Genomic DNA, 144,179 nt, shown 5'->3' on the forward strand with positions numbered 1-144,179 from the left:
TTTGGTCCTGGACAGATTTGGTCCTGTTTGTTACGTCATACATCCGTTACAAAGCACAGAACGTGAAACTAGCATGGTGATCAACAGTGACAAACTGCAACTATATCTATACGTATACATGTGTGTTTATAAAACTGGATGTTCACAGTTGAGCGACTCTAATTAAATGCTTCTGGACGCTGACAGGATGTTGTTGCTGCCGAGCAAATCTGAAATGCAAAGTAGTCCATTAAAATGTGTCGAGAACATAGGCGTTATTTATAGTGGGACATGTCCCCACTACTTTTGCCATTGCTGATTTTGTCCCACTACTTTATGAAATAGTTTGCAGCAGGTTCATGTCCAGTGCAGTGAATGCATCTCCAGTTGTCGAGCAGGGGTTTTATTTTGTAAGTATGAGTAGCGATCTGTTGGTGGAATTAGCTATGTTGTATGATTTTTTCATTTTTCACGTTTCAGTTTTAAGCTCTACTACTGACCTGCTTTCCAGATCGATGCTTCATGTTTATAAGACCACGTTAAATTATTTGTGCATAGCCTTATTAATATTCATAAGCTAAGCCTTCTCCATTTTGTGATGTCACATCCAGCGTGTCTGTTTTCCGCCACTGTACCCCCGACCAAATCAACGGCCATAGTCTTCAGGTCTGTACACGACGTGCACCATGGAGGGCTAGATGGAGTCATTTGAGACGAGGCCATGCCTCAGTACCATCAGCTTGCATTTCTTACAGGAGCTTAATTATACAGAGTGGCCGATTATGATGGTGTGGGCTAAATTACGACCTTTCTTTCTCTCTTTCTCATTCGCCATGTTTTACTACTGAGTTGAAGCACTAATGTAGTAGTCAAGCTTCGGGTCGTACAAATGCTATAGTGTAATATATATTTCATTACAGGACAAATGTCTCCTATTAGCAGCAACTCCCTCTAGGCTCATATACGCTATCAGAGTGCGGAGAAGAGGAGAGACGGTAGGGGACAGGATGGAGAGAATGAGACGTGGGGAGGAAAATAATATTAAAGAGATAAACTTGAGTCACCTCACTAAAACCGGCATTTCTTCTTCCTTTTATCATACATAAATGATTATATCTATTTATCAATATAGAGATCCTATCAAAGCATACTTTTTGTTGATTATTGCACTGTCAATCTCCCACAGAAGACTTAGCACACTGTACTCAATGCCGTGAATCAGTCAAACAAATATCTTCTAAAAAATTCATTCTGTGAGCATAAAATCCCAAAAGAAGTTTGGAGTTAATTACTTTTTTGGAATAATCTTGAAGAGATGTAACTTTTAATTTTATATTTGATTTATTGTGTACTTTAATGTGAATCACTTTTGTGTTTGTACATTTTTTTATTTATGTAAAAATAATAATTATTGATATTATATTTTTTCTCATATTTGGTTGAGAGTTCAAGGGTTGTGGAATGGGATGTATTGATGAAACAAAATATTGAAAGATTACATATTTTGGGGTGAACGTTAAGAAAACTACATTAAATGTTACATTGACTGCAAAAGCAATGAAATCTAATTTTGGATACTATTTTTCATGAACATTAAGAAAATGTTCTCAAATTCTAATTGAAACAATGTAGTATGTTGAATTTCTGTAATGAAGTAATTTAATTTTTTACTGAAGAACAATGTTTTTAATGTTTTTAACTTAGTATTTTTTTTTTTTTACAGTACAACAAACTACCGTGAAGTATGAATATTGAACTGTCATTACTTTTTTCGCATTACAGTGATGGCTATGATTTTTTTTCTTATGTTATATATAAATTTAAATGTAGAAAAATCTGCTTAATTGTAAAGAAAATAATACCACAATGCAACTTCTTATTTTCACAAGGTTTTCATGAGATTGCTCAAAGATATCAATATGGATGGGGAGTTTAAGTGGTTTAGATTAGTCTGCGACAGAACAATGAACTGTGACTGCATATCAAATACTGTCTTCTACATGTTACAGAACTTCTTCTGATGTTTCAGAATGTCTATAAGCTAAACTACTGTCCACAATTAAACCACCTGACAAGTGTTAAAGTCAACATGACAGCAAAACTGATCTACTTTACTTTCTTACACTTTCCTAGTCTGAAACATCTTTCCTTTTCACCAGTCATCAATTTACAGAAGTAAAATGATGCAAAGGCTGTTTCATGTTGACTTTGAATCCAACATTCTTAACACACTTTCCACCTAGTATACTTTTCTTGATACTTTTAAATGATACATGCCTACTTACACCTGAAAAGAAGATTCCTGCAAAGTATCAAGTAGTGTGTTATACAGTTAAACACTCAGCTACAAAAGTACAATCAAACGTCCTTGTCTGTATGATTTCTCTGAGGTATATGGACAAGTCAAGTTGTCCGCCATTGTATAAATTTAATAAAAGTGTAATGTCTTACCTCATCACGTGTGCGTTTGGAGTGTGTTATTGTGACAGTGAGTTATGCGTAGGTCCATGTTTATAGGTTGGTCAATAGAGGTTCATACAGAGTGCTTTGACAACATGGGCCGAACGTATTGACCTACAGGCACTAAAATGCTTTATTGACAGCCATGTTTTTTATTGGCTGTCAGCCTGAAATTTTACCTCATACAGAAACATGATGGAGACCAGAGCAAGTTAAAAACAATTTATGATGACATGACACAATCCATAAAATTTATGTAGCATTAGCGTTGCTATAGCAGATCTGAAGCTTCGAGAGTAGAATAAAACAAAGAGTTTGTTCCAATTCCCATTTCACTGACATGGTCAGAGGGGAAAAAGAAAGGAAAGACTGATCAATCAGTGGATCGATGGCTTGTTTTGACATTGTACATTAAGACCTAACTAATTGCCAGAGGGCTAAATGCTTTTAAAAACACATCCATGATTTTTCAGAGCATGCAGCAGAATTCTCGAAGGACCGAGTGAGTGTGCAAACAACTGCAGCTCTGAACAAACAAAGATCCACTCTTCTGATGTCATCTTTGCAAACCCAATCTTGCAGTTTATATACATACGTTTTATACTTAGAAATTATTACAGTACTTATGATTAATTATAGCATGTCAATCACGCTGCAATGTTTGTGCTATAGATATGAATGAGAGCTCATAAAAAAATGTGGCTTGTTGAGGAGAGGTGTGCGGTACTTTTACACTGCATTTACACCGCAGGTCTTGATGACTGATTCCAATTGGTTGACTATATTCATATTTGATGACCAGCTTACATCTTCTTTTAAAAGTGACCCATATCCGATATCTGCATTTACACTATGCACTTGGTGAAACAACCCAAGGTAGACGTACTGACCAGGAAAAACCAATGCCAAAAAGGAATTAAAACAGCAAGAGGTGCAATGAACGCAGATGAAATGATAATACAAGCTTTAGCTTTCCGCACCATCTTTAAAGGTCAGCAAATCATTGGGTTGAGCCTTCATCCTCCATTGCACCATTGACAAGAGTCATGTGATTGCGTTGAGTTGACGTCATTCTCCACCGTCACTTTTTCAGTGACGTACGACTCGCTTTGACGGGAATATCCGATCTGTCCACTTGGCAGATGAAAATGCACGTATCCGATTCATATCAGATTTATTTCCACATATGAACGAGGCCTGAAACAGATCTGAGAATATTGTGTCCTGATACGATATCAGTGAATATTCATGTGCTCTTTTCGTTTTAAACGTTCGTTGATCATATCTGATCTGTGCCACATGGGAGGAAAAAAAAATTAAGGGACATTAAGTCCCTTGGACCATGTAATGTAAATGCGGCCTAAGTGATCAGACTAATATTTTGGCCTGCAATACATTGACTAATAATACATTTACTATGATGGATCCAAGGCTAGAGACCACAACTGGGATAAACCATTTATCCCAGCATAGTTCACCAAAAAATGACATCATATTTCTTTCCTCTTTGAAAACATTAAAATAAAATAAAAATCTGAAAAGGTTTGTTTTTTATTCAGTGGGTTTTAATGTTGTTTCAAACCCCATTGTATGGACAAAAGCTGCAGAAACATTCTTTAAAATATTTTCCTTTTTCAATGAACTAACCAGTTGTACAGAACTTTTAACTACAGAAGGTAACTACCCATGTTTGGTAAGACTGGGTATCATCAAAATTTCATCAAAATTGTAAGAGAGATGCTTTTTTATGACAGCGCCCCTCCTCTTCATCCTAAATTGATTTTCCCCACCTTATTTCCTCAGAGATATTAACTTTTAAATGCCACTCCAATGCATTAAGTGGACAACTGTGAGGTTTTGTGGTCTGTTAAATACTAAACACAGATTCATCCTGATGTCAGGGCATTTTTTTCTGGGAAAGGATGGAAGATCATTTGGGATATTAGCATGTGCTATTCATCAGATTAACCACATTAGCAGCTGCTTAGTGTCAGTGTGTGGAGAGAAAACAGTCGCTGACAGCAATGTGTTTTACCACAGTAGTAAATGTGGTATGATGCTGTTTTTAACTATCAAAGCCTACAGAGCATGTGCTTGGTGTCAGTTTTACCTTGTATACTTTCGATTTAAGTTTGTTTTTGGTGAATAGATCAATAAAGGGATATTTTACCACAAAATTCTGTCACAGAAGAAATGCAGTTTTTAAATAATATGAGGGTGAGTAAATGATTCACCAGAATTTTCACAATGTGGTTACACTGAAAGGTGCTTTAAATAATACCATTGTATCATGTCCAAAAACTATGGTAGTATCATGGTTATTAGAGAAGGTTATGCTTATATATGCAGAGTTAATCAACATAAATTGCACAGATGAACGGGACAATGAAGACAACATGCTAGTGCTAATGAATGTCGAGCCAGACATTATCCAAAACAAAATATTCTGAAATACAAAACAAAACTGACAGTGTGAAGTACATATTGAAGACATGTTGTGCTTATTGCCATAGCAACCACCATTTTGGGCAAATCTGAATGCTAACAGAAGCTCTCTAAAGATATTATAGACCACCTTGAGCTAAATGATTAGCCAGGGGTGTACAGTAGTTGTTGATTTATAATTTAAGATAAGCGTTAGGTGTACTTTAATTTGAACTGAGATTTTTTATGAAATATCTATATATTGTTCATAATTTGTACGTTATGTAGTAGGCTAATTTCTCTCCATGAAGCTGGTGGTTTGTGTTAGACTGCAGAATATCTGTAATCAAGAAGTTTGTGTCACGTGTGTAGCACAGACAAAGAGAGGTGAGAATCTTATGCAAGCAGTTTTTATTTAATAGTCACACAATACAAAAATAATCCAAAACTGAAAACGAGATAATAATCCAACTGGGGAACAGTTGTAAAGACAACAACCGACAAACACTGACTGAATCACAAGGGTATAAATGCACTGGGTAACAAGAGGCTATAATGAGGGACAGGTGAAGTTGATTAGTAACGTTAACAAACAATTGTACCGAAACACAGGCAGACAGGAACTAAACACAGGAAGTGAACATAGGCACAGCAATACAAAAGAATTTCAAAATAAAAGTCTAGGAACACAGACAAGAGGGAATCATGACACTTTGTGACAGTGACTTTATTAATTATTTTAATAGTTGATTGGTCAGGGCTGCATCGTAAGCCTAAGTTGATCGTAGAACAATTGCCACCAATGGTCTCTACGATCAACTTAGGCTTACGATGAATTTGGGAAATGCTACCCCGAATGTTTCGTTTTCCTCCAAGAGGGCCACATTTTTAGCCCAAATTAAGCTCATAATGATACAATGTCAGAATTTATTGGTGATTTGACATTTCATTGGCCCCGTTTACAAAATGTGCAGAGAGGTGGATCCTCAGGACCAGAGTTTAGATCCACTGATGCAGGGTATGACAAAATCCTATCACAACACAAGTGTTAACAGGAGATGCATTGGAGAAGCATATAAATACCAGGTAAAAACGGCAATACGCCTTGGCTCAGTGCTTGTAATCAGATCACTGATCTAAATAATGGAAGGAAACAAGGCCATTTAAACATTCAAGTAGGCCAGGGGTGCCCAATCCTGCTCCTGGAGGGCCATCTCATAGTTGAGTTTAACTCCAACACTAAGCTGAGAACTAAACTTTGCAGCACATTGACCCTCTAGGAACAGGATTGGACCCCTGAAGTAAACAGAAGCTCCCGTGTAAGGGACAGAAGTACTTATTTTGCCCTGACAATACCCTGTGATGGCCAACATAGAGCAGAGGTGTCCAATCCTGTTCCTGGAGGGCCAATGTCCTGCAGAGTTTAGCTCCAACCTGCCAGAACACACTTGCCTGGAAGTTTCTAGTCTGCAATTAACTCCACTTTTAGACATACAATTGCAAACTTTCCTAAGCACTTCCCATGGGGGAAACTCCGCTGCTATTTTGAAGTGCCTTCAACTTCGTCAAGTGGACGAGGGAAGTTTATTTGGACAGACTCTCGACCCAATTTTAGCTGAGGGAGCGAGTCTACTCAATATGTACACTTCAGGCAGATCTATAGACCACAATGCAACTGATGTTGGAGTTATTTTGACAATTAACAGCATAATACTTAAGCTTTATGCTTAACTTAAGCTGATTGTTATAGTTTATTGTATTGAATTTTCGTTTTTGTAATTTTGTATATTTTTTCCAACAGCCCAAGCATGCATATAGGATGGCACAGAATGGTGCTTAAAACAAATTCATAATGTAAATAATGTAAATAATGAATCAGCTCCATTGCAGATTTTAAGTGATCAAGGGTTTAGGGCGTTCCATTTAAACACATTGCAAGGGTTTCGGCAGTAGTGGGCACTCGTGCAACATAAGCAATGATGTACATCCTTGTGAACGAGATGGAGGAAAGTTAGCAAAAATAATTGGATTTGAACGCCGTCCAAGTAATCCTGACGACCGTGATTAGTTGGTTTAGGTGTTTTTAATTAGGAGTTGAGCTAAATTCAGCAGGGTAGTGGTCATCCAGGAGGACTGGACACTCCTGATGTAGTCGTTTGACAAATCTGTTGAAGCAAATAGTTCCTGTTGACTTGATTCAAACTGAGTTCATAATCAGGGACAAGATGTTATCCTGGCATTCATGTGTGATGCTGAGCAGTGTAATCATTAGCACTCCTTGAATTAGCTGTCATCAGCTAATTAGTGATGTTTACTAAGACTATTGCTGAAATGAAACCTCTTCCAGTTCCTGCCACATAAATGCCACATAAATGAATGATATCTCAAATCCTGCTGCTAATTGAGAAGTGTGCTTTACTATTACAGACATGATTTTTCTATAGCTGACAATAAAAATAGTGCTCAATAGACATTGAATTAAGGACCCAAGGCATATTTACTAAATAAAATGTTATCTAGTTTGATAATGCTACTGTGATTTTATTTTGACCTTGTGTTGTTTGTAATTTTTTTGTATTGAAATAATAGCTTTTACAGAGATTATACCTTACATCTGATTAAACAAAAGCCTGTCTGTCTACATCTTTTTTTTTCTGATGAAAACCAACAGCACATAATAAATAATGGGATCTTATAGCCTGAGATTGTCCTGCACATCCCGTCCTGTATCTGATGTCAATATTGGTCTAAATGTAAAGAATGCAATGCCACTGTTTTTCTGTAGGTCTGGTTGGTACCAGGTTTCACTTCCTGTGGTTGACCTCGACCCATCTTCCCGTCTTTACATCTCTATATTTCCCACCGCATGCCTTATATTTTAAAAGATACACACACACACACACACACATCATGTCTAAACTACACCTCCACCCCACCCCCGACCAGCATCTCCACAAATTAATAATTCAGAACACAGATAATCAGTCAATAACGTTCTTTCATATACAACTAAATAATTCACTCATCCATAGAGGACATCTGCATTAATGTGAGTATGTGTGTGCGCATTATTGGTGAGGCAGGTTTTGTGTGTGAGAGCAGCTCTATCTATGTATGTATGTATGTTTATGAAGCTATGAATACACTGTATCCCATTATAAACAAATGTAGTGGCTCTAAATAGTTCGTTCAGAGAAAAGGTCATACATAATTTGCATATGCCACGTGGTTTGATATTTTGTTATCCAAAGAGATATGTGTGGCTTGAGTGTCAAATGACATTTTGGGGACACTGTACAACAGTAAATTGGGGATGTCCTGCATTTTGAACCCATAAACTCATGTGCTACATGCACACAGAAATATAAGTTTTTAAAAAAAAAAAAAAAAAAAAAAAAAACTAAACCAAATCAAGCAGTATTTTGCACCTAATATGACCAAATTAGCTTTATTTATGTATATTATGCCATGCTCAGGGAATCGGGATCAGTGAACACTGTGTAGGGACTCTGTCGATTGGAACACAGCTCATTTCATGAAGCTCTCAGTAAGCAGATTAACTAAATCAGGTATGTTAGATACGGGAGACTTACAAAATATGCAGAGAGTGGACCAGAATGAATTGGGCAACCACTGGTCTAGGGTAGAGGTTTTTAACTGTCCTGCAAAGTCTATATCCGAACTGCTTCAGCACAACTGAATTTCACACCAATGTGATTTCCAAGTGATCCTGAAGAGCTTGATCAGCTGGTTCAGGTGTATTTGATGAGGGTTGTAGCTAAACTCTGCAGGTCAGTGGGTCCCCAGGAGCAGGGTTATAGCGCCCCAGTTGTGACCCTGGATCACAAAACCAGTCAAATGTTGCACAGGTATATTTGTGGAAATAGCCAACAATACATTGTATGGATCAAAATTAACGATTTTTCTTTTATGCCAAAAATCATTAAAGGGGGGGTGAAATGCTCATTTTCACTCAATCTCCTGTTAATCTTGAGTACCTATGGAGTAGTATTGCATCCTTCATATCTCCAAAAAGTCTTTTGTTTTATTATATTTTTAATTGAAAGATTGGCTGTACCGAGTCTTTCTGGAAAAAAACGAGCGGCTGGGGGCGGGCCATGTGGGCGAAGCTTAGCTGTGCTAACCGAGCTAACAACACACACAGACATTTGTTCAACAGTTTTACTCACCGTTCCAACGCACGACCGCAAACCTTTATCATTGTGACTGCTCGATCCTTAAGCATTAGACGATCTGCAAATCCATCGATCTGGGCTTTGTTTATAAAACAATCATCGTCGAAATGCAGGGAACAACAGTCTTACACAACTCCGTTTATGCTCAGGAAAACAAACTCCATCCACGGATTCCTTAACGCTGGGTTCTTTGGGAATCTGTGCAGGGTTGTCTTGCCCTGGCAACCAAAAACACACTTCTTTGGTGACATTGACTTCCCAAAAGCCGGGCAGGGCGCTTTGATGGCGAACTGCTTTCACTCTCTTGCTCTGGTCTATGAGTGCGCGCGCGCCCGCGATATTACCGGAGAAGTGCCCTTAGGACCCATATAAGGAAATTCCGCTCTATCTTACGTAAGACAGAGCCATACTCGAAAAAAACTTTCCGAAACTTGTGACAAACCGGAAGGAGTATTTTTGGAACAAAAATACTCCTTCAAACGTACAACTTAGTTTTTGAAACTTTGTCCATGTTTAGCATGGGAATCCAACTCTTTACCAGTGTAAAAAACTCAGTATGCATGAAATAGCATTTCACCCCCCCTTTAAGATATTAAGTAAAGATCATGTTCCATGAAGATATTTTGTCAATTCCATACCGTAAATATATAAAACATTTATTTTTGTGAGTGAATGCAGCACAATCGTGGACATAAATGGACAACTTTAAAGGCGGTTTTCTCAATGTTTAGATTTTTTTGCACCTTCAGATTCCAGATTTTCAAATAGTTGTATCTTGACCAAATAATGTCCTATCCTAACAAACCATTCATCAATAGAAAGCTTATTTATTCAGCTTTCATGTGATGTATAAATCTCAATTTAAAAAAAAATGTACCCTTGTGATTGTTTTGTGGTCCAGAATTTCTCTTTGTAAACACTTCCAAAGCATGAGGATGTGAAGGGTTAGTTGTTAAAATGACCACAGTGATACAACAGCAGTTTAACTTTTTGATGATAGCTTCTTAAATCTCTGTGAGGTCTAAATAGGATTTAAAAAACGCTAATGCTGATGTAGAGGAATTACAGGTGCAACATCACATAATGTACAACAAACTGAGAATGTATCACTGAGAAACGTCCTGCTCAAGTCGTCCTTGCGATGCGGCTTGAATAACTAGTCTGTCAATGGTTTATCATCGGACTTGAAGCCTCCAGAGCTGAAATTCATGGTGCACTCAAGTCCTCCTGGGAAGTTCGTATTTACGGGTTGGGAAGTCGTGTTTGTAACGTCATTTTCGTCGGAGCAAGATGGCAGTGTACCTTCTCTTAATTAACTACACAAAAATACAGCAAGGTTTTTGAAATCTACTTCTAGAAAATGAAGAACAAAGAATGTGGATCAGGTGTGTTTTGCTTTTTAATATTTTTAAGTCATTTATGAAGCCACTAAACTTTTTCATTACATATTATATTGTTATATTACAATGCTAATACTGTATATTTTGTGCATGGAATTAGTTTGTTTTGCTGTACTGTAAATTAAAAAGCCTGAGAATTTCACTGCTAAATACCTAAATATGTTTTCCGCCGTGTTTCTCACTGACACACCCCAACTCGTAAAGATCGGGGCTTAAAAAAGATCAGGGTTTCTTAAACTGGGTCCTGGAGGGCCACTGTCCTGCACAGTTTAGCTCCAACCCTGATCAAACACACCTAGCTGTGAGTTTCTAGTGATCCTGAAGACATGGATTAGCTTGCTCAGGTGTGTTTGATCAGGGTTGGAGCTAAACTGTGCAGGACAGTGGCCCTCCAGGACCGAGTTTGAGAAACCCTGGTTTAAGGCAATGGACATATCTATTCCAACATTCACAACAGAGTGTGCTTATCTGGCCAATCAGAGCAGAGTAAGCTCTTGGAAAAGAAAGGGTTTTAAGACACTGAATTTTTGGACGAGTCGTTTGTGAATCTTTGAAAAATGTGGTGATGTGCAATGAGAAAACGAAAGGGTTTTTTGACCTTTGATGCATGTACATCTGTCATAGGAGACCTCCAAAACAAAATTAGGAACCTTTAAAATAACATAATAGGGGCACTTTAAAGACATCTGGCCAAATACAAACCTAAAATTTAGAAAATTAACAACTTTTGCATTCAAATGTGCATTTTGGAAAGCCCTAAGGGCTTGCCTTCACCAAGTGAGCTCCAAATGGCCACATTTTTTGACAATTGTCTTGCTCCCTCCAGAATTCCTACTTCAATGGCTCTGCCCCTCAGAGTGAGAAGGGCATGGGAATTCTCACTTCCAATTGGAATTCACAAATAAATTGGGGGCTCGTGCTGGATTTATATCCCACAACCTCTCACACCTAAAGTGAGAACAATGCCCCAGTGTTTCCCAACACTGTTCTTGGAGACACACCAACAGTACGCATTTTAGATGTCTCTTTTATTTGACCCATTCATTTCAGATCTCAGAGTCTCTACTAATGAGCCGATGAGTAAAATCAGGTGTGTGTGATTATGAAGATACCTTGCCCCTACTTTCTGAGAATTAATTTGCGTTGTGACAGTCTAAATACGTGAGTGATGGCGTAGACAATCTTTGCAGCATTCCTTTTTTAAGTGTTACACTTATACTTGACTTGACTAAATACTTGACTAATGGTGAAACACATGGTTATGCTGGCTTAATGCTGTATTCATTTGTCCTAAGAAAGAATGCATCAGCATGGTAGCCTATTGCTCTGGTTTTATTTATGTAGTGGAGCAACAACCTAACCCATACAAACTCTGTTTTGCAAATGATAGCAATGTGTGTGATTGTTCTTTGTATGAAAAGGGTATCTTTTGGCATAGATGGCTTACACACACACACACACACACACACACACACACACACACACACACACACACACACACACACACACACACACACACACACACACACACACACACACAAACAATATGCAAGCAAGAAAGAGTGAGAAAGAGAGAGAGAAAAGGGCTTTTACAACCTCAGTCTCATGAAAAACATTGATAAAGATCTGCACAATGAATGAGTTACATGAAAGCCAATGAATGGTTTTTAAATGAATAGTCAGGAGAGCATCAGATTGTGTTGACATATGCATGTCAAATGTATTGGTGTGGTTAATTAGGGGTCTGACGTGAATACAGCTGTCGACGAGGGCCAGCTGGGATTGAGTCTTTTGTTTCTGCACGGTGGAAAATGAAGGGATGCTGAAAATAAAGAGGAAGTGATGGAGCTGAAAAGACGGGAGCTATCGTTTGGAATGCCGGCTGTGGATTAGCATTCTTCCGCTGCTTAAGACGTGCGTCTCCTGCTCCCACTTACTCATTCACTCTTTTCTCTCTTTCCTGTCTGACCATCCACTTGTCCACAGTGTTCCGGGTTCAAAACAAGATAAGCTTTATGGGCAGCATTTGTGGCATGTTGTCGTGCCTCAGTTCGTAAAAACAAGCTAAAATAACATTTGCAATAATGAACAAAAGAAGCCTATGGCCAAGGCATTTAGAAGAGTTTAAAAACATTAACGTGAAGCTTGTCATTTTGTTAAAGCGCTCACATTCATTCTTCCATACAAAACATGGTATTTGATATGTTATTTGCTGTAAAGCTGTCACAGTCAACATTTGGGGCTCTTTCTGCACAGATGAACTTCCACTATGTAATTATGTAAAGATGGTTTTCCACTATGTACAGTAAGTGTCAGGGTTTTGTTCTGTTTTGTCTTTGTTTTCATTGTGTTCACCTTCATCTTCAGTTGATCCAGCTTTCCCATGTGTTTCTTAATTTCATCTCATTCCCCTGTTGCTCGTTAATTAGCTCCAATTAGTTCCTCGTTTGGTCTTGTATATATATATATATACTGCCTGTTTGGTTCAGTTCTTTGTCCTATCTCTTCTATGTTGGATGGTTGTTTTCTGAGTTTCTCTGCCTGTTGCTTGAGTGTTTGCATTAAAAAACTATTTCCTGGAATGATCCTTCATCGTGTGCTTCACTGATACAGCCATTCTGTGACAGTAAGGTAGGAGAGGCGGTGCTACATTCTGATTATACCCGTGACTATATGTACAATACAACTTGGCCTTACAATACAAGTTCCTGTTTGCTTTTATAAAACGCTTAACACACAATAAATTTATTAAGGATTTTTTTTTTTTTTTTTTTATAACTTTATTCAGATGTATTAAGCAATTGTCACATCCATCCCTTTAGGACCGGGGTTTTCAACCTGGGGTAAGAGGAGTACTAAGAGGTCCGTGGAAAATTTCAGAAAAAAAAAAAAGTGATTAAATCATTAAAAAATATTTGGTAACACTTTATTTTACAGTGTCTTTGTTACATGTAGTTACTATAGTAATAACTATAAATTCTGCATAATTACATGCAACTAACCCTCAACCAAACCCTAATCCAACCCAATAGTAAGTACATGTAGTTAATATTGCTCAGTACTTAAATGTATAATTACAGTGTAACAAAGACCTTAAAATAAAGTGTAACCAAATATTTATAATAAAAATTAGAAATAAATAATGTAATGTAATAGAAACTAAATACTTTTGAAATAATTTATAATATTAATTTTCAGTGTTTAAATTGTGTTTATATATAGCAGTATTTTAAAGTTTAGAATGGTATTCCCTCTCGTGAGGATGATCATATTTGGGGGATGGTGGCATCTAAAAGATTAAAAACCCCTGTTCTATGAGATATAGACATAACACTCATATAACTCACATAACAATGACATGCCACAAATATAAGGATCCGCTATAGGAGCTGTACACTGATAATGGTGAATAGACCTTCTGTAGCTCCGCCCCTTTCATCGTCTTCCGGTTTGTATTTCCACAGCATGAAGGAGAGATCTTACGGATTTATGAATAAGCTCCTCGTTTTAAAATCTGCCCGGTCTACATACATTTGTTATGACATCCGCTTCAAACATTACTATGCTCATCATGATAACTTTCGCTAACTCTAAAATAAGTAAATCCACTTCACCAGCTAATTACTCTTTGACAGTAATGTCATAAATATAATGTTTTGTGGAAAATGAGCAACCAGGACTGGAACTATACATTTCATCAGTTATTTTAATTTCATGTTTGCATGTAAAATGTTTGAGTCTTGTGATAATATTTGGAAACTAGTGGACCAGCCTACATGGAGCAAAATTTGCAAATTTAATTGATTAATTTTACTTAATATTTACTCATAATACACTAAAATATCTAAAAATAAATAAATAAATTGTGCAGTAGGCATATCTATTTGCAAGGCTGTTGGAAGAATTTGGAAATTAGACAAGGCGGAGATGGTCAACGGCCAATCTTTTTGGCATGCGTCTCGGGCAGTTCTCTTGAAATGGCCTAATATCATCCGTTTATGTGGCCTGGCTGATATCAGTCTATCACCAATTTTAATGTTTATCCTGGTTAGGTGCCTTACTGTAGAGAATTCCATTACTCGACACATGAATTTTGCTTGTTTTTATAGATGAGAATTATTATGGCAATCAAAACCATAACACAGATACTGGCCATTGAGTCGAAGTTGTCTTGAACCTGTACTATTCAAACACATGGTCGATCAGTAAAAATTATAGATGCACCGATGTATCAGGTGACGATATTTATTGATGGTTTTAATTAATTAACTGCGTGAAGGCACTGAGTTGTATAATATGTTACATAATCCAATATTTTCTCTGAGTAAAATATTTAAATACTTGCCAAAACAAAATGAACCATCGAATATATGGACTGCCTGGTGCCAGCGTGAACAACGCTCACTGTCCCAATCAGTTCTGCATCGCCATGAAAGTTCATCCATGTGTTTTTAAGCTTTACCAGTTGAAATATTCAATTTGGTACTCGCTGCGTAAGATGTTTTGTGAGTGCACTCATTCAAAGCACGCGTCCAGAAAGCCGTGTCTCAGGCAGCACGGATTCTTCTTGTGCTTGAACGGACAATATTCACACAGAATTATATCTAAAAGGCCATTTCGGTGAGTATCCTAGTAAACACAGTCGTTTATGGCTTAACTGAATGTAAATAGTTGAGAAATAAAACACAGGTGTGTTAGTACTAGATCCATGCAACTCTTAAAGTGACAGCAGCCTAATATTCCTGCTGCGCTGCAGTCTGTTTTAATGTTAACCAAACAACAAAATAACTTTTGTAGCCTACCTTTTAAGGATGAATATAGGCCTATATTTAATTTATACAGCAGTGTTATCTTACATTTGATTACATTATGTACCTGAAAACTACTGTTAGACGTACCCGAAAAGCAATGTTTATTTCATAATCATCTTTGTTCTGTTGTATTTATGTTGGTCTGTTGAACGTTAAATGGATCATTTATACTAGTTTACAAACTTTATTTTAAATGCAAACATTTAGTCATTTAAATACAAGTTAAGTGCAAAATGAAAATGCGACGGATCAGCTTACCTTAGTTGTTTATTACCCATAATTTCAATCAAAGATTGACAAACATTCAAACAACCAAACTATTTTCTCTACCCCATACATCCATACTTTGGCCAACTGCTGACGTCAAACAAACACAAATACAAACAAGCACACTAACACACTGTCGAAATCAAGTTTTACCCCTTTTTTTTTCCAATAGACAAAACTAATAAAATAAATTAAAAAGGCAAAGATTTTCAAAAAAATCATGCACTAATTATACAAATGCAACAAAGAAATATTAACATCTAAATTAAAATACAGAAGCTCTCTCACTTAAAAAGCAAATACAGCCACAAAATGTACTGTGAACACGCACTCCCACGAATACAATACTGATCTAGCACTGCGACGTCATGGTCCTATCAGGACGCCGCAGGAAGCACGGAGGTGAGCGTTCTCGAGAGAATAAGAGTGATGTTACATTCATTAGATTGCATTGTACTGTGAGGCGTTGATTCTATCCTCAGGGTGAAGTTAGGTGACATTGAGGTTCATCATTCAGTATCAGGATTATAGCTCTTAAAGAGATGTAAAGATGGTGTTTTAGGAAACATGGTCATGACCTTTTCTGTTTTCTGTTTAGCACATAACATGTACATTTTGTTTAGCATAACTAATTTAATTCAATGTCTTATTATAGGGACCTATTACATTTACACTTTTTAGATTATGTTTTATTAAAGGTTTCTGTCATTTACTCAACTTCATATCATTGCAAATCTGTATGACTTGTTTCTTTTCTGTGGAACACACTGTGCAACAAGTTACATCTCAGAGGATCTGGACTAGAGCACACAAATCTGCTTTTATAGTGTTTTTTTTTATAGCAGTATGCCATCATTGTATGGAAAAGAGCAGTGTCAACATTCTTCACAACATCTCCTTTTGTGTTCCACGGAAGAATGAAAGTCAAACAGGTTTGGAACGACAAGAGGATGATTTCTATGTAACATTACTTAGAGTGCTATAGCTTGAAAAGCAACTATATTCGTCATGGTCTCAAAAGGACCTTTTGCATTATTATGTTATGTGTGCTCTCAGAAAAGTGGTTTGGTTATACTTATTTAGGTAAGTTTTGTGAACAAGTTCGATGAAGGAGATTAGGAGATTAGGCGAACACAGGTGACACAACACAGGCAAACGACCGGTGAGTTCAGCTAAAGCCTTACACTAAAGTGAGCCTGGTACGATTTCAGTTAAGAGAGTCTTGGTGGCTGAACTCGGAGTCAGAACTGGGGTCCGGGAGAGCATGGTTATCCTGGAGATAGCCTTCAGGATCGGGGTCGTTCTCGTCGTTGCTTTCCGCACTGTAGTCCACTTCCTCCAGGAACGCTGGCTCATCCTCATCCAACACATATGTTGTGTTACTGCAGAAAACACACACGGACACATGGCTGTCATTTCTTATGTCAGCTGAGATGAGTGAGATCTTCTGACAGACACGTACAACAGAACAGTTCATTCCCATAAGTCACATACATCTTACCTCATTTCTATTAACACCGCCTTAATTCGTGAGATTTGGATCTCTTCGGTAATTGCTGTTTGGGCGGTAAAACTCAATGCCTCGACATTAGGGTGTTACTAAGGTGTTCTGGGTTTCTTTCTAGTCCCTGGGTTCTCGCACCTTTTGACTAATGATCTGCCATGACTTTTGTAGGTGTTCATGATTACTGGACAAGGACTTTTAAAATAAATTATTATTCACAAAGAAGTAGTTCTAGAAAATGAAGGTAGTGATGTTGAGCAAAACTAGAATAACAAATACGATATAAATATTGTATTTAAATATACTAGGGGTGTAACGGTACATGTATTCGTACGGATCGTACGGACGTCATGTTTCGGTGCATGCAGTCAGATGAAGAATACAGGCGATCCAAACTCCAATCCAGAAGGGGGCGCATGCGGAAAATGCAATGCTGTTTGCTAACCGCCACAACAGAAGAGCAGAAAAACTATCTATGAACCAACCAGGGGGGTAATCGAGCTCTCGAATTCCGTACCACCCCCGGGGGCCGCCATTGGCTAACAAGCCATCACCTGCTGTTAGCATTCCATTGACTCCCATTCATTTTGGCGACACTTTCACAGCGAGTAACTTTACATCTGAGGCGTTTAAAGACTCCATTTGTGACCAGTCACGGAAAGTAGGGACACAAGTCGGTTCTGGGGCATTTTGAGTTATTCACATATTCTGAAAGTGTAGTATTCAAGCTTTCCAACGATGTATAACACATGGAAATCTGATAATATTTGGAGAAGTTGTGGCCATTTGAAGGTAGGCACTCAAAAAAACCGAAATGGTAGAAATCTGCTTCTAAAGATTGGCAAGTTCTCACGCTTCTGGGAATGACAATAGGGCTCATTTACATCTCATTTAGATAAGTCATACCCCCTGTAAAGCTCCCCCGTCTCCCCCTCCCCCCTGAATGTACCAATTCTACAAATTCTCTAAATAAAACATCTCCAGTTAACTGGCAGAGCATTCATTTAGTTCGTTTTTTAAAGGAGAACTCGGCAACTCTAGCGAACTCTAGTCACTTCTTCGCTGATTTTCCCTTTTGTTGTTGCATGTTTTCCCCACGAGCTCCCCCTACAGCTGTGGGGGGGCGTATATTTCACAACACGGTCGTAATAAACTCACTTGCGGCGGCCTCCTCCCCCTCTCTACCGCTGCTCATGTGCGTTTGTTTTGATCGGAGCAAGCCAACTGTATCGTGTGGAGCTATGTCTACCGAGGTGGGTAATCTGGTAATACATCATACATGCGTGTGTGTTTATGTTGAATTGCCGTAAAGCGATTCGTGTTTCGCGCTCGTTCTCGTTCTCGCTTCTCACGAGACTTCCAATTTCTATTTTGCCGGGATGGTAGTCCCCAAGTTGCAAGGTTGGTTTTCCGCCTGGGAACGCTGGGGGGAGTGGGGAAAGTCACCAATATCACCAGAACAGGTCGTTTAACCATCCAAATGATTTCTAGACAGTTTTATTAAGTTAAAAAAGTTACCAAGTTCTCCTTTAAATAAGATACTAGCGCTGAAATGTGTTTTTTTTTATTTTTTTTTATCAAGTGATCATAGTGCTCGTTGCTGCTGCGATCAGTGGCGCAGATACAGTGTTTACTCGTGTGGCTCGCGCGCACACTGCATTGTATTCACTCGACGCGCGCTTCAATCCGTTGTGGATACTCTCTATTTGTTCTGTTGAAATAACAAAATAATTCAAACGTTTGCATGTCCCTGCTTGATATACAACCACTGATGAACATAATCGTTTTGAAGAGAGAAAAAAAAAAACTTATTCAAGGGCGGATTCGAACTCTCAACCTCTGACACGGCTGGCGAACGCTCTACGCTAATTACATTGGCGGATCTATGTGTTCACACTGACAACATGTATTAGGCTACATCTCATTAAACGACAAATTAAACCCCATGTAAGCTACTATTTAAATCGATTGCTGGACATCGTAATGTTATTGGCGTCCATCTTCACTGAATTTTGAAATCAGATAGAGCCGGCCCGAGCGCTGCATAATAAGTAGCCACGCCGGCTTATTCAGTATGGAAATACACACAGACAATGACACGCCCCCTACTGCGTGCTAGAATCTCCGAAAAACAAGGCAATTTCAACATCAAAATGTACGCTTTTAAATATACCAATACTGCTATCTCAAACATGGAGAGGCTTCTTCGTGATCTCAACTTACAGATTCTGCAAAAAAACGAAAATCACCAATTTTGAAAAAAACCCGCTTCTTTCTCATTTTGCTCGAAAGTTGTGCTGCCGACTTGTGTCCTTGGTTTCCGTGACGGGTCACATTTGTCCATTGTTTATTTCTAAAGAAACACGACAATGCATTAAAGGCTCCATTACCTTGTATCTTACGTTATGGCCCCGTAGAAGCAGTTTTTGTAAAAATAGGCTAACGATTGCGTCATGACCACGCGACTCTCTGGAAATTACCGTATAGACAGGAGGAGAAGCTCGCAGTAAATCGGGGGGACGTGGAGGCTTAAGGTCCAATAAAGTCAAGGGAGAAGCCCATAGAGAGTCATAAAGTTGCTCCTGCTGCTAGCTCATGGACAGCTCCTACTCACACTCTCCATCTCTGCAAGATTCGGAAGGGAATGATTCAGATTTCTCTTGGCACAGCTACTAGAAGACAGACGGGTTGCTCACGTCACATCTACGTCGTCAAGCTCAGTTTGAGTCTGCGCAGTTACAGTACGCTCAGCCATCAGGAAGTGAGTGCTTCTAATTTGCTTCACTTTTCTCCGTTGAAACCTATGGGGTCGTTGTGTCCAGTTTATATACTGTCTATGGAACCAACCCAAAACAAGAGTTCAGATGCACGCAAGAGCTTGCTAGTAGCTTATAGAGTTTCCAATAATTTTTGTCACGTGCTCGTTTTTTTCCGTATTTGTCATCCTAAAAATTCGTCACGCACAGAAACCTTGCACACTGAGGCTACGTTTACACGTAGGTGGCTATTTTCATAAACGGACATTTCACCCCTCTTCGTTTTCAAAAATAACATCGTGCACACGAACCTGTGTATATGCTGTCAAGAGCATGCCAAACCTGTAGGTGGCAGTGTAACGAGAAGCTCAAGCCCACCTTAGCCAATCAGAATCTCGAAAATAGTCACATTCTGTGACGTCGCTACCTAAAACTCCGGTTTTCTCTGTTTACATGCATACGAAGATTTTCAAAATCTCCACTCTGGCCAGAGTTTTTAGAAAGAATCGGTTTCATTGGCGAATCCTCCGTTTGCGTGTAAACGAAGGGCGCAAACGAAGGGAAATGTCTCCGTTTTTCAAAATAACCATGTACGTGTAAACGGGGCCTGAGTCAGATGCGTATTAATTAATCTGTTGCGAAACAATTCTCAAAATAATACAAAATGGAGTCTTTAAGCAGTGAGGATGATGTTGTTGTCCTCTCTCTTCTTAAAAAGAGAAGAAGAAAGAGGAAATATTGGGTCCATCATCCAATTCCTGACATTGCGTAGAAAGAGAGAGTTCGGAAAGTTCCACTGCGGGATTATCCCGAGCGATTCAAAGTTTACAAATTCAAAATGCGAAAAAAGCAAAAAATTGAACCCGATTTGATAATTTTTATGACAAAGAAAGTTTCGGAGGCAGTGTGTAAAGGTCCTTGCACACTGAGTCCGAAATTCGCATCCGAAATTTTCGCACGCTACAAAATAAATACGACCTCACGTTATGTCTATCACGCTTGCACACCACCTCGGAAACTTTCATCCGTCTTAAAAAAATTCAGATCAGGTTCGATTTTCTGCATTTTTCGCATCCGTAGCAAGCATTTTGAATGGTGTTTTGACAATTGACAATGCCACCGACTCACGAATATGAAAAAACACATGCGAAAATTTCGGACTCAGTGTGCAAGGACCTTAAATGTGATTGACACAACGTGAGGTCGTATTTATTTTTTAACGTGCGAAAATTTCAGACTCATGTGCAATGACCTTTACTCTTATCTGTATGAACATAAATGATGGAGTATTTTAAGTTGTTTCCATTGTTATGAGACAAAATCATTTGGAAAATGGGAAGCCTCAGGAGCCGCTTCCCTCGCTGTCTGCTCGTGGAAAGGTGAAGTAGACTCAGATGTATGGCACTTTTTCTCCTTCTCGCTCATCTTTCCGTGATTTCTTGAAAAAGCATAACATTGAACTTTGTGCATCTCCCATTGTCACTGCATGTTCATGAACTCTCACGAGCAAAGAAAATGACATTGTAGGCTACGCACAACACGTTAATTAAACGACATCATCCAGATGTGCCAATCACCGGAACTAGGCAGAAAGACTCTAGGAGTGCAAAAAAATAATCTCTCTACAAGTTTTACCTTTCATTATTCTATTTATTTTGTACTTTTATAACACAAGAGATGCTTTTCAATTTTGTAGCTGATTGTGACCAAATACCTTTTTTATTATTTATCAGCCCTACAAAAAAAAGAGTGCAAGAGTGCATTCTGTTTACGGTTTAGTGCTTAATAATACACTAAAGGAGGCTGTACTGTAGCATCTACCTCAGGGGGACTAAATGCTGATAGGTGGAACAAACTGTAATTTGCACTACTGTCTGTTCAAAATAAGTGAAAAGAAACATAGCATTGGGGATTTGTTGTACCGAACTCATATCAACCCGTGACCCCAAAACCAAGGTACGTACCGATCAGTGACTTCCTTGTACCATTACACCCCAAATATATATTTAGTAAGGCAAATGTATATATATTTGGAAACTGACAAAATTTTCATAATTTTGGCTCTGTATACCGCCAGTATACAGAGTAATAGAATTATATAAATAGAATTAAAATAAATCAAGATAAAATTAAAGTGCAGACTTTCAGATTTAACGGGTTGAACAAAAATATAATTTTACAGATGATGACAAGTTCAGAAATAAAAAATAAAAAATGACCAGATATTTCCAGATTTTCCATGATCTTTGGTGCACTGTGGACCAAGAAACCAGATCCCATCCCCAAGTCTTTATGATATTTGGCTCTCTATATATAGCTCGGGACCCCCCTTCAATGTAAGTCTATGGGATTTCCCACCTCTCCTCGACAAGCCACACAATTTGAGGCATCATTCATGTTTGTAGCAAAACAATGCAGGGACGAGTTACGAGCCACAGTTTAATACTTTAGGTTAGGGGGTTGTTCAAATCTCTAACCCTAAGTTTGAGCTATAATAAATGACGGGTCAATACAACAAAACCAACAAACGACTCCTGTAGGGTAGCGGTCGAAAACCTCATGTGGCGGCAGAGGAGGCATTTCTCAGCATCTCTCTCTCTCTCTCTCTCTCTCTAACACAATAACCTTACTAAGAGTGATGATGGTTTTATGGCCCTCTTGTTAAGTAGTTAAATGGTTTAATGTGTGGTCTGGTGGTTTGGCTGGTTTTAGTGGGTTTTTAATGGTTTTAATGGTGTGAGGGGGAAGAAACTGGATCCAAGTGAGACGGGCTGAGGGGAGGGGGGGCAGACTCAAAGTGGATTAGCGGGCGTTTTGATCAGGTGATTAGATGACTATAATGAGCAGAGTGCTTCTCTCTTCACTCAAGTGCGCTGAGCCCCATTTGACTGACATCTCCTCAAGTGGTGCCGGCCATTAGAAGAGGGCTGCAAGATCGTGTGTGTGTGTGTGTGTGTGTGTGTGTGTGTGTGTGTGTGTGTATGTATGTTATTATCCATTACAGAAATACACAAGTTGGGAGGGGCCGAAGTATGTTCCCAAGAAGCTTCTAGAATCTAGAAGCTTCTGACATCATGGACATCAGGGCTATTATTGTTCTGAACATTGTGGGCTTCGAGCTGCTTAATGTTGTATTGAAACTTGATACGGCAGCTGTTGCGTCTTCTACGATTTGTGCTGGTTCATGCGGGAGCACAATAACAGGACGTCCCTGAGCTGGATATGGTCGTTGTGCTGGTGTGTGTGTTTACCTGGTAATGTTGGGGATGCTGCGTGTGTCTATCAAGTCGTTCTCCATGTCCAGTAGATGGGAGTTGTGGTTGTGGAGCTCCAATGGGGACGTGAAGCGTCTTAGCCTTAGCAGAGCCAAACAAAACTGAGCGCCCATTTCCTCCAATTCATTTGTCCCGATCTGGAGACCCTGCAAACACACACACACAGATCCCAAGTTACAAGGACTTTTTGTACAGTATTAGTTTGCAAAATGACATCTGGTTCACATTCATTAACTGTGTGTGTCACGTCTGTGATTTCATGTACTGATACAGACAGCATTGGGTTCTTTAGATTTTACTAAAATGGGAGTGTGTATTGTCTGTGTGTGAGACACGATGAATTATATAAATAAAGCATTATGTATATAAAATTAAGGGAAGGAATTAATTTAATTAATTGCATAAATAGACATACATAAATCCCGTAGAATATCTAGGCAGGTGGAGCTGGGATAGGTGGAGGGGTTCAGAGTAAATGAAGGACTAGCTTACAGCAAACAATGAACCAGAACAGTTCAATGTAGAGCAAGCAATCTCATTGGCTGCAGGATCATCAGAGACCAATCCGCTTGTTCGGCTCCCTAGATAAAACTCAGGAGTCGGGACCACCCTTCAGTGTAACTTAAGTTAAGCTCAGCATCTAGCATTTGTGGCATAATGTTCATTTACACACAAAAAAAATATTTTAACTTGTCCCTCCTTTTCTTAAATAATAATAATAAAAAAAAAAAAACACACACAAAAAAACAAATCGAGATTAGTCAGGCACTTACCATGGAATTGGGGGCCAAATTCTGGAAGGCTTATATGCAGAAATGTGAAGCTTATGATATTATAAAATCACTTAGATTAATTCTTCTATTATATCTTGTGCATTATTTGAGCTGTAAATTTGCAATATCAATTTTATTGATGTTGTAGGATTTAGGAGCTATGTTGCCATGGCAATAAAGTTGTAGAATTGTAAATATCATCACTCATAAAAGGTATACAAGTGATTTTGTCACAGTAAAATCAAGTCAACAAGCATATTGTTTATTTCTTGTGTGGTTGTGCCAATACACAGAGTATTTAAATATTTATGAATTGGCCCTATTCACTTCTATTGTAAGTGCCTCACTGTAACCCACAGCTTTTTCTTTTTTCTTTTAGAAGGCAGGACAAATCTTGAAATAAATATTTGTGGAAATCAACATTTTGCTAGAATTTGCTGGCTTAACTTATATTGAACACCGAAGCCAACTTCATTTATTTTTTCACCTGGAAAGTCAGGCAAGGTAAAAATCAAAACAAAATTATTCGATTATTATAAATTATCGAAGCTATTATAGAAGCTTGTTTCCGCCACGGAAAAAATAAAGGTAATTGTGACTATTTATCCCCCAATTCAGACGTTTTTTTTTTTTTTCACTCACAATTGTGAGTTTATATCTTGCAATTTATACCTTTTCCCCACAGAATTCTGTTTTTGTTTTGCAATGGAATAAAGAAATAAAAAAGGTAATTGCAACTTTTATTTCACAATTCTGCCTTTTTTTGCAATTGCATACAGTATATCTCACAATTCAGACTTTTTTTCTGACTTTTTCCCCCTCAGAACTGTGATATAAACTGATAAAAATAAGTCACAATTATGTTTTTTTTTTTCGTGGCAGAAACAATTAAGATTCAATATTAAATAAGCAGTTTATAAACAATATTTTTTAAAAATTCCTAAAATTTGTTTTAATAAAAATCATATTTGGAATAATCGGATGTGTCTGTGGAACTAAAACCGTGTCCGTGCATTACTCGTGCACACAGGTGGTTTTTATCAGTCTTCCTGGAAGCAAAGTATCATGTTTACAATGCACTGGGATGATACACTGAGCGGTTCAAGGGAAGAACTAATCATTGGATTGAAAGTTGTGATTAATGGCATCAAATCTTTAAAAGGGTTTTGTTTGAGTCACTTAGAAGCAAGTAAACTACACATCAGCTTTGTTTTCTGGGTTTTGTCTGTGAAGAAAACAGCACTTTGGGCAGAAATTCACAATATTTACACACAATTTTCTGTTGTCTTCTGTACAACTGTTCACAGAGAACAAGCCAGAATAAGCCAGTATTAAATTGGGTAACACTTTATTTTACAGTGTCCTTGTTACATAAGTTACATGTACTTACCATAGTAATAACAGTAAATTATGCATAATTACATGCAACCAAACCCTAATCCTAACCCTATAGTAAGTAGTACATGTAGTTAATTAATATTACTCAGTACTTAAATATATAATTACACTGTAACAATGAAAAAATAAAATAAAGTGAAACCTTAAATAGTTTTTTTTAATGTGGTTTCTTCGAAAGGAGAATATGGACTAGGGAAAAGAGGGCAACTTGGCATGTCAATTATACCAAGTCGCCAATGCCTTGACCAATACGCCATTTCATGTTGCATTTTTATTGGCTAGTCAGTAGACGTAGGTCGTAGCAGCAAACACACTGTCAGAATATTATCGCAGGCCATCTTTGGTCACAAGACCGTGACAATGGCCGTCTTTGAACCTCTCTCACTGTATGATGTAGGACCGTTTTGGAGCCACGACCACAGAAATCGCCATGATTGGTCATCTTTCATCTCGGACAGCTCAAAATCACACAGTTTACATTAGAGAATATACAGAAAGAAGCTTCTTCAGCCATGTTACTTGAACTCACAGAGACGCCATTATGTGTCCTACAGACAGAAGACTGTGAGTCACTGTCAGAGACCTGAGACTGCTGCATCTTTCACAGATGGTCTATAGCGCCATCTACTGTTCACATTCATCATGACAACCTGTCATTTTATATTTACTGACATTTTATCATCAAGACAGTTATAAAAACAAGTAGAGGTCATCGCCTTTGACAATTGAAACCATCTGTTTAGATCTCGTGTGACAGTGTATTTGCAGCTTTAAATCTGAGCAAATCTGTAACAAATTTTGTTTCTTGGACACCAATGTCTTGATTAAGATGTGGCATTAAAAAATGCTAGTGCTTCAACTAATAACATTTAAAAGGCGTAATTGAACAGGCCATGCTTACTTTAAAACTGCTCCGTGAACTTTTATTCCCTTTTCCCTTTTTTAACAGGGTTGAGAAAAGTAAAAAAGAACGGTTGTAATGTTGAATCCCAAAACAGAATTTAGAACTGTAGATGCTTCACACAGAATAAAATATTGAGATCTTTTAAGAATTTTGTTTATGACTTTGCGCGCCTTTATTAATTATTAAAAAATACACAAATTAATATATAAAATTTCTTTTTGACTAGTTCTCTTTGGCCAAATTAGAAATGTTTCTCCTGCACTTTTGAATCATAGCCATGTCTCATGAACCAGAGACACGTTTCAACATGTTAATCAGTTGTTCCCCTCTTTCTCCTTTAAAAGTCAATCCGTTTCCGCTCCCAAGGCATCATCCAAGAGAAATGTGCTCACTATACTGACACCAAAAGCGCCCAGTGACGAGGTGGAACAATTAAACAAAAAACATGCTAGATACCAAAACACCCTACATTTAACATTTACACTCTTAAAAATAAAGGTTCTTTATTAGCATCTATGAAGAACCTTTGACATCTATGGAACATTTTCATTGCACAAAAGTTTCTTTATAGTAGAAAAAAAAGGTTCTTTAGATTACTAAAACGGTCTTCACACAAAGAAAAAAAAAATGATTCTTTTAAGAGCTTTCACTGAAAGGATCTTTGGGAAATCAAAAATGGTTTATTTATGACATTGCTGCAGAAACACCATTTTGGAACCTTTATTTTTAATATATATATAAAACCAAGTTGTAGATTATTTCTCTAAATTTCTTTAAAAAACAATATACTATCTGTCAGTGTTAACTATTAAAGAAGAACCACATCTTCCATATTTCATTTCTGGTTTAAAAATAGAAAAATTAATGGACACGAAAAGTACACGGACCAAAATAGCATTGTCCTTTCAATTTGGATGAAAAAGCTTATGAAGTGACTAAGAGACCAGAGTAAACAGATCTGAATCTAGACAAACTACATAATTGCAGTTGTGTTATTTCTAGGGTTGCAATATTCCAGGGAATTAACGGGAATAAACTGGAAATTTGCTAAATTGCAAGTTAGCCTATAACAGGAAACTTAAAGGAATAGTTCACTTCAAAATGAAAATTCTGCCATCATTTACTCACCCTTGTTGCTTCAAACCTGTATGAAGTTCTGCACAAAAGAAAATATTTTGAAGAATGTTGGTAACCAGACAGTTGATGGGCCTCATTGACTTCCACAGTATTTCTTTTTCCTACTATGGAAGTCAATGGGGTCCATCAACTGTCTGGTTACCAACATTTTTCAAAATATCGTCCTTCGTGTCCACCAGAAGAGAGAAATTCATACAGGTTTGAAACAACTTGAGGGTGAGTAAATGATGACAGAATTTTAATTTTTAAGTGAACTATTCCTTTAAATGTAGCTAAAAAAATAAGAATAAAAAAAGAAACATCTTGCAGCATAATTTTGGTTTAAACAACCAGAATGCAAATTCAGTTGAAATGCTACCCTGCGAATTCCTCAATCACATGCACACAGCAACATTTATAAATCAGGCCCTGGTCGCTCTGGAATCAGAGGACTTTTTATTACTTTTGTGGGTTTTTTATATTTCCAAAAAGCCTCAGCTTAACTTCCCATGAAAATAACTTTTCCACCCCTTTGCAAAATGTAATAGATTTGGCGACTTGAACTGTTATTCTATAATGTAGAAACGTCAAAAGAATGAGTAGATACGGTCGAACTTGTTTCTCGTCATTTCTCTGGTATTAGGGACACCAAGCTGATTTTGGACAGGCTACGAGTATAATCATTTCCACTTCCACTTCAAAGATGTTTTGACTTGCGGGATTGCAAAAAGGCTTACAGCATTCTTCTAGAACAAAATAACTGGTGAAAAGATTACTCATATCATTCATATCAGTAAATACACAGCTATTTATGTGTGAAAAGACTAAAAAACATTAACCTTGGGTTATGAAACCCAGCCAGTCTGAATTACAGTGCCAAATGAATCAAGTGAGAATGGCTACCACGGGTTAAAGCATGGCATCTCAGAAGGCTGAATTTTATCACAAACGGAGCTGTTGTTCATTCCAGCAGAGAACCGCCCTGCCAAGACCTTGTCATATCAATAGATAGTTTAATCTCACCCACACAGAAAGCCAAGAACCTTGATGTCAGACTGACCAACATTTATTTGCACCCCAAATATGAACCACAGTTAAAACTGATCATGTGTTAGTCATTAAAATTTTTCTTGTCATTTTTATTTAATTTTATTTCCTCAGCATTCACACGGGGTTACAGTGTTTTATATTTTGAACGTTTCTTGTCTCTTTGTTTAGTATTCCCACACCCTGTGAGAAATGAATTTCCATGGCGATTACAAGATAACGGCAAAAACAATAAGAGCAAGGCCAGAAACATACTTTACACAAGTACACAAATCACCGCGTTTTGAAGTTGGTTACATAATTTGCAATGCATCAATGCGTAAATCCATTATTGGTCATTTATTTCCTACATGTACTTTTGTTCTTTATCTGGTGTTGTTTTTATCTGATATTCCTAGTAATTTTCAGAAGAACTCATTTTCTACCAGCAATCTCAGAAATATTTAGAAGTTTTAAAAAATAAAAGGTTATGTTAAGGTAAAGTTTGTGTGTAAAACTAACCAGCCCTCACCTTGTATTTGCCCTGGTCACAGCCACACAGGGTGCTCTCCATGGTGTAACTGCGCTGCACCCCGATCTCTCTCCAGACCACCACACGCGCCGTGGCTTCTTTAGAGCGTTCAACTACAAAACTGCAGCTGGACAGGCTGAACGCTGGAGCCATCTGAGACAGCAGCTTAGGCAGAGTCTAAAACACAGGACAAGTGGCTTTTACATTCAACTTATTTACATGACAAAATCAACACTGATAAAGAGTAAACTATTCTGCCTTTTTACATGTTCAACATTCTTTAGTGTGTAATGTTGCTGTTTGAGCATTGGGTTTGGGTTTGGGTTTGCAAATTTCCAAAACACAAAGTCACTCCAAAAGGATTTATTCTCTATATCAGTGTTTCCCAACCCTGTTCCTGGAGGCACACCAACACTACACGATATCAAACACACCTGATTCAACCCATCAGCTCAATAGTAGAGATTCCAAGACCAGAAATATATGGGTCAGATAAGAGAGACATCCAAAATGTGCAGTGTTGATGTGTCTCCAGGAACAGGGTTGGGAAACACTGCTCTATTATCAGTGTCACTGTTTCTGAACTCCCTGATACGCCTCATTGTAGTCTTGAGTTTTCTTCCGGGAACGAACACCTCACAATATTCCGCATTTAAATCATTCCCGCCCAAGACAAACAGAAAATAAAAAACAAACAGGTGTTTTTTTAAACATTCATGCATGAAAACCTGTTCTAGAGCCTCAAAACAATATCAAGACTTTGTAAAAGGGCATAACAGGTCATAAACCTATGAAAAAAAGGGCATAAATATTGTAAAAAAATTACAATTCTGTCATTTACTCGCCATGTCATTTCAAGATCATATCTTTCTTCTGTAAAAAGAAGATTGTTCAGTTGTTTTTGTCCATATTATGAATGTTAATAGAACCCAAAACTTTTAAGCTCCAAAGATGACACGAAAGTGTAGCATGAATTTAATACATACAAAAACATTTACCAATATCTTCTTTTGTAATGTGCAAAAGCATTTCCAATTTTCGTGTAATGTGTAAATGTGGGCATTACATGTGAATAACCCAATTTTTCCTTTTTTTTTCCATAAATGGTCTGAATGGACAGAGGGAGCTGTGTGTTGTGAATGTCAGAATATAGCTGTGTATATATAATAATACATCCAACTTGCCAAAAAGATGGCAATAAAAGATTTAAGTGTGCAGATGTGTTACCCTGTATCCAAGGTCCTCTTGTAGGTCAACAGTGCTGGTGTTCACATTGGTCTGCCACACCGTCTCCTTAATACTACAGCCGTACATGAAAACGTTCTTCTTTCGTGAATGGCCGTGATAGTCGCAGAACACCTAAACGCACACAGTTAACAGACAAACACACACTGTTAGTGTCATTAAACAGTTTAAACCGAGTTCTCTCCTCTACAGCATTATGCTCTCTCACCAGTGGAGTTCTTCCTGTAGCTCTGAGGTACTGCAGGAGACTCTTGGAGTGGTAGATGGTGGGATGAAGCTCGGTGTTGGGGTTCTGCCACTGTCTGTTCAGATCCTCCCCACTCAGAGAACAACGATGACTACAATGTGACCATAAAGAAGATTGAAATATGCGATTACAGATAAAGTTCATGAAGAAGTATTGCCGTTTCTAATATTGGTAACACTGCGTGATAACTTTCATTAAGAGTGTTAACAAACAGTATCATAATATCTGCATCATTTTTAAAATGCAATATATTTTCCTGCCCATATCATACATGTATTACATTTTTTTAAATAATATGATAATAAAAATCATTGGTTTGTGCTGTACTAATGATGAAGGAACATTATCAACATCTCCTGCGGAGGTGATTTTGTTGTTTGCTGACATACTTTCCGTTGATGACCCCGTCAGGGTTGAGCATGGGGATGATTTTGAAGATGTAGTTCTCTCGTAGACTTTGGGCTTGAGGACTGCAGCTCATGAGAAACTCCAGAGTGCCCTTCATCACCCAGCTAGAGTTAGTCTCTCCAGGATGAACCCGCGCAGACAGAAACACCACTGGACGGCTTCCTACAAACACACACATTACAGCATTGCTGAGCGAGTCACACTCATTCACCGAGACTGAAACGACAATCACTGTGTGCATGAGAGAATGCGTGAAAGAGAGCCTGAGTGAGTTCATGCACAGGGAGTGCTGCTAAGGTGCATGTAAGAGCATGTGACGAGTGCTTTCAAGAATGCATGCATAAGAAAGTGCATGTGAGAGTGTTGATGAAAGAGCGTGCATGAGAGGTGGAAATGACAATCGAACTAGGATCCATGTGATGAGAGAGCATGACGGCATGTATGTAAGAGAGGCAAAAAAGGTGAATGTGAGAGCGCTTGGTAGCGTGTTTAAGTGTGAGCATGTGACTGTGCATGCATGCATGTCAGCAGGCATGCAAAAGTGCATGACAGTGTTCGTGACACTCGTGTGTTGTATGACATAAGCGGGAGTGCATACCAGAGTGTACGTATATTAGAAAGTCTATTTGAGCATGTGCATGTGAGAGCGTTCATGAGAGTGAGTGCATGTGAGTGTGCATAAGGAAGCATGTAAATGTTTATGAGAGTGAGTGCGAGTGTGCATAGGGATCCGATGTGAGCGTTCATCAGAGAGAGTACGCATAAGAACACGTGACAGCGTTCACGAGAGCGTATCCATGTGAGTGTTCATCAGAGAGAGTGCATGTTGAGCATAGACAAGGACACATGTGAGTGTGTTCATGAGTCAATGCATGTGTGTGCATGAGGATGCATGTTCATTAGAGTGAGTGCATGTGAGGTTGCATGAGGAATCATATGAGAGAGTTCAGTAGAGCGTATGTGAGCGTGCATGAGGACACGTGAGAGAGTGCACGAGCATGCATGAGGATGCATGTGGGATTGTTCATTAGAGAGTACATGTGTGCATGCATGAGGTTGCATGAGCGAGTGAGAGTGAGAAATGAGAAACTCTTTTTTCATGAAAGTGAGAGCTAAAGAGTGTGTAAGAATGCATGTGAGTGTTTTTATGAGCGTGAGAGTGAGTTTATGTGATTCGTGAGAGTGAGTGCATTTAAGAGTACACGCTGCTTCTTACCCACTAAACCAGGGGTTCAGTTCCATCCTTACTCCAACACAATATACCTGCAGTTTTAAAATAAGCCTGAAGGACTTGATTTGCTGGATCAGGTGCGTCAAATTAGGGTTGAAGCTAAACTCTGCAGGGCTGTGGCCTTCCAGGAACTGAGTTTGGCACCCCTGCACTAAACTGATTGCTATGGCTGTATGTTTATCAGTGATGTTCCTGTGTGTGTGTCACATACTGAACTGGCTGATATGTTCATTGCTGGAGGATTCTGGCATGGCTGTGATGGTGAGCAGGGGACAGCTGTTTCCTCCCAGCGTTTCACACAGATCCTCCTGTCTGTAGTAGATCTGAGGAGTACTCAAAGCACTCAACTTCTGCAGATGCATCTACACAAATGAGGAACAAAATCAAACTGAATCCTACTATATATCATGCAAGATTAGGATGATGGTAAAATCAAGGTATATTGAAAATATCATGCCATGGGGGCAGATTTACTGAACAGGGGAAATTAGTGTGAGAGTGAGCAATTCCAAAACAGCGCAAATGGTAGTGTAAAGTTCTGCGCATGATCTACTGACCACACGCAAATTAAAGAACACGGACGCAGCCGGATCATTTCCACAATGACCAACTCAATCTACCAGTTGGCGTCTGGTTTAAGACGTGCTTTTTTGGGACGGTAAATAATGGCGCAAACACCGGTAAATTGACGAGCGCAAACCTTAGTAAGTCAACTTGCATGATTCATTTAAATACTCTCCTCCTATAAATTTTGCGCATGAAAGGGAAACTCCTACAAATGCATATGCAATAAGGTCAGCCGCAAAAATAACCCTGTCCATGTCTTTCAGTGCTAATTTTTCACAGCGTGTCTTTAGTAAATCCTGACAGTAGTTTTCTAATGACAAAAGAGGGTTTGCGCTGGCACAAGCTGTTAGTAAATCTGGCCCCATATGTCCCCTGACGGTATCCATTTTCTGGTCAATTTGTCACCTTTATTTCTGAAGTTTGCATGCTTACAGGGCTAATATTGCCACATTAAAAAAGTTGGAACATGCACACTAAACCACTAGTCCACAGTGCCAACAGTAATGCTGAATGTTAAGGTAAAGGACAAGCAGTCAGTCTGTTGAAACGACAAGAGCGCACAAGTGTTTTTTTCTTAATATCAAGTTCTCCTGTTGTTCAGTTTACTATTTGACTCAAGGTAAGGCTATTTTCGATTCTCTGCTTATTTTTATTTTATGCTGTATTTTATTTATACGCGTTCCTACTTTAAATAACAGCCGCGTCTGAAAAGTATTGCAGTTTGAATTTTATTACACTTAAGTACTAGTTTCGATTCCGCCCATTTACAGTACAACTGTAACCAGCAAAGTACATCATTTTAGTACATATAGAAGTATGTGAGTTGAGGAATACTATTTAAAAAACTAATGTGCTTCTTGATAAGACACATTCAGGCATTACTGTACATCAACTGTTGCATCAATTAAAGGAGGGTACATTTGTGTAGTACCTTCAGCATCGAGTAGGTGTATGGATAATGATAGGCAAAGTAGCAAACATCATCTTTGTGCTGAAAGGTCACAGTGAAGGTCATGGTGAAGTATGATTTGCCCTTTTGCCCTCCGGCTGCAATGGAGCTTCGTGAGAAATGATTCCTAGATGATAAGAATAGAGGTGAATGCATGACAACCCACAAATCAAAGTACTTTTACAGGCTGTAATACAATGATATAAAACATAAAGGGTTGGTACTGACTTGTAGTAGCAGATGTCTGATCCTGTTCTGACCCATTGGGGCCTGCCATTGATGGCATCCTGTACAGAGTACATGAGCACCTGCATACCTGTCACATCATAGAAAAAACCAGCAGGCAAAATCAGACAAAAACCTGACAGTCACACTCTGACTTTAAAGATGGCTAGAGATGGGTTGACTAAGTGCATTTAAGTAGCTGAATACTATACAACATCCAAACATACTCTGCATAACACAATGACATTCTAGCACATTCATAACACAAAATACTTTAGCACTGAGTTACTTAATAATCCAGTTTAATGGCACAGATGTGAATGGCGATGGTTTCATTCAAATGTCTGTGTTTGTGTACTAGAGTAGAGTATGTTTCTGGACTAATGCTTGAAATGACCCACCATAATTGAATTGGCTGTTAGACTTCTCACAGTTGATTATATTGAATCGATAACGAACTCCAGGACGCATATTTCCCACCTCGAAATAGAACCACTGGTGATAGTGATTACTATTTATGTCAGAGTTCAAGATCAAGTCATACTCAAACCTGCCGATAGAAAAAGGCAATACACAGAACAGAAAAATAAGAAACAGCTTCTTCATTTTATGAAAAGCACATTTATAAAACAACAACAACAACAACAACAACAAAAAAGCTTATTCTGCACATACTTTCTGACTTGCATTGCTTTCCGTAGGTTTCCAGACTCAAATTTAGAGTTGAACTTGAGAGACTCCCCATTGTCAATAACTGGACAACTGAAAAGACAAATACATTTACATTGATGATTCACATATTTTGAATAACTCAAAAAAACAAACAAAGACAATCTGGGTGTGTATAAAACAATAAATATGGTCATATCTGTGATATTCCATAAAACCTGAGCAATTAGTTAACTAACCAGTGTTGACCGATATATACCAGATGATAAAATAAATCGGTGTTATACTATGAATGAATCTGATTTATGTACAAACATTCAAAGGTGTGCAATTATTTTCAGGGAAACATATCAAGACCACTTTCATTAAAATAGGCAAAATAATCAAAAGCTATTAGGACTTTTTGGAATTTCATTACAAGCTTTAACCAGAAGTTGGCGCTTTCTTGAAACTTTATGAGTATCTTTAGGGCATGGAGCCAATGACCCATACTTAGTTTCATAACGATACGCTAATGCATTTGTAAATTACAGCATTTAAATTTAAAGTTTAAAATGGCTGATATGGGAAAATTGGATTCCATTTGACACTGTATGCAGTACCGAATCTAACAAGACCACTTTTATGATTTTTAGGCAAACTGTTCAGAATTTAAACAAAAAAATAATAATTTCTGAATATGTCCTAACCAGCTGTGCTGAAATGCTGCATGTAGCGATTCTATTGTCCCGAAATCAATGTTTTTTTTTAATAGGGTTTTGGTTGAATGTCTGAAATAAGGTCTGTGGTGAACAAGCTCAAGACAATTTCACGTTTTATTCTCCCACATAAAATACATCAGTATTACCCCACTCGTGATTTTGCTGTTTCGTATCTTGAAAAAGGCGGTTGCTAACAAGTGGCTAAATGGGACTACAGAGGCTGTCGAGGACATTAAACCTCATCGCGCTGAACAGGTAAACTCAGTCCGCTTTTACAGCATCATTATGCTTCAAATTGTGCTCTTATAAACTAGTCTAACTGAAACGTTCTGGGAAAATGTTTTTAGATAAAAACTGAAAAAGTTGTCAGAAGTTTAGTGATGTTGAAGTTTAGTGATGTTTTTCTATCAGCAGAAGTTGAAGTCATGGGACCGTGGTGTACTGTAGTTCGTTTATAGCCTACCTTACTTCTGGCAACTATGTTTAGGCTTCTAAATTAATATAAGTTGTGTTCATCTGTGATAATTATCTTGACGGCCAAAACTGGCAAGTATCATAAACTTTTGCTGATCACAGAGATTGTTTTTAGCGATAATCCAAAAGCCTAAGGGAAAAAGCCTTTTGTCGAGGGAACCAAGCATGATGCTAACTGCCGGATGCGAGGAGGAGAAACGTCCTCCTCTGAACTAAAGACAGTGTCTAATTGGTCAGAACTTATCCAGGAGGCTGGACAAACTTTTGAGTTTAAAATCTTAGGACACGAACAAAGATTTAGAGTAGACATACAGACGACGATTCAGACCAGACATGTAGACGAGTAGGCAAAACACTGCAGATGAAGATCAGAAGAACATGGGTTAAACAATTTCTTTCAAACCATCTAATACTCTCGTCTCACTTTTCTTTCTCTTACTTAGTTTCTTTTCTTTTCTGTTGAGAGTCTCGGTACTAAGTTAAGTTTTGCTGTACAGTTTAAGTCAACGATTCCACAGCAAAACTGCTGATCTATTAGCACGTTACCGTGCTAATAAATTGTGTTTTCACTATAGTTTGGATATTAATATCCGCTGTAGAGCTGATAGTTCAAGTGAACGCTGAACGAGTCATTTGTTCAGCCATAAAATAAGTGATTCTTTCAAAATTCCCAATAAATTAATTAATAATTCCCTTTGAGCTAAATTGACCCATTTCCCTTACAATAGCAAGACAGTTTACTTCTGTTTCAGACACTCCTCTAAAAATTGCACACTGACCTCTGATTGTCCAAGTCATATACAACTTTATCGATGATGTCACTGGGGTGAATGAGCCTCTCAATATCCTGGAAGATCTTCATTCTGTTGAAAAAAATTATGTTTCAAAAGTGTAAATTCTGTCATCATTTACTTACACTTGTAACTTTTTGTTTTTACCATGGAGCACAAAATGAGACGTTCTAAATAACGTTCTTTTCCACACAAAACATTCATCGAGTTAAAGGGATACTTCACCGATTAGCATTAAGCTTTCTATCAGTAGAAACCCGGTAGTATTTTCGAATGACCGTGCTTCCCTCCCTCATGTCTCCCTGAGACGAGAGATGTCTGGAAAAAACCCTGAGATGATGCTGACCCGTCATCTGAGGCTTTTTTGGCCAGAGGCGAAAGACTTCACGATAAAACGGCGTCTTTTCAGTTTCGGGTCAACTAGTAGCCTAGTTGTATCATTTCTTCCGATACTGCCCTCTGTAACCGGTAGGCATGGCAAGTGCATTCTGGGAGTTGTTGTCTTTCACCCACATGAGCCAAAAATACATTTTCAGGCTTTTCTCAGTCTAGAAGGCACCAACTTCTAAAATAATTTCCCATTTCTACTACATAAATGACCCAATTTAAAGGAACACTATGTAGCTTTTCAACCTTCATAATATATTTCCAATTTACAATAGGTCAAATGACACGTCTGCCATAGACTGACGGGGTCTGTATCGCTTTTACTGGCACTACGGAACTTCGGGGTTCGGGTAGTAACCCGAGCACAAAAAGAACTACAAAATTCGACTGCTTTACGGCATACGTCCCTTCCCCCACCACTTCCTCAAATTTGGACGTGAGTGTTTATATACTGTCTATGGATGTGAGAGGCCAACCAGCGTTTGTTTTTGGCTTTCGTGCGTATGTTTTTGTCATGGGGGCTGTTTACACCTGGCCACTTCATGCGTTTTCTCAGATCGGATAGCTATCTGATCGTGAAAAGACCAGGTGTAAATGTCCTCTCACACGCATTCAAGACGGATTTGAATCTCAAAGTGAAAGTAAGTCGCAGACGCTTATCACACAATCATCATCATTAAAAGTAAAGAAACGAAATGATCTTACCAGGGCTGTTACTGCTGTTTTCTCTTATTGCGGTCTTTGATTTTGAAATTTTAGCTGATGATCAATAAAATGCAGCTCATATCTGCTTTCGGTGACGTGCACTCCATTAAATCTGCATATAGCGCGAGAATTGAAGATCGGATTTAAATCCGTTTCGCAAAAACACATTTATGTGACCAGGTGTAAATGGAATTGTTTTGATAAATTAGAAATCCGATCTGAGAAAACGCATTAAGTGGCCAGTAAATAAATCTCTTATTTGTAAACTTGTTTGCATTCTATGTTGTATGTTGTTGCGCTTGCTTGAAGTATGTCATTTTTTTATTTACGACAGTGCAAGTATTCCACAGCGACTCTAGGTGTTGCAGTTTGACAAAAACACAATTTCTCCACAGCGCGCCTTTAAATACACATTCATCTTTCAAGCAGTGAAATATCCCTTAAGTTAATAACTTAAATTTTCAGTTTGATCGTCACATAAAACTTTCGTATATCTTCAGAAGATTTGGAATATAGTCCACAAGACACTTTAATCATGCTTTTATGGTGTTTTTAGAGCTTGCTTGACAATCCCTGGCTTTTGCTGTATGGAAAAGAGCAGTGTGAACGTTCAGCTGAACATCTCCTTTTGTGCTCCACTCCAACGGGTTTGGAATATCTTAACAGAATTACATAGAAATTTGAGGTTTTGTTTACCCTTTCAAGTACTATATTTCACAGCAAAAAAAGTAAAACATTTGTTCAGTACCTCTGCACACCATAAACCCTCTCTAGAATGGGCTCGCGGAGGTTGAGTGCCACATGGCCAAAGTAATCTGGGTATGCCACCTCTGTGTAGGCAGGCACTGAGCGTGTACTCTTCACCATCTCCAGGTAGAGGTCAGGGTCATGCAGTGGCAGCAGTGCCGCTGTATCTGGAACTTCGAGATCCGCTTGTTCCCCGCCCTCCTCCTGAGACCCATCCACAGAGCCTCCATTCACGCCACCATCTAGAACCAGACGACCCAAACTATAGACCAGATCGCAGTCCGATTTGCCGTCTGGGTTTTTTGATATAGAGATGCCGTCCAGCTCCAGAGGTGATCTATCCGAGTTGGGCAGCATAACGTCTCCCTGTGGAGAACATCTGTTATGAGGCCCCAAGGATGTCGGCGTGGTGGGAATAATAATGGGACCATGATGAAGCTCTGGGTTGACGCTTGATAAAGGAATTAAAGATCTGGGGCTTTCAAAGTCATTTTCCTGAGAACAAAACAGAAACAGTGATCTCGTTTGGAGTGTTTGTTTTGGAATCTGGTGCGTTTTCTCCATTAGTTCGGTTTGTTTAGGCATAAATGAACATGACAATCGCGCTCTGTTTCGCACCAAAACAATCGCCTGAATGAGATCGCCTGAACGACGTGGTCTCGGCCCCATTGAAAACGAATGAAAATGAAACAAAAGCGGTTTGGTCGAGGTGAGAAATTAATCCAACGCAACGGACCAACAAACCAAGTGGAATCATAATTCATAACAAGAAATGTGCAATATAATAAACAGCAGTGTCTGATTCTGTGAGTGAGCACATTATCGCAGTTAAAAACCAAAAAAGCGCCTCTACATCTTAAATTGTTTTGTAATTGCTCTTCACCATGCATTGCAAGAATGCTGTCCTGACGAAGCCTTGGTTCCCGCTCTAACTGCATTCAATTTTATATATATTTTTATCAGTTAGAGCAGGAATGTCTCTCCCTGTTCTAGCTTGTACTATCTTGAATGATGACTGAAATTCTTTATTATTATTTACTTATTGAACACTTTCACGTTTATTGCCTTCTAAAGATGAATCACGGAGCGAACTTGCCAGTCCATCTTGATGAATGATGCAGAGGAAACATCTTTGAAATGTTGCCTTGTGAAAGCGAACCGAACCAAGAAGAAAATGCTATATTGTAACAAATTAAGTCCCCATTTCAATACAAATCTACGGGTCTGAAAAGCACTGAGAGAACTGAGTTTCATTTTAAGAAGTTAATGCAACAAAAAATAATAATTGTGCTATGGATAAATAAAAAGCAAAGCTCACTTAGATGAGCAAAATTAACTTAAGTTCTTAAAACCATTTAGGGCAAGTATTTTTATGTCTGCTATTTTGTAACCAGATTAGTTTTTAATTTATATGCATTTTTATTGACCTTTCACAAGTTAATCAGAAATGTCCTCACCTCAAAATTCTCAGTGAATTCCCGGCAGAAATGCTCGTAGATTCTGAGCTCATCAAACGGACGCATGTTGGTCTGTCTGGGCCGCAGTTTGTTGATATCTGTCTCTATGTCATCATTCTGTAGTGCATAACAAACCTGATCAACATCAGTATTCCAGAACTTTGATCACTCTTTTTCAAATATTCTGAACCTCCCTTTAGGCCAACGAGTAGAGACAAGTATTCATAGGATAGGATTGCGTTAACATGATAATATGTAAATATTAGATGAAAACCTTAAACTTAAATGAAAATTAGAAATGTTGCCTGGGCAACTATCTCAAATAAATACTAGTAAATTCAAGTAAAAAAATACCTAAAACTTAAACTGAAATAAAACTAAATAAAAAAGCTCATAACAAAGTTACTAAAATGTAAAATAAAATTGCTTTAATTACTTTAAATGATACCAAAAAGTAATTTATTATTATTCATTTATTATTTATAAATTATTTAATAATTGTAATTTATAATTAAATAATTCACAAAGTGATTTGATAAAGGGTGAATCTCAAAAGAAATTAAAATTAATTAACAAAATTTAAAAACATAATAATATAAGCTAATTCAGAATATTAATGAATACTACAACAGTATATAAATAATACTAAAATAACACTAATCTCATTTAATATTGTTAAACTATTTGTAATGTATCTGTGAACCACACAAAAAAAGCTTGGATCATGTTCACCTCAAAATTTGAATAATAATAAAAATAAAAAAATAAAAAAAATAAAAAAAATAATAATAATAATAATTATATATATATATATATATATATATATATATAATTATTATTATATATATATATATATATATATATATATATATATATATATATATATATATATATATATATATATATATATATATATATATATATATATATATATATATATATATTATTTCAGTATAATAATAATCAGAATTAGGGTGAAAAAAATGCAAAATATAACAGGGGAAACGTAACATTTGACCCATATAAATATTAGATGGAATCACATTATAATTGCCATCAGTCACCCTGTTCTCTACATATTGGTATCAGCTATTAAAAGACCCATTTCGTTTGATCACTAGAATCTCAGTGAAGTTTAATGAGACCATTGTTACCTGTGTTTTGAGACCGGTTTCATCCTCCTCATTTTCCGTGTCATTTTCTGTGTCGACCTCCGTAGCTTCATTCTCATCGCTCTCATCAACTACATCATCCACTAACACAGAAGACAAAGGGATCTCTTACCAATGATGCTACACCAGACAAACAACACTGACACTTTATGCAGTGCAATAAGCTAATATTAAATATTAAAAGCTGACATATTTAGATTTTTTTTTTTTAAATGGACAGGACTTTTTTCTTTATCCATTGAGGATTAATAAATCATCCACAATAACAACAGTAAAGACAATAAATATGGTGCATCAGAATTATCATGCACCAAGACCAATAAAAACCACAGCCCTCTGACACCTGTGAGTGTGTTTTACCTCCTGGCGGCTGGTTGTACAGCTGCGCCACCGGTCCACCAGCTGGCACGTGTGGCAGCGGGTGGAGAAAGACACTTTTTATGGTAGGCAGTGGTAGGCGGTTCTTTGGAAAGCACTTCCTCATAATTAGGCTGGAGGTATTGACCAGTGGATCTAGTGTCCGGACGGGCAGGCACTCCTGAACATATCACAATAATATATCTTTATACTGTGGAGAAGCTGTTTGGCACATTCCAATGATATAAAAAGTAAAAAAACTTAATCCAAAACTTTCATACAGTGGATGCGTTATAAAGGATCCTCATCCCACTGGCGTCTATGAAGGCCTTCCTGCCAAGCTTAATGTTAGTGATGTTTTTGATGCATCCCAGGATGCTCTTGCGGATGACCACATGGCGGTGACGTGTGTCATTGCGATGCCAATCTTGGTAGATTGCAAGTAGTGTGGGAAGATATCCTCTGTCCACCGCCCTACGGGCATTCATTCCTAAAGAGCACACACACGAGAGATAATTTGTAATGTAGTGGAAGTGTGTGTGTAATGAATGCTCTTAATCAGCAATGATGCATTAAATTGGTCAAAAGTTACAGTAAAGTAATTTAAAATGTAAAAAAAAATATATATATGTTAAATAAATTCTGTACTTTTGAACTTCCTATTCCTTAAAGAATCGCATATCAGTTTCCTCAAAAATATTAAGAAGCACAACAGCTTTCTGGAGTAATGATGCTGAAAATTCAGCTTTGCATCGCAGGAATAGATTTTAAACATTTTAGAATTTAGTAAAACTGAAAACAACTTTTTTAAATGTGTAATATTGTTCAGAGAGAGAGAGAGAGATGCATGTGTGAATTACCTGTATCTGTTCAGTGAGTTTAATTACTTAAAAATTAGCAATGTTACTCCCTCGTTGCTGAGAAATAAAACATGGTAGTGGATACATTTTTTTAGTAAAAGTTTCTGTGCTCCTGAACGTTTGTGTGTGTGCGCACAGTGTGATCGCTGATTTTGTGTGTGCGAGTGACGTATGCTTGTGTGAGGCTTCAATGAAAACAGTGCATTAATATGGCACAGTGATTAAACGGACCTGTGCACCAGCCAATCATAATCGAGTATTCAGACAGACCATATATATATATATATATATATATATATATATATATATATATATATATATATATATATATATATATATATATATATATATATATATATACATACACTCACCTAAAGGATTATTAGGAACACCATACTAATACTGTGTTTGACCCCCTTTCGCCTTCAGAACTGCCTTAATTCTACGTGGCATTGATTCAACAAGGTGCTGAAAGCATTCTTTAGAAATGTTGGCCCATATTGATAGGATAGCATCTTGCAGTTGATGGAGATTTGTGGGATGCACATCCAGGGCACGAAGCTCCCGTTCCACCACATCCCAAAGATGCTATATTGGGTTGAGATCTGGTGACTGTGGGGGCCATTTTAGTACAGTGAACTCATTGTCATGTTCAAGAAACCAATTTGAAATGATTCAAGCTTTGTGACATGGTGCATTATCCTGCTGGAAGTAGCCATCAGAGGATGGGTACATGGTGGTCATAAAGGGATGGACATGGTCAGAAACAATGCTCAGGTAGGCCGTGGCATTTAAACGATGCCCAATTGGCACTAAGGGGCCTAAAGTGTGCCAAGAAAAGTCAAAGTTTCAGTCAAAGTTGCTCTTCTATCAGCTTGAATAAGTCGGCTCATTCTCCTCTGACCTCTAGCATCAACAAGGCATTTTCGCCCACAGGACTGCCGCAAACTGGATGTTTTTCCCTTTTCACACCATTCTTTGTAAACCCTAGAAATGGTTGTGCGTGAAAATCCCAGTAACTGAGCAGATTGTGAAATACTCAGACCGGCCCGTCTGGCACCAACAACCATGCCACGCTCAAAATTGCTTAAATCACCTTTCTTTCCCATTCTGACATTCAGTTTGGAGTTCAGGAGATTGTCTTGACCAGGACCACACCCCTAAATGCATTGAAGCAACTGCCATGTGATTGGTTGATTAGATAATTGCATTAATGAGAAACTGAACAAGTGTTCCTAATAATCCTTTAGGTGAGTGTATATATATATTAGTATTATTATATTATATTATATTAAATGCATAACTGTGGTGCAAAAAGGTTAATAATTTAAGTATAAATCAGGAGATAAATCTGTAATATTTTCATTCTTCGCTAATATTTCTAATATTCCTATTATTCTCATTACTGTAATACAAACTACTACAATTTATAAATATGTCACAATTTAAATTATATCATTTTATAATTTACATTTATATAATGTTATTTTTACAGTAATGAAAATTTGATTTTATTTATTGTGATTAAAATGTGCAAAACTATTATGGGAATAAAGTCATACACAAGTCAGGTCATTTGGGGTTCTTTTTCTTGATGCAAAATATAAATTCTTCTCTTCTTTTTTGGTGTATAATGTTGACATGTTCTTTTTTGTGAGAATCATCCAAGGAGGCATCTTACCGGACTTCAATAATGCTGCTAGTGTGTCCAAGGCCACCCTGAGATGGAAAAAAAATCCAATAAATGAATAAAGAAAAAATTCTATAAATCAATGATCAATATCATTCTTGTAACAATTAGACAAAACTTCTTGGTTACTATTGTAACCTCTGTTATGTGTTGATATACCAACACTAGGGCTCGCTCTTGGGAGCCCCACACACCTCTGACGTATTCAGAAAAGGTTAATGGAATTGGCGACTGAAATTTGCATGTCCATCCACTCCCCGGACAACCGGGTATAAAAAAGGGCCGGCGTGCTTCACTCATTCAGGTTTGTGAGGAGCCAAGACAGCGTCTCGACCATTTCAGCAGCCATTCAGAGCTGTGGCAGGAGGAACAGAAGATCCAGGGAACGGAGGTTACAATAGTAACCAGTACGGTCCCTATCTGTCGGTCTCTTTGATGTGTCGAAATACCGACACTAGGGGTCCCTATACTAAAAGCCAAAACTAACGTTACGAGCTTCCGTAGTGCAGATGCCAAGTAAAAAGTGCACTCAACCCACTCAAAACCTTCCAACGTCCAGAGGTTATAACCCCTAGGCTGCGTCTCATTTCTCTGTCTTACCCCTTACTCTTACCCCTTCCCCTCGGTTTTGTGCGTTCATGCGAGAGGAAGTGGTGTCCCAATTCTCATTTTGATTAAGGGCTAGGGCCAAGGCGTAGGGCTACGTAGCCCTTGAAACGAAGTTTGCGGAGGACCACACTTGAAAGAGAGGGGTAGGAATTTCTCAGTAGTGCCGGCATCAAGCTTTTTTATGGCTGAACATCAAATTGTCAAGGAGTCGCACAAATGTAAGTATTTTCAGCAGTTTAATTGATATTATAAATATGACACTTGTGTTTTATGATACTTATAAAATGTTCAAGAGGTTTTAATTGTAATGTTTTTGTTTTGAATAGCTAGTTAACCGTTAGCTAGCAGCTATGCGCTATTTGCATCTATTGCCATTTGCCGGTTGCTAATGTTTTGCTTAGCTATGGTGTCACCGGCGCTGCCGTTAAATACAATGAAACATACGTACCATGACTTGATCTGTAAGCAGTCGTATGCGTCTGAGAAACAATCTTCTTCTTCTACGATGTCTTTGACTGATGGCACACAAGCGTGCAAAGATAAAGAGAGACTAGGCAATCAATATCACAACCTGAGACAACGGCATCTTCGTTTGTTTATGTCAACGTTTATCGCCTCTGTTGACGTAGCAGCCAGCTAGCGGAAAGGGAAAATGACGCAAACAGTAATCGAGTGGCGTCTCATTTCTTAGAGGAACGTTCTTCCCCCTACCCCCCTTCACTTGGTATCGAGGGGCAAGGGGAAGACGCAGACAAAGGGGTAGGGGAAGGGGTAAGACAGAGAAATGAGATTTGCCCCTAGTCTCCCTTCGCCCCTAGGGGATTTTCCATTGCATTTTGCAGTTGAGCACAACTGGTTGTTAACGTTAGGAAGCGTTCTCTTTCTCTACTGAAAAAGGAACACTATAGAGAGCACATCCTATCTGAAGGGGAGTTAATATGTGGAAAATACAAGCTATAGACTTACCTGATGGAAAGTACTACATAGGGAAGAAGTCTCTGCGGTGGGCTCCACCAACTAGGGGAGAGACTACCGACCACAGTGACTGGCGACAGAGCACAGCTTTGTCCAGGGGAAGACACAGTGTTCACCATCAGGGAAACCGAACAGTAGAAGAGTACATAAGGAACCGCTGTTAGGGAGTCAACACATATGGAGCAAAACTCAAGACACAAAGTTGTTGGGTGTAGCCCAGCCCGCAGCTCTGCAGATGTCTGCTAACGAGGCACCATTCCCCAGAGCTAAAGAGGCTGCAATGCCCCTAGTGGAGTGAGTCCTCAATCCCAAGGGGCACGGTAAGCATTAGAGCTTGGTAGGCCAGGAGAATTCACAATCCTGTGGGCCATTCTCATTCTAGTCGTTACTCGTCATGCTTACTTGATGCAGCAGAACATGAGGAGTTCATGAAGGTTCTGCATCCATTAAGGTTCTGGTGCAAATGTTCGATGCCTGGCCGTCATGATAAAGAGAGCCATGAGTATCGTGTGTGTGTGTGTGTGTGTGTGAGAGAGATCCAGGGGAAAGAGGATACTTGCTCTTCTGCTGATCATGTGGGAGCCAGGTGTTGTCTGGCCAAAGAAAAACGCTCTCCTCGCATCCCTCCATTGGGAGTGAGAATTGTCCACAATCCTAAGGCGAGCAGATCAGTGGCCTCTCCTCTCCTGGGTCGTCCATCTCTGGTTCGCTTTGAAGGCTTCCGAAGGGTTCTTAGTAGCCTGTTGACGTATAGGGCAGTGCTTTTTCTACATCCCTCATCTCCATCAGGTTAAGCCATAGCTGCCACTCCTGGACCATGAGTGTTGACATCGCCCAACCCAGAGCCTGCGGCGTGACCATCATAGCTCGTAAGGTGTAGTCAGTCACCGATTGCAGTTCTTGCATCATCTCTGTATCGGGACCCCACTTGTGCAGATCTCTCAACATCTGGCTTGGTAGACTTGCAGGATCGGCATAACATGCAGGGCGGAGGCGGCCTGGCCAGCATTGTTGTAAGCCCTCGAGAGACAAGGTAAACTTAGGGTGGTGAAGACAGAGGAGCTGGTGTACTGTGTTCTAGCAGAAAAAGGTGCTTTCCACAATTTCGCCAGCTCTTCATGCACCTCTGGGAAGGAAGGAACTGGGGCAGTTCACGCTCAGACTCCAAGAATCAATCGTCCAGCCACGAGCGCTCAGAATCCACTCCAGCCCAATGCTCGCTGCGGCCCAGGAAAGCATCTGCCTCAGACTGAGCCGTCACACCTGAGGGTGGAGGCTCAGGAGAGTCTTCAGCTTCTAAAGGTGCAAGCCCGCCCTCTAATGCTGCAATTGATAATTCATATTCCTCGCCAGCCCTGAACGAGAAATTAAGCTCACCCTGGGGCGAGCCACCAAACTCATCCAGAAACTCATCCGGAGGACACGAGTGTGCAGAGGAATGGGAGTCCCATGGGAATTGCAGAGGATTCATACCCAGAGGTAGAAGGACCAAGACGGGAAACATCTGAGGTGACTCTTGGTCTCTTGAAAAAGAACGAGAGCCGCAAGCGCAGCGTGCCCATGGCCATTTCCTCACAGTGAGGACATGAACCATTCAGGACAGTAATCATTGCCATCTGAGGGAGGCGTAAATCTACTGCTCCCAGAAGGACATGGACAAAAAGGCATGCTTGAATGATGTGCTCAAGGGGAACTCTCTCCACTTATCTGTGTGTGCGCGAGGAGAGAGAGAGACCACTGATTGACTCCGAAGAACAAAGCTGAATGAGTTAAAGGGATAGTTCACCCAAAAATGAAAATGCTGTCCTCATTTACTCTCCCTCATGTTGTTCCAAACCTGTATGATTTCCTTTCTTCTGCTGAACACAAAAGAAGATATTTTGAAGAAAGTCGGTAACCAAAGGACTGATGGACCCCATTGACTTCCATAGTAGGAAAAAAAATTACTATGGAAGTCAATGGGGACCAGAAACTGTTTAATTACCAACCTTCTTTAAAATATCTTCTTTTGTGTTCAGCAGAAGAAAGGAAATCATACAGGTTTGGAACAACATGAGGGTGAGTAAATGATGACAGCATTTTAATTTTTGGGTGAACTATCCCTTTAAGCAGGCCAGACCCCTCTTTTACACCAGGGGAGTGGCTGGACATGCAAATTTCATTTGCCAATTCCATTGGCCTTTTCTGAATACATCAGAGGTGTTTGGGGCTCCCAGGAGCAACCCCTAGAGTCGGCATTTCTACAAAACGTCGATGAGGCCGACATATAGGGAATGTGCATTATATCTTTCTCAGATCAGGTGAAAATGAACACACTCTACATACTTTAGTAGAGTGGTGCTCTTTTTGCTAAAGGGTCCAATAATATCGAACATGATCTCCAAAGCGCCACTCCTTCCCAGCGACACTGCATTTACCACTACAAAAAAGACAGAAAATCTTGAGGTTCACTAATGCCCTACTGTAGTGATGCAAAATGTATCATTGACCAAATCACATGTTTTCATATAAGCATATTGCAAAGGGATTTCTTATAGGAAATTTACTACAGAGAACATCAAATGTAATGCGAGTGAACTTACAGTTGCTTGAGTAGACCCGAAGCACCTGCAGGCATGGCAACAACAGCTTGTAGTTGTGCAGATTATGTTTCACTAGATTCACAGTCACATTCAGAGCCCCGTTCAGACGCGCTTTAACACCAAACTTCTTGTCTGAATAAGGAAGTGATGTCACTGGAAATTGTTCATTTTTCCACTGCAATTTCTGACATCTTAATCAAACTTCAACAGATTCAAATAGATAAATTATAACTGCAGACTTATAAGAGGTTGTTTGGATTGTACCAAAATATTGTGTATTCTGACTTTAGGTTACAGGGTTAGCAAAGCTAAAACAAGTGAAATGTTTGTGTCTTTTGTACCTTTCGGGCCAACTTTGACCAGTAGAGAATGAATGAGAATCATTAGCTCCTCATTGGCAGGAGGGTCTTTGCTGGAGCTCACTAGCAACTGCAGCAGAATCGCTGTTCCTCCCTTAGACACAAACACCCCGGTCCTACGGCCTCCACCTACCACAACAAGCACAGCAGAGTTAAATAAACATTATGTTAGACCTGACACAGTCATTCAGTCCTTCAGAAACACACTGCTTTGACCGAAGTCTCCTGATTACAGCTTTTCTTAGCTGATTCTAGTGTAGTGTACAAAAGGACTTTTATTGAAGTCTAAAGGTGATGATACACAGGGCAACTTTTTGAGCAATGTTGACCAGGTGAGACACAGGGCCCACGACCGATCTAAAGTATCCAGATAGAAATTTGTTGCACATTCTCAATGGGAAAGTGGCCAAGCATCATCCCTCAAAAATCTTGCCCCTTGTATCATCACCTTTAGAGTGCCACTTAAATTTTAAACTTTTACAGTTTTTCTATATAAATAAATAAATAAATAAATAAAGGGGAAGCAGCGCTTCTATTCACGTGCACTGACTCGCTAGCTAAACTGAACAACCAATCAAAGAGATCTCTCTCACTGATCCCACAGCTGATTCAGTCGGGTGAACTGCCGCCGACGTTAGGAACACACTGCAAAAACTAGCCCGACAAACGCTCACAGGCGGTCGACTGTCAGCTTGGTGGGTCACGACACTTAGTTTAAATAATTTAAGTACTTAAACTAATTTCAGTTAGCTGCCTAGGTAAAATTTCTAACTTTTTTAAGTTTTAAGATTTACATTATATTTTATTTTTACATTTTTTAATAGTTTTAGGTGACAATAACAACACTGAAACTCACCCACAGACAACAGTTCGTTCAAAATACCGAGGATGTTCAGATTGGTCTGCAAATCCCGTGTATTCTGTAAAGAATCAAGTAGATTAGCAGCAGAAAATGACTTGAGCTAAGATAAAACAGATGTGATTTCATGGCAGCGTAAAGTTGTCAGTTCTGATTGATGGTACCTCGAGAGATGATAGAATGACCTCCATCCCACCAGAGCCTTTAGACCCCACCTCCTTACGGGTCTTCTCTAAAACATGACAAAAACATTCTGTTAACATACAATTCATGATTCAACAGTTGTTCTTAAAAAAAAAAAAGGAAGCTTGTTTCCACCAATGAATAAAACAATTTAAATAAAAAAGGTAATTGTGACTTTTTATTACTTTTTTTATGACGCATTTACATCTAGCAATTTTGACTTTTTCCTCAGAATTCCAAGATATAAAGTCGTAATTGCAAGTTTATATCTTGCAATAGATATAAACTTGCAATTATATATAAAGTTATAATTAAAAACAAGCTTCAAAATAAAATAAAATAAAATAAAATGCAATTCTATGGGGGATAATCGTTAGTGATTATTAGATCCTTTTATCCATTTTTTGGATGTATTGATTTCTCATATTATCACACAACTCTGCTCCTATACATTAACATAAAGTAACACACAGCCCATATGTACATTGTTACAGGTCCAGGGAAATCGGGGGGACTGTAAGTAGTGAAAAACTTAACTTAACTATAAAAATGAGTGAGTGAGTGAGTGAGTGAGTGAGTGAGAGCCTGTTAGTGGTTACTCAAGCAGTCCTCTCTGTTTTCTTTTCTAGTCATAAAGTCACAGTATTCATAAATATGTTGAAATAAATATTAATACATATAAATACTTAATCAAAACCACAATAAATAAGTAAATAAAGAAAGAAAGAAAGAAAGAAAGAAAACCTAACAATAGCTGAACTCAGGTAAGTCGCTCAGGTAAACAAATCAGTTAAGTATCTCAAGTAAGTAACTCAGGTAATTCACGTAAATGACTGTTCATCTTCAGAACACACAAAGATTGTTTTAATGAAATCTGAGAGATTTCTATCCCTCCATTGACAGCTTACGCAACTACCACCAAGAAAAGTAATAAGCTCAGAACAGGTTTACTCGCGGGCCGATCTTTATCACGTGACTCTGTTGCTACACAGCGTTTGGAGATCCAGAGAGAAAGCGTTCGAATTTGCCACAGAACTAATATCGTCACTGGAAGATCTAGTGGGAAGCAATCAAATTTGGGTCAGAATTCGGTTATGAACCACAGATCATCAAACAGCCCTGACCTGGAAACCAGGAGAAGCATTGTGCCATGAACAAACAAGTTATAGAAGGTTTTTTAACCCACAAATCACCAACATTCACCAAGAATTTAACTGTAACCATGGTTGTGTGGCAGTAGTCAAATATTGTTGTGTTTTTAGATTATTCATCTCAGGGTTCGTACAACATTTTAAGAGTGAATTTCTTAAGTGCTTCACACTTTTTCCAGCACCTCATTATTTTTAATGTGACGATTTTGAAAACTAGTAGTTTAAAGATGAAGGAAAACTAACACTTTGTGGCAAAAACAAACGCTTTCATTAAAAAAAGGCATGAAATTACCATTATAACCAGTAGATGGTGGTGGAGGAGCACTTATTGGCTTAATAGCCATTTCTACTCCCTAATATGGAAAGGCTGCTCACTGCAGAGCAAATGGGTGGAGCTTACGTCTTAGCTCACCCTCGCTAGACGTCCATTGAGGAGGATGCGAATGTAATTTGGGCCTGATGGGTGGAGCTAGAATATCAAACCACACCCTAATCCTACCCACAACTCTATCCCTCCACCCCATTAGACATCCAGAGAGGTGGAGCAGGATGTCATTTGACTCTGCAGCGAGCGCCACTTGAATATATGGGAAAAAGTAGGAAGTCACAAAGTCTCATGACTATGCTTTCACTTTCCCTTAATCCCTTATATTTTAGTTGATGCTATTCTGAGCAATGTCTGAAACTTTGCATTTTGAGCAGTTCCTGTGTTTATTTGCCTCTTCACGATGAATCGCTTGCTGTATTCCTCGCTTTGGATAAAAATGCAAAATGAATAAATGTAAATGTAAATGTCATGAAAAACTAAAACTTTTCTTCAAATTATTATGACTGAATCATAAAGATTGCACAGCTCCTTTTATAATCACTGATGCTTTTGGTCAGTTCAGTATGATCCAATAGAAGAGCAAAGGCACATTTAATAAGAGTATTATTAACTTTTCCCTGTAAAAATTAGTTTTTTGCACGTTACTGTTGTTAAAAAAGTGAATTTTATCTCCATATCAATTCAAGCTCAGTGCTTTACTTTTAAATCTCCAATAAACAAACATGTAATATTATTAGTAACTGCACTTATTAATGCAAACCAATAGTAATTTTATGATTAAATGAACTTTATGATAAATTTTCCTCCAGCGCTACCAAATCAGGTGCTGGAGCCCTCAAAGACATCATTAAAGTAGTCCATGTGACTCCAGTGGTTTAACCTCAGTTTTAAGAAGTGACACGACTGCTTTGTTTGTGCAAAAAAACATAATTTACCACTATATTTACAACATTTTAATCTCCAATCACATGGATTACTCTAATGATGTCTTTACTTCCTTTCTGGGGCTTGAAAGTGGTAGTTGTGTAGCCTGTCAATGGAGGGACAGAGATCTCTCAGATTTCATCAAAAAGATCTTTAACTTCCACAGATGAACGAAAGTCTCGCGGGATTGGAACGACATGAGCGCAAGTAAATAATGACAGAATTTTCATTTTTATTAATGAAATCAATAATCAATTGAAACAAATTAGTTGGACATTAAAGCATGTAAATAACAGTTTGATATAAAATTTAGTGAATTTAACTAACCTTAAAAGTAAATGAGAGAGAAAGAGACGAGAGTTACTCAAGCGGTCCTCCGTGTTGTTTGAGGATGTGCTGCAGTTGTCATGGTAACTCTACTTTCTCTCTCAACTGCCACCCAGAATTTAGAAAATGCAACTTAAAGGGGTTGTTCGGGATTTTTGACATCGGACCTCATTTTTAAGTCAGCCTGGTTGTTATTTATCAGTGGAGACATTTTTAAAAAAAATTATCCAGTCCTTATATTTGGATAGTTAGCCGATGCTAGGCTAGCGCGAGTCAATAGGTATATGTTAGCCAGCCATTAAAAACCGTTTTACCCACTCCACAGTGCACCAATATAACACTAGACTATCGATGCAAATGTCCGTTGAGAGAATAATGTTAGAAATCAAACTTACCTTTCATCACATTGCATTAGTAATAATTTGTTCCCTGTAATCATAAGCCTTTGTCTACAGCAGCAGCGGAGTTATATTGATTACCTAGGCAACCGAGTGAGCCGGTCCACACATGATGCAAGAGTACCGGCATTTACCTGCCGCAGGCACACTGTGTGTTTACTTTTTGCCGCATTACTAACCGGAGCATAGTAAAATTCCGCAGCTGCTGAGAAACTAGTTCCTTTGGGATCATTGAGATGAAAGGTAATGTTTGATTTCTAACATTATTCTCTCAACGGACATATACATCGATAGTCTAGTGTTATAATTGATTTGCGTTTGGTGCACTGTGGAGTGGGTAAAACGGTTTTTAATGGCTGGCTAACATATACCTATTGACTCGCGCTAGCCTAGCATCGGCTAACTATCCAAATATAAGGACTGGATAATTTAAAAAAAAAATGTCTCCACTGATGAATAACAGCCAGGCTGACTTAAAAATGAGGTCCGATGTCAAAAATCCCGAACAACCCCTTTAACTATTCAATGTAAACTCATTATGCACCTTATTCCTACGTCCCATGACGCTTTGCGCGAATTATGGGTGTAACTTCCGTTAAGCTGTAGACAATCAGTGAAACGCTCGCTCTATGAAAGCAATATGTTAAAAAAGTGTCACAATGAGATGACATTATTCTACTCACCCTTCAACCATTGAACATTAAAAGGAAATTTAAAAGTGTAAAAGCATCAACAAGGTACTTTCAACAGACCAAATAACCCCAAAAGCGCGTAATATGTAGTAATATATCTGTATTATGTAACTTATGTTGCCTTGATCAAAAATGTTCATTAACTTCAGCATTACATGATACTATTTCAAAGTGATTTCCGTCATTTTGACAGATTATAAATTGCATTTACCTGTGAAAACAAACCTGGAAAGAGACTTGAGGAGAATAACGAGAGATTCTTCGTGCATTCCAGTGAATTATTAATGGAATATATCGTAAATTAAATTCGGGAGAACAGACCACAAATGTGCAGTATATGTTATACTTTTTCATACTTTTACAGCGGATTGCAAAGGGAAAAAAGAAAAAAATCACGAGGAAAAGAAAGCAGCGACTGAAAAGAGCTCTTGCCATAGATATTCTTGTTATAACACGTCACGTTAAAACACCAAGTATAACGTTATTTTCATGATGTCTGAAAATAAATCAAGAAGGAAAATTGACAGCTCATCCAGACAAACTGACAGATCAGCTTTATTTGTAGGGCAACCTTATGATTTGAAATTATTTGTTTCAGCCTTTTTGAATGGAAGTTCCCCAAACAGGAAGTGGCACCCATAATTCAAAATGCAGTAAGGTCGTCAGGAATAAGGTGGATAAGTAAAGTCCCATTTCACTCGGCGGCCATCTTTGAAACGCCTCTTGGGCATACAAGTGCAGCTCCAATCTCTTTGAAAGGGGAAACATCAAATTCTCCAAAACTGTTCACCAAGCTTACGAATTAAACTTCATATTTGAAATTACCAATGAAACCTGACAACAGCTGTCTAATAAATGTAGTTTCTACACGCTCCAATCATGACAGTCTTTGTTATAAGTAATTCAAAAAAATATTCGATGTAGGCTGGTCACAACATGTCTGAGTTTTTAACTGAATTATTAACTAAACAAGTTCCCTGCTCAAGGAGATTAGTCTATTGGTTTGAACCAGTTGCATAAACATTGCCTTTATGTTAAGCCTATGTTTTAAGTAAGAGTATGACCAACTAGCAATTAGTCAAGGGGCAATCAATCTTCTTTTTTAGTATCACATTAGACCAATCTACGTTTTTATGTAACTAACTTAAAACAGTTATGAACTGTTTTTAAGAACTTGTAAGACTAGTCGTTTATGCAACCGGACCCTGGTGTACTAGACAACTAAACTATCACCATCCAGAGTTGCAGGTTGCATTTTAAGATTAAGGACCCTATTTTAATGAGCTATGCACATGGTCTTAAGCGCACTTATGGCGTGTCCAATTATATCCACTTATGCTAGTTTAACGACGGGAAAAATGGTTGGCACATTTTGGGCGTAACGTGCACAAATCCAAACAGTCTCATTTCCCATTCCCTTTAAATGACAGTTGCGCTCACGCCATGGCAGATTCGCTATTTAAATTGCAAACGGAAAAACTGAACGCTTCTCTAGCAAGGAAACGCACCTGAACACACCTCGGCTGAATCCTAAATCGCCCCCTAAACCCTCAATCACTATTCGCTACGTTAGTCCACTAATACTGTTCACTTAAAGGAGTGAATGAAAAAAAGAGCGAGCGAATTCGGACAGCTGTTGTGCGTATATCGGCTGTACACTCATTATTGCGGTGCAATGTGGGATTGAATAAGTGCACTCAATAACATCCACTATGGTTTTGGACACCAATACAAATGGCTCTGCCCTCAAATAATGCCCTATTTGAGGGTATAGGGGGCGATTTCGGAGTCAGTCCCCGTTTTTAGACCAGCAGTCCATGGGCGTACAAATGGGCGCAAATGCATTTGCTATTTAAAAAACGTGGCGCAGGATGTGAAAATGATAACTGCGTCAGGCTGAAACTAGCAAAAAACACTTGCATCATGCCTGGCGCCGGATGTACAGTATGATAGTGCCCTAAGACTTGTATGTTTTCCAGTTCTCATTTTAGACTTGAGTGTCCAATGCGAAGTTTAGCATAACCCCCCAGTTTCACAGACAAGGGTTAGCCTAAAACCTAGTCCCAGAATGAATGCACGTGTGAGCTGTTTTAAAGCAACATGCACTTAAATTGTTTTGTCTCAAGATGCAAACCAGTAATGTTTTAATAACCAGCAATGCCTAATCCTGGCTTAATCTAAGCCCTGTTTTTTCCCCTGAAATATTATTAATAATAGTATTTATTAATTAACCAATAGCATCACTGAAGAATTGACTTCTTGGCAGAGACCTGGGAACTTAAGCGTTAAAGGGCCTATTATGACACAGGCCTTGAAAAGCTGAGATGTTTTGGTATGGCATTCAGCAAAAAGAGAGGCGGATCTGCCTCGGTAAAAGCTGAATCATAGTTCTGCATTATTTTTCTTTGAATAGTAGCCTAATTCAGATTATATAGAGTTTTGACATACTAAATTTGATTTTATGCTTATAGTTGTCCTTAATCTATGTTAGTCATGGAATTAATGTGGCATTTATGTATGCATGTTTGTATTTATTTATTTATTATACACTACCATTCAAAGGTTTGGGGTCATTATGACTTTAACCAAATTAATACTTTTATTAAGAAAGGACTAATTAAATTGATCAAAAGTGACAGTAAATACATTTATCTTTTGGATTTTTTAGTCATTAAATTATCCTGAAAAAAATATCACAGTTTTCACAAAAATATTAAGCAGCACAACTGTTTTTAAAATTTATATTAATATTAAATCTTTCTTGAGCATCAAATCATCATATTAGAATGATTTCTGAAGGATCATGTGACACTGAAGACTGGAGTAATGATGCTGAAAATCCAGCTTTAAATAAATTACATTTTGCAATATATTCAAATAGAAATCAGTATTTTAATACTTCACAATATTACTTATTTTTATCAAATAATTGCAATCTTTGGTCTAAACTTTTGAACAGTAGTGTATACTATAAATGTGATATTTATGGAAACTTATTAAAACAATTTAAAAGATAATTAAGACTTTATATCTCACAATTCTGACTTATTCTGACTTTTTAACTCGCAATTGCAACTTTATATCACGCAATTCTTACTATAATTCGCAATTGCGAGTTTATATCATGCAATTCTAAGAAAAAAAGTCAGAATTGCGAGACAAATTCAGAATTGTGAGATAAAAAGTCGCAGTTACCTTTTATTTTTTATTTAGTGGCGGAAACAAGCTTCCATAGATATTGAATATTGACTTAATTGGAAAAAAAAAACACAAAAGTATTTAATAATAATTTCCCCTCCCTCCCCACAATTTTCATCTTTTATTTATGACCTTAAAAATGGCACTAAACCTTTGGCAAAATAATGACACTTGTTGGCCGGTTCTATTATTAGAGCACAAAGTACAAAAGAAGCATCTATCAACTCAACACAGTCACAGTCTAAAGACTGCAGAGTAACGTTAAAAACTACTTGAGAAATGAAAAAGTGAAGCAGTCAAGCAGGCAGTAACACATCTAAATTCAACACCTCGGGAAGAACAAGAAGTTTGGCCAGCGTTAAATATATCAGCGTACTTGAGTTATGCATGCCAAGATCCCTCTTAAATGACAAGCGCACGAGACACGGCCGCTCCATCTACTATTAACAGCAAATGAAGTTGTTACATATCCCAGCCTAGATGTAGATGTACACACACACATAAATAAAAAGTGCTGCGCAAATCAGAAACTGATGACATGGCAGAAGGCTGGAGAGTACACACGTCAGGCTGAGTTGGTTTCAATCACTCTGAACTCTCCAATGGACACGGAGTAACCGAAGAGACACGAGCAAAGATCAGACGAACACATGAATGCGTTTCAAAACGGATCCAAGTGCAGAGTAACAAGATCACTCCCCCACCCAAATAAATCAATGGTAAGAACATGCTAAGAAATTTCAAACTGAAAAATTCTTTTTTGAACATTAATTCATATAGCTGCCACAAGTTCATTAATTACATTTTGACATTTATGCAACCTATACACTTCTGCTTTAGAAACATTACTATTAACTACTCCTAAAATAATAATAATAATTTTACTGTACTGATAATTCACCATTAACTGTTTGATTACTAACATTCTTCAAATTAGCTTCTTTTGTGTTCAACAAAGGAAAGAAACTCATACAACTTGAAGGTGAGTAAATAATGACAGAATTTTTCAGTGAACTATACTATTAAGTGTGAAACTTGATCATCACATAACATCCTAAGTATTGTTTGTAAAGTTTAAAGCCGTAAAAAGATCTGATCTTACCAGGGCTGCACGAGGGCCGACACAAACCACTCGTCTTCCTTCTGACATGGCTTCTATAGTCCATCTTTATTCCTAACACATATCCAACCCACCACTCTTATAACCTGAATACACTCCAGCGCTTTATCCATAACACTGATACTGGGGAAATCCTACACCAGGGTAATCATATTTCACATAGACACAGACCCCTCCCACAGCCCAGGTCTGTCAGTCAAAACACACACGCCTGCAAAGCCCACAACAGATCAATGACGGTCACGAGCATGTCAGGATATGGCCGAGAATGTGAAGGGGAACTTAAAGAGAGAGAGAGGGGGGGAGGGCACAAGGGGCGACCATTCTGAGACGTGGGAACATTTCCATATATTCTCTCAGTTGCTGATGGCATGGTGTGGGGGTCACTGTGCAGACAGTTACAGATATTACGCAAATGCGGTGTGCGGTTACGGTCAGCGGGGGTCAGGGGGAAGAGCGAACGGGTGCTGGATATCCCCGAGCTGTCACATTTCACAGCTGATCTCTTTGGCATCTCAGCAAGCTCAGGCTGTTTGATGAGGCTCAAAAAGAGATCGTAAAACAAATCCATATGATTTTCTGAAGAGACACGATCGCTTTATATGATGAGCAGATTAAATGTAGTCTTTTATTCGCATATAAACATTGATCAGCGAACATAAACAGAAGCTCAATACATGCTTGACGCTTGAGAACAAACTTCATTGGTTCTTGCTGAAGCTCAAATAAGCTGCCTTACACGAGAATGAATCTGATTGGTTCTTGCAGAAGCTCAAACATGATGCGTAACCTGAGAATGAACCTCATTGGTTCTTTCTGAAGCTCAAACGTGATGCGTAACACGAGAATTAACCTCATTGGTTCTTGCAGAAGCTCAAACATGATGCGTAACACGAGAATGAACCTCATTGGTTCTTGTTGAAGGCTCAAACATGATGCGTAACACGAGAATGAACCTCATTGGTTCTTGCAGAAGCTCAAACATAATGCGTAACACGAGAATGAACCTCATTGGTTCTATAAAATGCTACCAAAAAGTGAGTGTTTCCTATTACACTCCTACTACCAACTTTTGAGGAGGACAGGACATTCAAGACAACCCTGACAAATCTATTCAAATCTATTCAAATCTATTCAAATCTATTCAAATCTACTGTTAAAAAACAATGTCTGAATAGCTATTTGGCTTTAGGTTAACATTAGTATTTACTACTAATAGTATTTATCTTTAAAACTTTGCAGACCTTTTACATGCACGTTCACGAACATCTATGTAACACACTGAATGAAAGGTAATATCTGGAAAAGCATAATAGGAGCACTTTAAGTCAAACATTTTTATTTGCTGAATTTTCCACAAAAAGACCAGGGGCCGGTTTCACAAAGATAGACTTTGACTATGGCTTAGATATAGTAGATAGTCAGACTTCAGATAGACATCTAAATCAGACCGTTGCACAAAGCAGTTAAGACTCTGACTATCTTAAGTAGGACTACACTGCAATGCATTCTGGGTAAAATAAGACACTTTTCAAAACAAAAAACATGGCGGATCGAGTAAGCGCATTCAACCGCTCAGTGCAGTTTACCCCAGCGGAAAATATGTGTTTGTTGGAGGAGTATAAATGACGGAGTATGTTTTTATGTTTCCACTGTTCGATCGCGCCCGTGCCTCTCTCTGACACACATACACACACACACACACACACATTCCAGCATTGCAATCTTGACATCGCAGCCTGTTATTATGCAGCGTTCACACCAAACGCGAATAGAGCGTCAAATTCGCGTCTATCGCGTCTAGTTCGACGCTTGAACATTTTGAATCCGTTCGCACGTCCAAGGCGAATAGGACGCGTGTATAAAGCGAGCGTTTGAAGCGAAATAGACGGGCATTCAGAGCTATGACTCCACTATGACTCTACTACCCCCTGTTTGGGCAGTCACGGTGTATTGCATTTCACGCACCGCCCGTGACGCTTGCGTATGAAAGGGAGCGCGTCGATCGTTGCTCGCGTTGACTATGTAACGGCCCTAACAGACAAGGATATTTTACTTGGGAATGTAGTAAAAAGATAATGTTTAGATTATGAGCCATTTTCCCTTTTCTTTTGGCAGTTTGTAATGTAACTGATTGTTACTGCTGGTTGCCAAGGTAACACAGAGTCTTAGACCTAAGTTAGCCTGGGGGTAAGGTGTCTAATTTTTTTGGTCTAAATTAAGTCAGTCTTTATTTTTGTGAAACAGTCTAACTTGCATTAGACTGTCTATGAGCAAATTTTAGACTTGTCTAACACTTTAGACCGGTCTAAAATAGCTTTGTGAAACCGGCCCCAGGAATTATTGTGCATGTTTGAAGCTGCCGATCCCACTCGTTGTGTTAATGCATTGGTTTTGTGTATACGTGTGTCAGGTCACCTTGGGTCTGGATGAGGTGAAGGACTTTTCCTGTGATTTGACGGATGGCATCCTTATCAGAGACTTTGGGCTCCTCGTTCAGTCTTTCCAGCTGACTCAGCAACACCAGCACCCGGGAAGCACTGGGAATACAGGAAACCATCACATCAGGCCAAGTCAACACTGACAAAGCTTACTACGTGTATAATAAAGATGTTTCAGGCAGTCAAAAAACTGTAAACTGCATGTCGTCATAGAGCTGCTAGTGTGTGTGTGTGTGTGTGTGTGTGTGTGTGTGTGTGTGTGTGTGTGTGTGTGTGTGTGTGTGTGTGTGTGTGTTTAAACAAAAACTAACCTTTTTTCTGCTGCCATTTTTGGTTTATTCATTTCTTCTCACATTCAATAAAACGTCAAACTGACTGCTGAGGGGGGGAAATGTAGAAATACATTTATACAGAAAATCACATTTAATTTATAAAGAGAATCAAGTCACACTATTGCATTACAATCAGTCCGAGTTTATACAGCAACATAGGCCACTTTATACAGTCTTAAATCATAAGCATTTTACTTGTTCAAGGGAGGAAAAAACAAAAACAGCAGCAATAATCTTAATCAAGATCAACGGCTGTGTCTCAAAACCTAGTGAGCAAACTACTGTACCAACACAGATACCTAGATGAAAACACTCTTGTGCATCAGTGCTGACTGAGCTGCCAAACTAGGCAACATTGTTGGGCATCATAGTCTATCAGTTCACATAGACAACATTGTTGGGCATTAAGACCTACTGAGCTTCCTACCTAGACAGCATTACTGGACATGACAGCGTTTCTGCCTATAAAGGTTTCATATTAAGACATAAAACTTTAGGAGAGCTTCCAACAGCATTTTAGGGTGCCAAAGCCTATTTCAGAGCATTTTTAAGCATCAATATCTACTGAGCTTCCTAACTAGATTATATTTTTTGGGTCTTGCTGTCCAAATAGACATTTTTAAGCATCAAACTCTAAAGAGCTGCCAACATAAACAATATTGTTTGTGTATCATAGCCTACCTGCCCACACAGACAGCTTTTTTAGGACATGAAACCTGCTGTGCTTTCAATCTGGACAGCCATTTTAGGGCATAATAGGCTACCAAAAAAGCTGTCCATGTAGGGAGCACATTGGGTTTTGAGCCAAGGCCAGTAATTGTGCAAGTACAGTCCATTCCTATTTAAATTAGGCTGTCAGAGGAGGTTGGCCATTTATTACAGTCAGATTCAGATCAGCTAATGAATAATTAATTCAGTGCCATTATTAATTATTAAGTTGACAAAACCCCTCCTGTATGATTGAAGTGCACTCATGATCATGTCAGATCCACCTGTCCACTACAGAGAAAGCTCCAGTGTTAGCACAGACACGCTAACAGGACAGCTGATATCTGTCATTGGCACAGAAATAAAAATACATGCGAACACCAACCTTTAAAGCACGCGAGAGCTGCGCCATCTGAACTCCTCACAGCGCGATCTCTTGGCAGCACAGACACAACACAAGCCCCCTGATGGTGTTGTTATTATTGACTCTATCCCCCAACACACACTCGGAAGTGAGGGCGCGTCCTGGCGCAGAATCCAGGATCTGCACCTCATGTGTCACATCAGAGTGTGACGCACAGATGGACTACAGATCAGCGTCACACACAGCGCTGCGCAGCTTCTCGCGTGACTAACGTAACGACGGTAGACGTGAGGAAAAAATCCATTAGTCATTTATTATTAAATATATAACACACACATATAAAGTGCGTTCAAATCGATTAATCGCATCTAACATAAAATTGTGTTTATATATGTGTTTGTTTATATATATATATATATATAATTATAATTTATTATATATTTATTATTATATTTATATATATTATACATACATACATAAATATACATATGTATAATATATATCAATATAATAATATATACATTTATAATCATGTCACAATTTCACACGTTTTAAAAACATCTTGATACATTATTTTATTAAATTGTTTTTAATTTTGTGATTTTGTTATTATTTATTGTTATTGTTTTTTTATTTCGCTACATTTTATTTTTTTATCATACATTTATTTATTTTACTTTATATATGTAATCTATTACTTTACTAATGCGAACTATTTTTTATACATAATGTTTTCGAGTTTTGCAGTTCTAATAATATAATAATTAAAAAAACAGTGCAAGAAAATGGGTCTCCCATACCATACCTCTACACAATATTATATTATTTTATGAACTAAACAAGCAACTTCAGTGCATTTTTAAATTTCTCATTCTGACAGGAATTTAACTGACCGGAACTCATTAAGTATTATAAATATTATAAAGTGTAGATTATTTAAAAGCCTATATTTATAGATTAAACATTTTGACAAAGTAATAATATTTTTATCCAGAATAAATAGCACGTTATAACAAACATTTTACATGAGCCTCAAAGCTCAGAACTACATGTCCCAGAATGCAAATCACAGTATGACGTCATTCACAGGCGTCCGCTGCAGCAGCGCTGTATATTTGGAACAGGACAGAAAGACTGCCTTTCTAAAGGTATTGTATTTATTTACCCTTTGAATGTCTTTTTGTTAATGAATATATACTTCAAATGTTGTAAAGTATATATTTAGCAGTAATGATATATGTTAGGGGTTAGACAGCTTAGCATTTATCGCTCTTCGCTAATGTCATCTGGCTATTTGTTCATGTGCAGTTTGACACATCGATGCTGGTTCTGTATTTAAAAAATAATTTCACCAAATCAAACGTGTAATTAATATCCTATTATATCCATTAAAACGCACACTCACCTGAATTCAAAGACGATTCGTCGTCGACCAGTAGCAGTAACAACAAAGGGAGGTTACAGTACAGTGACCATGAGTTCTTCTCCACAAGTGTCCTCATTAGTACAGTATTTAACCCAGGAAAATACTGGAGCTTGTTTGAGTGTCTTTGCCTATGGTCTGTCATGCCTGATTGTAGCTTGAAGAGACACCAAATTTGGACATATTTAGTTGTGCTCAAAAACTACTGAACTGCCTTCCGAGACAGCATTTGTGGTGCATATATTGCCCCAAGATGTGTCTATAGGTTGGTAACTCACAAGGTTTTGTGATATCTATTGTGCTGAAACCCAGTTATTTAAAAACGCAAAATTGTGTTCATGCAAACTATAGAAGTGGCCGTTCAGTCTGAAGTCTTGAAATAGTTCCATTGTTTACTTAATCGTGCATTATTTATTCAATATTCTGTGTTTCCCTTATATTCTCTAATTTGTCATATTAATATGTGCTTGTACAATATATTCCTGGCAACTATTAAAGGAATAGTTCACCCAAAAATGAAAATTCTGTCATTATTTATTCACCCTCATGTCGTTCCAAACCTATAAGTTACCTTATAAGTTACCTTATAGTCTTACCAAGACTATACCTTTCGTTCATCTTCGGAACACAAATTAAGATCTTTTAATGAAATCTGAGGCTATGCAACTACCACTTTGATGCTTCAAAAAGTTCATAAAGAGATTGTAAAACTAATCTATATGAATTGAGCGATTTAGTCCAATATTTTCTGAAGAGAGACACGATTGCTTTATATGATGAACAGATTTAATTTATGCTTTTATTCACAATCATATAAACATTCATCAACTCACACATCAGTTGTGGTAAACGGAAGCTCAAGCATATTCGTTTGACGTGCGAGAACCAATGAGAACCTCTCATATAACCTCTGGTTGTGTAGCTGTCAATGGAGGGACAGAAATCGCTCAGATTTCATTAAAAAGATCTTCATTCTTGTTCCAAAGATGCACTTGTTTTAATGCACATATTTTTTTATGTTCGTAGCCGTCTCAATGGTGATGAAGTCATCGGTAGAGGAGGAGGAGGGAGGTTGGGGTCTTGGGATCCCAGAGAAGATGAGAAACAATGCCGACTGGGTGGACGTCACCAAAGAATTCAAAGGAGCCTGTAAAGGTGTGTGTGTGTGTTTGTGTGTGTTTGTGTGTGTGTGTGTGTGTGTGTGTGTGTGTGTGTGTGTGTGTGTGTGTGTGTGTGTGTGTGTGTGTGCACTACGTGGCAAAACATTAGCAAGAATTGCACAAATACTGTAGATAAAGTAACTTTGCACGCAATAGCCTTCCCCAACTCTCAGATAGCTTTTTACAGGAAGAAGAGTCAGTGTTGTTCAACTCAATGTTAATGGCTTCAAACAGAGTAGTTGAAAAATGTCTCCCAGTTCATTTGAGTTTAATGTGAGACCAAATATTCACTACAGGGTTCAAATCTAGAATATGATCAAAGCCAAAAGATGAGCCTGAACCAACTTCCCATATTCTGCCAAAAACTTGTGCATTTGGTTACATTTTGCTAATTTCCTGACCAATAATTTGTGGTTAAGAAGACAATTAAAAGCTTAGTATTTAGCCAGGTTTTTTTTATTATTAATATTTATTTATTTATTTTTTGCATAGGAGTGTATGTGTTTCATGGGCATGACAAAGCTGTGAGTTATCATTGGCTGAACTCTGCAGTAGATGTCACTGTCAATGATCATAACGGTCTTTTCTCAGAATAGCCATTTTCCACAAATCCCTGAGAAAGACAGGAAGAAAAATATGCCTTGTTTATGTAACATTTACATTAATATTCAAACCAGATTTTTCCAAAACAAGCAAAAAATGTCCATGTATCCTGCAACTGCCAGTTATTTATAAAAGTAAAAAGTTATATTCCTAAACAGGATGCAGACTTCATATCCTATTACAGCCAATATTCTTTGAATTTGTGATTCACGAGGATATTCTGTCTTGCATTAACCTTTATTTTTTTCTTTCTCCCCACCAAAATTTTCTGGAGAAATGTTGATTGCATGCAGGATCCATCATCTAATAGTACAATGAGGCACGGCTGCAGAAATGTTGCTGATATTTAAATCTTTACCATTTATGGTCACTGAGAGTTCTAAAATTAACTTCCTTTCCCATGCGAGCTTGACCTTGACATCATGATTAAGCTCCAGCACTGCGCCTCAGTGTCACCTCAATACATCTGTGTTATTGTGAACAGGAGATTTTTGGACAGTTCTGGGGCCTCATTTATAACCGTTGCGTACGCACAAAACAGGTCCTGAAAGAGGCGTACGCCACTTCCGACGCATAAGTTGTGATTTATAAAACCAAACCTGACGGCGCACCTGCACGCAAACTCTGACCCATGCGTATGAACATTTTGGAGATGGAGCAGTTTGGTGACACCGATGGTGAGCTGGAGTCGATGTCAGAACATTTTAAGAAAATTATACATATACAGAAAGATAATACAAATATAATTTCACTCACCAAGCCTATCACATGAAGCAAACATCCATCCATTCTTTAATGTCCACGCCAGCGAGCGCGTTGGGCCGTTTAGTGAAACTGACGCATATTTATCTAACGGCAGATGAAGGAAAAACTTCATTATGAGTCCTAATCATAAATGCAATGCATGTTCACAATAACAGTTTAAATAAATAAAAGAATGATTTAAACTATGTTTTACTTCTGATATAAACATTGATTACATACAGTACCAGTCAAAAGTTTGGAAACATTACTATTTTTAATGTTTTTGAAAGAAGTCTCTTATGATCATCAAAACTGCAGTTAAAAAAAAAAAAAAAAAAAAAAACAGTAATATTATGAAATATTATTACAATTTAAAATAATGGTTCTCTTTTTTAATATACTTTAAAATGTAATTTATTTTTGTGATGCAAAGCTGAATTTTCATCAGCAAGTACTCCAGTCTTTGGTGTCTTATGATCCTTCAGAAATCATTCTAATATGCTGATTTATGATCAATGTTGGAAACAGTTGTGCTGCTTAATATTTTTTTTAGAACCTGAGATACTTTTTTCAGGATTATTTGATGAATAAAAAGTTAAAAAGAACTGTATTCATTTAGAATAGAAATCTTTTGTAACAATATACACTACCGTTCAAAAGTTTGGGAACAATACATTTTTTTTTTAAGAAATTAGTACTTTAATTCAACAAGGATGCGTTAAATTGATAAAAGGTGATGGTAACGATTTATATTGTCAGAAATGTTTTTATTTTGAATAAATGCTGTTTTTATGAATAAATGCTGTTAACGTTTTACTCCTCAATGAATCCTGAAAAAATTATTCCAAAAAAATATATTAAACAGCACAACTGTTTCCATCATTGATAATAACTGAGTATCAAATCATCATATTAGAATGATTTCTGAAGGATCATAAGACACCAAAGACTGGAGTACTTGCTGATGAAAATTCAGCTTTGCATCACAAAAATAAATTACATTTTAAAGTATATTAAAAAAGAGAACCATTATTTTAAATTGCAATAATATTTCATAATATTAATGTTTTTTTTGTTTTTTTTGTTATTTAACTGCAGTTTTGATGAGCATAAGAGACTTCTTTCAAAAACATTAAAAATAGTAATGTTTCCAAACTTTTGACTGGTACTGTATGCCATTCTTATTAATGGAGTTAAACACTTCAATTACATGAAATCATTACTGAGAAGTTACAACTTTTTTATATTCAATAAATATAAAAATTTGTAGTGGATGCGATGCTTTTGAACACTTTTCCCTGTGGCGTGCTAATAATCCACAACAATCTGTTTCCATTAAAAATATAAATCAATTAAAAATACTATTTGGCCAGTGGAAAATATTGAGGAAAACTTTATCTGAAATGTATTTTACACTATTTGATTTATTTATTCAAAAATAATGCAAGGATAGGCTACTAAATGATTTTTATCAATGTAATGTGACGGCACATCCGTATCTCATATTTTCCTAATGTCTTGTACCATTAAATGTGGTATCATGTGGATGAATATGCATATGCAAAAGATATGCAGATGAGGATATGCATTGTAAGCTCCATTTATGGTTATTTCGGGAGGAGATGCATGTGCGCACAATATTTCGCTGACTGAGATTTATAAAGGGAATTTTGCGCAGGTTGTTGCGTACGCATGGTTTTATAAGTCTGAATATTTTTTGGCGTACGCCATTTTTGGCTTTCGGGTGCACGTACACTTTTAGTAAAGATCCTACGCACAGTTTAATAAATGAGACTCCTGGTGCCACCAGTCGTGTTTTATTGTGCTCACCTGTTGATTAATCTTGTAGTGAAATGCGGTACAGAAACCGAATTTGCTGATTAAATGAGTTTGTTTTTGCAGAACTCAAACTTGGCGAGTTGCTCCATGACAAACTGTAAGACATTTTTATTTTATTTTTTTGAGCAAAGAAATACTTTTACATGTAATTCAACATTTGGTGCATTCGCTCGGTATACGTAATGCTCATGTTCCTGTAGGTTTGGTCTGTTTGAGGCGATGTCAGCCATCGAGATGATGGATCCGAAGATGGATGCTGGGATGATCGGGAACCAAGTCAACCGTAAAGTCCTCAACTTTGAACAAGCTGTTAAGGTAGCACTCGAATGATTTTATATAATAATGAACCTGAATATAGTGAGTTTAAAGGGTTAGTTCACCCAATGATGAAAATTCTGTCATTAATTACTCACCCTCACCCAAACCTGGCTGTAAGACTTTCGTTCATCTTCGAAACACAAATGAAGATCTTTTTGATGAAATCTGAGAGATTTCTGTCCCTCCATTGACAGCTACGCAACTACCACTTTGACGCTTCAAAAAGTTCAAAAACTAATCCATATTAATTGAGCGGTTTAGTCCAAATTTTCTAAAGACTCACGACCACTTTATATGATGAACAGATTTAATTTAGGCTTTTATTTACATTATTCACAGTACTCTACTTTACTGAAAGTGTACTCTCTCTTTTTGTCTCTCTGTCATTTTTTCTTCTTCCTAAGGATGAGGCCATACGAGTGAAGGATCTGAGTATTCCTGAGCTCATCGGGATCATGGACACATGTTTTTGCTGTCTGGTCAGTATTGATATCACCAAACACAAAAATGTGTTTCATGAAGCTGTGTATCAATTGCAAAGTAAAAAAAACATTATAATAATAAAGTGTCTGTAATGATAAAAAAAATAAAAATAATTCTATCTATCTATCTATCTATCTATCTATCTATCTATCTATCTATCTATCTATCTATCTATCTATCTATCTATCTATCTATCTATCTATCTATCTATCTATCTATCTATCTATCTATCTAGATATCTAGAGATAGAGATAGAGATAGAGATATATAGATACATATATACATATCACACACAATAGAGTAAAATACACATTCAACAAGAAATTAAAGAAATTAATAATTTTATTAAGGAAAAAAGCATTAAATTGATCATAAGTGACAGGAAAGATCAGGAAAGACAGGTAAGATATTTCGCTTGTATAAATGCTTTTCTTTTGAACTTTATTTTCATGGAAAAATATTATCATGGTTCCACAAAAATATAATGCAGCACAACTGTTTTCAACATTGATAATAATAAGAAATGTTTCTTCAAATCAAATCACCATATTAGAATGATTTCTGCAGGATCATGTGACACTGAGATGGTAGTGTACGCTAAAGAAAGCAGTGGCTGGAAAAAGCTGCATTTGAGTTTACTGACTGTAATGAATATTCTGTCACTGTTGTCTTCATCTGTCTCAGATCACATGGCTGGAGGGGCATTCTCTGGCTCAGACTGTGTTTACGTGTCTATATGTTCATAACCCGGATCTTATTCAAGACCCTGCTCTTAAAGCCTTCGCTCTGGGCATCCTCAAGATCTGCGACATCGCCCGCGAGAAAGTCAACAAAGCCGCTGTGTTTGAGGAGGCAAGACGCTTTCAATTGTCTTATTTGACTCTTGTTCAAATTGTGTTGTTTTATTAAAGTGCCCCCATTATGCTATTTTAAATGTTTCCAGATTTTGTTTTGAAGGTCTCCTACAATAGGTTTACATGCACCCAAGATACATACATACATACAAAAATACATACATTTTCTAATAATATACATTGCAGCTTCACCTCTTTTCTCACAGTGCCTGAAACGTTTCAATAAAGGATTCAGTCTCTCTAAACCCCTCCTTTCTGAGAGCCTGCTCTGCTCTGGTTGGTCAGATGGCCCAGTCTGTTGTGATTGGTCAAGTCAAGTCACCTTCATTTATATAGCGCTTTTACCAATATATATTATTTCAAAGCAGCTTTACAGTGATGATAGGAAATTAAAGTAACAGAGATTGTTTTGGCTTTACAGCAGCTCTAGAATAAAGTTATTGTCCAGCTAAAGTTAGTTTTGATCGATTCACTTCCGTTGCAAAGATCATTTGTTATTAACTTAGCAGCCGCTTACATGACACCGTTCTAACAGAAAACCCTTAATGCGCTGTGTCGGAAACCAAACGCTCATTACCATATCGGAATTTCAGCTCTGGATCTTCCTCAGCGCTTGAGACACTGATACGAACAGTAACAATGGCGTTGGTTATTCCTCATCAATTCGAGTCTGAGTCCTCATCCTTTGGAAGTGCATTCAAAAGATTTGCAGTGCAGAACACAGCGTCTTCTCAACATGAATAACACGAACCAAACTCTTCCAGGCCTCGGTCAAAGCAGACGTTTTTCGTGGGCAGCCAATGAAGACCGTAGGCTTTATATTTGTCACAAACTTGCGTGGGTTCGAGGAGGAACTTAGACTAGAATTACTGACGACTCTTTTCAGGCAGTTCAGAAACGATTCTTTCTTTTGGGGGACAATAACTTTATTTATCGTGCTCTTTGATCTTTAAAACTCTGCAGACCTTTTACATTCACAAACAGCAATATTACACACAGCATGAAAGGAAAAAGCATAATGGGTCACTTTAATTTAAAAATGTCTGGTGTGATTACTGACGATATGTAGATTATTTATAAATGAACCCATTGGAAGACCATTGGAAATATTTAGTTACGGTGTGGCCATTAGTCACCATTTATTTTTATTGTACTTTTATTGTACTTTTTATTTTATTGAATTTTTCTGTTGGTTTATTCATTAAATATGAAGTTTTCTGTTTTCCAATCGCAGGAAGATTTTCAGGCCATGACTTACGGCTTTAAAATGGCAAATAACGTTACAGATCTGAGAGTGACAGGTGAGTGTAAAGACCGATCTTGATTGTGATTTTATATTTTTCGTAAATAAAATAAAATCATTTTAGTTTTTAATTGTATTTATTTTTCACCGTTGTGACAATAAAGCACCTTTTCTCACCAATTCTGACAAAAAGTGACATCAGCACATTATAATGTTTTCTGATGGATCATGTGACACTGAAGACTGCAGTAATGGAAATGTAGTTTTAATGAATTGTATTTTAAAATATATATCTTATATATTATAAATACAAAAGTTATTTTAAATTGTAATTATATTTCTCAATATTACTGTTTTTACTGTATTTTTGATCAAATAAATGCAGCCTTGGTGAGCAATAGAGACTTATAAAAATAATAATAATTCTTACCAATCCCAAACTTTTGAAAGATAGTGTACAACAAACAAAGTAAAGCATAGATGAACTACAGTAAAAAGAATTTAAAGGTAAATGTTCTTAATTATCATTAAAATAATGCAGCGGTGCAAAATATTAGACTTCGTCTTACTTATGCAAAATGTAAATTAGACTACATGTTTTTGTAAGATTTTGTTGTTCATTCTTTTCATTTTGCCATTTAAAATTTCTATAGGAATGCTAAAAGATGTTGAGGATGAACTTCAGAGGAAAGTGAAGGTATGGTGACTCCATCTCATGATACTTCTTAGCTTTTCCTTCTTTTTTCTTGACTTGTTAAATATTTATTTCTTCCTTTTTCTTTTTTTCTTTTTTTTTTTACAGAGTACACGCAGTCGACAGGGTGAACAAAGAGATCCTGAGGTGGAACTGGATGTAAGTACATAATCATTTCCCTGAATAGTAAAGTTAAGATAAAGAGATGTGTGGATGCTTTGGGTGAAAAACAGCACTGTACAGAAATACTGAGAGTTTTGATTATCGTCCTTCTCTTTTGCCCTCAGCATCAGCAATGCTTGGCTCTGTTCAGTCGTGTTAAATTCACTCGTCTGCTGCTTAGCGCGCTCATCTCCTTCACTAAAAAAGAGGTATGACACTATTAAATTCACCCAAGCATATTGCTTCACAAAAAGATTCACCAGTTCGTTATCTAATCTTTGATTGGTTGATTCAACATTTAAGATGAGTGCTGTCAGCGAGGCACAGAAGCTGATGACTCAGGCTGCTGACTTGCTGCCCGCGATACACTCCTCTATACAGTATGGAATACAGTCACAGAATGACACAACCAAAGGAGGTAACAGTCTAAAAACAATTAAACATTTTTGTTTAAACATATTTGTCTTAAGGCGAGACACTACAGGTGAATAGAGTACGATTTTTAAATAATAGATATCACCATGAAACTTCCTCAGTTGATTACTTACACAAGTAAATAAAAAAAATGTATTACAAGTTTTAGAAATGTTTGTTTAATTATGCAAATTAGGCATTATCTCATTAAATATGCATGATTTTGCATATATTTTCGGTAGATAGATCTGAACATATGATAAACCCAGGTGCAAAATTCTTTGTTCATTTTGTTTACACACAAGATGAAAAAAAAAAATTCAGAGGGATTTCAGGATATATGCTTTCATTACCTAGGAAATCAAAATATACTGTCCACAGCCTTAAAAAAACGATTTTCGCCATATTTTTTTGATTAAAATGTCACATAAATGGAATGCTAACTTCTTGGTAAATTCGGGAGAAACTTACTGCTGCAAGTAAACAAAATGTAATAAAATAAACATCTTAATGTATATTTTCAACATTTTCTCTATAGCAGCTTGAAAAAACACATATTGAAGGAGTAAACTAGCCCAAAATCTCAAAACTGACCACTGCATGAAAAATTGATGTTTTTGCCTGCCGTATCTCGCCTTAATTCCCCAAATGTACACATCATGCTTCTTCCAGATCACCCAATCATGATGGGTTTTGAGCCGCTGGTTAACCAGCGCCTGCTCCCGCCCACTTTCCCGCGCTACGCCAAGATCATTAAGAGAGAAGAGATGGTCAACTACTTCAGCAAACTCATTGAGCGCATTAAAAATGTCTGTGAGGTCATCAACATAACCAACCTGCACAGCATCTTGGTAAAATAACTCCGTATTAACACATGCATTCGGTGGAAGTATTGGAGAGAGATGTAACTAATCCTGCTGAGTGTTTGCGGTTTCAGGATTTCTTCTGTGAATTCAGTGAGCAGTCTCCATGTGTGATGTCTAGATCTCTGCTACAGGTAAGACCAACTTCATCTCACAAAGTTCTCTTTACATCTGAAGCTCGTGCTTTACTCATAGATCTGGAATATATAGAAAATGGACAAAAATCAATTAATGACTGTTAAAGATATTTTACTGGACTGGATTGTTTAAAATCTTAATAGACAACGTTTTCATTCAGACAAATGTTCAACTGATCATCTGAATTTGTTTGGCATTAATCTTAAATTCAGCATAAAATGGAAGTTCCGATTGTCCTTTCTTTCCTATTCTGACGTACACTACCGTTCAAAAGTTTGGGGTCAGTAAGATTTTTAATGTTTTTAAAAGAAGTCTCTTCTGCTCACCAAGGCTGCATTTATTTGATAAAAAACAATAAAAAAAAAAACAGTAATATTGTGAAATATTATGACAATTTAAAATGACTGTTTTCTATTTTAATATATTTTAAACTGTAATTTATTCCTGTGATCAAAGCTGAATTTTCAGCATCATTACTCCAGTCTTCAGTGTCACATGATCCTTCAGAAATCACTCTAATACGATTTGATGCTCAAGAAACATTCATTATTATTATCAATGTTGAAAACAGTTGTGTACAAATTTTCAAAATTATAAAAAAATGAATAGAAAGTTACAAAGAACAGCATTTATTTAAAATAGAATATTTTCTAACATTATAAATGTCTTTTACTGTAACTTTTGATCAGTTTAACTCATCCTTGATGAATAAAAGTATTGATTTATTTTATTTATTTCCCCCAAAAATAAAATTAAAATTCTTACTGACCCCAAACTTTTGAACAGTAGTGTTTAATGTTACAAAAGCTTTAGATTTCAGATAAATGCTGTTCTTTTGAACTTTCTATTCATCATAGCATCATGAAATAAAAATGTAAAAAACTGTTTTCAACATTGATAATAATCATAAATGTTTCTTGAGCATCAAATCATCATATTAGAATGATTTCTGAAGGATCATGTGACACTGAAGACTGGAGTAATGATGCTGAAAATTCAGCTTTGATCACAGGAATAAATTACACTTTACTGTATATTCACATAGAAAACAGCTGTTTTAAATTGGAATAATATTTCACAATATTTTGTTTTTTGTTTTTTTAATCAAATAAATGCAGCCTTGGTGAGCAGAAGAGACTTCTTTTAAAAAAATTAAAAATCTTACTGACCCCAAACTTTTGAACGGTAGTGTATATCCGAGTGAAACGGCTTCTTGAATGAGGAAAAATTGTAAGGCGGGACTCAATGTTGTCCTTGGGGAATTGATTGGATGGTTGTGGTTTGCTATTGCTGTGATCTCATGTTAGTGACAGGTTGCCCAACTGCAAGAGGGAGGGGAAGTTATTTTAATGATGGCACATAAATTATTTAAAATTTAATGATGTGTACGGATAAATCATTTATAAAAGAAAACAATGCAGCATTACATAAAAACAGGAATTGTCCATTTTGATTTCATGGTGACTTTAAATGTCTTATACAGACTTTTTTAATTGTATGACGACTTCACTCTTTTTCTCAACATGAACATCTCCTTACCTTGCTGCTGCCGTGGCTTTAAAAAATAATAAATAAACTTCTCTGGTCAAGAAATGCGTTTTTTAATACTTAATTATCAATGAATAACACATTCAACATAACTATATCACATATAAAACTGGTCTCTGATAAATTATGTTACAAACAGTGACAGAATAATATGATGGTTGGTCTTGGCATGTAGATAGTCTGAACACTCACCTGACTGCTGTCTGTCTGTCTCTGTGTGTGTGTGTGTGATGCAGACCACATTTCTGATTGACAATAGGAAGGTGTTTGGGACTCATCTGATGCAGGATATGATTAAAGATGCATTGCGCTATTTTGTCAGCCCACCTGTCCTCTCCACAAAGTGAGTGATTATTTCTTTAGACTATATTATTTACTCTTTAATTAATTTGTTGCTTATAAATTACATGACGTTTCTGCATATGTTTTTTAATTTAAAATGTTTCCTGAGGTGCATTTACATAATTTAGAAAGAAAAGACCATTTTCGGTTACTCTTTATTTTAAGATGTCCTTGTCACAGTGTTAAGTATACATTTAAGTACTGAGTAATGTTAATTAATTACATGTACACACTATAGGGTTAGGATTGGGGTTTGGTTTAGGGTTAGTTGCATGTAATAATGCATCATTTATAGTTATTACTATAGTAACTGTAATGTGTAACAAAGTAACACTGTAAAATAGTTTTACCCCATTTTCTACCATGATTTTTGAACTCTTTTGAAAACATTTAAACTACGTTTTTACTATTAAAGCTGCAGAGATTAACTAATGTTATTCTTAGTCTTGTGATTCTGTTTTAGTATTTCTCCTGCCTGTCCTTATCATCTTGCTAAAATTCACATTTCATGACTATTTTAAGATGACATTATATTCCCTCACTGTTGTAATGCTGTTTTCACAGATGCAGTTTGAACAATAACCACCAGGCTAAAGATTACATTGACTCCTTTGTCACACACTGCACACGGGTTTGTGATTCATTTTGTTTGATATGTTATTGTAACAGGTGAAATAGTGTTTTTGATTAGATGAATTAAGAGTGTTATTTTGTGTCACAGCCATTCTGCAGCCTTATCCAGATTCACGGACACAACAGAGCACGCCAGCGAGACAAATTGGGTCACATACTGGAGGAGTTTGCCACCCTTCAGGACGAGGTGCGTAGATGTTTTTTGTTTGGTTAAAGATGACATGAATTAAAAATTGAACCTAATACTTTCTCAAAGGGACCGTTCACCCAAAAATTAAAATTGTCATCATTTACTCAGCCTGTATGAATTTCTGAAGAAGATATTTTGAAGATACTATGAAGTCAACGTGGTCCATCAACTGTTTGGTTACCCATATTCTCCAAAATATCTTCTTTTGAGTTCATCAGAAGAAAGAAATTCATACAGGTTGGAAACAGGTTTTGAGTAAATGATTGATGAATTTTCATTTGTGGGTGAACTGTCCTTTTAATAAGTGTTTCTGGTCTTATTTCTTACGATTCATAGGTGTTTATTACAAAGAACTAAAAGGGTTTAACCAACGAATTAGATTTATTGCTTTTGTTCCTCTTTTGTAAGCTTCTGCTAAATGCATAAATGTAAGGGTTAGTTCACCCAAAAATGAAAGTTCTGCCATAATTTACTCACTATGTTGTTTCAAACCACAAATTAAGACATTTTAAATCTTTATTGCCCATCTTTTGGAAGTCCACTTAACCAAAATGTTCATGCTTCTGAAAGTCTGCTGCCATCATGTCAGTTGTAAAGCATCATTGAGTGTGTTTGTTGGTGTTTAGGCTGAGAAGGTGGACGCTGCTCTTCACGGTCTTCTGATGAAGCTGGAGCCTCAAAGGCAGCATTTAGCCTGTCTGGGCACCTGGATCCTCTATCATAACCTGCGCATCATGATCCAGTACCTGCTCAGCGGCTTTGAGCTGGAGCTCTACAGCATGCATGAGTATTATTACATCTACTGGTACGACAGCTAAACAAACATGCTTTTAATGCTATAGACAGATCAGAATGCACAAGCACACACAAAACATACTATTGTTTATTAGCATTTTTTTATCAATATCGTCTGTTATCAGATATCCATCAGAAAATATTTGAATATTTGAATATTTTAATTATTTCTACCTATTTTAAAATGTAGATAATCATCTCATTTAAAGGGACAGCGACCATTGACCAATTATGCCGAAGATTTAAATGGCATCTATTATGCAAAATTCACTTTTACATGGTGTTTGAACATAAATGTGTGTACACAACCACACTATAATGATAAAAATCCACCCAGTGCTTTTTTTTTTTTTTTTAAATCCCCATAAATCATAAGCACTGTCTCAGAACAACCCGTTCTCAGATTCAGGGCAGTGTGACATACTTTTGCACAAGCCCCTCCCACGACTGTTGACGGACACTGCAGGTTTAGCGTAGACCCGCCCTGTTTGAAAAATGTATCTGACCTGCAAAATGTATTTGTTTACTGTTAGTTGTAATGAGTGTTTTGTGTAATTCGCTGTGTATGTTGATGACAATGAAAGGGAGAGTGAGAGTTTATGGTTAAGACTTTAATGCGCACTTCTTATACAGTGTTTATTCAGCTCTTACGGTGATTTTCTGGAGTAAAACTAACGCTTCATCTTTTGTGTGATGTACAATAAACTTAATACATAATAAAAACTAAATAATATATAATAATATAAAAAATTATATCCAGCGCCACCGCCAGGCATCGTGGAGGAGTAAAAATGATAACAATTATGATTTTAATATGCTAAAAATATTTTTTAAATAATATGTCAGTATTATGATTATACATTTTATATATGTAAATATGCTAATAGAATTATCGGCTTATCGGTATCAGCCACAGTTTTAATATTGGTGCATCCCTGAAAGATTCCCTAAATGAAGTCCAAAGTGCTAGCATGTTAATGTCGGATTTAGTATTACACATGTGAAGAGGTTAGCCAATCATAACAGAGGTCATTTGCATATAGTCTTAAAGTGACAGTAGCAAAACAGCCTGTTAATTTCTGAGAGTCAGATAAAGATTAAAAAAAGTAAAGATATATCTTTCTCTCCATGTATGTTCAGGTATCTGTCGGAGTTCCTGTATGCGTGGCTCATGTCCACGTTGAGTCGAGCGGACAGCTCTCAGATGGCAGAGGAGAGAATCCTGGAGGAGCAGCTGAAAGTACGAAGCAGCAAGAAGAGCAAGAAGAAGAAGAAAGGTTCTCACAGCCCGACGTTTATTCAACAGTTGCAGTTGCTATGGAGGACTGGGATGTTTGGGTCTGACTCGCTCATTGTGTTTCCATTGTCTCCTCAGCTCGTCCTCTGAGTAAAGAGATCACCATGAGCCAAGCTTACCAGAACATGTGTGCTGGCATGTACAAGGTAATGCTTCCTGATAAACACAAACACACTGGAGTACTCAAAGCTGCCAATGTAACTATGGATTTGATTGGTTGATCAGAGACATAAAAGAGTGCATGATAAAGAAGGAGAAATCGAGGAGCTGTTTACACGACACCGATTTTAAACTAAGGAAGGAACTTTTTATCTGTTTTGGCCGTTCATTTACATGCCAATGGTGTTTTGATGGCCTGAAAACAGGTTTCAAAGTGCAAGCTTTTAAAAACGATGCCATTATCGTCTCAGTGTAAACTACAAAACCACGAATCTGTAAAAACGGTGACGGCATGCACATGCGTATTACGTGTCCTTACCCCCAGGTGCTGCAGTCATTTATTTCAATCAGAATTTTGACTTTGTTCCAAACGAATATGAATTTTAATGTGGAAATTAGAAACATTCTCCTCATTGAAGGTGTGGATTTGAGTCATTGTATGTGCGTGAATTGTGTTTTTAATGTACTTTGAATAAACTAAAAGTCTTTATTTCTGCAGACCATGATAGCGTTGGATATGGACAGAAAGGTGCGCAAACCTCAGTTTGAACTGGACAGCGAGCAGGTTCGCTACGAGCATCGATTCGCCCCGTTCAACAGTGTCGTCACACCGCCGCCAGTGCACTACATCCAGTTTAAGGTAGCACTGATTTTACTCACTTCAAGGTCATGTTTACTGCAACTATCCTGTGCAAAGATTACAGTAAACTGTGTTTGTGTGTGTGTGTAAATGTAGGAAATGTCAGATTTGAAGAAGTACAATCCTCCTCCGCGCTCAGCGGATCTCTATATGGCCGCCAGTAAACATTTCCAGCAGGCCAAACTTATACTTGAAAACGTCACCAGCCCTGATGCAGAGGTACATTTCAAACAGTCCTTATATTGCTCTGTGAGTCTTATTAACACAAATATATAGTAGAAATTGGTATTTGGTTTTCGATTTTAATATTTATTTCTGTGATGCAAAGCTGAATTTTCAGCATCATTACTGCAGTCTTCAGTGTCACATGATCCTTAAGAAATCATTCTAATATGATGATTTGAAACATTTCTTATTATTATCAATGTTGAAAACAGTTGTGCTGCTTTTTGTCTAAAACGTGATCCTTTTTTTCTGGATTTTTTAATTATTAGAAAGTTCAAAAGAACAGCATTTATATTACATTTATAAGAAGTTTTTCACAACAATGTAAAAGTCTTTATTGTAATTTATGATCAGTTTAATGGATCCTTGCTGAATAAAAGTTGTAATTTCTTTAAAAAAAATCTTACTCTTATTCAGCCTACATAACTTTGTAGTATTGCCTTTTTTAAAATAATATTAAGAAAAATGACTCATATTTTCTTTTTGATGGATGGAAACAAAAATATCATATTATTTTTAACAAATTATTATATACAATGGAGATTGTGAAGTCATATAGTGTAACATCAAAATCTTATGTTGTCAGTTATATATTGTGTAAAGAAGTGACAGTTATGTTGCTTCCTGTTGTAGGTTAACCGCATCCTTAAAGTGGCCAAACCCAATATTGTTGTTATGAAACTGCTGGCTGGAGGACACAAGAAAGAAACTAAGGTACAACATGTGTGTATACAAATATTCTGGGCTCAGTACAACTTGAGCTCTATGGACCGTCTGTTACCAGGGAAAAAACATGTTAACTCGTCTCTCAGTTTGTAAAAATAATATACACTTAATGAGACATCTATTGGGAGAGAGTCTGCAACAGAATAAATGTTACAATAGACATTTATTTGAAAGTTAGATCCAATATTTCAGCTCCTGCCTTGACCATGTAACTCAAAATCATTCTGATCAGAATGAAACAGATTTCAGGAAATGAGATTTGAATAGGACTACAAACCACATGAAAGTAGCCTGGAGCGGGTTTGTAAAATTTCGTATTTCATGTGATTTTTTTTTTTTTTTGCCATTCACACTTGCTCAATATGATCGTATTCCCATTGGATATGCACAGCAGATGGATGGATAGGAAACAGCAGGAATTGAGGCTTTATCGGGACAACACTTACCATCTACCTATTTCAGAGAAAAGCAGTTAGGTGGCATTTTAAAACGTACAGGCGCCAGCCTCTACTTTGCAGTCTTTGCTCCTGGTTAATCCATGATTCATTTTGAGAGACATTAGTATAACAAACACTTGCTGTTTTTCACGGAACGTATGTCATTGCCCATCAAACACTGTGATAAAGCCTAGTTAATTGGGTCGGATTGCTAACCAAACCTAAACTAACCAAACTAAGGGAGAAAACGCACCAGGTTCTGAAACAAGCTCTCCAAACGAGGGAGATGTGAAATCGCAGTAAATGCTTAAATCAGTTTAAAAAGTAAGTAAATTAGTTTAAAATATGTGCTGAACATTTTTGCTTTGAATCTCAGAATGATTTTCCTCATAGACTCATTTTTATTACAAACTGGAGATGAGTCAAAATGATGTCTTGTGGTAACAGACAGCAAGTCAAAGATGCTGTTTATAAAGCCTAACTTGAATTCCTTAAAAAGGAATTGCATATAGATGAAATGAGATACTGTGAAATTCATTGCATCCTTGTGTTTCCTCTTTTCTCAGGCCCTCCCTGAGTTTGACTTCTCGGCACACAAATACTTCCCTGTAGTCAAGATCATTTGAGATGTGCCATGTTTCCAGGAACTCTTCTCGTTTACATGAACTGTCATCAGTCGCAGAATAAGTTCATATTCATAACTGTAATTGTACAGTTAATACACATGGACTCTAGTTTGAACAGTTCACAAATAATGTTTTTTTGTTTGGTTGATAGTATTGTATTAAATTGGAGAAAGAAAAAAAATTGTTTTTAGTGGCTTCAGAATTAACCCTCCCTTCATTCATCAGGTTCATGTTTGACGAGGTGCGCACAAAGTACAAAACATTCAAAGTGTGAGATCGTGTCTATATCTTGCTGTCCAAAAATGCTCAAATCTCCACGCCAGGAATATTAGATCCAGCCTCTTTACCAGATCCCATCAGAAGACATTTGTTTTGTCTGATGCCCAAAAACAGTTTGCAGCAAGTGTTATCTGAAAGCCAAAATCTGTTAACAAACCTGTATTTTGTCTGCATCCCAAAACCGAAGGTTTACAGAGGAGGCTGTGAAATAGAAGGAAGCCGGAGACAAAGTGATGATAAAAAAGGATCAGGGTTTATTGAATAAGCTTAGTTGCATATATTTGAAAACTCAGACTTCATCCCTACTTCATCTGGACTGCATCTAACTAGCACAAATCCAACAAAGATGAATGACCGCTGTCTTGAAGCTAAACACGTTGCTATTAAAGGAGAACTCCGGTCAATTTTAACATTGAGCTCATTTTTTTGTACATTTGGAGTGCTGTCAATACAGAGAACAACGACAAAAATCGGTGTTGCCTACACCGAGTTATCCTCTTTTTAAAATTTGCACCCTGTTGACTTCAATGGGGCAAGTTTTAAACCTGCTTTTAGCCTCTTAACATCCTTGATGTGTCATTACAAGTGCACAGAAAATGTGAGTGATTCCTTCAGAGTGAACACGAGTGAATCTGACTGCAGTAGATGTGAAAGATATGTATAAAAATGATGTTATTTAAGCCAGCGCAAATACCTGTGTTTACATCCTGTTTTCGGTTGAAGTCCAAAGTAGTCGATTGCCGAGTTCACGCGCATAGGTTTAGTTACCTATGATCACGCACGTGAACTCGGCAATCGACTTCTTTGGGCTTCAACCGAAAACTTCAACCATATCTTTCACATCTACTGCAGTCAGATTCACTCGTGTTCACTCTGAAGGAATCACTCACATTTTCTGTGCACTTGTAATGACACATCAAGGATGTTAAGAGGCTAAAAGCAGGTTTAAAACTTGCCCCATTGAAGTCAACAGGGTGCAAATTTTAAAAATAGAATAACTTGGTGTAGGCAACACCGATTTTTGTCGTTGGTTCTCTGTATTGACAGCACTCCAAATGTACAAAAAAATTAGCTCAATGTTAAAATTGACCGGAGTTCTCCTTTAAGAATCCTTAGATCCTTCAAGAGACATGGGTTTCTGAGTGTATCTTGTTGTGGGTTTTTCCCTAAACCTGACTATCTAGCATCTGCAAATCGACACTTAATAAATAAATATGGCATCTTCAAATCGACACCCACAGCATCTTCCAATCGACACTTAATAACCTTTATACTCTAGCTCTCTGCATCTTCCGTCGACAACTGGCCGAGTCTTATACTCTAACTTACTTGCTTTCCTAAACTGAGCTGCTGCACAGCAGTAATAACAGACAGACTTTCAGCAAATGTCCTTTAAATGCCTTTATTATGGCCAGGAGATCTTCCCGAGCAGTTCTCAGGGAATCTCTCCCAAGAAGCAAGGCCGGAGGATCTCAGACAAATTCCATTGAGAATCCCACCGTAAAACACAGATACAACAGTTTTTATAGAATCGAGAAAACAAATAAAACTAACATGTCACCTTCAATATGATTGGTTCAATTGGTTCAAAAGCCCCAACCTTTTTCCTCTGTCACTGGCACAAGCAAACTCTGTTTTAATGATGACTTCATTTGTTAATCACAAGATTCCAACAGACTGTATAGTTTAATTTCCCAAACTATGTTATTTATACACACACACATGCACACACTCAAAAACAAGTTTTCCACTGGTTTCCTAGAGTACATCCTGTTCAAATGTTAGATGTTAAATAAGGTTAGATGTTAGAAACATGGTTAGTTTAATATACAGTTTAAAGTTTCTACGACAATCTCAACTTGATGTTTTTGTTGTACTGAGTCAATAACAATTGGATAAAAATACATTTTTGTGAGAGATGGCAGATCTTTATAAAACGATTTCATGTCCATAAAAAGTTTGGTCAAACTCTGTGGAATTAAAGCTTTTGTGCGTTCCACATTTGTGTTCTTTAGGAATTCCTTAGGAATTTTCAAGTGTTGAATTGTTCCAATTATATATCCTACTAGGATAAAATAATATTTTGTTTGTAAAATATATATATATATATATTTTAAATTGTTGCTCACACTGCGACATTGTCCAAGTTTTTACAAGTTTCATAAGTAAATACAATTAGTTCTCTTACGAGAGGTTCTCTCGTACTGCGTAATATCTTACGCTACGGGGAAATCTCTTTTCCGCGAGATACTGAAGCCAAAAATTATCCTTAATTTTGGAATAATGTAAAACACGTTGCGGCAGCATGCAGACATAGGCGAGACAGCTCGCAGGCCTATTGGCTGCCCTGCGGCAACTGCAGCAGCCTATTGAAAGGCCCCATCCTTCGCGCCCACTGCGTCACGTCCCGCCGAAACGGGCGTGGCCTTGGGCTATAAATATAGCTTCGAGAGGCTGGTTTAGCTGATTTTTCATCTCTTCAGCGGAGCTCACGCATCGCTGGATCCTGAGAGAAATAAGTCGCGCCGTCAGAAAAAGCCTTTTGGCCGCGCCGCCTTCAGTCGCCGTTCCTGCTGCACTATCCGGCGTTATATCCTTTTCTCCTATACTGTGTTTTGTGTCTGTGTGTGTGTGTTCGCCGCCGCGACACATACTCTCATTGCATTAAAAGAGCTGGGCGTCTTTTTCATGATGCCCCTTTCCTGTGGCTCGTGCCGAGCCCCACTCAGCAACGGGGACCGCCATGTCATCGCGTTTCCCGCCTGGGTGAGAAACATGCAGACGAAGAAGCCGCGTTTATGGAGGATTACAGCTGCTCTATCCTGGCGTCGAGCAGTAAGGAATGGTCGTCCCTCTCCCTCTGTTCGAGCCGCGCAAACTGCGCCGCTCACATGGGATGTCAGAAGCGGACGGTCACGCGGCTAGCTCTCTTTACATCATAGGAGAGCTTCCCCGCCCCCGCGCTCAGTTCGCACGCGTCACTCACCGGCGAAAGGAGAAAAGAGTGTTTTAGTCCCGCCGAGGCTGGACCAACCTCCATTTCTTACACATTTCTCAGTTCCCTCCTAAGTTCAGGTGACTGGAAATGTCAATATTGCAGTGAACGAGCTGCAATACACGCACTGTTGTAATACACGCACGCCTGCAAACGAACGCCGTCACAAGACATGATGATGCTCTCTGAATGGATGTTTTCCTTCAAAGGGGCTAGTTTTTCTTTACGTTACAAGAAAGCTACCCCGCCCCTCGCGTGTGTCACTCATCGGCGGAAGGAGAAAGGAGAGTGTTTTAGTCCCGCCGAGGCCGGACCAACCTCCATTTCTCAGTCCCCTCCTAAGTTCAGGCGACTGGAAATATCAATATTGCAGTAAACGAGCCTGTTATAATACGTGCACGCCTGCAATCAAACGCCGTCACAAGACAAGATGACGGTATCTGGTAAAGCCAGAGGCAAAGTCTTCCTAGCCCGCCTAGGAAAACGACGGTGTTCAAGTCCCGCTGCGGCCAGACTTCCACCAAAACTTCTCGCTTGTTCAGTTCCAGAAAATGCGACTGTTCCAGTATATTTTGCAGAAAACAAGCCGGTACCACAGCCCGTTTGCCTGCACACAAATGCCGTTTTTACGTCGGCCCAGATAAATCTCATAAAGAGTGTATTTCTGGTATTCCGGCCACGGCCGATGGTGTTATGAGTGTAGTAAAATGCCCACACCCAGTGCTCATTGCTACACACAAGCACAGCCCCCCACATTTCAGGGCTCGACACATGAAGTCGATTGTGCATTAAATGTAGTGAATATTCCCATGACCCAGTGCCCACAAACACTACACACTGCATGTCTCACGGTTTCTGTGAAAACTAAACCAATGTACATACAGTCGGCTCAAGCCGACGGCGTTCTCAGTGTAGTAAATGTGCCCGCTGTCCCGCGCCCACATTCACTCACAGGTATGACAAGCCCAGGGCTCGCACAAATAAAATCGGCTCATGTCGATTGTGCGTTAAATGTCCGGCCACGGCCGATGGTGTAATGAGTGTAGTAAAAATGCCCAGTGCTCATTCCTGCACACAGGCACAGCCCGTCCCACAGGGCTCGCGCACATAAAATCGACTCATGTCGATTGCACACTAAATGTAGTGAATGTGCCCACGACCCAGTGCCCACAAACACTACACACTGCATGTCTCTCGGTTTCTGTAAAAACGAAACCAACACGCATACAGTCGGCTCAAGCCGACGGTGTTTTCAGTGTAGTAAATGTGCCCGCTGTCCCACGCCCACATTCACTCACAGACATGACGAGCCCCACGGGTTCCCCCCCGCTCTCTCTCTCTCAGCTACCCGCCATAATAGAGTCGAGTGCGGGCAGGCTGCCCGCTGTCATCAGCGCGCCCCCCGCCTCGAACGCTGCAAGCGCGGTGTCTGTTACAACATACCGAAGCTCTCCGGCCGCCACTATGTCACGGCCAGAGCCCAGATTTCATTCAACTCCTAGCTATTCATGCAAATGCGTTGGCAAAGCTTCCCGGGGTATCAGAATGGGTGCTGAACATTATAGAAAGAGGCTATTCACTACAGTTCGCTCGACGCCCCCGCCGTTGTACGGCGCGAATCGAAACCACGGTGGAAAAGGAAGTAGCACATCTACTTCGAACCGAAATTGCGAAACTGTTGAGCAAAGGGGCCATAGAGCCTTTATCTGAAGCTCAGAGCGAAGGGGGTCTGTACAGCAGATATTTTCTGGTACCGAAAAAGACGGGGGTCTCAGACCCATTCTAGATCTAAGACGGCTGAACAAAGCGCTTTCAAAACGCCGGTTCAGGATGCTCACAACCAGGAAAATCCTCTCGCAGATTCGCCAAGGGGACTGGTTTGTGTCAATAGATCTGAAGGACGCGTATTTCCAAATACAAATAGCGTCACGTCACAGGCAATTTTTGAGATTCGCCTTCGAGGGCCAGGCATATCAATACACAGTCCTACCATTTGGCCTGTCCCTAGCACCCCGTACATTCACGATGTGCATGGACGCGGCCCTCGCTCCCCTGAAACTTCGGGGAATGTGAGTTTTGAACTACTTGGACGATTGACTGGTTCTAGCTCAGTCACACTCAGAGCTCATAGAACACAGGACCATATTACTCGAGCATCTCGAGAATCTGGGTCTCAGTCAATTGGGCGAAAAGTTCACTGTCTCCCAGTCAGAGAATATCTTTTCTGGGCACAGATCTGGACTCGCTGTCTATGACTCGCTGTCTAATATCCGCAGACTGGATATTCAGCGCATGACGGAAACCTTCCGCTGCGGCGCTATAGTCCCGCTCAGAAAGTTTCAAAGGATGCTGGGTCTCATGGCCTCAGCATCATCAGTACTTCAGTTGGGTCTGCTTCGCATGCGCCCACTGCAGTTCTGGCTAAAAGCGCGAGTACCGTGCCGAGCGTGGACCTCCAGTCTTTTTCGCCTCAAGGTCGATCAGAAATGCGTCTCAGCTCTGAAACCTTGGAAAGCGATCGACTGGTACCAGTCAGGTGTAAGCCTGGGGACTTCCTCGAGTGTGAAGGTGGTGTCTACGGACGCCTCCATCTCGGGATGGGGAGCGCTGCTCGAGGGCAGACCGTTCTTCGGCCAGTGGTCAGAACGGGAAAAGCTTCTACACATAAACTGCTTGGAAATGATGACAGTCGACAACGCGCTTTTGACAAGGCGCTTTTGTCCCCAGATAACAGGACACCACGTCTTGGTCCGTTCGGATAACATGTCAGTGGTGGCCTACATAAATCGCCAGGGAGGTATCAGGTCCGGAAACCTTTACAGACTGACGGAACGCCTCCTTGCCTGGGCTCAGCACAATCTGCGCTCGCTGAGAGCAGCGCACGTGCCTGGCCACCTGAATGTGGGACCAGACAGACTGTCCAGGAACAATGTTCCAGCAGGAGAATGGTCACCCGCAGACAGTCCAACTGCTGTGGGAGACATTCGGCAGAGCGGAAGTAGACCTGTTTGCGTCTCAAGAATACGCTCACTGTCTGGAGTTTTTCTCCAAGAGCAGGTATGCGCTGGCCCACGTCTGGCCCCGCTACCCGCTCTATGCTTTTCCCCCCTTCGTGCTCCTACCTCAGGTGTTAGAGCGGATCAGGGAAAACGGATGCTCAGTGCTACTAGTGGCTCCGTTCTGGAAGAACCAGGCTTGGTTCCCAGTTCTGATGCAGCTGACGAGTGCTGCCCCATGGCCGATACCAGTGAGGAGGGACCTCCTCTCTCAGGCCGGGGGTTCGATCTGGCATCCTCGTCCGGAGCTTTGGTCCCTACATGCGTGGGCCATCAACGGGTACACCCGCTAACCTCCCGGAGGGAGTGTTAAACACAATCATGCAGGCTAGGGCCCCCTCTACGAGACGGCTCTATTCCTCAAAATGGTCTGTGTTCTCTAGCTGGTTCACAGCCCGTGGCTTTTCACCCCCAAATTGTGGGTTGACGGAGGTTCTCTCCTTCCTACAAAAGCTACTGGTGAGGGCAGAGCCCCATCCACGCTCAAGGTTTACGTGGCGGCTATAGCAGCGTTTTCTAAACTGACGCTTGGCCAGTCACTTGGAAGGAACGATCTGGTCATTCGCTTCCTTAGAGGAGCTAAGAGGTTAAATCCTCCCAGACCTCCCTCAGTTCCCATGTGGGACCTTTCTACGGTCTTGGAGGCCATGAAAGTTGCCTTCTTTCGAGCCAATCCAATCAACGGATATCAAACACTTGTCTTTCAAGACAGTGTTTCTTCTGGCTCTCGCGTCAGTAAAGCGCATAGGGGACTTACAAGTGCTCTCAGTGAGCGCGACATGTATGGAGTTTGGGCCAAATGACTCGAAAGTCATACTCAAACCGAGGCACGGGTACGTTCCTAAATCCCTCAACACACCGTTCAGGGCTCAGGTGATTTCCCTGTCCGCCCTGCCAGTCTCTAACGAGGAAAAGGACGCCAGCTTCCTTTGCCCGGTCAGGGCATTAAGGACTTATGTGTCTCGCTCGTCTGTCTGCAAACGCTCGCTGATCGATTGCGCAGCTCTATGGGCAGTGTGTAAGGCTCACTATATTCATCAGACCAGGCCGAGTTTGTTCGCCCTGGCTGTGTGGAACACTATCAATATAATTGCTCCTTATAGGATGCTATTTATTACAGGAATGATGCTATTCTAGCCCCTCTTCCTGGACTCTCTGTGAGTCCCTGATGATCATGTACTATATGAGCCCCGGGCACTTGCCCTTGGGACTTTGGTATTGGATCTCCACATGCACGGCGTTTTACACTGTGTTCCCCATAGCGTAAGATATTACGCAGTACGAGAGAACCTCTCATAAGAGAACGTACTCGGTTACTAACCTAACCTCGGTTCTCTCTTGAAGAGGGAACAAGTACTGCGTATCTTGCCGTGCCTGCACGCGCTCTGGTTCGCTCCGGCGATGAAAAACCAGCTAAACCAGCCTCTCGAAGCTATATTTATAGCCCAAGGCTACGCCCGTTTCGGCGGGATGTGACGCAGTGGGCGCAAAGCGCCCCCATTGGAGCTGACGTCACGATGGGGCCTTTCGATAGGCTGCTGCAGTTGCCGCAGGGCAGCCAATAGGCGCACGAGCTGTCTCGCCTATGTCTGCATGCTGCCGCAACGCGTTTTACATTATTCCAAAATTATGGATAATTTTTGGCTTCAGTATCTTGCGGAAAAGAGATTTCCCCGTAGCATAAGATATTACGCCGTACTCGTTCCCTCAGAGAACCGAGGTTACGTTAGTAACCGAGTACGTTTTCTTCTGAAAGCTGAAAATGCTGAGGTGTGCCACACATTGTTTTCTGAAGGAATTTGCGAACAGTCACTGAGTGAACCTGGCAGAGTGAATGACTTGTATTTAAAAATGCCTGCATGTTATTACTAGAGATGCAACAATTGCCATTTTCTTAGCCGATTTCGATTTTTTATGTAAGTGACCTGCCTATAACGATTTTTGCCGATTCCGATTTTATTTCTAACAACTATAATTGACAGCATATACAAAAAAATATCTACATTTTCAGAAAAAAAACAAGTAAAAAAGTCAGTAATAAAATAAGAACAAATAAGAACAACTGCACAAATAAATGCAATACAATAAGAGAGATATGAAATAAACACGCCTTTAAGTTTTTCAGTTGGGTATACACATTCATGTAAGAAATACTACAGAAATGAAAGTAAACAAATGTAAAATAACACTGGATTGTCTTCATTGTAAAAAGTAAACACATATTAATGCTTATAATTAGTTATAAAAGTAATTATTCAGTCAAGAGCAGAGATTGATTTTCTTTGTCTTTTGTTCTTTGATTAACATGACAGACAGCAGGAATATTAGACTGTCACTTTAAGAGTTTATGGGGGAGGGGGGTTCTCTTCTACAAAAGAAAGACAGACAAAAAGTTTAAGTCTCTTGGTGGACTGGCTCCCTGTAAGTATAGTATTCACATTGTAAAACTAATCATAACTATTCTGTGTCATTTTTCATTGTCAATCATTTTACTGTATGTGATTTACATGTTTATGGCCAAAATGCTTGCTTAATATTTAAAGTAGTTGACTGTCATTGTCTTCTAAGCTGTGTGCGTTACTGTATAAGATTAATGCAATATTTAACATCGTTACATTTACCTACACTGGAAAAAAGGCCACTTCAAAAATAAGCAAAAAAAAAAATTTAATACAAGATATTTTGGCTTGTAATAAGCAAAAAAATCTGCCAATGGAACAAGTGAAAATTCTCTTGGTAAGATTTCTTGAAATAAGACATTATATTTAAGCCTTACAAGATATGAGTGATCTTGAAATTAGCTGGGAAAACTAATTTTTAGCTATATTTTACTAGTATTGTGATGTTTTGTGTCTCATAATAAGCTTGTCATGCTCAAAACTAGTATTTTCCCCTCAAAAGTAGCATTTTTTTTTATAGTCATCCTGTTTGTTTCAAGTGTATTTAACTAATTTTTAGTTCTATATTGTTACACTGTTCTAGATTTAAGTCACCACCAACTTGAAATAAGATTGGAAACTGGCATTTTGAGACAAAATATCTTGAAGTTAGCATTCCTGACTCGTATTAGGCAGTGCTCTTTTGCCATAATAAGCCATAATTTACCATCCTGTCATCATCTCAAGTGTATTTACCTTATTGTAAGCTCAAGAAAAGTAATACTGTTCTAGATTCAAGACATTTTACCTTCTAGAGTCCAGACTTTAACTACTGTTTACTAGACAGAAAAAGTGAAAAATAAACCTTTTTTTAAAAAATTATTTAAACAGCAAAAAGTCCCAGAGGACTGCATAAAAGGGAAACAGCTTCATTTTTCTCAACATTTTGGCTCACAGTATTTATGGAACTACAATATGAAAACACGGTAGAACATTTTATAGATTATAAATGTAAGATCCCTTAACCCTACTCCCACACCTAAACATACCCATTTTATAGACAATATTAAAAGGATAAAAAGTAATGGACGTGTGTAGGGAAATGGCAGTTTTATTAACAATATAACGTTAGCATTAAAAGATAGTTTGAGCCACTAATCCTACCCTAAACCTAACCAATTCTTAAAACGTACTCGGTTACTAACGTAACCTCGGTTCTCTTACGAGAGGTTCTCTCGTACTGCGTAATATCTTACGCTAGGGGAAAACCTCTTTTCCACGAGATACTGAAGCCAAAAAATTATCCTTAATTTAGCAATAATGTAAAATGCATTGCAGCAGCATGCAGACATGGGCGAGACAGCTCGTGCGCCCATTGGCTGCTCTGTGGCAACTGCACCAGCCTATCGAGAGAGGCCCCTCATGACGTCAGAACCAATGAGAACCAATACGTCATGTCCCGCCAAAAGAGGGTGGGGCCCGGCTATAAATATAACCTCGAGAGGCTGGTTTGACCAGTTTTTCATTGCCGAAGCGAACCAGAGCGTGATGCATGCACGGCAAGATATGCAGTACTCGTTCCCTCTCTAGAGAGAACCGAGGTTACGTTAGTAACCGAGTACGTTCTCTTACGAGAGGTTCTCTCGTACTGCGTAATATCTTACGCTATGGGGAACACAGTGTAAAACGCCGTGCTTGAGATACAACACTAAAGTCCCAAGGGCAGGTGCCCGGGGCTCATACAGTGCCTAATCACATGAGACTCACAGAGAATCCGGGAAGAGGGGCTAGAATAGCATCATTCCTGTAATATAGAGTTCTAATAAGAGCAGATTATATCACACAGCCAGGGTGAACTCGGCCTGGACTGATAAATATGGGGGACTTACGCACTGCCCACAGAAGTATACAGACGATCAGTGATCGACGCTCTAGCAGTTTCAGCATCCTGAGCCGATAGCATCGGGCAAGCAATACTGAAAATTTAGACCGAGAGCAACTTAGCTTGTAAAGCGGGAACCTCGAGGTTATAAAACCTTATAAATGTAGACGGGGAGGCCCAGCCTGCCGCCATACAGATATCTTGCAAGGCAATCCCATGACTAGACCAAGCCCACGACGAGGCCATGCCTCTCGTGGAGTGCGCTTTGACACCTAACGGGCACTGCAGGCCCTTAGATGTATAAGCTAGCGCTATAGCATTGACTATCCATCTGGATAAACTTTGTTTAGACGCGGCTAGTCCCTTAGAACGTCCGCTGAACAAAACAAAGAGCTGCTCCGTCTGTCTGAAAACGGATGAGCGAGACACATAGGCTCTTAACGCCCTGACCGGGCAAAGGAAGCCTGCGTCCCCTTCCTCTTCAGATACCGGCAGGGCCGACAGGGAGATCACCTGTGCCTTAAACGGTGTATTGAGGGATTTAGGAACATATCCGTGCTTTGGTTTGAGTATGACTCTCGAGTTATTAGGTCCAAACTCCATACACGTCGCGCTCACTGAGAGCGCTTGCAAGTCCCCTATGCGCTTCACTGAAGCGAGAGCCAGAAGAAACACTGTTTTGAGAGACAAGTGTTTTAGGTCTATTGATTGTATTGGCTCGAATGGGGCACCTTTCATTAGGTTAACGGGTGGAGGTTAACGGGTACCCGTTGATGGCCCACACGTGTAGGGACCAAAGCTCCGGGCAAGGATGCCAGATCGAACCGTTTGCCTGCGAGAGGAGATCCCTCCTCACCGGTATCGGCCACGGGGCGGTACTCGTCAGCTGCATCAGGACTGGAAACCAGGCTTGGTTAGTCCATAATGGGGCGACGAGTAGCACTGGGCATCTGTTTTCCCTGATTCGCTCTAACACCTGGGGTAGAAGCTTGACAGGGGGAAAAGCATAGAGCGGGCAGCGGGGCCAGCGCATCCCTGCTCTTGGAGAAAAATTCCTGACAGTGAGCGTTCTCTTGAGACGCAAATAGGTCTCTTTTCGCTCTGCCAAATGTCCTCCACTGCAGTTTGACTGTCTGCGGGTGTAAAGACCATTCTCCTGCCGGAAGATTGTTCCTGGACAGTCTGTCTGGTCCCACATTCAGGTGGCCGGGCACATGCGCTGCTCTGAGCGAGCGCAGATTGTGCTGAGCCCAGACCAGGAGGCATTCCGTCAGCCTGTGAAGGGTTCTGGATCTGATACCTCCTTGGTGATTTATATAAGCCATCACTGACATGTTGTCCGAATGGACCAGGACGTGGTGTTCTATTATATGGGGACAAAAGCGCCTCAGCGCGTTGTCGACTGCCATCATTTCCAGGCAGTCTATGTGTAGAAGCTTCTCCCGTTCTGACCACTGGCCGAAGAACGGTCTGCCCTCTAGCAGCGCTCCCCATCCCGAGGTTGAGGCGTCCGTAGACACCACCTTCACACTCGAGGAAGTCCCCAGGCTTACACCTGACCGGTACCAAATTTAAAATTTATTAAGAGGAAACCCCTTGAGATGTAACATCTCGTTTTCAAGGGGCCTCAGAAAAGAAAAGAAAAACTTACATAACAGGTATACATACATACAGACAAACAAAAGACAAGATACAAAATACAACAGCTCTCCCTCACACCAAAACCACCCTTACCCTCCCAATTCCAACCAATAGGTATTCAACAGTTAAGTACTTTCGTATAGACATACATATATGGTCCCATATATGGTACCAATCGGTCACTGTCCAAGGTTTCAGAGCTGCGATGCATTTCTGATCGACCTTGAGGCGCAAGAGACCGGAGGTCCACACTCTGCGCGGAACGCGCGGTTTTAACCAGTACTGCAGCGGGCGCATGCGAAGCAGACCCAGCTGAAGCACTGAAGATGCTGAAGCCATGAGACCCAGCATTTTCTGAAAGTTTTTGAGCGGGACTAAAGTGCCGTGGCGAAAAGTTTCTGTCATGCGCTGAATACTCAGCCTGCGCTGCGGTGACAGTTGTGCTGTCATAGACAGCGAGTCCAGTTCTGTACCCAGAAAAGATATTTTCTGACTGGGAGACAGCGAACTCTTCGCCCAATTGACTTTGAGACCTAAATTCTAGAGGTGATCGAGTAATATGGTCCTGTGTTCTATGAGCTCTGACTGTGATCGAGCTAGAACCAGCCAATCGTCCAAATAATTCAGCACTCGTATGCCTCGGAGCTTGAGGGGTACGAGCGCTGCATCCATGCACATCGTGAATGCACGAGGTGCCAGGGATAGGCCAAACGGCAGGACTGTGTACTGATATGCCTGGCCCTTGAAGGCGAATCTCAAAAATCGCCTGTGACGTGTCGCTATTTGTATTTGAAAATAAGCATCTTTCAGATCTATCGACATGAACGAGTCCCCTTGGCAAATTTGCGAGAGGATTTTCCTGGTCGTGAGCATTCTGAACAGTCATTTCAGAAGTGCTTTGTTTAGTCGTCTTAGATTTAGAATGGGTCTGAGACCCCCGTCTTTTTTGGGTACCAGAAAATATCTGCTGTACATGCCCCCTTCGCTCTGAGCTTGTGATAAGGGTTCTATAGCCCCTTTGCTCAATAACTTCGCTATTTCGGCTCGAAGTAGGTGTGCTACTTCCTTTTTCACCGTAGTTTCGATTCGCGCCGCTTGGCGTTGCGGGTGTCGACCGATCTGTAGCGAATAGCCTCATTCTATAATGTTCAGCACCCACTCTGATACCCCGGGAAGCTCTGCCCACGCTTTCGCGTGAGTGGCTAGGGGTAGAATGATATCTGGGCTCTGGTCGCGACCTAGTGGCGAGCGGAGAGCATCGGTGTGCTGTAACATGAGCACCGCGCTTGCAGCGTGTGAGACTGGGGGCGCGCTGATCACAGCGGGCAGCCTGCCCGCGCTCAGTTCTCCTACAGCAGTGTGCTGAGAGAGAGCGAGTGGGGCGAACCCAGTGGGGTTTATTATGTCTGTGAACGAATGAGGGCACGGGACATCGGGCCCATGCAAAACGCTGAGAACACCGTCTGTTTGTGCAGACTGTATGTGTGTTGGTTTCGTTTTTACAGAAACCGTGAGACATGTAGTGTGTAGTGTTTGCGGGCACTGGGACGTGGGCACAATCACTACATTTGGTGCACAATCGATATGAGTCGATTTTATTTGTGCGGGCCGTGTGTGGCGGGCCGTGTTTGTGTGTAGGAATGGGCACTGGGCAGTGGGCATTTTTACTACACTCATAACACCATCGGCCGTGGCCGGAATACCAGAAAATACACTCTTTATGGGATTTATCTGGGTCGCCGTAAAAACGGCGTTTGTGTGGAGGCAAGCGGGCTGTGTTGCCGACTTGTTTACTGCAGAATACGCTGGAACAGTCGCAATTACTGGAACTGAGCGAGCGAGAAGTTTTGGTGGGAGTCCGACCGCAGCGGCTAGGGATACTTTGTGTTGCCATAGAAACAGTGTTTGGGCACAGGCGAGCGGGTTGTACAACGCGCTCGTTGGCTGCAAAATACACATCTGCAATCGCCTTTAAGGGAACTGACAGAACGAAAGCATTGACGGCATAATTGTATGTGCCAGTAAACCCGGGATTCGAACACGGGTCTCTCGTGCGAAAGCCTAAGATTCCACCACTGAGCCACAGGGGGGAATCCATAAGCTTTCAGTTAGCACGAGCATATAAGATAGCGTCAACATGTATGCTTCAGTGTTTGTTTGCAGGCGTGCGTGTATTTATAACAGGCTCGTTTGCTGCAATATTGATATTTCCAGTCGCCTGAACTTCAGAGGGGAATGAGAAATGGAGACAGGTCCGGCCTCAGCGGGACTAAAAGCACTCTCTTTTCTCATTTCGCCAGCGACGCACGCGAACCATAGAAACGGTGTCTGGGTGCAGGCGAGCGGGTTGTACAACGCGCTCGTTGGCTGCAAAATACACATCTGCAGTCGCCTTTTAAGGGAACTGACAGAGCGAAGCATTGACGGCATAATTTTGTGTGCCGGTATACCCGGGATTCGAACATGGGTCTCTCGTGCTAAAGCCTTACTGTGCGTTCGCACCGGACGCGAACAGCGCGTCAAATTCGCGCCTGCCGCATCTAGTTATACGCTTGACCACTTTGTGTGCATTCGCATGTCAAGAGCAAAATTGACGCGCGTAAAATCAAAAGTTTGAAGCGAAATGGCAAAAGTTTTGAAACCTGTTGGCGGCCATCTTTTTTTAGATGTTTATCGAGCATTAGCATTAGCATTAATCGAGAGAATCACCGCTCGTATATGCTCTGGAGAGCAGAAACAGCTGCGTAGGGGACATCGTCGCTGTACTCGGGTCCACCAAACCCTCCGGAGGGTTTCAGGAGTTTCACAATTTGCTCCAGGAGGTAGGTTTGGTGGACCTAACGGTGAGGACGCTGACGAGGACAGCGTAGGCCGTATAAGCCTCGGCCTCGAGTGGTCGCTGCCTGACGAGCCCGCACTGTACAGCCCGGCGCAAGGTTCACCCTCGCCCGCACCTAATCTGTGATTTATTTTTGTTTTGATAATAAATGGAGGCAGCCTCCAAAAGTGAAACCTGTCCTGTGATTATTTTTTTATACACTAAATTGTGTTTGTTGTCTTTACATTAGATTAATAATGTTTCATATAATCTAGAATAGATATGGAATAAATAGCATTCAATACAAAATGAGTATCTCTCATATATTGAAATCGAGTTTTATGTTTGTATTTGCTTTATTGTGCATTTTAGTCATAGGCCTATTACAAAATAATTTATTGAGGCCAAACATAAAATAACATTATAAACTGTCACTTCACCACGTGACAGCAGCATGCAAGCAGGCTCCTGATTGGTTAACGCGGCGCGAATTGACGCAGAAGTTCAGATTTTTCAACTCGGGCGGAAGACGCGAATTCGCGTCAAACGCGTGAATGCACAAATAGCACTAATAAAATCATTCGGCGTAACGTGCTTAACGCGCCAGACGCTCAATTCGCGTCATTCGCGCGAACTTGACGCGCGAATGAGGCGAATTCGCGTCTACCGCGCCGTGCTAAACGCCTCATTCGCGCCGCAGGAATTTTTTACGCGCGTAACGCGTCTTTGCATTGACTTAACATTGAAATCACTCGCGCCTGGTGTGAACGCACCATTAGATTCCGCCGCTGAGCCACGGGGGGGAACACATAAGCTTTCAGTTAGCACGAGCATATATGAAAAATGGAGGTTAAGTCCAGCCTCGGCGGGACAAAAAACACTCTTTTCTCATTTCGCCGGTGAATAGGGGCGCAACTAGGGCGGGGTAGCTTTTCTTATAACGTAAAGAAAAAACTAACCCCGTGACCGTCCGCTTCCGGTCTCCCTTGTGAACGGCGCAGTTTGCGCGGCTCGAACAGAGGGAGAGAGAAAGCTAGCCCCATGACCTTCCGCTCCTGACATCCCCTGTGAACGGCGCAGTTTGCGCGGCTCGAACAGAGGGAGAGCAGATATCCCCCCCAGACGCGGCTTCTTGGTCTACATCCACGACGGAAGCGGCGGCACGCGGCGGCCGCTGTCCATCAGGAAGAGACTCAGCGAAGCAGGCGGGCGCACCGGCGAGCTTTGCGGGCTGGGGGAGGTTCCGGGACCCGTTGAGTATGGCGCTTTTTATGGCGCGGTACCGCGGCGGGCGGAGGTGCAGTCTCGGAGAAGGATGCCAGGCGAGTCCTCAGAGTCACCGTAGGCATTAGCTCGCTGAGGGCAACGCTGTCAGCGAGCGCGAGAGCTGCGTGATCCTTACCAGGAAAAGGGGTGTCTTGAAAAAGACGCCCGGCTCTTTTAGTGCAATGAGAGTGTGTGTCGCGGCGGCGAACACACACATACACAAAACACAGTAGCAGAGAAAAGGATATGTACGCCGGAAAGCGTGAGCAGGAACGGCGACTGAAGGCGGCGAGATGTCGACTAGCAGCTTCAGATGCAGCACTAATCCCGCTGAGTGCTTCCATCAGACGGCGCGGCTTCTTCCTCTCGGGATCCATGCGTGAGCTTCGCTGAAGAGATGAAAAATTTAAAAACCAGCCTCTCGAGGCTATATTTATAGCCGGGCCCCACCCTCTTTTGGCGGGACATGACGTATTGGGCGCGAAGCGCCCTCATTGGTTCTGACGTCATGAGGGGCCTCTCTCGATAGGCTGGTGCAGTTGCCACAGAGCAGCCAATGGGCGCACGAGCTGTCTCGCCCATGTCTGCATGCTGCTGCAATGCGTTTTACATTATTGCTAAATTAAGGATAATTTTTTGGCTTCAGTATCTCGTGGAAAAGAGGTTTTCCCCTAGCGTAAGATATTACGCAGTACGAGAGAACCTCTCGTAAGAGAACTAACGTTACGAAACTACAATTATAAAGAAAAACAACAGACATACAATTATTGTTTAATCACAATAATTTATTTAGTGAGAAAATGTCAAAACCGGTACCAAAAGTCGTTCACATGACGATGTGTCGCAGTTCTCTCTGGCAGTATATAATAGTTGTGTATGAGGTAAAGTTACAGAGCAGAATTTAAGTTATTAATCCATGAAAATGTTAATCCGGTTTCGGTTCGCTGTTCGCTCTGTGAAGGCGCGTGCGCGGCCCTTCTCCATTTCAAATGTAGCACACCAACTTAAACACGGCATGTCGCAATCTGTGACGAAGCATGCGAGAGCCAATGAGCATTTGATATCACTGCCGTAAAACATGTCGTAACGCTTCGGGCGCAATTTTTGAATTTGAATTCACCACGAGCGCGGGATGCCGGGATATGACGTTTAGGTCGCTGCTTTATCCAGATGATGAAGATCACTGGATAAAGGGCTGAATTTGGATCTGTTTCTTGCAAACAACACATGGATTCTAAAGATTTTGATTACACCAAGCTAATAAAATTGATGTCTTTTGTGAATTTATGTTGTGTTTTAGTGTATTATGGGTCTGTAGGAGAAAACACCTTTTGTGTCTCACGGTAAATAAACCATTACAAAATGGTTAAACGATTAAAGAAGGTATTTTTAAGGTTTTAAAGTGTATTCTTGTTTAACACCATGTAGGCTAATCCTCCTAAACGTGTTTGCAGCAGAAGGCACGAACAGAGCGGAATGTTTATGAGTAACATTTTAATAAATGTGACTGAAAATTTAATTGATAAGACAATTGAATGCAATAGAGTCAAAACATTAATGTCACAATATTAATATGCATAAGTTAAATAGGAATACGTACAAATGTGTACGTTGGTAAAGTTGTTCACACGTAAATAAATAAAGTTGTTTTGCTGTCAATACTTAAATATTATACGTACTCACTGTACTCTGCATTGTGAGTTGGGCATGTTGACCTGCAGTTTTCAATAAAGCAGATTTGTTGTCTCAATTCAAGTAAAGTCTGTTTCTTGAAACAAGACGATTCGTCTTTTAAAAATAACACAGCAGCTTAAAAACCTTATGACATGTCAAAAAAGCTTGTTTCATCTGAGATATGACTCAAAACAAGATATTTTCAAGACAGTTTCACTTAACAAGATTCAAGATGCACTGTCTAAAAACAAGCTCCTTTATCTCACTTAAATCTTGGTCTTTATGTGATTTTGTCTTATATTAAGTGTGATGAGATATTTTGACTAGAAATTAGAAAAATATACAGCAAGATTTTGAGTTTTTGCAGTTATAAGGCCTGTACCGCGCATTCGTTTATTCAAATATTTTAAAAGACGCACATAAACAATCAATTTATCAGTCAACTTAATAAAAAAATCTAAACTCAATAGTTATGAAATACGATCCGTAAGAGAAAAACACTGTTAATGAGAAGACGAACACAGCTGCTGCATGTTCGTTTAATCCGGGGTTATGCGGAACGCCCAACGTTCGAACCGGAAAACAGGTATAAGCATTTCCGGTTTGCACTTCAGTACGCATCTGCAGCGGTAGGTGATCTCTGAGGTAACTTATTTTTCGCTTTTTTAGAATACAATTCTTATTTCTGTTTTAATTAAAATGTCACGAATGCTTAAGTATCAGAAAAAAAATTTTTATAAAAAAATAAAATGCAGTCTTCATTTGATTGTTTTAATCGTCTGCAAGCAAATATAAAAGGTTAAACTACTAATAGCATAAGTCTAAACTAACTTACTGATTAGATAGTTAGCTAACTCTACATCGGGTGCCATTAGCAAAAGCTACATATACTAACTTACATTCATAATCATGAATAAATGAGGAGGTGTAAAAACGTAAATCCTTTATCTAACTGAGTACTCGGGGCTCTGGACGTCCGTTTGGCAATACGATGTACATCTGAAATGGATAGAATGGGTAGCTCCTTTAAACACCGGCTATAAAAGGTCGCCATTCCTACGCTGTGTTTACCTCAGTAGCTGACGACCGGAAGTAGTTATACCCGTTTTGTAGAAGCCGGAAGTATGTTCCGCATAACCCCAGCCATAAAATGTAGCCTACTTAATGTGCGTTCTCAAGTGCGCAGAATGCAGTGACCGGAAATTCCCGAGTTGTAACAAAACGTTTAACGTGCAAGTAGCCTAAACTCTTAGTTTCTCTTTCTCTTATACAGTCAGACAAAGACGTAGAGATTCTGACAAAAACAAACTATAAGAAGTTTTCTTTAAGGTAAATGTAAAATAAATCACATGATATTCTTTTATTTGTATTACGCTATTAATTTTAAGATAAATTGGATCGGTTTCAGTTAAGTGTAGGCAAAACTTACTTTCTCGTCACACTGTAAAACAGTTCATTCTCCACTTTCATTAGGAGGCAAAACACACTAGCTATCAAGACTGCATACATTTAAATTGTATTAGGAGTTGTGATGTAATCTAGGCTAGTGATGCAGGGAAATTCAAACTAAACAAACAAAAACAACAAGTTTGGAATAACAAACAACTTGTAAATATTGTAAGATTTGTTTGTCTCTTTTTTGTAAATGATTTTACGCTGCAGCAGCTTAGCCAGAAATTGATTTTTAGCTGAGCGTCAAATTGGGTGACAGATTCTCCTCATGCATCTTTTTTACAGTCTATGATGCAGATCATCATGTGCTCAAATCTGAACCTCTATTTTGAGTGAACGGCAAGAAGAAAAGAACAGAACTCATATTAAGTGCTTGCCATAACAGCTGTCCGTGTCGTGTGTGCACACTCCGATGCTCATTATGTTAGATTTCATGTTAATATACTAGGGTAAGATGGGAGATGCTCCCCTGGATTTACAACTAAAATTTGTTTTTTAGAAAAATAAAACCTGGTTTTGACAGCATTGTGTAATAGCCTATTTAATGAAACAAACAAGATCAAATGTTTGTGATGTATTGTTGAACTTTTGAACATCGAGGACAATCAATAATATGTATGTTTCAGTGGCGTGCATTAACAGTACCTTTTTCAATGGTACTGATCAGTTCTGATTGGCTGTCGGCTGACACTCTCAGACGGGAGAGACAATGTAATTGTGAATCTATTTGAGTTAACTTAATCAAGATATTTTTTTCTAGATTTTTGCTCATCCTGATTTTTGTCACCCTTTCTCTGTAGGTTTTTAAGGGTCTGACAGTACGTCACTGATTGAGTACCTTATTAAGAGGCAGTAAAAATGCAGGACCATCAGAGTGACTCTGACTCCAGTGATTCCAGCATAGAGATGATTCCTCCTTCACTTACATGTGAGTCAATATATTGCATTATGCAGTTTTGAGCCACGTTTTGCTCAGGCAGTTCTTTTGATTTTGCACAAAAAAAAATCTGTCAGATTTACTTAAATATTGACATTTTTGCATCACCTTTTTAGTAAATTCAGCTTGAAGTCTTTTTATGCAAAATTATCAAGAAAAAGTTTGTTTGAAGTTTGAAAAAGTCAAAACAGTATCACTTTGAGACATCGTCGTGAATGTGCGCTTACAATCACAAACTATAGCCAGTTCTGAAATAGTCATAGGGTGCAGTGCAAACTATTTTACCCTTAAAGCTGCAGTCGGCAAGTCTGGCAGATTGGGTCGATTTAGGCCCTGTCCCAAATGGCACACTTCATGTGCACTTTCGGTCTTGTGGACTTACAATGGCTGCCGCGTGCGCGTCCGTTAAGTCCGTGAGACCGCAGTGTGTCCCGTTTCTCATTTTTAGATCTCAGAAGGGTGCTCGCGAGCGCCCTCATGTGGTCGTTTTGCGCCCTTGATGCGCACTTTTGCCGAGCCCGCGCTGATGCGGACTCCGCAGCAGACTTCTTCCCGACAGTCAAAGCGGCATTACGTCACGAAAGTGTGGACTCGGAGGAAGACCGCGAGTGCTTAGGGTTCCATTTGGGACAGGGCCTTAGCCAAAATTTTGAATGTTTACAACTCTCATGCCCCTCCCCCACTACCAGCGAGCACCCTCCCATCTAGGTTGTGCTCTCCAGTGCGTGTGCACCAGATTTTATGTGAACGCGTCCGCGCCATCTCTTCAGCATCAATCAACACCATGGACTCGGAGGTAGGCTGCCCTGGCTAATCTACCCATAGATAGATAGCAATAATCGAGGAATTGGAAGCTTGTTAGTAGATTTTCTCTCCGCCATCACGCTTCGTACAATCCAACACACTACACACCTGCAAACTTCAGGCGTGTGCATGTGATTGTGTGCGAGGGGGGAGTGGGATCTGTGGCATGTGCACGACCTGTGATTGACAGTCAGATCTCACACCCCCCTGCGCTGATTGGACCCGATGATCCGGGAGCGGTGGATTTTTGCACAATAAATAACACGCTCCAGGTGGAGTTAGAAGCTCGTTTTTCTTTTTCTAAAACCACCTTATTTATGTTGTTCTGTCGGATTATAGTGTCGATTTCACTGAATATGATAAAAAAAATGTTGCAGACGGCAGCTTTAGGGGCCGATCACACCTGACGCGTTTTTTGCAGTGAGAGGCGCCTATTTTCAATTGGTTTCCTATGGCAGCGAGCGTTCTGCGCGCTGTTTATGCGCCTGCTGCGCCTCGCGTTTTTGAAGTTGAAAAAAAAAAGAAACTCCGAGCGGAAAAAGCGCCCGACGTCATCGCGGTTTTTTCCACTGTCCAATCGGGTGAATGCAGAGGTGGGCCTTACGTTTTAGTGATGAAAGCTAGTTGATTGAACGCCCAGAGAGTGCAATGATGGAGAATAAACTTGTGGTGCTCTCGCGGGTTACCAGGAGCTTAACAACTTCACGAACCGTAACTACCACAATGTTAACAGAAAGTAAATAAAGTTAATAAAAGGCTGATTTGACGTTTACTTGACTGACAAGACAGCTGTTTCAGTGGTTGCCTAGCAACATAAAAAGCGCAGCGCACTGCTCGTTCTGTGTGATGGCTGTGCACCTCGCGTTTTCGAACCTGAAAAATGCGTTAGGTGTGATCGGCCCCTTAAAGGCACACTATGCATGAATTGTACCTTAATATAACAGCTTCAAAGTCATTTCGGTGGTAAACAAAGTCATAGTAGGGCGAATCATCCTGGTAGTAAAGCTTGGGAGGAAAAACCAGCAATGCAAGTTTGAGAGAGGCGTCCCCGACAAATCTCGCGAGAATCACGACTTGGTTTACGGCAACGACGTCACATACATCAACAACAACATGAAGCACGAAGACACTTGCGCGCATTTCAGACGTGATTCTTGGAAGACTTGACAATGGAAAAAACAAAGAAAGCGCGGTCGGAAGAGTGTAGGAAAAGGAAGAGAGAATCTGACCGCGTGAGTAACCGGACAAGAGTCCCACTCGGTCAGGCTTTCACTCGTTGGCGCGAGCTAAAAAGCACTGAGGGATATCAGACGGCGCTGTTGACGTTGATTCCTGCGATTATCACTCTATGCTACAGCGATGCTGACCTGGCGATCTTGTTGATGGACTAGTAAGTAAATCTCTTATTTGTAAACAACGCTGTTGACGTTGATTCCTGCGATTATCATGAGAACAGGTCAATATCTCACATAATTATCAGGACATACATAAGCCTACGGGTTGTAAATGAGCACAATTTGCAAAATATTATGATAAATTGCAATAATCATGTCTAATGACATCATAACGGTCAACGTTGAAATTAAATAATGCGACGTACATTTAGGCTAACTTTATTGATGTCATCTGGCATTTTGTAATGTTTACATTACAATCAAAAAACACAAATGAAATTATACAGTAGGCCTAGACTATAGGCTATTTACTTATGATTTAGCTGCGATCATGTAAAAACGTTATAAGCCAGCAAACGCAGTGCTACTTTATTATTATAAAGTAGTCTAACACTTGACATAAACTTATTATTATCCTATCACCATCATCAGTAGTGAGACTATGCAGTAACCTAATATTTGTATGAAATGTGAAACATTACCTGGTCAATATCTTTGGAGTCTTTCTGTGCCTGCTCCATGCCAGACGCTTCTATCTTACCGAACAGGTACCGGTGTACAGGGTGGAGGGTGGGGGGTAGGTATTTACGACAGTGCAAGGATTCCACAGCGACTCTAGGGGTTGCTGTTTGACAAAAACACAATTCTTGCATAGTGTGCCTTTAAGCGGTCGCTCTCTGCTGACTCATGACAAAAGGTGTAATTTTTTAATAGTCGTGAGCTGCAACGTGCTAAGTCAGTGATAGTCAGGAATTGGAAGGTCTCCTTAATGATGTGTTCCATGCTCCATTCATTAGTGCCTTCGGTTTGATCTATCCTGGAATAGTTTTACGGAAACACCAGACTGCACTTTAATCCACTAGAAATAATGATTTCAGAATAATGCAGAATAATTCAAATATAACATTTTATTTGTCAGGTAAAAATGTATCATGCCAATTACACAAGTAAATGATATAGGTAAGACGTGATAAAGAATTATTCAGTTGAACAATGTGTGATTATAAGTCCATCTAGCATTAGGAATGATCTGATCTGATTATTACAAAATAATCATGTAAACGTCTTAAAGGGTTAGTTCACACAAAAATGAAATTCTGTCAGTAATTACTCACCCTCATGTTGTTCCAACCCCGTAAGACCTTTGTTCGTCTTCGGAACACAAATTAAGATATTTTTGATGAAATCTGACAGCTGGATCACTCCTCGCGTCTGTGTTGCACGTCACCATGTAGGCTCACTATTGGCCGATGCTGGTCATGTGTGTGTGATGCGTGTGACGTGCAACACAGACGCGCTACGCTATTACACTACGTAACCTAACTCGAGGCCCAGAGAGAAGGAAATGAATAGTGGAATAAAGTCGTTATTTTTGTTTGTTTTTGCGCAAAAAAAGTATTCTCGTCGCTTGATAAACTTAGATTGAGACACTGTAGCCACTTGGACTATATTAACGATCTCTTTAATTATGGAGCTTATAATATGACAAAATGATTTGAATTTGAATTGTGTAAATTTGAATTATTTGCAAGTGTAATCTAACAAAATAGAATTTTAGGTGGTAGTTTAAATAGTTTTAAACGAATATTGAACATTTGAAATGTGACAAATTGAAATGTTTTTATGGCTGAATTTTATAGACATGTATTTTCAGACAGCTAGTTTTTTTGTTCTGAATTCGTATACTGCAAATATTCAGTTTAAAAAAATACAGATTCAAGTTTTCAAGATGAAGAAATTCGGAACTTTAAATTCAGTTTTCTAAAATTAAAATCAAATCAAATTAATTAAAATTAAATAAAAAATTCAGATCTTACAGAAAGTAGGTCACAGGTCATCCACAGGGAAGAGTAAAGGATCTCAGATAAGTCAAACAGAGCATTTTGGCTGCACTGCAGTAGTTTTCTGCCGCAAACGCAGTGGTGGTTCAAGAGAATCTGTGTATCTTTCGTTCAGTTGTTTTTTTATTTAATATTAAGAGTAGAAAAATGAGAAAACAGCTTGAGTATTAGATTTCTAATATTCTAGTAATAATAGTCCGCTGCAGCAGTTGCACGGAGCTTACAAAACGTGTGTATTACAACTATAGGCTACATTTAATTTTCTCATCAAACAACTAGACTAACGAATGGCTCGGTACAACAGAAGAGCCCAGAAAGGGCTTTCTCTCTGTGTAGACCAGCAGTTGGTCTGAATTTGCTATAACCTATAGCCTATTTTCCGGACTGTATAGGCTAAGTCACGTTTTATCATGAAACACGCTGTGATTTATTCCAAAGTGACTCAGGCATATATAATGCATTTAACGTTAAATAATCTAAATGTTGACTTTCAAAGGTAGGCGCGCCAAGAAGGCTATTCTCTGTATTTTGGTTCATTTTTGGTGTGCGCCAGAAAGATCTAAAGAGACCGAGACGCGCTAAAGCAGCGCATCATGTTGGTTTATTTATTTTTCATTTTTAGTCATTTTGAATTACATTTTGTAGTCATTTTGAATGTACACAAATACAAATATACATTTTACTGTTTCGAATGATGTCATATTATCTGTATGAATATAAATAACAGAGCATTAAGTTATTTCCCAGCAGTGGAACAAATCCAAGTGATGGCGCATCGCGCTCTCACACAACATAGTATCAGTTCTGGCGCTGCTTCATATCGCAGACTGCTCATTATCAAAATGAGAAACAGTCAACCAAACATATAAAAAGTTATTCTGCCTAATTTAATTGGTCTGTTGTACAATATAAAGGGCAAGCTGTGCCGCACACAGTCGTTATTCCAAACATTTCCCTTGCTGTGAAGACGCTGATTTAGCCTATACCTGTATTTTGGGACTCGACTGAAGTATGACGCCTTTTTATTTGTATTATAATATAATATATTAAAATACATAATCTTCTGAGTTTTATGATGTAGGCCTTGTGTGTTTTATGTATTATAATTTACATCTCAAAAGGATGCGCTTTGTGCATTCTCTGACATTATATTTATTTATTTATGATGTACATGTATTGAGTATCAATTGATGTTAAACAACACTGTGTGTTATTTTCTCTGGCAACTAAACTTCCAAAAAAAAAAAAAACACTTCCAAAGCAAAGCCATTGTGTGTTCTCTCCGCGCTCCGCAGCTTTTCCACACAGATTTTGAGAATTGGCCAGCTAAAAAAAATAGGCAAAAGTAGACTAACGGCTAGTGTCCGGGGAGATGCGAGGTACGTTCATATTTATAAATAAACATAACTGATTTTGTCTACACCTAAATACATTTCCTAATATTAACAGTGATTAAGCCTAAATGTGGGTGGGGGTAATGAACACAATATGTTGCTTTTTTTTGCCCAAATGGTCTCCACTCTGTGCATTTTGTAATAATACAGCAACATTTTTTTAACTGACTGTATTTGCCAGAAAATAAGTCGCATGCACATGAGTGCAAGTCACAACGGATCATGTTGAGAGAGAAACGCGAGCGCGTCAAATCGTCATCAAAAAAACATTTTAATATTAGCCTATTCAGCAATAGTGTAAAAGACCTGTAAATAAAATACAACATTTACATGATAAACACTGTGTTGCCTATTTTACTTTCCCTTACTGTATGACAAATCCTTAAATGAATGCAGAAAACAACAAGAATGAAAAATATGTATAATAAAATAATATACACTCAACTAAAGGATTATTAGGAACACCTGTTCAATTTCTCATTAATGCAATTATCTAATCAACCAATCACATGGCAGTTGCTTCAATGCATTTAGGGGTGTGGTCCTGGTCAAGACAATCTCCTGAACTCCAAACTGAATGTCAGAATGGGAAAGAAAGGTGATTTAAGCAATTTTGAGCGTGGCATGGTTGTTTGTGCCAGACGGGCCGGTCTGAGTATTTCACAATCTGCTCAGTTACTGGGATTTTCACGCACAACCATTTCTAGGGTTTACAAAGAATGGTGTGAAAAGGGAAAAACATCCAGTATGCGGCAGTCCTGTGGGCGAAAATGCCTTGTTGATGCTAGAGGTCAGAGGAGAATGGGCCGACTGATTCAAGCTGATAGAAGAGCAACTTTGACTGAAATAACGACTCGTTACAACCGAGGTATGCAGCAAAGCATTTGTGAAGCCACAACACGCACAACCTTGAGGCGGATGGGCTACAACAGCAGAAGACCCCACCGGGTACCACTCATCTCCACTACAAATAGGAAAAAGAGGCTACAATTTGCACGAGCTCACCAAAATTGGACAGTTGAAGACAGGAAAAATGTTGCCTGGTCTGATGAGTCTCGATTTCTGTTGAGACATTCAGATGGAGTCAGAATTTGGCGTAAACAGAATGAGAACATGGATCCATCATGCCTTGTTACCACTGTGCAGGCTGGTGGTGGTGGTGTAATGGTGTGGGGGATGTTTTCTTGGCACATGTGAGGGACCACTGCAGTCAAGGAATGAGGGCCATATATTTTTACTAAATTCAAAAAATCATATACAAAAGTTTCAAAAAAGGAAACAAAGTCCAAATAATCAAAACAAATGTTTAGGCCTATAAAAGAGATCAACAGAACAAACTAAACTCAAACAACTGAGTACGTGTAAAGACAAACTGAACTGATCTACAAGTTAAACATCAGGGACACATTTATACAAACGGACTAGTCCACATTAACACATAAGGAAAGACAAAACCAACAACTTCACTAATACAACAACCAAATCAATACCAAAGCCAGTTAAATAATTACACTAATAATTAAATGCATATTTAACACAAATAATAAATCCAGGAAAAAGAACAAGCAATTAGGAAAGAAAATACCAATACAGACATTCGAGAACCCCCCCCCCCTCACAATTAATCTGCTGGTTGGTAGCGGCAAGCGGAACTAAAATAGCGGTCGAAGCGGCATGCCGGCCCTTAATTCGCGGACCACAAACGGAACTAGCCGATCACCATCCGAAGCTCCAGTCATTCACTCCTCAGCAACACAGCGGTAACTTAAACTCAAAGAAAGCAATATTAATAAATGTGTGTACTGCACAACACCAACTAAATTGTGTGCACTTCAACCAGTTAGTGATGTACTGCAACTCCAATAAATATCTTAATGAGAAATAAACAATGTTTGAATCTTATTGCCAAATAAATATATGAACAAACTATTGAGAAAATAAAACGAAATGCTAAATAATGTGCAAAATAAATTACAAGAAACATATGAGTAATGGTTGTTTGTATGTATGTGCGTGCGCAACATCACCGCTCATTGATGTGTGGCTGCATCGAGGCCATCACAGCACACTTTAGGCCCCTTAGTGCCAATTGGGCATCGTTTAAATGCCACGGCCTACCTGAGCATTGTTTCTGACCATGTCCATCCCTTTATGACCACCATGTACCCATCCTCTGATGGCTACTTCCAGCAGGATAATGCACCATGTCACAAAGCTCGAATCATTTCATATAGGTTTCTTGAACATGACAATGAGTTCACTGTACTAAAATGGCCCCCACAGTCACCAGATCTCAACCCAATAGAGCATCTTTGGGATGTGGTGGAACGGGAGCTTCGTTCCCTGGATGTGCATCCCACAAATCTCCATCAACTGCAAGATGCTATCCTATCAATATGGGCCAACATTTCTAAAGAATGCTTTCAGCACCTTGTTGAATCAATGCCACGTAGAATTAAGGCAGTTCTGAAGGCGAAAGGGGGTCAAACACAGTATTAGTATGGTGTTCCTAATAATCCTTTAGGTGAGTGTATAGGCTACATAGACTATAAAAATAGCCTATATTGTGCCCTTTATTACAAACAACATTTAGCCCATTTTAATCGCCAAGCCTAAACAAATTTATTTAAATCGAAACGGTCACGTATCTCTCATTCAGTCAAAAGTTTTCATATTTGCAATGTAACATGTGGATGCTAACTATTAATATAAAGAAGGTGTCATACTTCAGTCGAGTCCCAAAATACACGTATAGGCTAAATCAGCGTCTTCACAGCAAGGGAAATGTTTGGAATAACGACTGTGTGCGGCACAGCTTGCCCTTTATATTGTACAACAGACCCATTAAATTAGGCAGAATAACTTTTTATATGTTTGGTTGACTGTTTCTCATTTTGATAATGAGCAGTCTGTGAAGCAGCGCCAGAACTGAATGCCTACTATGTTGTGTGAGAGCGCGATGCGCCATCACTTGGATTTGTTCCACTGCTGGGAAATAACTTAATACTCTGTTATTTATAGTCATACAGATAATATGACATCATTCGAAACAGTAAAATGTATATTTCTATTTGTGTACATTCAAAATGACTACAAAATATCATGCCATTGAAAAATAAATAAAACAACATGATGCGCTGCTTTAGTGCGTCTCGGTCTCTTTAGATCTTTCTGGCGCACACCAAAAATGAACCAAAATACAGAGAATAGCCTTCTTGGCGCGCATACCTTTGAAAGTCAACATTTAGATTATTTAACGTTAAATGCATTAAATATGCCTGAGTCACTTTGGAATAAATCACAGCGTGTTTCATGATAAAACGTGACTTAGCCTATACAGTCCGGAAAATAGGCTATAGGTTATAGCAAATTCAGACCAACTGCTGGTCTACACAGAGAGAAAGCCCTTTCTGGGCTCTTCTGTTGTACCGAGCCATTCGTTAGTCTAGTTGTTTGATGAGAAAATTAAATGTAGCCTATAGTTGTAATACACACGTTTTGTAAGCTCCGTGCAACTGCTGCAGCGGACTATTATTACTAGAATATTAGAAATCTAATACTCAAGCTGTTTTCTCATTTTTCTACTCTTAATATTAAAAAAAAACAACTGAACGAAAGATACACGGATTCTCTTGAACCACCACTGCGTTTGCGGCAGAAAACTACTGCAGTGCAGCCAAAATGCTCTGTTTGACTTATCTGAGATCCTTTACTCTTCCCTGTGGATGACCTGTGACCTACTTTCTGTAAGATCTGAATTTTTGAATTTGAATTTTTGAGATTGAATTTTAGAAAACTGAATTTGAAGTTCCGAATTTCTTCATCTTGAAAACTTGAATCTGTATTTTTTTAAACTGAATATTTGCAGTACACGAATTGAAGAAAACAACTGAAGAAGAAACAAATCTACAAGGAATAAATACATTAGATAGAGGTCTGCCATTCTTGATCGAGGAGGAACAAAAACAGGATAAAAGTGGGGAAATGAGTCAGAAGAAACAACAGACAACAGAAGAAGAACATCCAACTCAAGCAGGTGAGAACTTTTAAAGTCCCCCTGTGGTGATTTTTTTTTTTTTTTATGTTGTTTATATGTGATGTTTTAATATGATTTAAAGACAAACCATGTGTAAATTCACAAGTCAACAACATTGCTGAGTATTTTCTATTTAAAGTGCCCCTATTATGGATTTTTGAAAATGACCTTTCATGTAGTGTGTAACCTATCTCCAAGTGAATGAAAACATCCTGCAAAGTTTTAAATCTGAAAGTGCATCGTATATAAAGTTATTGTCTTTCAAAAGTTAAAGTCGACTCTGAGTCAATTGAATGAATCGTTTTTCAAATGAGTCATAAGCCGTTTCGTTGTGACGTCAAAACGGAACATTAGCATATTGCGCACGCAGACACCAGGGAAAACTTGAACGCCCTCAAACCCGCAGCTGATTCCTGTGGATATTGGATAGCATCATGTCGAGAAGACACTTTGCTCTACAATGTGAAGGTAAAGCCAGTTTTTTTTTCAGTGCCCAAGGACAAGCATGTGAAGAATCAATCAATCAATCAATCAAATTTTATTTTTATAGCGCCTTACAACAGCCAAAAGGTGCACAAGGCGCTTTCCAGTAAAAGCATCAATAGACAACATAAAATAAAACACAAATATCAATAAGAGTCAGAGGTTACGTGTTAAAAGCTTGTCTGAACAGATGTGTTTTCAACTGCGATTTAAAAACACTCAGCACGGTGATGCTTCGTAGGAGTGTTGGTAAAGCGTTCCACAAATTAGGGCCCTGGACGGCAAATGACCGGCCTCCAAACTTTTTATATTTGAATTTGGGGGTGACCAGAGAGGTGTGTTCAGAGGAGCGGAGAGTTTTGGATGGTTGATAAACCGTTACTAAATCGGCGAGGTAGGCCGGGGCCAGACCATTGATGGCCTTGAACACGAACAGCAGGACCTTATACTCCACCCTAAACCGCACCGGGAGCCAGTGGAGCGAGCGGAGGACTGGGGTGATGTGTGAGCGTTTGGAGGTGTTGGTGAGGAGACGTGCTGCCGCGTTTTGAACCAGTTGAAGCCGATTAAGGAGTGATTGATTAAGTCCAGTGTAGAGGGCATTGCAGTAGTCTATCCTCGAGCTGATAAAGGCATGAATGGCTTTTTCAAGGTCAGCTCGGGACAGGAATGATTTGACCTTACTGAGAAGCCTTAGCTGGTAAAAGCTCGCCTTAACAACTGCACTAATCTGTTTGTCATACTGCAAATTTTTGTCAAAAATAACACCCAAGTTACGCACTGAAACTGAAAGAACTGTTGTGTGAATCAGGGCTTTCCTTCATTCAAATGAAGGAAATTCTGGGAAAGCCACTGCTTGATGTCCTTAAGGCAGTTATAAAGGGGGTCAAGCGCAGAACGATTGTTCAGAATCACAGGAAGGTAGATCTGGAGGTCGTCTGCATAGAAATGAAAATTAACGTTATGATTGGAAATGAGTTGTCCAAGTGGCAGCATATAGAGAGAGAACAGAACAGGACCGAGAATGGATCCTTGAGGCACACCGGATGACAGAGGGGCAGATGAGGAGGAAAAGTCGTCGCGCATTACTGAAAAAGTTCTGTTAGTGAGATATGAGGAGAACCAATTGAGCACTGCGCCCTGCAAAGCAACAAAATGTTAAAGACGGGAGATGAGGATGGCATGATCCACAGTGTCAAATGCAGTGGTAAGGTCCAGTAGTACCAAAACCACAGAGCTTTTACTATCCAGAGCTCCAAGAATGTCATCATGGACCCTCAGTAATGCTGATTCAGTGCTATGTCTAGACCTGAAACCGGAATGAAATTTATCACTAATGACGTGCAGTTGTAGGTGAGACTGTAGCTTGAAGGCAACAAGCTTCTCCATCAACTTAGACAGAAGTGACAGGTGAGATATTGGTCGAAAATTGGACAGTATGGTGGGATCTAGGTTGGGTTTCTTGAGCAGCGGTCTAACAATAGCGTGTTTGAGAGCAGTGGGAACAGTCCCCAAACTAAGACAGCTAATTATGAAGGAGACAAGAAAAGGACCTACGATGTCAATAGCCTCTTTCAAAATCCTGGCAGGAACAGCGTCTAGAGGGCAGGTGGTAGGCTTCAGCTCATGGACTGCTTTTTTGACATCCTCCAGAGTAACTGCATCAAAGTTCTCCAGCACGCATTGTGACGCTCGGGAGGAAAAGGCAACAACAGGAGCTTGTGTGATAGTTTGCCTAACAGACGAAACCTTGTCCAAAAAGTGTTGTTTGAATGCATTGCATGTATTTTCTGATACATCGTTCAAAACAACAGACACCGGATTTATGACAGAATTAATAGTGCTGAACAGGATTCCAGGGCGGTGGCTATTGCTATTGATGAGATTAGAAAGATACTGACCTTTAGCTTCCTTCACTGCTCTCTGATAGGTGGCAAGACTGTCTCTAAACATCTCCAGTGACACCTGCAGCCTATCCTTCTTCCATTTTCGCTTAGCCTGTCTGCACTGGCGCCTGAGGGCCCAAGTTGAATCATTGAGCCAGGGGTTCAATGGACCTTTGGTCATCTTTACCTTGTAGGGCGCAACGGAGTCCATAATCTGGGAGCAGATGGTGTGGAAGGAGGAGAGAAGAAGGTCAGGACATAGAGGCGCTGCCAATTCAGCAGTAGAGACGATGTCAGAAACCGAGAAGGCAGCAACAAAGTTATCAACTGTAGATGGAGTAATAATGCGACGACGATGGGGGGCAGTGGACGAGGGAGCAGGAGGAACAGCACAGATGTCAAACCGTATGAGAGAGTGGTCAGAGATAGGAAAATCCAGAACCTCACAGGTTGACACTATCACCCCACGAGAGATAATAAGGTCAAGGGTGTGACCTAACCTATGGGTGGGACGGGATATGGACTGGGTAAGGTCCAATGAATCTAAAAGTGCCTTAAAATCATTAGCAGGTTTATCAGAGGGGCAGCAAACGTGAATGTTAAAATCACCACAGATTAGAATATTATCAAACTTTGCCATAAACTCTGTTAGAAACTCTGAAAACTCATTTAAAAAAATCCTTATTTAGCTTTGGTGGCCGGTAGATTACTGCACATAAGATAGGACAGGGTAGTGTGAGCACAAATGCTTGTAACTCAAAGCTGGAGTACCCTCTAGTGGACAGCTGGCGGCATATCAAGGACTGTCTGTGTGTAGTAGCTATCCCTCCGCCCCTACCCGTTTGCCGCGGGGTGTTTAGGAAAAGATAGCCAGAGGGGAGGAGTTCCGAAAAGGCACTGACGTCACCTGGGGGAAGCCAGGTTTCGGTGAGGAAAAACAAATCCAGATTGTAAGAGGAGATGACATCATTGAGGACAAATGTTTTATTATTGAGCTATCTGGTGTTACATAATGCCATGCGAAACGTGGTCAAGTTGACAGGCGGCGATGTCACACGAGGAATTGGACGGAGGTTTCCTTGGACGCAACCCCGGGTAGATGTTTTGACACGGCGGGGACACGGAAGTGGAACGGCAGTGTTGGAATTAACCGGCCGAAGCCATCGGTAGCATTCCCACGATCTTCTAGCACTGCCTAGTCCTGATTGATTTCCAGTCCTCGGCGACAGAGAATCCAGGTGAGTCCTCAGCCTGACATGTAACCCCCTTCTCCGACCGCGTCTTCTGCGACGCTTACAGACAGGGTGTCTCAGGTAAGAAGGAATTAATGTCAACAGTGGCGGTGGTGGTTTGAAGGACTGGGCATTTAGGAGGCGATTAGTTGTAAAACGCAATTCCAGTCCAGCAGCGTAGTGCGATCATAAACAATAATCGGCGAGACGGTAGCCAAAACAAACATGAAAAAACAGAAAAGCAAGTGGCAAGCCAAACATAGCGGCGCCATCTTGAACCATCTACCTTTGAACCTTTTAGAAGAGGTTGTTTAACCACGGTTGAATCAGTGGTTAAAAGCAGGGCCGGCGCTCCGCACACGCACATCACGCACTGCGCGTAGGGCACCAAGTGCTTGGGGGGGCACCAAAAAATCTGGGTCGTGAAAAATCATCACAATAGGCTACTAGTATAAATAACAAATAAAATATGTCTAAAGCATGTTAATACAAAAGCAATACAAAAAGTAATATAGGCCTAGACCAAATTAGTCGAGAAAAAGGTGAATCTCCTGGTGCCCCCCTTCCCCACCTCCCAGTGGTCTTTTCGATTATGCCTCAATGTCAAATTTGACAGACACCTGACCGACCTCAGACATGGCCTCGAAAAGGCACCAAGAGTCGGGGGCGGAAAAAAGAAAAAAGAAGAGACAGCGGGATGATGCTCGCGCGTTGCTTGCAGGTAAGACCATGTTTTAAATAAAAATGTTAGTTTTGTAGCCCTTGCGTGTATGCATGTCCAGGGGCGTCGCTAGCAGTGCAAAAGATCCGGGGCTTTAGCCCTGCATGTTGAGTCTTTTATTTTAACGGCGGTCCGGGGGTTTTTCCCCCGGGAAATTTTGAAACTTGGGCTGTTAAAGATGCAGTTAGTTTGTTTGAGAAGGAAAGGAAGGCCAATCGTTGGGGTCCTCATCGTCATATTTGAATGACAAATAAAGGTAGGCTATTATTACGTTACAGATGTGTGCATAGGCTATTAGTGCAGAACGTTCCCTATTGTAATTTATTCGCTTCAATACAATGTCTATCTGCCTCTTGGTAAGGTGAACTTTAGAAAAGCCCTGCAACTGAACGTGATGTGATTTTGCCAAATTAGACCGCTTTAGATAAGTTTCTTCGTTGTTGTTCTATGCTGTCATTTTCAAGAGGTTCATAGGCCAAGGGCGACATCTGTTGGTGAAACTGCAATTAGAAAAAAAAAAAACCACAATCTCAGTGTTTGTATATTTTCATATTCACAGAGTTGTCAAATTATGTACAGAATTATTATATTGTGCCTCATCAGACCTCTTTTAAAGGTAAAATAGAGTTTTGAATTTTAAATGTTCCAGTGACACATAGGCCTATATAAAAGACTAATGTCTGCAATATTTTTGTATGATGGTTCAATCAAAAATGCATTTCAGTAGAATCCCTGAATATTTTGTCTTGTATTTCTGAATGCAGGGTCAATGCTAAAATACATGCAAGGAGCAACTCAAGGCCAGGAGGAAGAACCATTAACCAGCAGTTGTAGCCAACAACACCAGCCACCAAACAGCTCAGACTCTGCAACAGCACCTAGCCCAGGTACAGATACAAGTCGGCACACAACTGCATCCGCTTCTCAAGGCAGAGTGAGTCCTGTCACTGAGGGGCCAAGTGATACTGCAGAGCCATATGTGCCCCCTCCAACTGATCCTGCTCTATGGTCAGCTTATATTTTAGATGCTGATCGTGTGGAAATTGTGCGGAGAGGGCCTTTTAAAGTCAGCTCTGATTTTAATTTCCCTAAGGGACCGGATGGAAGAGGATTTCATACTAGCCTCCAGTTCAAAGTTCTCCCTAATGGAGAAAAGGTGCACAGGAGCTGGGTAGTGTACTCTCCACAGAACAATGCTGTGTTCTGCTTTGCTGGCAAGCTTTTTAGCACAAAAGATATAAAGCTGACTGCAGAGTGCCACAGTGATTGGTCTAACATCAACACCAGTTTGAGGGGTCATGAGTGTAGCCAAGATCACACACAGTGCATGCTCAAGTGGAGAGAATTGGACACACGGCTAAAGAAGGGCATGGCAATAGATCAGCAGGAGTTGAAACTACTGGAGGCAGAAAGGAAAAGGTGGCGAGAGATTCTCAAACGCTTGCTCTCAATCACTCTCTCACTGGCCTCAAGAAATTTGTCTTTTAGAGGCTCTTCTGACCGTCTTTATGAGCCAGACAATGGCAACTTCTTGAAGGAAGTAGAGCTTATGGCAACATATGACCCTGTAATGGAAAATCATTTGGCCAGAATAAAAGATGACAGTTCCCACACACATTACCTCAGCCATGAGATACAAAACGAACTAATTCAGATCATCTCTTCAGAGACACTATGCACCATTGTGAGACAAATCCATTTGGCCAAATATTTCTCTATCATTCTTGACTGTACTCCAGTGAGTCACACGGAACAGATGTCAGTCATAGTGCGCATTGTCTGTTTCCAACTGCAACCAGACATTAAAGAATACTTTCTAGGATATATTGATGTGGAGCAAACTACTGGCCTTAACCTGTCCAATGTTGTCCTTGAGAAATTGAAGGAGCTTGGCATTCCTTTTGAAAATTGTCGAGGACAGGCCTATGATAATGGAGCCAACATGAGAGGGAAGAAGCAAGGTGTTCAGGCTAGACTGCTACAGTTGAACCCAATAGCATTGTTTGTCCCTTGTGGAGCTCACACTATGAATCTTGTCATAGCTGATGCTGCCAAGTCCTCACAAGATGCCACTGGCTACTTTGGGTATTTGCAGAAGCTGTTCAATTTCTTTTCCGGTGCCACCCAGCGATGGTCCATTTTAACAAAACATGTTAAACTCACTCTGAAATCTTGGAGTGACGTTAGATGGGAGAGTAGGCTTCAGAGTGTAACAGCTGTCCGAAATCAAACAAAGGAAGTGAGAGATGCTCTCCTGGAGGCAAGGGAGGCCTGAATTTAGAAACAGAGCTTAAGGAGAAAAGGCTCAGGAGCACAAAAAGGCACTTTGCATACGAAGCTGCTGATGAGCCCCTCAATGATGCCCTTAAAAAGCTTGAAGTCACATTTTTCAATTGTGTTGTGGACTGTGGTTAATGTCACTACAGGAGAGGTTTGAGACCATGTTAACTGTAGACGTTACAGGTTGACTTTTTACAATAAAATGATTAATGTTTTAAATACATTTTAATGAAAAGACAAATTAATAAAATTATTATTTCTTTTTTTTTTGTTAAAACATTTATATTTATTTATTTTTAACACGCCCTCTTAATTTTTCTCTTGGGCTCCACGCTAGGGGTTTCTGCAGCACCCCCAGCACCCCCACTTCCTGCGGAACAGCAACTGGACCCAGCCACCAGAATAAAAGACAAGCTGAAGAAAAAGTGCAGTAAGCAGAAAGTTTTTTTCTGAAGCAGCGATGTTTTTAATTTTTGAGGAATATTACATACTGAGAAATATTACATCAAATTTCAATCATTGATCTCTAAAAACAATACATTAATATTAATGTATTAACAAAGATTGTTTCTTTTTACTTTTTTAGCATATCTTCTTGTTTGCATATTTTACCATACATTAATTTCCAATGATTGTCATTATAAAAGGGCGTTCAAAAGAACACTCTTTTAAAAGCCCTATCAAATACTTATAAAGGTTGATTTTATTTGGGGTGTTATATCTTATAATATGGAGTGAATTGTCCTTAATTGATTCATGTGTTTTTTTTCTGTTTGTCAGGAGGAAGATGTTTGGTGTTGTTGATGACAGTAGCTGCGTTTACATGGACACTTATAATCGGACTGACGGCTCAATCGGACTAAAAAACCCTCATGTAAACACCTTAATCGATCCGATTGAGCTCGATCCGAATGAAATTTCGATCCGATTGAAAGGGGTGGTTTATCCCTTTTGTAATCCGATCGAGAGAACATGTAAACACTTGATCGGATTGAAAACCGAAACTAAAAGGACTGCGCATGTGCGATGACGTTAAATAGCGTAATGACGTATGACGCGCGGAACGAGCTGTTCTTCCTGTTGAATAAAGTGTCATATTAATAAGTTTCCCGTCATTCTAAAATCCTAATTTCACTCGCGCGTCTGTGAAGTGAAGCAGGACAACGTCCCACCAGTGCTTGTTTTGGATTCTCATCCACAGACGACTGGTTTTGGCTGCGGGGAGGGGCATTTTTACTGCGTGATCAATAAGCAGCACGGCAAAACGGTTAATATGCTCTAAATTATGACCAGAGACGAATTAATATTACGTCTGCTGTTTAAAACAAATAAAGAACCAATAGATGAGAATATTTATGCGGGAAAGTCTGTATATTCGTGCAGTGTGCGCATGTCAAAACATCAGATCCGATTTGAAACTTGTGACATATAAACGCGCACATCAACCCGATTACTTTATTTATCATTCATGTAAACACCTTGTTCGGATTCATCAATCGGATTGATTTCATTCCGATTGTGTCCATGTAAACGTAGCTAGTGTGTCTCGTGCTCATTTGTGTTCTTCTGCTGGTCACCATACAGCAGTACTTCACCATCAAAGCAGAGAGAGACCAGTTAAACAGTTGCAATAACAAAATTGAAGAGTTCAATCAAATTATCAACAGCTTACAGGAACATTTCACTGAACTAACGACTGAAAAAGACATGTGGTATCAATTCACCAAAAGGATAGGTATGGCAAACTCTGATGACATCATCAAATCTTACTCGCTTGACATGACATTCCCACATATTTTCTTTCATTCCTGACCCTATACATGCTGCAGCAGCCATCCTCAAATATCAAAAGCACATCTACATATATTGAAACACTTTGACAAATTGAAATGCATGAAATATCGAAATAACTGTAAAGGTGTAGTGATAGCAGAGAGAAAAACAACCAAAATGCTCTTGGCAACATCACTAGCCTTAAAATACAACAAGTCTGTGTGTGTATTGTATCAGGCCCAAGGGAACTGCTGAGGAGGATGCTGCCATAAGACCCAGTAGTTTCTGAAACATTTTTAGGGTATATTTTTCCCCAACATTGAGTGACACCACTAGTCTCTGAATCCAGGCCCACATTTGGGACAAATTGAGGAACCTGGAACGAGATGTGTTGACTGGGGGACAGCGAGCTTTTATGTAGGTTGATGCTGAACCCCAGACTTTCCGAGGAGCAGAGATCTGTGAGCAAATAGTTCCTCCTTTGGATGTGTTCAGGATGTGTACTCCTAACTGTCTTAGGGGGAGAGGGCCGCATTTGTGCATTTCGTGAAGGGACAGTCAGAGTAAAAGACTGTATAGGTAAGCCACCCCTTCGAACATAAATCTCAAAAACGGTCTGTGATGAGGGGCTATCTGTATTTGAAAGAATGCTTCCTTCTGAATGGTCGTCTTATAACACAGTCCATTAATCTCAAGTCGAGGATGGGCCTGAGGCCGCCATCTTTGTTTGGAACGAGGAAGTAGTGGCTGTAAAAGCCTGACTCGCTGTGGGCCATGGGATCTTTCTCCACAACACCCTTCGCTAGCAGAGCTTGTACTTCGACTTGGAGGACGTGGGCATCGACGTCTGAGGCTGAAATATGTAATCACACCCCTGAAACGGGGCCTGCAAAACCCGATTTGGCTCTGAGCGGCGAGGGGTTGAAGAGTCACATGTGGCTTGTTTGTTATAGGACCGTGAGGAGGAAAGCTCTTTTTGTGAAGGTGTTTGTTTTTAATTTGACTTGCTTTAAGTGGAAAAAAGGTCTGGGCACACATAGCACCGAGGGGAGACGGGGTGTCAAGGAGGGCTGTCTTGTCAGCGTCCTAGATCTCAAAGTTTAACCATAGGTGGTGCTTTGAGCACCACTAAACAGGCTATCATACAGCTGATTGCCTGGGTCGTTGTCTTAGTAGCGCACAGAGCAAGGTCCGTTGTACTGCACAGCTTCTGGGCCGGACTCATCCATAGTGTGGAGGAGTTTGGCTTGGAACACTTGAAGGACCGCCATCGTATCGAGAGCGGATCCAGCTTGACAGGCCGCAGAGTAGGTTCTGAGATGACCTCCTCCAGAGGGAAGCTTTCAGTGGCGTCAACAATGGTGAGGGGCCGAGTAGGGGGCGCGTCACAACTGGTAAGCTCATCATGATTAAATTTGGTAGGTTCCTGGCAGGGGGCCCGCTGATGGCACCCTAGCAGCAGGAAGCCTATGTCGAAGCAACTGTGGGCAGAAATTTCCAGTGCTGACCACTCTAAACCTAGTTTGCGATAAGTTCAGGCCAGGCCCTTAACATCAGCTGGCTCCTTTGGCGGTTGGGGGCAGAGTCCTGCATGGAGTCTGACTACTCCTCTGTATTTAAAGCTGTCAATGTCATTGGCAAATTTTTCCTTGGAACCCTTAAAAGAGACCAAAATGATCGTACCAGACAGGATGCTGGTCTTCGCGAGAGAAGAGAACCGGGGAATATCCTCGCTGCAGGGAAGTTCCATTTTGTGTAATAAATAATTCAATTTATAATTGAACTTGAAATATGAATTTTTACTGATCATAGGCGGAGGGTGAACCAAGATTCGCTACCCATTTAAACCCATTTAATAAAAAAAAAAAATGGTTTCAACTTTTCACCGCACAATCTACACATCCAACATAAACACTGTTGATAAATTATTTGTTAATAAAGCGTCTACATTCACAAAGCCGACAGGGACAAGCGACAAGGAGCGACAGAGACGAGAAAGGGGAGAGAAAAATAAAATAAAATCTTGGTCCGGTTCCCGGACACACTGCTCGGTCCTCAGCCAGCTGAGACACTCACTCGCGGTGCCATGCGATGGTACTGGACACCCGCTGGGGGACGGCTCGACGCTCCTCCGCCTCCTGGCGGACGGCGATGGCTCCTCCGGTTGAAGGCAGCCAGCAGCGAGTCCCCCGTTCCCTACTCCGCCCCCATCCTGGCTGACGGCAAAAAGCTCCGGCCCATGGCGAATGGGAGCGACTCCTCTGCTCCCTTTCAGACGGCAGCCACCCCTCTTCGACCCAGGAGCACAGCAGCAAGCTCTCCGTCCCACCTGCTTTTCAAAATAGACCTGCATGATAAACCTTTAAAAGATCGCGATCTAATTTCAAACACCCACGCAATCTTATTCCTAAATGATAGTGATTCGATGTCTGTTAAAATCACACTTGACCAAGTCCGTGAAGCGGGCAGAAAATTTGTATAAAAATATAAACCAATTCTAATGTTTATTTTCAAAACAGGCATGCCCCCTGAACACAAAAATGCATGATAGCAGTGCCATGTAGGTAGCTTAAAGGTATAGCGGAGGATTTTCTTTTTCCGGGTGGGTAGTGTAAACTATTGGTCCACCTAAGTGTCAATCATTCTGGTGATATGTTTACGTAAGGCCGTCGTACGTGCTCGTCCCTTAGTTTTCGCTTTCTGCGCATGCGCACTTTCAGGTGTTTATGTGTGGTGGTGAGGTAGAGCTACGGTTTAAGCCATTCATTGAAGCTCGCCGTTTCACCGGGTCCTTTGAAAATGTCTGAGGGTCACAAGAGAAAAAGTTTGTACGAACTGTATGAGAAGAAGAGAAAGGCCTCAGAAGAGAGAAACAAGATCAGAGTGTTTTTGGGAGATTGTTTCACACGATGACGTGCTCTGAAAACACAGGTTGGGCTTCCCACTGATGCCTCAGTCGCGAAGTTTCTAATAGACAGGTAAAGTTTGGCATGCTATTTGGAGAAAAAGTGCAAATCTTCTTTTGGAAAGTAATCTTGTATGAGTGATGCCGACAGCAACTTGTAAACAGAGCGTGCACGAGGAGAACCTCGCACACGTTTAATAGGCGTTCCCTCTCGGGAGCAGGTAGTGTGTTGCGCATGTGCATTTTTTCAAAAAGTGGAGAGGGCGGTTCTTATCTAAAATTCGGAAAGATCCTCCGCTATACCTTTAAGGTATGGAAATTACCAATTTTACATTTAAACGTGCTGAAAATTTCAAATTATGCAAAATAAATCTCAACATTTATAAACTGTGTTATATTGACATCTATTGCTTTAGATCTTCTCTTTTTATGATGAAATATCACTGTGAAATGAAATAAAGTAAAATAAAATCATATATAGGCTCTTTAGGACAGAAAATATACAAAAAACTAAAATATAACACAATTTTGAAATTTTATTAACACAAAATAATATTTTGTGAAAATATGGTTCAATATATATCCCTACATTTTTAGGAAAATATTTTCATGAACATCCACCTAGTTGGATGTTAGCCCCAAGAAGAACTTTTAAAGAAAACTAAACCACAAGTCAAGTGTATCAAATCAGAGTGTACAAATGAGCAGCTTTAAGAACCCCTTAGTCTAAGTGTTTATTCACTGTCTCCTCCACAGCCTGGTCAACAGTAATTACGACCAAATGGGTTTTCTTATCCTATCTGGACTGAGAATCCACCATTCAGAAGGTATTCTTCTGCGCCCAGATGATCCCTGTGGAGTAATTGCATTTGTGCATAATACTGGCAAATATCTGGCATAATTTAAGTGGTCATAGGTGTAAGCCCGTCTATTGGTCCAATGGAGGTCTCCAATAATAATACGGGGAAGGTTTCTCTGCGCGTTACTGTCTTTCCTTTTACGCAACACAACAAGATTAAATGCAATATATTTTCTCACATGCAATAGCTCGTTTCATCTGACTCCAAAAATGAAAAGGTTTTAATGATATCTGTGCATCATTAAAACGTGAACGAATATTTGATTATTCTCTTAAACTCTGTTTATATTTTACCCACTTAGATCAGGAAGACTATATCGCTCCGAGTTCCTTACCAAGGTCTCCAACACAAGTGATCAGTTCCGAAGATCATAAGCTGAGGCAGTTGGCTAAATATCTCGGATTTTGCCGTACACGCGCAACAATCAAAGATATATTCAATTAGCCCCCTTGGATGTCCTTCAGGAACTTAATTCAATAGTTTTCTAAACCTATTAAATTAGAACAGAAGTCATCGGAAGCGTCCAAGCTAGGTTAATCAACCAGCGTCGTGCTGATCCTAGATGGACAAACACATCCACACATCCAAGTCGCCCGCACACTTCCTGATATCAGTTTTTAGCCGTCGCTAATCTCTGACGCAACCTGTGGCAATATACGAATTCGTTAATCTTATTTGGGAAAAACAAGCCTCAGAGTCAGTCCGAATAAAATCAAACGTTTACAATTTATTAACCAGGTAATGAAGCAATAATTCGAAATCCAATTCACAAGAATAAAATCATCAGTTAATCATAAAATAATAACACTTCAGGAATGGAATAATTTGTAGAAATTATTACCTGGCAACAAAAATTACACACAGCGTTTGTGTGGGCAGTCAACCTACAGACTCCCCGAACTTTCTGCACCTTTTCCTTATATACCCAGATAATTCAATATTCTTACCAAATGGCCGTCTATCATTGTAATTAGATTTTGGTTCCCTGTTCAGGGATTCACACTGGGAGATCAGAATTTGTATTTGAATAGGTTCTTGTTTTACATACAGGAGGTACAGTCTGAATGGAGGACCTGGGGGAGGGAAAACACCTTTAGAGGATACATCACTTTTCTCATCTTTTAGCTTTTCCCTATGGTTGGGAGAATGAGACCATTTTACCAGACGCACTGAGACACTTTAAATGATATCAAACATGTATAGATACTTCTTGTACATACTTTACATTGCATAGGTTTTCAGTGTATTTCAGGTGAGGAGGAAGGGGAATGAAGGGGAGATAGTGTGTGTGGAGTGTGAACTGCACGGTGTGTTGCGTCTCGAGATCCCTGTTACATATGCAGGAGATAGTTCAAGTGTTAGTGTCCAGGGGCAACATGACATCATGACTTTGCGTAAACATACACGCCACTTTCAAGTCAAGTGGCGTGTTATTTATATGCATTTTGAGCTTTCCGCGTGTATGTCCACGCGCGTGTATGTGTACGCCGTTAAACGTCAGAGTGATTCCGCGTGTATGTGTACGCCGTTAGATGTCCGAGCGAAACGGAGGAAAATCTATATCTACATCTGGGGAGCAATATTTTTTTTCCTAGGATGGTAGGGGAACACTCATAAATGGTATTAACCCGAGTGATGGGTAGGTTTAGGGACGCGGTTGGGGTAGGTCATATATATTTATATACAGTAATGTAACGTAAATCAACGGCGTTGATAAACACGCTGAAAAGCGATTATGCGTGTTGATAACACGCCAAAAATGGAAATACGAATTGGCGTGTCATACATACGCCATTTCATGAGATCAGTCTGCCAGGGGGGCCTTTTGTTCCATCTAGGGGTCGACCAGACATACTGGCAGCAGCCTTACATAGGCAAACACCCATGGAATCATTCTCCTTATTTATGCCAAATGAAGATGCCAGTCCCCTTCCCTTGAGGCTCTGAGTGTTGCCAGTAAAATTTGTCAATGTACGACATCCAGAATTTGGAGACAACCATCTCAAATGTGTCTGGTGAAATGTCATCACTGAGGTCTTTCAGTAACTTGAGTGCAACTTGCACTTAAGAAATGAGGTTTTCCTGTTCACTGAAACGTCTCCAATGTATTCTCAAGAAGGCCTCATAAACCAGTTTATGAACTCTAACACCTCTGTTGTAGTTTCGCCCTTGCAGTGTTTTTGAAGCTGAGCCTTCTGCAATCAAACTTGCTTCAATGCATAAATCTCTCAAACCTGCATCCTGAAAGTGTTTTCCTATAACTGCCATCCACGTGCAAATTGTGTGGAATGTCCCAAGTCTGAGGATGATCCCACTAAACTTTTCCTCATGCTTCCACTTAATTTCCATAGCCTTGGCATATAAGGCCTGGTCGAATACAAGTATTATCTCTTTCAGATCGAGGGTTTTCATGATTTTGTGAGAGTGCACAAATATCTCATATACGGTTGCCATATCAGAGGCAGGGCCATTGATGGTAGGAAGATATCCAATGCTACTTTGAGTAACTGTCACATTCTGTCTAGAACGTATGTTGAACCCAGTCCACCCAGGAATAGGTTGATTCTGTTGAGCATGCAGTCTGGTAACTAACCATACGAAATTCTTCATTCTGGCCTTGTTCCAGCATTTTTGATAATATACTGTACTTCTTCATAGACCATGGTAGGAATTGAGGCCTTAGCGCCGGCATTGTACACTGGTAGGTTCTCAGGCATGACATCTTTGATACACTTCATAGGACATTGGACACGTGGAACTTGGAAGTGATGGACCCTCTGTCAAAGGCTAGACTACAATTCCATTGATCCTATGTGATGTTCCCTGTCCAGTCAATGTCTCTTTGTTTCTGTCTATGTTATCCCATCCTAATGTCGTAGGCACATTGGGCTTTATGTTGCTAGGAAGAACAACCAGACCTGCAGCATCTGCCATGGTTAATTTCTGCAGGCACAAGGCTGTTTCTATCTCCTCTAACAAAGTGTAAGATACAGAGTGTCCCAGGCGATTCATCATTTGGATCAATTCAACGTCAAAATATGCTTGGGCATTCTTATTCTTCCTTGAGTCACTGCATAAGTTATATCTTGTCTAAAAGACATGACAAGTCTTTGTACCTTTTCAGAAGCCTTTTCAAATAAGTCGCCACTCAGCAATACAGTCAAAAACTCCTTGATTTCACCAGCCAACTTTACTGATTTCTGATCAAATTCTGAAGGATTAGGTGGCCATGATACTAAAGGCCACTCTTTCTAGATGGCTGTGCATAGAAGCTGTTTCCTCTATGTGGTCTGTATAGGTTGTTTCTTGATTAAGCTTGTCACGTATTTCACTGTTCTATAACATCAGTATCCTGCCATTGTTAGACTTGCAAAAATGTAGGGAATCACCAAACTCTGCCTCTAGTCTTCTTCTGAGGTTCTTGATTGTTGATTCCATCAGAGTATCAAAGCCACATTTGTGCATATACTCTCTGATTCTACCTGTTACATGGAAGCATATACAGACTGGTCTTTTTTTTTTTCGTTTTGGTCGACTCATACATAAAATTGGGTGATCTTTGTACCTTAAGCCACCCACTAAGAATTGCTATTATGCATTTTTGTGTTCCAGGGACATCCCTCTGTTGAATAAAAAAAAAGAGTAGCATTGGTGCCCTCTTATGATACTAATTTCTGAAATTTGGGGGTCTGCCTCACAGACTAAATGGTGAAAAGAGTACTAAAAAAGTTTACTTAAGTAAAAGTATTGCTACTTAAAAATAATTTACTTGAGTACAAATAGTACTGAAAAAATAATATGACTCAAGTAAGAGTAAATTAGTATTTTGCTAAAAAAAAAAAGCTACTCTAGTAGTTAAAGTAAAAGTAAAAGTACTTCAGTATTATTTTTCTATTTTTACCCCAAATTAGGTGATGTTAACGATATATGGAGCATTAAACACTCTCATGTAATGTTTGTTTCATTCATACTGAAAGCCAGAGGGCGCCCTCGCGTAGAAAGTCCACAAGTGAGATTAATAGAAGTATTAAACTTATTAAAATCCAGGAAGTCCCTTTAATGGATATCTTTTATAGCTACAGCTGAATAGAGTGGTGCAGGTGGTGGTCCCATGACTTCAAAGTCACCATCACTAAGCTTCGGACAACTCTTTCAGTTTACATCTTAAATCTTAAAACATTTTCCCAGAAAGTTTGAGTTAGAATAGTTTGTAAGAGCAAAATTATAACCATAATGATGCTGTAAATGCAGACTGCACTTATCTTTTAAACGTGATTATGTTTAATGTACTTGACAGACTCTGTAGTCCCATTTAGCCACTTGTTAACAACTGCCTTTTTCAAGACACATAACAGCTTAAAAAATCACGAGTGGGGTAATACTTATACATTTTATGTTGTAGGATAAAATGTGAAAGTGTCTTGAGCTTGTTAACACAACTTATTTCAGCCATTTAAACAAAATCCCATTAAAAAAACCGTACTTGGTTACTTACGTAACCTCGGTTCCCTTAGAGATAAGGGAACGAGTACTGCGTTGAAAACGCTGTGGGGAAAACTCCTTTTCTCGAGAATATTGAAGCCTTTATTTTAAAACGCATTGCTGCAGCACATGCGAGAGCTAGAAGCTCGCGTGAGCGTGCTGATTGGCTTGTGCAAAGCAACTGCACGAACCAATGGCGGATCAGCAGAGGAGCGCGGACCAATCGGGGCGCTTGGCACTCTGCCAGAGTCATAGAGGTTTAAGATGCGGACGGAACGGACCAGCCGGCCGCCGCATAACATCCTACATAGGCATTTTCGTAACTAGTCTGGATCCATAGAGCCAGGGCCTAGCCAGAGAGAATTCGTACCTGCGGAGCAGGGACTTTTGGGTTGTAACGTTTCACAGATGTGGACGAAACAGACTAGCTGGTCATCGCACAAATGTGCCAGAAGGAACGTCAAAACTAGCCTGGGTCCGCAGAGCCAGAGCTTAGATAGAGAGAACTCGTGCCTGCAGAGCAGGAACTTCCAGGTTGTAAAATCTCACAAATGTGGACGGGACGGACCATCCGGCCGCCGCACAAATGTCCTCGATAGGAACACCACTCGACCAGGCCCACGAGGAGGCGACGCCTCTCGTGGAGTGAGCTCTAACACCTATGGGACATGTAAGGCCCAGTGAGGTGTAGGCCAGAGCAATGGCATCCACTATCCATCTGGACAGCGTGAGCTTCGTGACGGGAAGACCTTTGGTTCGGCCCCCGAAACAAACAAAAAGCTGTTCAGACTGTCTGAAAGAGGCTGAACGCTCTAAATAAATTCTCAAAGCTCTGACAGGGCAGAGTGTGAGAACATCACTGAACTCTTCTGAAGTGGGAAGAGCTGACAGAGAAATAACCTGGGCTCTGAACGGAGTTGAGAGCACCTTAGGAATATATCCATGTCTTGGCCTAAGGATGACCTTAGAGTCATTGGGGCCGAATTCCAGACAGGAAGCGCTAGTAGAGAGCGCCTGTAAGTCACTTACTCTCTTGACTGACGCCAGTGCCAACAGCAGGGCGGTTTTCAGGGAGAGAGGTTTTAGGTCGGCTGACTGAAGTGGTTCAAAGGGAGGTCCCTTAAGAGCCCGCAGAACCAAAGAAAGGTCCCATGCTGGGACAGATGGCGGCCGAGGCGGGTTAAGCCTTCTGGCGCCCTTAAGGAAGCGAACTATAAGGTCGCATTTTCCTAAGGAGGCTCCGGCTTCCGATACATGCTGTGCAGCAATGGCTGCTACGTATACCTTGAGAGTGGAGGGGAAACGACCCGCATCCAGCATCTCCTGGAGAAAGGATAGCACTCTTGGTACTTCACAAGTGTGTGGGTCGAGGTTTCGAGCTAAACACCAGCTGGAAAACACTGACCATTTATGGTGGTAGAGGCGTCTGGTAGACGGAGCTCTAGCCTCCCTGATCGTGTTCAGGACGCCCTCTGGGAGGTCCTGGGGTACACGTTGAGTGGCCAAGCGTGTAGGGCACACAAATCGGGACGGGGATGCCATATAGTCCTGTTGGCCTGAGCCAGGAGGTCGCGCCTCACTGGGATTGGCCAAGGGTCTGTCACAGACAGCCGTATCAGCTCCGGGAACCAAGATTGGGTTCGCCAGAGAGGAGCTATCAGGAGCACTGCGCATTTCGTGTCTCTGATCCGTTCGATGACCTGAGGGAGCATCGAGACCGGAGGGAACGCATAGAGGGGAAGGCTGGGCCAGTCGTGGGCCAACGCATCCCTGTTCTTTGAAAAGAAGATTGGGCAGTGACGATTGTCTTCTGAGGCGAAGAGATCTACTTCTGCCTTCCCGAAGACCTCCCAAAGTAGGAGAACCGTCTGAGGGTGGAGAGACCATTCCTCTGGGGGAACCCTGCCCCGAGAGAGCATGTCTGCTCCTGTGTTCAACGTGCCCGGCACGTGAGCTGCCCTGAGCGAGCGCAGATTGGTGTGAGCCCATAACAGTAGCTGGGTGGCTATGGCAAGCAGGATGCGGGACCTGAGGCCGCCCTGGCGATTTATGTAAGATACCACTGACATGTTGTCCGTCCGGACCAATACGTGGTGTCCAGCCAGGTATGGGAGGAAGGTTTTCAGGGCCAGAAAAACTGCTCTCATTTTGAGGCAGTTGATGTGTAGGCGTTTCTCCGAGCTCGACCAGAGGCCGGAGGCAGGCCTGCCCTCGTACAGCGCTCCCCAACCTGAGTTGGAAGCGTCTGTTGAAATCACCCTCCTCTCTGAGACCACCCCCATGCTTACGCCCTGCTGGTACCAGCTGGCGTCTTTCCAAGGGGCCAGGGCTTGAACACAGCGCTGGTTTACCTTGATAACCAAGTGGCCTGAATGCCAGGCGTGGGGTGGCACCAGAGGTGCTAGCCACAGCTGAAGAGGACGCATACGCAGTAGGCCGAGTTGGAGTACTGATGATGCGGAGGCCATGAGGCCAAGGATCCTCTGGAACGTTCTGAGGGGTACATAAGAGCCCTCTGTGAGCGATGCTGCGAGCTGCTGAATCGTTAGAGCACGGGCCGGTATGGGCCATGCTCTCATAAGTACGGAGTCGAGAACTGTTCCCAGGAACGTGATACGTTGGCTGGGCAACAGAATACTCTTGGCAAATTTGACCTTGAGCCCTAGACATTCTAGATGTCTGAGGAGCCAGGCTCTGTGAGTATGTGACTCCGCCTCTGACTGGGTCAATATGAGCCAATCGCCGAGGTAGTTCAGGATGCGCATTCCCCGCTGTCTCAGGGGGGAGAGAGCTGCATCCATGCACTTCGTGAATGTACGAGGTGCCAGTGCCAGTCCAAATGGTAGGACTGTGTACTGGTATGTCTGCCCCTCGAAGGCGAATCTCAAGAATGGCCTGTGGTGGGGGTTCACTTGAATGTGAAAGTAAGCGTCTTTTAGATCTATTGAGAAAAACCAGTCGCCTGGGCGAATTTGCGCCAGGATGTGTCTGGTCGTGAGCATTCTGAACGGCCGTGACATGAGAGCCTTGTTCAGATGTGTCAGATCTAAAATGGGTCTCAGGCCGCCGTCTTTCTTTGGAACAAGAAAGTAACGGCTGTAAAAACCTGACTCGCTCTGAGAAAGGGGGATCTTTTCGATGGCCCCTTTGGCCAGCAGACTTAACACTTCGGTGCGGAGGACATGACTCAGTGTGCTCCTTACCGTGGTTTGTATAACCGCACGGAAACGCGGTGGTCTGCGGGCGAACTGAAGCGAGTAACCGCGCTTTATGATGTTCATTACCCAATCTGAAACTCCGGGAATAGCTTGCCAAGCTAGAGCCCGCAGAGACAGAGACATTATCATATCTGGAACGCCCAGTGTTGGGGGTTCGAACTGACATGTATGTGAGGGAGAAATTTTGCTCGATTTGTGCTTTTTGTGGGTCGCTGTTAAAACAGCGTTTGAGTGCAGGGGTGCGTGACAGGTGACGGGCCCATGTTCTGCATTTAATACTGCTCCAACCGCCTGAACTGAAGAGGGGGCAGAGAGTAGCACTCGAGCGATCTTCGGGGCTGGTCCGGCCGCGGCGGGACAATGACCCCTCTTTAAGCCGGTTAGGACGGCTTCTTGGGCTCGTGATCGAGCGTGAGCTTCGGCTGCGGGCCCTGGCGCTTAGGGAACAGGAACCGTTTTGCAGGTTTCATGCGCTGGCTAGTCTCAGCCACTGGGCGGGGCTGGAGGACTTGTGAAGCTACCCTCTCAGGTCGCGGCGTGCTCTTGGGGCGCCGTTGGACCGAACTGGAGCGTTTAGGGAGGAAATGCTTCATGGCGCTGGAGACTTTCTGAGCCTCAGTGAAGCGGTCTGCGAAGCCGCTGACAGATGGGCCGAAGAGACCAGATGCTGTGACCGGAGAATCGAGGAAGGCGGTTGTGTCTGCGTCCCTGATTTCGGTCAATGTCAGCCATAGGTGGCGCTCTAAAACTACTAGGCTGCCATGTTGCGGCCCAGTGCTTGAGCGGTGGTCTTAGTGGCCCGTAGCGCTAGATCTGTCGCACTTCTGAGGTCCTTAAAAATGTCTGGGTCAGGGCCTGACTCATTCATATAGCGGAGGAGCTTCGCCTGAAACACTTGGAGGGTCGCCATGGCGTGGAGAGCAGAGGCGGCTTGACCGGCGGCAGCATAAGCGCGGCTGGCAAAGGCCGAAGTAGTTCTGCACGGCTTAGATGGGTGCACAGTCTTAGACCTCCAACTTCCTGCAGTGGGAGGGCATAAGTGTGCAGCGACCGCTTCCTCCAGTGGGAGGAGACACACATAACCTTTTTCTTCAGCGCCGTCAACAGTGGAGGGCGTTGAAGAAGCAGATGAGCGCGTTCGTGCTGAAAAGGGCGCGCGCCAGCTTTTAGTGAGCTCTTTGTGGACCTCAGGCAGAAATGGAGCGGCGTGCTGACGAGGGGCCTGTTGGCGCCCCGGCAGGTACCACTCGTCGAGGCGGCTTCTGGCAGGCTCAGCTGGAGAAAAACCAGTAGAGTCCCAGCTCGTTGACAGCGCGAGACATGACGCGGAAGAGTTCGGCGTCGATGTTCGCTCGAGTGTCGGAAGGGTCTAACTGAGACGGGGGGGAGGGGTCCGCGGAGCCCGACCAATCCTCGTTCTCAGATGCCGCCACGGAACTGCGTCATGCATTAACATCAGCAGATCCGTCAAAAGCGACGAATCCCGCCGCTTCAGACAAGGGGCGTTGGTCGCTCTGAGAGAACAGAACTGAGAAGAGCGTCGGGGAAGCACGTGGAGAAAAGCCCAGCGTGCATCCGCTAAACTCACCGCGTTCAGGACGCCTCATGATCGCGCCGCTTCTTCCTACGGGGCTCGCGGGGCGCCGAAGACGGAAGAAGGGCGGGATAACTCACCGACGAAGCGAGAGCGAGTCTCGAGCGGAGAAGAAACAGGCATCCCGTCGCAGAGAAGGCAGCCGCCTATAGTGAGCGCTGACTCGGCGTGCTCAGGGCCGAGACAGGCAGCACACAGAGTGTGTGTCTGTAAACACAAGCAGGGGAAACCCGCAGTATTCACAGATAGAGAGCGGCATTTGAATCAACACCGCGCGCTGTGAAAACAGCGAAATTGCTCTTTTAGGATAGAGAGAAAGAGAAAAAGGATACTCGTCGGATGCCACAGGGAAACGCTCAGCTGGCAGATGCCGGGATGCGAAGCTGTTCCGCTGGACGGCTGTTCAACGACGAGCGGCTTCTATCCGGAGAGGATCAGCGACGAGGTGAGTCGAAAGCTGAAGGAGATAAAATCTGTCAAATGGCGGATTCTCTGTATATTTATACTCTTCTGTCACGTGCGGTTTCGCGCGCTTGACTCTGGCAGAGTGCCAAGCGCCCCGATTGGTCCGCGCTCCTCTGCTGATCCGCCATTGGTTCGTGCAGTTGCTTTGCACAAGCCAATCAGCACGCTCACGCGAGCTTCTAGCTCTCGCATGTGCTGCAGCAATGCGTTTTAAAATAAAGGCTTCAATATTCTCGAGAAAAGGAGTTTTCCCCACAGCGTTTTCAACGCAGTACGAGAGAACGTTCTCGTAAGGGAACTATTGATTTCGGGACGATTGAACTGGAAGTGTTAAAATGCTAACAAGTTTCTTCGTTTTTGGTCTACAAAGTGATGTCATACCTGTACCACTCTATAACATGCATATATATTTAGATGATATATCTGTGTATCTTCAAGCCATCTCAGCAATTTTTTTTAAGAATGATGTACATCCAAGGCTCGGGGGATGGCATCCCCCTTGTAGAAAAAGAAAAGAATCCACCATCCCCTTTAAAATTCTCTGTATGATTATTAACAAACTATGAATAACAGTGATTGACTAATCAGAACTCAATATTGTAACGTGCTTTGCACAGTCACGCCAGAGCTCTGATTCAAGCAAGCTTTCGTCATTTTTGCGCTTGTTCAAAATGACCAGGATAATGGTTCAAGCGCATCTTTTGACATTCTTTAAAAAGAAGAGAACAGAAAGTATGATATTACATTGATCAGTGTTTAAGGACATCCCCCTGAAACATTAGAAATTATATAATATTACTCAACTTTAGCACATTTGTCAGCTAAACATTCATTGGGCTCTATTTTAACGATCTGAAATGCAAATATCAAACGCAAAATGCAAGTAACTTTGTAGGCGGGTCTTGGGCGCTGTTGCTATTATACCGGCGGGATAAATTACTCTCTCGCCCCGACGCAAATCTAAAATGGGTTGGTCTGAAGTAGCTTCATTACTCATAGGTGTGGTTTGGGCATAACGTGAAATAAACCAATCAGAGCATCATCTCACATTCTCTTTAAGAGCAGGCGTGCTTGTTCCATGGCGGATTGCTATTATAACGGTGGATTTGCCAGGCGCACGCCAGGAGCGGTTCACAGTCGAGGAGACCGACGTTCTCATCAGGGCCGTAAAACACAGAGAAATGTATGTGGATGGAGAAACACACACAAATTAGTTTCGGTTAATCAGGCGTATAATAATTTGGGTAAATGTGTAAGATAGATTTATGCCTATTTTTTCACATCTTCATGGACACCAGAATGATTTCCCTTATGTGGAATATTTTTCCTTGTAATTATGTATGGTTTGCAAAAATGGCAACTGCTGCGTCTGTGTAGATGAGCGAAGCAAAGTGTACGCACCACTGACTTTAGACTAGGTTTTTCCTGGTCTGTGGTGGAATTGTTTTCTGGAACTGCAAAATAGCACCAGGGAACATTTGCGCCGGAACACGCCTCATCTTTTCGCTGAACCGCCCCCGGAGCGCAAGTTCATTCCCTAATTTACAGACGTGCGTCTGTGGAGGGAAAAGTCTTCTGTGCGTCGGGGGCAAAATAGGAATGATACATGCGTCGGTGTACAAAGTCAATTGCGCTGGGTACAAGATAGGGCCCAATGAGATTAAATTATTCTACTCACCCTTCAACCATCAAACATTAAAAGGACATTTAAAAGTGTAAGCATCAACAAGGTACTTTCAACAAGAGACCATAAATAACCCCAAAAGAGATTCTTTTCATCAGCAATAACGGACGGGTTAAATAACACTGTAGTAATATCTCTGCATTATGTAACATGCGTTGCCTTAATCAAAAATGTCAGAAAAAAAGGGAGAGTCTCAATGAAATTCAAACACAAGCAAGCAGTAATGGGATATGCATTTGAAACACATGTTAATAACAGAACCATTTGTCATTTTATCTTCTCCAGTCATGGCAGATCTCAGGATAATGCTGGTTGGTAAAACTGGAGCTGGAAAGAGTGCATCAGGAAACACCATCCTGGGAGAAAAGGTGTTTGAAGAAAATATGTCTTCTGAATCTGTGACTAAGACATGCCTGAAACATCAGCAGAAGGTGAAAGATGGAAAAATCTCAGTAATTGACACTCCAGGACTGTTTGATACAAAAATCAGTAAAAAAATAATTAAGGAGGAGCTTGAGAAATGTGTCAGTATGTCTGTTCCTGGTCCTCATGTGTTTCTGCTGGTCGTCAGACTGGACGTGAGATTCACAAACGAGGAGAAGAAAACAGTGAAATGGATTCAGGAGAACTTTGGAGAAAAAGCTGCTAATTACTCCATCATTCTGTTCACTAGAGGAGATCAGATCTCCTCACCTATAGAGGAGTTTCTGACCAAAAACAGGCAGATTGAAGAGCTTGTTAGACAGTGTAAAGACAGGTATCATGTTTTCAATAACAAAGATAAAAATCGATCACAGGTTGATAAACTGCTGGATAAGATAATAAGAATGGTGATGGAGAACGGAGGAGGACATTATACAAATGAGATGTACAAGGAGGCTCAGAAGAGGCAGAGAGAGGAAGATGAGAGACAGAAGTTGGAAGAAGAGGAAAAAATGAACAAGGAAGCTCAGGAGAGGCAGAGAATCAAGGACAGGAATGAGGATAAAAATTCATTTTTTTCAACAGCTGTAGATTTCTTTTTGAATTTTTTTAAAAGAATATGCAGTTTCATAATATAAATGACCTATACTGTAAAAGAAATGCATGTAAAAAAAATAAATAAATAAAAAAACACAAAAAAACATAGGAGAAATACATGGCAGCACAGGGTGGGAAATGTTTACCATTAAATGACCCATAACTCCTGAATCACTTTAGACACACACAGACATCAAGAATCAGCATTAATCTCAGCAACAGTGATATGATTCATGCTGCAATGCATACTGGGAGGTTGGGTTTCGTTTTGTGCACCCAGGATGCATTGCACCATGAATCATGTCACCTTTGTGGACATTTATACACTGATTCTTGATGTCTGTGCATGTATGATGCAGAAGCTCAAAGAGTTTTTTGTGTAAAATGCGTTTTAAAGGAACATGCTGACTTTTTGGGACTTTAGCTTATTCACCATGAAGGGTTGGGGTCAGAATCCCTTGTCTCTTCATATATATATATATATATATATATATATATATATATATATATATATATATATATATATATATATATATATATATATATATATATATATATATATATATATATATAATATATATATATATTGTCTCTCTATATATATACTTCTGAATGATTACTTTATTCCTATTAAAAAAAATCAATAATCAAGCATGTTCACATAATAATTTCTATATTCATTGAGTGAATCAAATATATATATATATATATATATTCATATGCTTGTTGTAAGATTTTGTCTGTTATGTGCTCCCCTTATTAATGTCATGTTCTGATTGGTTGTTTTCAGGCCTTGTTCGGTCATTAGTCTGTGTATATAGTCCTCATGTTCCCTTAATCTCTTGTCGAGCTTTGTTTTCTGTAATCATTTTTGGTGAGTTTAAGTTCATGTTAAAGGTATCTGTTCACTTTTTGATTTAATAAAACTGCACTTGGGTTCATCAAGCTTGCCTTCAGTGGAATTCATTACAAAATCTAAATTGATCCTATTTACTTATAGTGCACATTACTAGTCTTGTGGTGAACAACAAATCTGTGCAAGTTAATACACAGAAAAAAAAAAATAGTTTGTCATGGTAATCTTTAATCAAAATCTGAATTTGGGACTTCCGGTTGGCGAGCGGAATGGAGTAGCAGACACAAACACAGGTGGAACTGTGACGCAGGGACCTCGGTGGGCAACAGGTGCTGGTGCTCAGTATTACTCAGTCGGTTTAACCTTAACCTTACTACAATTGCCTTTTAAACAGTAGTTGGACAGTCCTAACCAGCTACTATGTCTAAAACCACCAAACAGTCAAAAAAAGAACTTGCTTCACCGGACTCTGCTATCGACAATGCTACTTTAGCCAACATGCTAGCGGAACTGCGGGCAGACTTGCTAACGAAGCCTGACTCACTGTCTGTCAGATTTGAAAACAAACTCGCTGCCATTGACGCCAAATTAGACGGTGTACAGACCACGGTCACTAACCATGAACAACGTATTTCCGACCTGGAATCTAAGCTGAATCAACTGCAGTCATTGGAGTCTCAGCTATCCAACACGGTCGATGACAACGCTAAACTGAAAGCTAAGATAACTGACCTGGAGGGGAGAAGCAGACGGTGCAACGTGCGTCTCATTGGAGTACCCGAATCTGTTGAGGGAACACGACAAACAATATTTTTTTCCAATCTCCAGGTGGATATACTGGGCACAGAGGTGTACTACATGACATACTGTACATTGCAATACATACATTACTACGGTATTACAGAATTAAAACAGCACTCACCTCGACATCCAAGAAGTGTGCAGGCTACTTTCATGCGTGCTGAGTTGACCGCTTCAGGCGTAGTTTGAACATTCAGCGAATTAAAACATTAATTGACAGATGATTTAATCCAATTCATTATAACATTTCCAGACCTGAAGCCACTTAATATACAGTGAGGAAAATAAGTATTTGAACACCCTGCTATTTTGCAAGTTCTCCCACTTGGAAATCATGGAGGGGTCTGAAATTGTCATCGTAGGTGCATGTCCACTGTGAGAGACATAATCTAAAAAAAAAAATCCAGAAATCACAATATATGATTTTTTAACTAGTAATTTGTATGATACAGCTGCAAATACGTATTTGAACATCTGTCTATCTAGAATTCTGACCCTCAAAGACCTGTTAGTCTGCCTTTAAAATGTCAACCTCCACTCCATTTATTATCCTAAATTAGATGCACCTGTTTGAGGACGTTAGCTGCATAAAGACACCTGTCCACCCCATACAATCAGTAAGAATCCAACTACTAACATGGCCAAGACCAAAGAGCTGTCCAAAGACACTAGAGACAAAATTGTACACCTCCACAAGGCTGGAAAGGGCTACGGGGAAATTGCCAAGCAGCTTGGTGAAAAAAGGTCCACTGTTGGAGCAATCATTAGAAAATGGAAGAAGCTAAACATGACTGTCAATCTCCCTCGGACTGGGGCTCCATGCAAGATCTCACCTCGTGGGGTCTCAATGATCCTAAGAAAGGTGAGAAATCAGCCCAGAACTACATGGGAGGAGCTGGTCAATGACCTAAAAAGAGCTGGGACCACCGTTTCCAAGGTTACTGTTGGTAATACATTAAGACGTCATGGTTTGAAATCATGCATGGCACGGAAGGTTCCCCTGCTTAAACCAGCACGTCAAGGCCCGTCTTAAGTTTGCCAATGACCATTTGGATGATCCAGAGGAGTCATGGGAGAAAGTCATGTGGTCAGATGAGACCAAAATAGAACTTGTTGGTCATAATTCCACTAAACGTGTTTGGAGGAAGAAGAATGATGAGTACCATCCCAAGAACACCATCCCTACTGTGAAGCATTGGGGTGGTAGCATCATGCTTTAGGGGTGTTTTTCTGCACATGGGACAGGGCGACTGCACTGTATTAAGGAGAGGATGACCGAGGCCATGTATTGCGAGATTTTGGGGAACAACCTCCTTCCCTCAGTTAGAGCATTGAAGATGGGTCGAGGCTGGGTCTTCCAACATGGCAATGACCCGAAGCACACAGCCAGGATAACTAAGGAGTGGCTCTGTAAGAAGCATATCAAGGTTCTGGCGTGGCCTAGCCAGTCTCCAGACCTAAACCCAATAGAGAATCTTTGGAGGGAGCTCAAACTCTGTGTTTCTCAGCAACAGCCCAGAAACCTGACTGATCTAGAGAAGATCTGTGTGGAGGAGTGGGCCAAAATCCAGTGGCGGAGCCAGAGGGGGGTCCGGGGTGACACTGGACACCCCTGACATGCGATTGGCCACCCCGGGTGCCACCCCAAATTTTTATTTGCTACTGGCAGTTGCTAATGCTGATAAAAAAAAAAAAAAAACGCGCAGTTTTCAAATGGACGAGCAGAGGACGAGAGATAGTTGCAAGAAGAAACCGAACATCACCGAATATTAAAGAAAACATCATATTTGAATTAAGTTTTTAAGGTTTAGCATCAGGGGGGTTTGCTCCGAATACATTCGGCCTAATACACGCATATAAAGTAGGCTACCTTGCCGTGTGTACGTTACAGTATACAAATGTTCTAGCTAATGTGAGGATAGGAGATCAAAACGCAGGCAAAGAAGAGCAGAAACAAAGCGATATCATAATGCGATCACTAGGGCTGTGAAGCTTTATGGGTGTAGGGTGTTGATGGACTCGATCTACTGTGTTTTGGTCATCATTAAATCTGATCTAGATGTAGTCTTTGATAAAAATGCGATTTTCTCAGCTTTTTGCTCATGTTGCTTTTTATGAAACTTGCCAACATTCAAGTGTTGATAAAAAAGACGCACGAAGCTAGAACAAAACAGATTTTATTTTTTATTTTTAAAAGCACAGGGTCTGTTCTTTCTTTTGGTATGTTCAGATATTCATACAACAAAATATTCTGGGGTGCCATGAAATTGTGAAAATTACCAAAAACACCATTTTTTTATACTGGAAAGAGTTAAGATAAAAATGTTGGTAATTTGATGATGATTAGAATATGAATATGATTGGAATCATATTTTAAATTTGGCATATTTTTTGAACAGGGTCAATTAAACATGAAAAGAAAGGGAGAGATAGGCTAAGAGTTATTTTTAATAAGCACAAACATAGTCCAGTCATTTTATGAAAAAAGGTTAAACAAATTGCAACAGAAGCAAACTCAAATAATTTTGTATCCTCAATATGTCCTGAGTAAGGAAAAAAAAGTCCAGAAGAATCCCATTAGGGGAAAGTTTTGAAAACTGTGTTGAGGCAAAAACAAGTAACTAACAAAATAGCATCAGGCATAAGAGACATCAGGATTCAAATTGTCCTTAAAAGATATTTATTCTTGCAAGAATGTTCCCAGTCCATCCACAGTCCAGCTGCAGGCGGAGTGAGACCCAGAGCAGAGGTTGGCCAGCATTTTTATAGTGTTATCTCTTGTCACCCTTAACAGCACAAGGAACAAAAGGGACCCCCCTTGACCCCTCCCCAGCACGGGAATCTCCTTACCTCTGAAATCTCACACACACACACCCTGCAGCTGTATCAATATCATAAAATAAACTCAAAATACAGCCAAAGAACGCATGGCATTCGTTTGTTAAATCATTGAAAATAAAATACAAAGAAAAGATGAATTTTTCCACAACAACTGTTTCTGGGTATTCACTTTTTATTTTACCTACCTTTTGTCTTCTGCATTCTCCTTACTCCTGTTCTTCCCTCAGACTCGTCCCCCAGAAACAGTCCCACGGACCCCGCCCAAAACCCCATCTCTTAAAAATAAATAAAGGCTGGTTTCTAAAGTACTTCTTCCTGCCTCTATGTGTTAATGCTCATGGGTAGCCTAAATGGGTTCCATTCAGACCTTAACATTAAGTATTTTACTGTTATATGTCAACAAGATTCAACAAGACATTTTCACCTGGCTATACCCAATGTTTAGATCTGTTGTGGTATTTATGCAAATTAGCACATACATAATAAGATTATGCCCCATTTGTCCATGTTTACAAACAATAAAAAAAAAAATAAAAAAAACTTGTAATACATTTTTTGTTTGTCTTGATGTAAGTAATCAACTCTGTAATTTTCATGGTAATATTTAAAGGTTACAATTTTTACCCTATTCATGTGAGAGAAAGAATGAATAGGCTATATTTGGGTCTTTTTCGAAACGTTCCCCTAATGGGATTCTTCTGGACTTGTTTTTCCTTACTTAGGACATATTGAGGATACAAAATCAGTTGAGTTTGCTTCTGTTGCAATTTGTTCAAGGTTGACCCCCATTTTGGCTTAAAATGACTGGACTAACAGGCAGATCAGACCCCAGCCCTTGCATCACCACTGGCTAGCAGAGTCAGTGTGGTCAGACTTCAGAACCAGCAACAGGTCAGAGCATCTACCAGACACAGGCAGTCAATCACATACCCAAATCAGGAATTTAAGTTGAGAAGATTTTGCCAGATTAAAAGGATAGTTCACCAAAAAATGAACACACACAAAAAAATATAAATTAAATAATTATAATTAGAAAGAATAATTATAAATTATTATAATGAAAGAATTATGTTGTATTAAATCTTCCTAGGATAAGATTTTATATTGATGGGCAATAAAATTGTTTAAATTTTTCAAGTAAATGTCTGCTTGATGCCTGCTATATCTAATTAAAAAATAATAATTTTTGTAAATGTGATTTTTTTTGTAAATAAATGCAGCAGTTCATAACAGACACGTGCTACGGTATCTTATCTCCTTGGTGCTTCAGCTTTGTTTTCTGCAAATATTTTGGATGGTCAACACTTATAGACACAAACAGAGTGACCCAATTCCTTCCATAAGCTTTTCCACTGTGTGTGTGTGTGTGTGTGTACTGTGTGTACTGTGTGTACTGTGTACCCCCGCAAGTAGCAGTGGCCACCCCCTGGCCACCCCATGTATAAAACTCTAGTTCCGCCACTGCCAAAATCCCTCCTGCAGTGTGTGCAAACCTGTTGAAAAACTACAGGAAACGTTTGACCTCTGTAATTGCAAACAAAGGCTACTGTACCAAATATTAACATTGATTTTCTCAGGTGTTCAAATACTTATTTGCAGCTGTATCATACAAATAAATAGTTAAAAAATCATACATTGTGATTTCTGGATTTTTTTTTTTTAGATTATGTCTCTCACAGTGGACATGCACCTACGATGACAATTTCAGACCCCTCCATGATTTATAAGTGGGAGAACTTGCAAAATAGCAGGGTGTTCAAATACTTATTTTCCTCACTGTATGCAAATATATGAACCCATACATTCAATACCAAAACTCCACAACTGCTGGAATCCATCTGCGGGTCGTGTTTTTTGGGTCTGTAATTGCCACTGGGCTGGTTCATCACACCTCAGTTTTAAAAAATTCCTAGTTGTTGTCGAGACATTTGTACTGTTTAGAATCGAATAGCATCAAAAAATAAAAGATGAAACAGTTCTAACAAGGTTACCTCCAGTTCCGCAAGAATTTTATGTTCATAAGAACGTTCATTTTCCATTGGGTCAATCAGAAGGAGTGTTTTTTACAGGCATTTTGATAATCTAGAATATAATGTCATGTAATCATAAATAAGGTTATAAAATATTTTTAGGTCATCACTTAGGAAGCTGCTTGGTAGATACTTTCAATCTCTGAAATACTTCTTATGCAAATGAAATAAATAAACCGTAAATTGTTGACCTAAAGCATTAAAGAATGTCTGCAGATTATGGAGAAATTGTTAGGATGTGACAGACTTTGAGAGAGAGAGAGATGAGGTAAGTGTCAACACAGTGCTTTAGTTATTTGCAGGTGAATATCACACAGATTAAGCCGATGATAGACAATGGAACAGCAGGAGATTGACAAGCTGGAAACATGAATGGTGAGTACACACACACACACACACACACACACACACACACACACACACCTTATTGTTGCTGATGAAGTAACTGAAATGTCATTGTCTCACAGAAAATAGAGAGTATGTAAGAGAGACAGTGGGAAAGGATCACAGGAGCAGGTAATCCAGTAATGAATCACGAGTATTCTATTGGACAATAGCTCAAGATCACTAAAGAAGAAGAAAAAAAAACACTTTCTATAATCTCACTTGCAATGTACTTTGAAAAAAACACACACACCACAAGAATCCAATGTGCTCCAACGTTCACAGGGCAAAGCCAAATGTCCTCAATGTGAAAATCCATCTGTGAAAAGTGTTTAAAGGGGACATATCATGCTAAATGCACTTTTTTTATTCCTTAAATGCATTTTGTTGTATATTTGGAGTGTTTAGAAGTACAGAAAAGATGAAATTATTCTCTTCAGGTGCTTCGTTGATATCTTTATATTCTGTTTTGGTCATATTTTTCAACCTGTTCCGATTTTTCTGTTATCTATGACGTTTTTGAACTATCACGTCACAGTATTTGCAGCGGAACTGCCAAATAAGGACATTGACTTCCGGCCCAACACTTCGAGCAATCCGCCATTATTATTTCTTGCTGCAATTTTGTAGTCCAAGCTAAAGGATGCAGAAGTTACGAGAGGGTAAGTTAAAGGCCGTGTTGCAGGGTTTTTTTTTCATCGAATTTGTGCTATTTACTTGTTGGTAATAAACATTTAAACTGTTATCCATTGTATTTTATGTCGTTGGGTATCACAAAGCGGAATATAATACGAAAAAGTAGAGCGGTTTGCAACGACTCTCCTTTCCCCCACAATGCCATTACGTCACGTTGGGGAGAGAATTTACCAAAGCCCGCGGCCCGCATTGAGAGTGACTAGAGAGACGAGTAGCAGACGAGAGTATTCAGATAACGTTAGCGCAGATTATAGATAAATAAATAGATATAGATAGACAGACAGATAAATAGATAGATAGATAGGCTAGTATAGAGAGATAGGCAGACAGTCAGATAGATAGCATAACGTTAGCAATAGCATAGATAGCTAGCAGCTAGATAGATAAATATATAGAAATATATAACATTAGGTAGATTGACAATGGTGAACTACAGTTTGTGCTGGGTGTAAAAACTCTGGATGCTGAGTGAGGCACGTCACATCTGGTGCGGGCTGAGCTCCTCGACCAGCGACCAAAACACACTCACTTCCCTACAGCACAAGCTTTCCAGCGCAGTTTCCATGGGACGGCACCGCCGGCGCCCAGACAAGCACCTGCCAAACACAGCGACAGACATGCGGCGGCTACGTTTGCAACAACATTTTCACCAGAGGAAGAGATAAACGCTTAGAAACACCCATATAGCTAGCATGATGCCTTCTATTTCTAGATGAAAAGAAAAAAAAAGTGGCGTTATTGTGCACTGCTGCTCGTAGACTAGCTCCAGTGCTCATTGCTGCGTTGTTAAATGATAGCAACTCACCAGAACACTTCACCAACTCTCCACTCATTCTCCTCGGACCATGCATTTAATTATTAAGTATTTACGACATTGTGGTGGCGTTCAACTCGTAAATACGATCTATACGAGATGACTTTGAACGCACCATAATACTAGGCTGAGGCTACCTTTCCTCCACTTCTCCCCAACGTGACGTCATCACCGAGTTGCGTAAAAAAACCGTTAATACCAAAAACGTAAAAAACTAGTCTTTAAGGCCATTTTTGGGACATTTTAAAAATGATATACATATCTTGAGTGATTTATGTACCCATTAATCGACAGTGGTTGTTAACCTGCAACATGGCCTTTAAAATGTTCGGTTGTTGGATGTAGTAACCCACACGCTTTACACCGTCTAATGTAGATGAACTGCCGCGCTTGTGGCGCATGTTTGACTAAAAGAACGAGCAGAGAGAGAGAGAGAGAGACCCGGTCGCGCGCGCGCGCTCACTCTCTCTCTTCAGAAAGTGTAAACAAGACATCACCGTCTCCAAACTAGACGCTGTCTTGCTCTCTCTCCCTCGCACATGCTAATCAAAATAAATCGACACGGTGGTAAAAGGTCGGAAGACCAAAGTTTCATGTGTAACAGTTAAATACAGTAACACACCATTGCGATACATCCATATGAATACGTTGTTCTGCAGGTTCGTCGTCTTCATTTTTATCTCGCTCCGGCTCCGACTCTGGCTCGAACATGTAAGGCTGGCTGGACAAGTCTTCCGTTGTTGACATTTTGTTAATAACGTGTGAATAAAAAGTTTATGTGCCGCTAGATAATCCTATCTCTGCTATCAGACTACAAAAATGGCCGAACGGGGTGGAGTTGAACCTCTGCAACCTGGAGAGGGGGCGGGGTATGAAGTGTCTCAATTTTTTTTGAAGAGACCGCACCAAAACGAGTTGCTGTCAGACGCACGTCAGAAAAGGGGTAGAAAGGGGGCTTGTGGAGCTATAATAATGAGGAATTCAGACCCAAGCATTGCAGTTCCGCTTTATATAGATTACAAATGTATGATTTATATGTAAAAAGGAACAATTTAAAAGCATGATATGTGTCCTTTAATAACAGGTTTGTGATGGTTCCAAAACATGTAAATAATATCCACTTTATTACTTTCTGGAAAGCTAAATTACCTTCCCTACGCATCTGAACTGTCCAGCAGACAACAAATGTGCAACAACTGCACAAAGCTGGTGTACGTGGTTCTGAAAAAAATAATAATAATATAGTTTAATAATTGTATACTTTAAACTATAGTGTTTCTAAATAAGAAGACATTTTATACATACCTGTTGTTTTTCAATGACCAGGTGCAGGTATGCATCAATGACCTATATTAAGAGAAATAAACATGAATATAAATAAACTAAAGTTAAACTAAACAATGTTTTATGAGAGAAAACAATCTTTTTCAATTGGGTAACTCTTAAAATCATGTTCTGGGTTTATAAGTCATTTAGACAATCGGCTGATTGGAAAGAA

General features: G+C 40.1%; 3 protein-coding genes across 8 annotated transcripts; 2 read left to right on the forward strand and 1 right to left on the reverse strand.

Annotated features, from left to right (window-relative positions):
- Positions 1–15,266: 15,266 nt before the first annotated feature.
- On the reverse strand, positions 15,267–61,518 carry agtpbp1 (ATP/GTP binding carboxypeptidase 1). 5 transcript variants are annotated; one of them, XM_081350050.1, is made up of 26 exons: positions 61,275–61,518; positions 60,161–60,227; positions 59,827–59,948; positions 49,252–49,319; positions 49,085–49,148; positions 48,211–48,357; positions 47,870–48,001; positions 47,613–47,706; positions 43,695–43,732; positions 41,435–41,643; positions 41,157–41,334; positions 40,779–40,879; positions 39,625–39,741; positions 38,169–38,662; positions 36,317–36,400; positions 34,369–34,455; positions 34,095–34,243; positions 33,697–33,784; positions 33,451–33,595; positions 32,164–32,314; positions 30,703–30,883; positions 30,275–30,404; positions 30,049–30,180; positions 28,822–28,998; positions 23,049–23,218; positions 15,267–16,919 (listed from the first exon to the last, which is right to left on the reverse strand). In XM_081350050.1, exons 2-26 carry the CDS (start codon positions 60,190–60,192, stop codon positions 16,745–16,747), a joined length of 3,465 nt encoding a protein of 1,154 aa, XP_081206176.1. In that variant the 5' UTR covers positions 60,193–60,227; positions 61,275–61,518; the 3' UTR covers positions 15,267–16,744. The 5 variants fall into 5 exon arrangements, with proteins under 5 accessions (XP_081206176.1, XP_081206175.1, XP_081206177.1 ...); XM_081350049.1 differs by having other exon boundaries at positions 47,870–48,022; positions 61,275–61,461; XM_081350053.1 differs by having other exon boundaries at positions 15,268–16,919; positions 38,169–38,533; positions 61,275–61,461.
- On the forward strand, positions 59,910–79,978 carry naa35 (N-alpha-acetyltransferase 35, NatC auxiliary subunit). Of its 2 annotated transcripts, none has more exons than XM_081350056.1 (24): positions 59,910–59,981; positions 62,343–62,401; positions 63,703–63,831; positions 67,086–67,119; positions 67,223–67,337; positions 67,745–67,819; positions 68,508–68,675; positions 69,912–69,978; positions 70,574–70,617; positions 70,723–70,773; positions 70,902–70,985; positions 71,080–71,194; positions 71,863–72,041; positions 72,128–72,187; positions 73,976–74,082; positions 74,646–74,712; positions 74,803–74,901; positions 75,531–75,709; positions 76,840–76,976; positions 77,075–77,142; positions 77,655–77,795; positions 77,892–78,014; positions 78,654–78,734; positions 79,750–79,978. In XM_081350056.1, exons 3-24 carry the CDS (start codon positions 63,711–63,713, stop codon positions 79,807–79,809), a joined length of 2,175 nt encoding a protein of 724 aa, XP_081206182.1. In that variant the 5' UTR covers positions 59,910–59,981; positions 62,343–62,401; positions 63,703–63,710; the 3' UTR covers positions 79,810–79,978. The 2 variants fall into 2 exon arrangements, with proteins under 2 accessions (XP_081206182.1, XP_081206181.1); XM_081350055.1 differs by having other exon boundaries at positions 59,966–60,007.
- Positions 79,979–133,526: 53,548 nt separating this feature from the next.
- Positions 133,527–135,477, forward strand: LOC308681031 (GTPase IMAP family member 9-like; the record flags this gene model as incomplete). Its single annotated transcript, XM_081349552.1, has 2 exons — positions 133,527–134,197; positions 135,426–135,477. 2 exons carry the CDS (start codon positions 133,527–133,529, stop codon positions 135,475–135,477), a joined length of 723 nt encoding a protein of 240 aa, XP_081205678.1.
- Between the last annotated feature and the right edge of the window lie 8,702 nt (positions 135,478–144,179).

This window comes from Scardinius erythrophthalmus (assembly GCF_964197995.2).
Source record: "Scardinius erythrophthalmus genome assembly, chromosome: 20".
NCBI classification, from domain to species: Eukaryota; Metazoa; Chordata; class Actinopteri; order Cypriniformes; family Leuciscidae; genus Scardinius; species Scardinius erythrophthalmus.

Excerpts from the sequence above, each read along its gene's own strand:
- agtpbp1 (XM_081350049.1), bottom strand. The coding sequence starts at position 60,192 with ATGAATAAACCAAAAATGGCAGCAGAAAAAAG. Across the intron at positions 41,335-41,434 it reads TCCTTTATAACGCATCCACT|GAGTGCCTGCCCGTCCGGAC; the intron begins GTATGAAAGTTT and ends TGATATGTTCAG. Across the intron at positions 34,456-36,316 it reads TATGACTTGGACAATCAGAG|TTGTCCAGTTATTGACAATG; the intron begins GTCAGTGTGCAA and ends TTGTCTTTTCAG.
- naa35 (XM_081350056.1), top strand. The coding sequence starts at position 63,711 with ATGGTGATGAAGTCATCGGTAGAGGAGGAGGAGGGAGGTTGGGGTCTT. Across the intron at positions 74,713-74,802 it reads TTGTCACACACTGCACACGG|CCATTCTGCAGCCTTATCCA; the intron begins GTTTGTGATTCA and ends TTTGTGTCACAG. Across the intron at positions 76,977-77,074 it reads GAGCAAGAAGAAGAAGAAAG|CTCGTCCTCTGAGTAAAGAG; the intron begins GTTCTCACAGCC and ends TTGTCTCCTCAG.